Source organism: Sceloporus occidentalis, unplaced genomic scaffold (assembly GCF_023333645.1).
Source record: "Sceloporus occidentalis isolate IW3139 unplaced genomic scaffold, rSceOcc1.0.p SCAF_4, whole genome shotgun sequence".
NCBI lineage: Eukaryota > Metazoa > Chordata > Lepidosauria > Squamata > Phrynosomatidae > Sceloporus > Sceloporus occidentalis.
The window spans coordinates 18085403-18229581 of NW_028316984.1; the positions used below are offsets into that span (position 1 = coordinate 18085403).

The window sequence follows — 144179 nt, forward strand, 5'->3', positions numbered from 1 at the left end:
GGTAAAAGTGCTACTTTTAGCCTAAGAGTTTCCACTGAAATGCCACAAATGTGTTGAGCTTTGGGGCTTTTTACAACCCGCTTCAGGCTGGATGTAAAAGATGTGTAGGGGACTGTTACCCAAAAAACAGGGAGAGCACCCACAAATAATATTTAATAGGGGGATATTAATAGCACATATTAATAGTAGCGAGAGGACTCTGAGTAACTTCAAAGAGTTGGGATCCCGCCTTTGTCTAAGAGGTCCAAGAACTAGAACTCTAGAATGCTAAGTACAACTTAGTTTTATTTTTTATTTTATTGTTGTACATGAATAACAAAAGAAAAAAATCAAACATATAATTTTATATGTTTTACATATAGATTTATTGACTAACAGCAAAGAGGAAAGTCACCATTCATGCATTAGCATTTACACACACACACACATACAAGAACTAATGAAATTAAAGGTAGTAGCTTGTAGTAAGGTTGAGGGAAGACAATTTCTTACCAGTCCAGAAGCAGAGATCCAATCCAGGGATGATGGAAGTGACAGTGGCTCAACAAGGCTGCCTGAAACATGGCGGGGGGGGGGCAGCCTGTTTTGAAGGGTCAATCTGAAATCTGGCAGCACCTTGGCCCAATTTCAGACTAAGCCAATGTGTGAGTGCCAAGGCAGGGTTTTGAAAGAGTCTTGAGGCAGTTGGGTGGTTTTTTCCATGGGATTTCCACCTGGCTGATGGTTTTGACTTCAGAGTACAAAGAGAATATTTTTGCTTGATGGCAATGACATTGATTTAATGAAGCAGTGATAAGAGTAGAACAAGTCCAGGGTGTTTGGGATAGGATCAAGTGTGGGAAATTACAATGGGTACTAGTAGAAAGACTGGCTTAATGCTTTAGGCTAACAAACCTTTGCCATTTTCAAGAGGAGGGGTGGAGGAAAGTAGTGGTACTTGCATCCATTAAGTTACATGGGTCCTTCACACATGCCCCCAGGTCTATGTGACCACTCATGAGCAATTCACTTAAAGGTCATCATGGCCTATCCAGCTTCATGCTCTTTGGCCTCTATGAGATTGCTGTTATAACAAAATATTTAGGGTATGTAGGGTGCAGTAACAGGACAAAGGAAGAAAAAGGAAGAGTCCTAAAATCTAGCCAAACGTCATGTGCCCACCCGATCTTCCAAGATGGAGATTGCAGAGCCTCAATGCAGAAGAGGCACAAAGCTGTTTCTGCAGCAATTCCTTCAGAGGACAACAAAATACAAATCAAAACATGATGGGCTATGACCCAAGATCTGTCCATTGGCTTGGTCAAGGCACACTGGGCCTTGTATTGGCCTCAAGAGGAGCATGCAGAAACATGGCAGTGTTTATGTCAGAAGACTTGAATAGTGCTCTAGGGCAGACGTGAAAATCGTATGGTCCTCCAGATGTTGTCAGATTGCATCTCCCATCAGTCCTAGCTAGCAAAGGTGAAAATGGGACAGCAAATGGTCTGAGAAGTGTATGTGGCTTGAGCTGGAGAGTTGAGGAGGGCTAGCCAGTTACAGTTTGGTGCAAAACAACCAAATGATGGACTGGATACCTGTTATCCCAGAGTGGAAAATGGATTTTTGTTTTTTTAGTTCACGTGGGATCCTCCATTTGGCCAGGGCACATGGGCCATTGTTGCTGTTAATTATCATCAAGCTGGCTTCATTTTACAATGATCCTATGAATGAGAGATCACCACAAACATTGGTTATCAACAGTCCTGTTCAAGTCTCAGAGCTGTGGCTTCCTTGATTGAACCAATATCGGTGGCACAGTCTTCCTTTCCTACTGCCTTCCATTTCACTTAGCATTAATATTTTTTCAGAACTATTTTATTTAATATCATGTGGATTTTAAAACAACACATCTAGTTACAAAATGTGTTTTCTTACCTCAGGAGATACCCATTCTTTAATTTAACGATTTAATGAAGCAGTGATAAGATTAGAACAAGTCCAGCCTGTTTGCGATAGAATCAGGTGTGGGAAACTGCAAAAGTAATTTTGTAAAAGTGTTTGTGTGCATGTACTGGGGCGGGCTGGAAACTAGCATTTTTAAGACCAATTGGTTTTTATTTTAGCATGAGCTTGGATGAATATCAATCTACTTCTTCAGATGAAACACCTTAGGTTATTAAACACATTTATACAGTTGTGGGAGTAAGACAGACTGTAATAGGATCCAGAAAGGATCCAAAAAGATGCAGATCATGATCATTCCCATAAACCTGTATTTAAAGGGCTGTGTAAGGTAATGTAGGCCTTTCAGATCTTTACAGCGGTCAGTTAGTATTAATGTATAAAAGCAACAAATCTCCTTACCAAAAGGCAGTTTCCTTGCAGTCAAAATCTTCTCTGACAAGCCTCTTTTTCATGTATGTGCAGTAGTGCAGACTCATGTATTAATATACTGTATGTAGTGCACCATGAAGCTATTATCTTTGTCCATACCTCTGCTAATGAATTAGAATTTGTGGATATAATGCAATTCAGCTTCATTCCAGTCTTCTTTTTGCAACCTGTAGCAAATATGCAAAGTGGCACTGGAGCATCAATGGCCCAATCCACACTGCAGAAATAATCCTGTTTGAGACTGCTTTAACTGCCCTGGCTCAGTATTAGGAAATCCTGGGAATTGTAGTTTATTGTGTTTCCAGGGCTCTCTGACAGACAAGTCTAAGTGTCTCACAAAAAAAACCAGAAGGCTAAGTGTCACAAAAAAACCAAACCAGAATTCCCTAGCACTGAGCCTGGGCAGTTAAGTTGTCTCAAACTGGATTATTTCTGCAGTGTATTTTGCACCTATGTGATTGAGAGAAAGAAAGAAGTTGGTAGTATAAGTTTTGGTAGACTTCAGTGCTACCAAACCGCTTTGATCTTTTTGGAAAGGAGGTATATAAATATTATTATTATTGTTATTATGCATCTGACAAGGTAGAATGAAGTCTATGAAAGATTATACTACAATTTCTTTCATTCTCACAGTTAGTGTCAAAGGTGCTACAATATAACTTTGCATACTTACCTAAATTAATGTGGCAAAATCTTTGAATTCTGTAACAAATACTGTTTGATAACAGACTTTTGCTAGAATTCAAAGATACAGTCTTGTTAGTCTGTAAAATCAGTATGTAGAGAGAAGTTGTGGCACCTTTGGGGCTAATTGAAAGAAAGAAGCTGGCAGCCTGAACTTTCGGAGTCTAAAGTCTACTTCCTCAGATGCATTTGGACTGCACCAAATGCACCTGAGGAAGTAGACTTTAGACACCAAAAGCTCAGGCTGCCAGCTTCTTTCTTTCAGTTCGTCTCAAAGGTGCGACAAGATCTCTCTACAGACTTTTGCTATCGTCCCTCTTTGAGGGAAAGAACAGAGTTTGTAAGCATAAAAACCTCTTTTTGGCTCTCCCTAGCAAAAGTAGTGGTAGCTAAACATTGGGAATTGGAATAGAAAATAGCTGTGTTTATGTGGTGGAGGAAAACAGGGATTTGTCTTAGAATGGAAAATTAACTGAAAGAGGGATCAAATCCCAGCTCAGCTATGTAAACCCATTGGGTGACACTGGACAAATAACACTCTTTCAGCCTCAGAGGATGGCACTGGCAAAGCTCCTCTGAGGAAACTTGCTAAGAAATCCCCATGATAGGTCCACTTTAGGGTCACCATAAGGTGGAAATGACTTGAATGCACACAACAACAACAACAAGAATACTGAGACCAGTGTAGTGTAGTGGTTGGAGCGCTGGAGTATGATTCTGGGTTCAAATATTAGCTCTGCCATATAAACCCACTGGGTGACCTTGGGCAAGTCACACTCTCTCAGCCTCAGAGGATGGAAATGGCAAAAACCCTCTGAAGAAGCCTGCCAAGAAAACACCATGATATGGTCACCGTAAGTCAGAAATGTCTGGAAGGTGCACACAACAGCAAAAACAACACAGTAGATATTAAGGGGTTTATCACACAGGGGGAAATGTGGTGTTTAAACAGTTATTAACCTTTGAAAATCACATAATTGACATTAAAACGTGATTAAAACGAGATTAACACTAGCACCATTATCCCATCAATAACCAGGCAATAACCAGGCAATAAACAGAAAAAAGTCATTCACGGGAAAATCCTATGAATGATTTGCTGCTGTTTCTTGCCTGGTTATTCACAGGATAAAGGCACTTTAAATCACGTTTCATCTTGGCATCATGTGAAAAACATTAGCGCAATTTCGGGATTATCACAGGCTTTGAACATGACGCCATGTGAAAACCATTAGTGAAATTGCGGGATTATCATGTGTTAATTACCATTTATACAGTGTGCCTGTGTCATATGCGGGCGCACTTTACATGGCTTTCAGCATATGCTGAAAGCCACGCAGGGAGGAAAGGGTAGCGCATCCCATTGGGAGTAATGGGGTGTGTGCCCATGGTGCATGTGCGCCACCACGTCACCATATGCATGAGCCCCATTCATTTAAATGGGGCTCGAGCATGCACGGAATTTGCTTTAAGCGGGGAAGTTCAGAAAGGATTCCCCACGTAAAGCAAGGGCACACTGTACTTGCAATTGTCCCTTGTGTGATAAACTCCGTGTAATAAACTCCTAAGAGGACCAACCCCACTCCAAAAGGACATATTTATTGAAACATGGATATCATAGTAGGCCTTTGCAGACCACACTGGTGATTCTGGAAAGGATTGCTGGGCATGTTTTAAATTCTGGGGGAAAAGCAGTGATGCCATGTTGGGACTTTCTGACCTCCATTGCCTTTGTGTGGCACAGTCCCTGTAAAAGAGATGCACCAAAGGGCAGGAGTGTGGCCCAGCAATGCCAAGCCTTGCCAAGTCAGACCGGTGGAGTGCATGTGCCACCTCACAGCAAGGGGTTGTTCCCAAATAAAACTACCACTACCACCACCACCAACAACAACAACCCAAAATGGGACGCAAAGATGAAGAGCTCTCCATTCACCAGCCCTACAGCTGAAGAAAACAACCAAGTTGCAGGCATTCCAAAACCAACTAAGTTTGGGGAAGCCCATGCTAACCATGTATGGGAAAAACTCCTCAGCCCTGGCAGCTTGGTGTGTTGACTTTAAAGGCGTCACACTGAGAAGCTTGGCACTTTCTAAATCATGATTTGAAATACACAGAGAACCAGCGTGTTGGAGGGATTTGACTCTGGAGACCTGGGTTTGATTCTCTGCTTGGATATGGAAACACCAGTGTTGCCAACAAGCCTCCAAGATATTCCCTGGAATGTTTTACCAAAATCCCTGGAATTCCCCAATATTTATTAGTATTATGATTCAGTCAAAATCCCCGGAAATAAATTAAGTAAATTCCCCAGATTCTGGGGAATTCCCTGGAAATGGGCAACACTAGTTAACAGACTGGGTGAGTCACACTCTCTCAGCCTCAGGGGAAGGCTATGGCAAACCTCCTCTGAACCAATCTTGCCAAGAAAACCCCACAATAGGATCGCCAAGTCACAAATGACTTGAAGGTAAACAACAACAAATACATAAGCATGGAAGTTAGGCATGTGGCAAAGTTTCCATGACATCTGAGAAGGAAGTCTTTCTTTCCAGCCATCCTCTGTTACTTTCTTCCACCTTCCAAACTCTACTAGTTATTGCACAGTCCTATTATTATTATTTTTTCATACATGTGCCAGTGAGTAGTAGTTGTTTGACCATTGGACTCTGGAGACCAAGGTTTGAATTCCTGTACAGTCATGGAAACCCACTGGGGTGACCTTGGGCAAGTCACACTCTCTCAGCCTCAGAGGATTGGCATGGCAAAAACCTCCCCTGAACAAATCTTGCCAAGGAAAGCCCTGGACAGGTTTGCCTTAAGGTCGCCATAAGTCAGAAAGAGCCTCTTTATTCCTTTACCTTAAGGCCACAACTTACGGATCAACTTATTTGTCATGTTGTATCAGTCTGGTTGAGAGCCAGTGTGGTGTAGTGGTCCGAGGTCCAAAACACACCACAGAAATAATCCACTTTAGGCTCAGTGCTAGGGAATCCTGGGAATTGTAGTTTATTGTGGTACCAGAGCTCCCTGACAGAGAAGGCTAAATGTCTCACAGAAGTAGTTTCCATAACATTGAGCCAGGGCAGTTAAAGCAGTCTCAAACTGGATTACTTCTGCAGTGTGTTTTGGACCTGAGCGTTAGACTATGACTCTGGAGAACAGTGTTTGGATTTCGGCTTGGCCATGGAAACCCACTGGGTGACTTTGGGGAAGTCACACTTTCTCAGCCTCAGGGGAAGGCCACGACAAACCACCTAAGAAGAAGCCTGTCAAAAAACAAACAAACCATGAATCAGAAATGCCTTGAAGACACACAACCATTAATACCACCACAACTGGGCGAATTTCACCCTTGGCAGACAGTGCCAAGTATGACAGGGTGAACCAACGAAAACATACAGAAAAGAGGCAATGGGAATAGAAGAACTCAAAACAAGCGTTTAGCTTAATCTTTTTTTATTATTATTTTTAAAAAACCATGTAAACATTTTATTTATTTATTTATTGAACAGTATAAATTCAAGGTTGAAAAGGAGCGCATGAGAAGGGAGAAAATATTCATTTATTTATCAAATGAAAGTTTCAAGTTTCAAAAGGGTTTTATTTATTTCATGGAAATAAAACATTTTGCTACTCTATAAATTATTATTTTTTTAAATTTAAAAATAATTTTAAATAATAAAACGGGTTATGTTTTTATTTCGTGAAATAACCATTTCATGATTAAAATTATTATTTTATTTTTAATATATATATATATATATATATATATGTAAATATTTTGTTAACTCTTTAATTCATTTTTTTTAATTTTAAAAAATAATTTTAACCATGAAATGGCCATTTTATGATATGTTTTATTTCATGCAATGCCCATTTCATGATTAAAATTATTTTTAAGTTTAAAAAAAAGATTTAAAGAGTAACAAAATATTTATTAAAATATTTAAAAACACTATTTTATATATATTATATATAATTATATATTATAAAATTATATAAAACTATATATATGTGCATATAATAAAATTATATTAAAATTATATATATATAGATTATAAAATTATATAAAATTACATATATATATTATAAAATTATATATATATATATATAATAAAACAATATATATATTATAAAATTATATAAAATTTATATATATATATATATATATATATGTATGTATATGTACTGTATATGTATATATAATGACAACTGCAAACTGTGGAGAAGGCGCGCATGCGCGCTCCCTCATGCACGCGCCACTCTCTCTCTGCTCCTCTTCTCCCTTCCCCTCCCTTCCCTCTCTCTTTTCTCAAAGCCTGGCTACGAATCTCTCAGTCGCACTCCGTCCCCCCCTTTATATAGCTCTCTAAAAATAGCTCCCCAATCCACTTGCCTTATAAGGCGGGAGCCGGCTTCAAGCCCTTGGTCCAATCCCAACGCCCCTTCCGTGTTGGGTCCCGCCCTCCGAGGGAGGGAGGGGGGGAGACGTCGCTCTGGCTCCCGATTGGACGGCGGTGGGTGACTTCAACGAGCGTGGCCACCCTCCTTTTTTCCCCCTTTGGTCCCCGCCCCTTGTTTTACCTTATATGGTCACGCGGTGCCTTAATGGACAGTTTCCCCTCTCTGGGAGAAAGATCTCACACGGCGGAAAGGAGAAAGGGAGGGAGGAGGAGGAGGAAGGGGAGAGCGCGCGTGCGCGAGCCAGCAGAGCCCAGGAGAGAGCGCGAGCGCGAGCGCGAGCCAGGGTTGATAGTAGCGCGCGACAATGGCGGCGCGCGCCAGGGAAGGAAAATGCAACCTCCCCGAAATAAAGCGCAACGATTGCATTCAGCCGCGAGCAGCAATGCAGAAATAGATGGCAGTCTCGTGTCAGTGAGTTTGCATTCCGCAACAGAAGGCTATTCACTACTCCTACTACTACTGCTTCATTTTTATTTTTTTCCTACTACAAGTGGAGAAGCCTCTTTCCACATTTCTTTTTATTATTATTATCATTATTATTATTATTATTGCAAATTGCACTGTCCTCTTTTCCCCCCCTCCCTTTGGATGGGCCTGCATTATTATTATTATTGTTGTTGTTACTATTTCCTCCCCCTTTGCTCGCTTGCTTTTCCTCACCTTTCCCCTCCCCAAAGTGAATACTGCTCCAAACCTAGAGATACATAGTTCCCAAAGAGAAAGCAAAAGAAGAAGCAAAAGGACCTTGGCTGGAGCGAGAGAGTTCCTTCCTCCAGGGATTTAATTGCATCGTTTTGTATCGTTTTGTATCCTTTTTGGGGCTTTCCCCTTTCTTTCATGACAAGGACTAAAAGAACCTCTCCAGGAAAGAGGCTCCAGGGGGGTGCTTTACGTGTTTTGTTGGACGGAGGAGGAGGAGGAGGAGGAGAAAGCACCAGCAGCAGAAACACCAGCACCATCACCAGCAGCAGCAGCACCATGGATGTCTTGGCTAGCTATAGCATATTCCAGGAACTGCAGCTGGTCCACGACACCGGCTACTTCTCCGCCTTGCCATCCCTGGAAGAGAACTGGCAGCAGGTGATGATGAACCCCTCCCTCCCCCCCCCCCTTTGATCCTGGGGCATATGTCTGTCTGTATGTCTTGGGTTGTTGTTGTTGTTGCTTCTCATGCATCTCTTTTCCTCTCTCAGAGTAGCAGAAATGGCCACCTTTCTCCCCTTCCCCCTTCAGAAGTCCTTGCAGGGAATCCTGCCCCCCCCCCCTCCAAAAATAAATAAGAATTGCCACTGAGAAAAGTTCTTTGGGCTCCTCTCCATCCTTTGTGTACTGTGTATTGTGTACCAAATGCATCTGAGGAAGTAGGCTGGAGTCTAGCAGGAAGGCTCCTGCTCCTGCCCCAACCTCTTTCTTTTGCAGTCAAAGGTGCTACCAGAGCTCTCTACATAATAATAATAATAATAATAATAATAATAATAATAATAGTACCCAAAGCATCATCTGAGGAAGGAGACTTAAGTCTAGAGAAGCTCGTGTTGCCAACTTCTTTCTCTCAGTCAGTCTCAAAGGGGCTACAAGAGCTCTCTACAGACTGATTCAACAGACTTACACAGCTATATCTTTTAATAATAATAATAATAATAATAATATGCATCTGAGGAAGTGGGCTTTAGTCTAGGAAAGCTCCTGCTGCCAACCTCTTTCTGTCAGTCTCAAAGAGGCTACAAGCTCTCTCTACATAATAATAATAATAATGCCAAAAGCATCTGATGAAGTAGACTTAAGCCTAGGAAAGGTCCTACATAATAATAATAATAATCATCATCATCCTTAGCCATGCTTTTTGGTCCTAATGTTCATAGACTCAAGTCTGCTTCCTGAGAGCCATTTGGGAAATGCCTCCAGATGCAAATGCCTCCAAATGCATGCGAGGAAGTAGACTTTACTCTATGAAAGCTCATGCTGTCAACCTCTTTCTTTCAGTCAGTCTCAAAGGTACCAACAGATCTTTCTCTACAGACTAAATCATCCTTAGCCATGTTTTTTGGTCCTAATGCTCGCAGACTCAAGTCTGCTTCCTCAGAGGCATTTGGGAAATGGCTCCAAATACATGTGAGGAAGTAGGCTCAAATCAAGGGAGCTCTCATGCTGCCAACCTCTTTCTTTCAGTTACTCTCAAAAGGAGTTACAAGAGCTCTCTACATCCATGTTATACTGCTGTTATTCAAAGTAAAAAAGAAAAAGAAAAGTCCAAAACACACTGCAGACATAATGCAGTTTGAGACTGCTTTAACTGCCCTGGCTCAGTGTTAGGGAGTCCTGGGAATTGTAGTTTATTAGCTTCATTTATATACCGCTTCATACCACCTAAGCACTCCCTAAGTGGTTTACAAAGTGTAAGCTAATTGCCCCCAACCATCTGGGTCCTCATGTTAGCAACCATGGAAGGATGCAAGCCTGAGTCAAGCCTGAGCCCTGGCTGGTATTGAACTCACAACCTTATGGTTTGTGAGTGAGTGGCTCTTTTATTGTGGCACCAGAGCTCTTTCACAGAGAAGATTAGAAATATCCCACTAAACTACAGTTCCCAGAATTGTCTTAGCATTCAGCCAGGACAGTTAAAGCGGTCTCAAACTGGATTATTTCTGCAGTGTGTTTTGGACCTAAATTCCCTTTTCCCCCTTTGTTCTTCTTGCATAAAGTGTGTGTCCTTTTATCTTTTGAGTTCTTTCCATCTCATGCTGTTGCTTAAAGTAAAATAAATCCCACTTTTCTCTCTTTTCTTCTTGCACAAAGTGTGTGTGTGTGTGTGTGTTTAGGGAGCGAGGGGGGTCATTTCCCACTACTATTGACAACTGATGCCATTCCTGCTTTTCAAGGCAGTTTTCAAGGTAATTGGGATGTCACTACAAAGCCAGGTGTTTTGGTGGAGAGACTTGATATGCAGAAGCCGGGAAGTAATAATGTACGAACTAAGCACTGCCTTTTGAGTTTCTTCTTTTAAAAAATGAATCAATCTTTTCAAACCCCAGGTTGCTTAAATGGTTAATACTGTCTTAAAAGGATGGCCTGTTTCTGCAAGCGAAGAGGGTTGAGAAGCCAGAGGAAGGGTTAAGGAATAACTTCCCAAGCTGGAAATTGGGTAATGAGGTTAAACTGAACAAGGGGGAGACAGAGCTGTCAGGAGAGATGGGAGCCTAGAGAGAGAAAAGAAGGACTAGCATGAAAGCTGTGATTAGCCTCAATACAAAGATGGGGAAGCGGGGATGACGAGAAAGAAAAACATCAGCTGGGATGCGGGAGAAAGTAAATGCTAGCGAATGGGGCTCCTTGCTGAGGAAGACAAGGCTGAAGGGAGAGCTGTGAGCTGGGCTTGGTTGCAAAGTCACTTGAGAATCTCTTGTATTTGGCAAACTATGGTCATATAAGTGGGGAGAAGCTCCAGGGCTGTGTAGTTAACTAAGCAAGTGAACACGTGGAAGCTTTTTAATGTAACTGATTCCTCCCCGCCCCAATATTACAGTTGATTCAGATCATAGATTCCTGGATTTTTGTCTTCCAGTGATTCAGATGCCATGAGCCTAATTCTTCAATGTGCCTTTGAGGCGTGAAGGTGCGCATGGACCTGTCTGTATCGGTGGATCGTCTTGCTGTGAAAGCGGGAATTGTTTACAGTGTAGCTGCTCATGTTTAAGGATCTCCCTGCATGGGGTTTTTGTCGTTCCAGCTTTCTTTGTTGGAAAGGGTTCGGTGGTGCAGATATGTCTCAGGCAAGCAGACAGTTCAAGTCCACTTTGTTCTTAAAGGACCAGGAGCCTTTTTCTGTGTACTTATTAGGCAGCCTCATTGATGAGTCACATCTGGTTTTCTTTCTCTTTCTCCCTTGAGCGGCTGATTCAGTTGGAGAGGCGAATAATTCTCCACTTAACAGTTCTTCCAGTTTGCTTCCAACAGTGTCCTTGCCGTTGAATCAGTTGCATATTAATAACAGTCTAGACAGTTCAATGCGAGATAATCTGTTGACATAGCCAGAATGCCTGGGGCAGATACTGTATGTTACTCTACTGTAAAGAAAGGATGCTGGTTGTTTTCTGCAGCACCAGCTCAAGTCTGCTGTATACGCGCTGAGTTTAAAGGAGCCGTTTGCATGTGTTTGCCCTAAATCCTTTAGTCAGTGTTGACTTTTATAGGCATTTGAACCTTTCCATTAAATCTTTTTGGCGGCTGTTTGAACACATCCCACTAGTGATGCTTAGCAACTGGAGAACATTGGTTGAGTGCTTAAAGCATTCAAGGTATCTCATCTCTATAAAGTTTACAAACAGTCACGTAAGGGCAGCCAGTGATATGGTCTTCCTATTTTCTGTGGTTAGGGGAAGGAGTAAGTTGACATTAAGCCTCCCACTGTGGCAGAAGTGAAATGTGAACTGGGGATTTTCCATGTTGCACTTTAAAGCACAATCCTAGGCATGTCTGCTCTTCTGAGTAAGTCCCACTGAGTTCAGTAGGTCTTGTTCTAGTAAAGTTGGTTGAGGTTTGCAGCCTGAGCCTTTCAGTGATGGGATGGGGAAGAAGCTGAGTGGGAAGAGTTCATAGGAAGCCTTAATTTGTCAGCACACAACTTTTACCAGCTCATTTCACTTTGTCCCAGCTCTTATGATTGTCAGGAAACCTTTTAGAAATGGATTTGTTTCCTAGGTGTAGAAGGCTGCAAAAGTACCCCCAAAATTCTAGATTTTTTCAAAACATTCACATTAGTCAAAATGGCAAAATGTTATCACACTGTGAGGCCAGGAGATACCAATGTAAGGAGGGGGTTTCCTTTCATTTCACCTTCCCTTTGTTCCCATGGCCAGCTAACTGCAGAAGTTGGAGAAGCTGTTCCAGCAATTTGACCGAGTTACATTTGCAGAGTCTCCAGCCACAGTGTCTCAAAAGGCCGCTCCTTGCCACGCTTCCAGTTTCCACTCTCAGTCCTGCCCAGTGCTTCTGCTCCACAGTGTAAAAGTTGCCAGTCTGTTGTTGAAAGGCAGCACTTCATTTGACTCCAACAACAACAACAACAACCACAAAACTTCTTCCTCAAATGAAATTCCCTACACTAAGCAGATTTACCAGCAGAAAGTTGTAGATTAAAAATGAATGATTGGTGAGCTGGGAAGCCCCTGGTACACATCTTATCTCAGCCATGACCTCACCTAAGCCACTGTGTTCCTAGCTATGTGTATGGAGATATAAAATACTAAGCCTGCTTACACAAGTGTTGTAAGTATGAGTGAAATAAGTCTATGTAAAGTGCTGTTGGACTGTCCAGGAAGGGCAACATACAAACACTAAAAACATGATCCAGTTAAGTGCTTTGATGTCTGGTTCAAATGCAGTATTTACTTCAGTCTGTTGCATTCAGATCAGTGGGACTTATAGACAGTTGTAGTTAACTAACTGCCTGGATTGCACCCTATGATGCATTATAAAATGGGGGAAGATTCACTGGCTTTTAAGGGGGAAAAAACCTTTAGGTTGCAGATTTTGAGATGCCTGGGTAGACATTTTGATTGTGAGTGACAGCAAAGGAGAACCACTACAGCCACACTGTAGGATCCTTCCTTCCTCTTAGCCTAATGTTTTGTAGCTGCTTAATACAGAACAGGAAGAGTTATGTGTACTCTGCAAAAGTATACATGACTGTTGCAATAACTCAAGCCAATTGTTAAATAATTTCTCCCTGTCAGGCATCCTCTGTTCCCCCCCCCCCTCTTCCCCATAACTTGGAGGAAGAGGAAGTTCTTAGGTCTCTGCTTCTGAGAATTAGTTGTGTGGAAAGTTACAATGCAATAGTTTATACAATAACCCAGACTTCCAAGTGCACAGTAGGCTGACTTTTCCTTCTCTCTCTTCTGTTTAGGATACATAAATTAGGCATGTACTCTTGTTCCACAACTTGAAATAAAAAGGTACAGTGTAGGACTTTATTTGGGTTAAACAGGGGTAGAAACAGACATGTTTGGCACAGCTCTTGAAGGGGCAGATTGAAAATACATGCCAAATTCACACTATATTCCAGCAAATGAATTTGCTTTTCTGGTTCATGTACAGATTGAGTCTTCCTTATCTGGAATTCAGAAATCCAAAATCCTCCAAAAAACAAAAGTTTTTTCATGTCTGCTTTCCAATTGTTACAAATATTGTATATAACTACCTACAAGATGGGTGTATAAGGTATGTATGAAACATAAATAAATTTCATGTTTAGACTTGGGTCCCATCTCCAAGATACTGCATTATGTACATATCTGCAAAAACAGGTATTCCAAAATCCCAAACACTTCTGGCCCCAAGCATCTTGGATAAGAGAGTCTCAACCAGTATCATTTTAGCCTCTTCAGGTGGATCTGAGTCTGAGACTTTCCCCAGGGGGACCCAACTTTAAGTCTCTCCTCAGCCATGAACTGTCTTGGTGGCCCTGGGCAAGTAATTCTCTCTGTCCCTCACTGCCTCTGTAGGTTGTTTCGCAGATCGGCTCTGATTTTGTTGGAAGGAAGCAAGACCTCTGTTTGCCATGTTGTTCACAATGGCGATGGCATAAAAAAATATTGCACAAGACTCAAGGGTTTCAGAGGGACAACTACTGTGTGGAATGCTCAGCCCAAATATTGTAACTTGCATGAAAATGGAGAGACAGCGTAAGATGTAGAACAGTGGCTCCCAAACTCTGATCCTCCAGATCTTTTGGACTTCACCTCTCAGAATTCCAGGCTGCTAGCCAAAGTGGGTGGGTCTTCTGGGAGCTGAAGTCCAAAATACTTGGCGGACCAAAGTTGGGAACCACTGATTTAAATGGAACCTGCACTGTGGGGGCAAAAGAGATATTTTATGGGCAGGAGCAGCTTATTTTCTGTGGCAATCTGGTGCATTATACCAGATTTACCACATGGAGTTACAGAATTTTTGTTCTTAATGGTCAGTGGGATCAGAATGTATGTAAGGAAGATTTCTCATTTGTGTCTTTTAAGAGTTTGATTGGAATCTGTAATCGTTGCATCTGATGTTGGGAGGGAAAAGGCATCAAGAGCATGTTGTCTTTGGTTTCTTTCCTTTTTTTCACTTGTGTCACCTGTTGAACTTGGATCAGCTCTTAAGAGCCTTCTGAAGTAGGCAAGGTTCATGTAAACATTTACTGTATTTGAGTCTGAGTGTCTCTGAAACTGTTCACAGTTTGCTTATGTCATTCACTTATGTCATTTGCTTATGTCATTTATCTGCTATTTTTATGATAATTGCTCATTCCCAAGTCCCTCAAATATACTTTGAGTATACCATGCATTGACAACTACTTAGAGCCCTATCACTCTACCCAACTTCCTGGAGTTGGCAACTTGGTCAGAGGCACCAGAGACAAATTCTCTGGAATCAGGGCAATTAAAATAGAGCCATAGCACTATAACTGTGCAGTGTGAAAGAGCCCTTAGTAGCTACAGCAGCTCTCCCTAGCCTCTTATCCTCCAGATGTGTTGGACTGCAAGTCACATTATCCTCAGTAATCTTAGCTTAAGTTGCACAATGGAGAAGACAGATCTATAGTATTTACAGAGTCTGGTCTTGTTTAGCCATTCAAGTTTTCATAAGCGACACCTTCTGTTCTCTTACTAGCCATTACGTTCTGGGTGCTGGATATGTTTTGAGGGTGTAGGAACTGGGAATGGAGTTCCTCATAATAACAGGACTTCATAGGAGTAGGAGGTGGCTTTCCCACAGCAGCCTGTTTTGCTGTGGTTGTATTACAGACTGCCAAATAAAAACATGGTGAGGATATGTGCTGCTTCAAGTTTGTGGAATTCCGTCCCACAGGAAGTTTGGTTCACCCTTCCAAGCCCTTTTTCTGCTGGCAAGCAAGACTTTTTGTTTAGGGTAGGTCTTTGGCCTTTAATTTATAGGGCATAAAGGGCTTCTAATGTGGGATAAATTGTTTCAACTCTGTATTCCTAGTGGAATTCTTTGTTTAGTTACTTTTTAAAACTTTTATATTATAGTATTTTACCAGTAATTTGCTTTAAATGACTATAGGCTGCCTTGAGTCCTGTGCTGGGAAAAAGCTGGACTATACATAAACAAATAAATTAATAGAGACTACATAATAGTACGGCTTTGAGATGTTTGCATTTTGACTCCCAGAATTCCTCAACATACATGGATTCAGGGAAGTTTCTCAGATTCTGCATGGTACACATAGGAACATGAGTTTGCTTCAGGCCAGTCAGGCCATAGGCTCTCTTTTCAAGCATGGTTTACAAGAGATCTTCTAAGTGTATAACATTTGCTTTTTTACTGGATTGTAATCATGTAATTGGGCAACGCTGATGTGTACTTGTGGTCATTTTTTAGTAAGACATAACATAGAGTGAGTTCGAGGAGATGCATTGTTATGTGACTTCAGGAATTCACTAGACAATTAGCACTGCTCCATATGTTGTGGAAATTGCCAGGTATGTGCCTATATGCTGTGAATACCAGGGGAACCCCATGTTCTTGCTCATCGTGATCAGAAAGATGCTTACTCAGTCGTCTTGAGATTTTTCCAGTGGTCCTGACAGCACCTGCTAACGGAAAGTGCCTAGAAAGTGATAAATGCAAATTACACTTCTACAATCTCTCTGTTCTTGCTGTTGTGCAACTTCAAGTCAATTTTTACTTATGGTGGCCCTATCATGGATATTTCTTGGAAAGTTTCTTCAGAGGGAGTTTGCCATTGCCATCCTCTGAGGATGAGAGTGTGGGAACTGCCCAAAGTCACCAATGCTTGAGCAGGGATTCGAACATACTGATTTCCAGGGTTGTTGTCCAGTGCTGAAACCATTACACCACACTGGCCCTCTTCAGCCTGTCCCCCAACTTTTGTTTCCTCTTATTATGGATTGTGGGGGATAGGAGGGAAGGGTAAAATGTTGTGGAAGTAACAGGGACCTGATGGTTTTTAAAGCCAAAAGGGTTTTTGCGACTTTGTGACTTGAGCCTCCCGTGTAAAGAAAGGGAGGAAATAGAGAGGAGATTCCCCTTTGGCTATCTCAGAATGATTGAATATGAAGTCACATCCAGCAACTTGGCTGTCACCTTGTCGTTTGTCGGGGGTTGAACAAGGACTACAAATGTGGATGAAGGAACCGTATGCAGAAAAAGAAAAATTATCCCAACCAGTGGGGATGTTATGTGGCATAATCTAAATCAGTGCCGCTGGCAGTTTCCCTCCTGACTTCCTGTATTGGGAGAAAGATTTGATAAATGCATATAGATAACATTATAAATAGTTTGGCCATAAAGAGAAGTTGGCAACTGCTTTGTCGTTGTGCAGTCATCTCCATCCTCACCCCGCATTTCAGTGATGGGTGCTCAGAAAAAGCTTAATGCTGAATTGTCAGTGGTTTTTGGAAACTGCTCTGAATGGAACCATGTGCTGTCTCTAAATAAAGTGTGTCTTATTCAGTCCACAAAAACTGGATCCAGTTCATACTAACAAGCTGGAGGGGAAGAGGATAAGGCATGGATCCAGATTATCTGAAAGATCTGCTCTCTTTATAAAAGCCTGCCTGCCTTTAAATGTCCTCGAAGGAGGGGTTTCTCTCAATCCCACCACTATCACAGGCTCCTTTGATGAGGACGAGAGAGAAAACCTTCTCAGTGGCTGCTCCCAAGCTGCAAAATTCTCTCTTAAGTGAGGTTTAGTTGTCCCTCTCACTGTTTTCTTTCTGTCAGCAGGCAAAGACCCTTTTGATCCGTTAACTTGCTATTGCTGAAAATCTTTTCATTTCAGCCATTGTTGAAAATCTTTTCACTGTATTTTTTATCATCATAATCGTTATTTTATATTTTATCATCATCATCATTATTTTATAATTATTTTAAATTAATGGTTTTAACTCAGAATGTTTAATTGCTTTTAAATGTTTGTGTTTTCCATTGTTTTAACTGTATTTTGTTTTAGCATATTATGAGCCACCTTGGGTCCCACATTGGAAGAAACATGGGATATAAATAAAACGAATAAGAATCCAGAAGAAGTCTGATTCACCTACACATTTCCCCAAAGCCAGCTTCACTTTTGGGCAAATCATAATTGTGCCCCATAGGTGTTCACTTTTTATTTCCTAAACTGCAGGTCTGAACATATTGGCTTGGCACTACTGGACATAGGGGGAGATCCATCTGAATAAACATGGACATGACTGTTCTGTTGGGCATGATGGTTGAATTGAAGGTGGCTATACTCCTGTGGTACTGGTAACCCACTCTGATCCTTAGGTGGTGTCACTGGATGATGGTGATGCTTGTGAAATGGCCTAAAAACTCCAGAAGTATGGCAGTGGTTTATCTAGTAGATCTCTGTTTCACATTTGGCAGTCAGAGCGTCTTATGCCAGCTGGCCAAGATTTTCCCTGTGCTACTGGACAGGAATAAATCATGCTGCAGATATTCCTTCCTCCTTGGCATCCCCCATTGTTCTAGAAGAATGGCATACTTGGCTGCTCCGTAAACAAAACTCATCTCCGTTAATATTGCTATTTCATCTTGGTTCCACTTGCTGCAAAACACTTTCCTAAGTGCTTATTGCCCATCATGCCTCCCTGGGAGGATTGCTTGCAGGAAGAGTTGACTTCCCAGAACAGCCACCTGCCTGGTACTCTGGGTATAGGAAATGACTGCAGAAAAATCATGCACCCCAAGGGTGCTGCTTAACCAAAAAGACTCCTGGTAACCTTTCTGGTACCTTTTGGCTACAGCAACTGTATTACAAATTGTAAAATTGTGTTCCCGTCTGAGTAGGGATTTAAGGAGTAAGAATTGTTCCCTTAAAAAGACCCAAAGCCATAAACACCCCTCCCCTCCAACCTGACTGAACAAGATTTTTTCCCATTCTTGTTTTGAGCCACGAAGTGGGAGGACCCTTTTTCTGCATCATTTCTTCTTGAGAAATTAAATCTTTTAGTGTTGCTGCTGCTGCATTAAAAAGCCAGCCTCCTCAGGAACGACTGTCCCTGTTTAAATTGAAATGTTCTTGCAAAAGGTGTCATTTTAATCTGAATTGTGGATGCTTAATACCAGTTCTGTTTCTATCCCTTCCCCTTTTTTAAAAAAAATGTTTATTTTAAAATAATATAATGATTGTTTATTGCCATGAGAATATTTTTGAAATGGAAAAGTATCCATTATTATTGAAAGTATCTCTTTGTTGCTTAAAGAATAATGGTATCTAAACACAAGCAAAGGAAAGCTATAAAGATATAATAGCCACAGTATCAAGCGTACAGAACACATTGTGCAGCTGCTCTGAAATATGTAAACTCATTGCAGTCTAAGTATATGAAAGCTGAGGTTCTTCAAGGCTTGTCTTAATGTCTGGCAATTTGCCTATGGACTGGAAAGGAACACCCTTCTTTTGGGGTCACTGTCATGACCCCAACCTAGCCAGTCTTAACAGTGTGTTACTGGCAGCTGATGGGCTTCTATGTCAAAATCTGAATTCAGAAGCAGCCATCCAAGGTGCTGAACACAACCTCCCAATATACGTTTATCACACTGGACAGCTCCTGTAAAGTTGGAACTAAAATCCAGTGAAGGTTCACTGCTTCACTTATACAGGTGCCAGCACTCACCACTGCAGCAGGTACGGAAGAAAGAATTCAGAGGTAGATTTTAATTTACCGACAGAGTTATATATAGCATGGTAGCCCTTCAGATTACATGATATCAAGGTATCTGGGACTTTAAATTGTGACCTCCACTTACAGTTGGACCCAGGAACTTACTGGCAGCTGGTACAAAACTGGAGATGTGCTAAAATTTCATGGCCCCCCACTACCATAAAAATAAACACAGGTAGCTGGAAGTTGGACCTGAATTTATGTATATAGTGTATGTCTGTGGTGTAACTCTTTAGTTGTTTGGTTATTGTGAAGATTTCCTGTATTCTTCTGAAGGCAGAGTTTTGGCTGCTAGAAAATCGCTTTCTCTTGATGCCACTCAGAGTTATGGTACTGTGCAAATGGGATTCTTCACTCCATCTCCATTGTAAGAATCCTGAGCTGCTGAGCAGAGAGGGGATTATTGTACAACTATTATTGTACCTTTAGGTACAATTTGACCTGGCTGTTGTACTTCTATGTACTTAATGTATACCGTATAGCCTAGCATCTCATTGGTTGTACTGTATGTTACTATGGTTCTTTCCACTTACCTATCCCGTTCTGCTTGCTCTCCTGAAATTGTGGGACAGCTCCCACTCAGCAGAGGTGGCAGAAAGCTTTTACCTGGAGCAGGAGGGGGATGTGGGATATAGGGAGCATGATTTTCGTGCTTCACTCCCTCTCTGCCTTACAGATTGCCATGATTGCTTGGTGTGCATTGCCTGCATGCAAGCAAGTGGGTGGAATTCATTTAACCTTCAGTAGCAAAATGTTGCAGGAAGGCAAGACAAAGTGGTGAATGCTATTTGGAAAGCAATCAAATGTAAGGGGAGCTGTATCTTTTTGAGCAAGGCAGCACAGATCCACACTGCTAGAGCAGATGATGGTCAGACAGAAGCAGCTGTGCATGCAGTGACAAGATTTTGTGCTTCGGTCCCTTAGTCTCCTGGTCACTGCAAATGATTGTAGTATTGTGATAATCCTTTTCCAGAACTCCCCTATGTATGACATTCCGTCTATATTGCTATAAATTCATCTATGAGACCAGTTTTGCTGCTTTCACCCCTGTGCCATCTCTAAACTAAGGTAGACTTGTGTTACTGGGTAGTTTTGGGATTTTTTGGCTATGTTTTTAACTGACATGACCCTGTTCACACTACACAGTTAGTTCTCAGTCCAGACCCCTTGCTAAATTGCTAATGTCAGGATTTCTCAGGTCCAGCCATGGCAGTTAAAATGGATCATCAGAATATAACTGTGTCATGCAAAATGACCACAGTTCAAATCCCAATAGTGTGAGGCAGGGAGTTGGAGAATGTGCAGCCATCTCAGTGTTGTTGGACTGCAATTCCCAGCAATGCTAGACAGCATAGCCACTAGTGAGGGATAGTTGGAATTACAGACCACCAACATCTCAAGGGCCACGTATTCCCCATCCCTGATGCATTAGAGTGATAGGGGGTTCCTACTGTTCAACTGAATCTGGGCTGTGAGTTTTTCCCCCAATCTGCTTCATGTTTCATACATGGATTACATTTATGCACACATTTTGTCATTCAGGGTGTAGCCATACTGCATCATTATGGCAATTTGATACCACTCTAGTTGCCATGGTTCCCTCCTATGAAATTTGGTGACTTGGTACTTCATGGCATTATTAGGATTTGCTAGTCCAGTATTTTGAACTATGCTAGAGTTATCTGGCAGAGAATTCTAAGCATCCCACAATTCCATAGGATGGAGCTGTGGCAGTTAAAGTAGTATCAAAGTGCTATAATTGTGTATTGTGGATGGACATGTGTGCATGTCACCTATTTATGGTAACACCATCAATTTTTGCAGGGTTTCCTTAGGCAAACAATACTTAGAGGTGGTTTGCCAGTTCCTTCCTCCAGTATCTAACTTACAGCACCTGACATTCATTGGGTGGTTTCCCATCCAAGTACTAACCAGGGCTGGCCCTATTTAGCATCCATGATCAACAAGATATGGTGCCTATAGACCCCAGTAGTTAGGCCCCAGATATACCCTTAGCTTTTGTATATTCAGCTTCTGGCAGTTCTGTAGCTGTAGAGATCAACTAGTGTGACCAAAGATGCATGCATGTGCACATGCTGTGAGAAGGGGCCATAGCTTGATAGAGCATGTATCTTGCATGCAGAAGATTGCTGAAATCTGTTCTTTTAAAATCCTGCCTGAGATCCTGAAGAGTCACTGAAAGTCAGCCTTGACAATACAGTTGGCCCTCCACACTTAACTATAATGGATTTGATTATTCACAGTTTTGTCTGAGGACAGAGAATGAGCAGACAGACAGACAGGATGGATGCAGAATGTGGGAGGTGCCCCTGAGGGCCTTCAGTCACTGCCACTAAATGGTGCCCACTGGATGAGGCACTTCACCTACCTCTGCCTAGTCCTGTCTGCCCCCCTTTGGCCAGGTGAGCCTGCATTCCAGTCACTCACTAGCCAGCAAGCTTGCAAGGTATCTGTCCCTGTGATGCTCTTGGCTGTGCCACACTCGCCCCACCTAGCCTTGGACTCTCCCTCCTGACAGCCAGCTGGAAGGCAGAGATGGCACCTGGAAGAAGAAGGAGGGAAGGGGCTCCAATCCCAGTGCAGTCATCATGGCCTCCCTGCTGCTCACTCCTGTCTGCCCGGCCAGCCTCCTTCCCTCCTCTTTGCCTGACACATCCAGGCACAGCAGGAGAGAGGGAGGCAGGGAGAACTGGGTAGCCTAAGGATTCCAGGCTGGGGGCAAAGCGAGCCCACCCCCAGGCACCCTGCTGGCACTGGTGCCCAGTCTCCCATCCCAGACCCCTACCTGGCTATATCTCGGGAGCCTAGAAGTATTCACGGTCTTCCTACTTTTGAGGGGGTCTTGCATCCCTAACCACACTCTGCCCTGTAAATGTGGAGGTCTGACTGTTCCAGGTAAGATGGACCAGTGGTCTCACTCAGTATAAGGCAGTTTTCTCTTTTTCTGTGAAATACCCTTTATTTCTTTGTGAAAACCGCACACAACTGAGACCATGTATCTCAAAAGAACCCACAAATTTTATTCTCCTCTTTATCCTGTCCTAACAAAGGAAGCTCCATGGCAGAGATTTGGGTATTTATTGATTGCAACAGACTAAAATTGTATTCCCCCCCCCCCCCCCCCCATTTTCTGGGTACTTGTGCTGTGCCATAGGCCATTACAAAAGATACAGGTTAATCCAGTCTTCCCCAATTTGCTGTCTCTCCCCATCCTGCCCCGATGTTGGATAGTGAATTATAGCAAACTTGTAAGGGATAAATATGGGCTCTCAGTGCCTTATGATATCCACTTGTCCCTCCATATTTGCTAGAGTTAGGGGCACAAGACCCCCATGAATATGGAAAAACCTCAAATAACAAAAACAACATCTTTTTACCCGAGAGGATGCCTCTCTAGGAATCTCTAGGTCTTCTAGTGCAAGTCTGTGGTCAGCGTCCGAAAGACACTGACCATAGAACGGCGCTGGAGTAGCTACAAACGCCTAGTAGAGTATTCTCTCCAGGAATCTCTAGGTCCTCCAGTGCAACTTTTAGTTAAAGTTGACCATTGAGATGTAGTGGGGGACATAGATATTCCTAGAGAGAACATATTCATCAAATCCGTGAATAATCAGATCCACGAATATCAAAGTCGCAAATATAGAGGGATGAGTGTATACTTCTTTCTTCTTCCCTTTAAAGATTTTGGCATCTTTCTGTTGGGATAAGAAGCTGCCTTATAGAGTAGCACTTCTGGCCATATGATGGCACTGAATCATGTGGCACTAGAAAGCACCCTTCACCATTCTCAGTGGGATTACATTCTCCTTGGAAGACCAGGCTCTCAGCTGGGAAGTATTCCTTGAACCATCCTTGTTTTGTTGCTGTGTGCCTTCAAGTTGTTTCTGACTTGTGGTCAATCCTAAGGTGACCCCATCACAAGGTTTACTTGACAGTATTTGTTCAAAGGAGGGGCCTTCCTCTGAGTCTGAAAGAGTGTGATTGCCCATGTCTGCGTGGGGATTCAAGCCCTATTCTTCAGAATCATAGTCCAGTGCTCAAACTAATACACCACACTGGCTCTCTTGCTTGTTGCTGGAGGTTAATGGTGCCTTGGCAACCCCTTCGAACAGCTGAGGCTGCTGTGCGGCTGCAGACATATTCTGGACAAAGGGAGCCCAGCCACAGCTATCTATGCTCTGGTAAGATGACTGTAGTGCAGGGATGTGAAAAGCTCTCTGTATTGGTTTTGTTACATTTCTATAAATCCCAGCATTTTCTCTCTGTCCTTATTTTGTGTTAGTTGCTGAAACTCTCTCTTTGTCTCTCTCCTGCACAGAAATGCTCTGCATTTTGACACATGCTTTTCCTGCTGTACACGTGTTTTTGCATATTTTTCAATGGTAGCCATTATGAGCATCACACATTTATTTGCATAATATTTGAAATGGTGGCTGGGGAGGAGGGAACCTATCTGCTCCTTGCATTAAGCGAATACAAATTACATTTTCATTCCTGCTGTAATGCAGGTGGGGTTTGTACTGAAGATTGTCCATGAACTGCCTTTAGTTAACAAAATAGTGGATAGGCTGTTAACTGGGGTCACTTACTATCACTGCATCATTCTGATGCTTGAGACACCTATAATAGTGCCTCCAGGTCCATTTCTAGACACTCAGAATGCCAATGCTCACTTTAAAAACCCTGCACAATCTGCACTTGAAGAATTACCTTCCTCATTTGCCTGCCCATGTGTTCTGTACAGGTTCTCGGAAACTCCCACAGTCTGGAAGAGAGAAGGTTCTTAGTGGTGATGCTTTGTCTATGGAATAATATCCTTGTTGAGATCCATCCAGCACCTACTTTTGTCTTCTAGGTGTAGAGTAGCATCTTTTTCCCAGGTCTTTGAAACCTCTAATGAAATTGGCTTAGGCTGGTTTAGATGCTGCTTTAGGCTGTTTTAGATGCTTGCCATTATTCTTGCACTCCCATTGATTTGTGTTTTGTTTTTATGCGTTGCGGAGATTCCATTGAATTTAAAACAACAACAACAACAACAAGTAAGTAGGCTTTCTGGTTACAAATGGCTGTTTAAACAGTTGTATTATATTATAAAGGAAAACAGTTGGAACATGTGAAGCTATCAAAAAGATGTTCCAATTATCATCCTGAATGGTAAATTCTGTTCCTCAATCTGCAACTCAGGACTTGTCTTAAGTATGCCACAGAACTGGAAACAAACCTGCTGCAAAATAGGAGAAAAGAAATGTTCCATCCTGCTCACTATTTTTAAAGACAGCAAGCAATTTCCCATTGTACCTGAGATACTTAGATGTTTGCGTTGTGTGTTTAAAGGTCCAGTGGCTTAAATCGAGTTGTTAGACCCACTGAATCAATGGGAACTTAATAAGTAAATACTTCTGTAAGTTTCATTGATTTAATGGGCCTACTCTACTTGGAAATAATAATTAGATTTAGGCTAATGTTTTAAAAAGTTCAAGCAATCCCTAAAGTGCAGAACATGGACAATGAAACCTTTGCACAGAAAACAAACATGCTGTGGTTTTTGGTTTGTTTTTTTTGTAATGACCCATAAACCCAAGATTTTCATTCAAACAAAGTTATGGATTTTAATTCCCAATCAATAGTTGAAAGTTTCATCTATTACAAGATTGTGTGCATTTTTCTCATGCAATGCACACGTTTTGTATTTGGATCTAGTGCATTTCAGTATAGTTTCATGTGAGATTTTGAGTTTCATCCATGTGACTGATGGGAGAAGCATTTCAGTGCATTAGATGACAAATGTATTTGTGTAGGCTTATTGTGTTTTGAGTTTCTGAAATTTATCACTGGGATCACAATGAAGATGTGATTCTTGTTTTATGACAGGAAAGAATCTGCAGTTAGAGTAAGTCCTAAAATACCTGGGATGTAGTTCAGAGCCATTAATATCAATGGTAGCTTAGACACTGTCTTCAGTGAGATATAGGCGGGATACAGACTGCCCAAAAAGGGCGTCCTGCTGCCGCCTCTGTCTCTGCCGGCGGGAAGCCTCAGCCTCCAAATGGCAAGGCTTCCCGGCAGTGAAAAAAGAAGCCGCAAAAAGCGGCTTCTTCTTCTGGTGCCCTTGTGACGCCGCAAGGTGCCAATGGCGCACTTGTGGCATCACATGCGCGCCAAGACGTGCAGACACTAGGCATCCATCACGTCAAAACGGCAGCGCCCGTATGTACAGGGCGCCACCATTTTGACGTCCTGGCGCCATACTAGGGTTAGGGAGCATCCAAAAACTATGCTCCCGGGCATCCCTAGAACGTCATCAGGACGTACTAAAAGGCCCGTTTGTACAGGGCCATAGATTGTGATTGTTGTTGCTGTGTGCCTTCAAGTCAGATCCACCGAATCCCTGGTGTCCCTAACCACGTTCTCTTGCCAGTAGATTACTGGGTTTCCTGCCTCATTTGAAACCTGTATTGTCATGTTTCCTTTTCATAGTTTTTCATCTTGAGCTCCTTATACAATTGACTTTGTATTCTGCTGAGAGTGTCTACTCTTCCGTGCATGTTGTGAATGGGATTCCATCCCATTGTTCTTCTTAATATAATCAAGGAAACCAGTAAAATCCTATTTTTAAATCTCTTGTGTATCTATGTACCCGTTTGGCCATTTAATCTTGCAGCTACTCTGGGAAAACATTCATATATGTGATGTGAACAGGGGATGCTGAGCAAGGATAAGAAAGGGAAGAATGGGCAGTGAAGGAGCATTTGATACATTAACAAGCATTCTTTAGAAATGGTTTTATTTATGACATATTGCTGGTAGAAGAGTAGTGCTAACAGTCTAATTGAAGCCTGGAGGAATGCCACCTAGGATGGATTTTGTATGTTACACAGCAGATTGGACTGGTAATGGAAAATCTGCTGTGAGTGTGTGTGTGTTTGTCTGTGTGTTTTGAAGCTGCACTTGAAAATTAAATGATTGTGGATGTAGCATGCAGGTTCCTCCATTATTACAGTTTCATAATGACTATAAAAGCATGGCAGAGCTGTTCCAGGCAAGCGGCTTTGCCAGGGCTCTGAAAGATGCCCGAAAACATGTCTGATGTTCTGAATCAGACACTCCTGGCAGAGCCTCCATGTTGTGTGACTAGAATAAAGAAACATGAAAGTGTGAGATAGCTTAAGGGTTGCTGCTGTATGACTTCGGCTGATGTTGTGCAAAGGTGGGAGGATCAATATCTGAAATGAACAGGGCTGTGTTTTACTGAAAAATAGCAGACGTTTGGGTCATTCACACAAATACCTCAGCCAGACTAACCATACAGATAGGCCTTTGCAGATTTATTAGCTTCCAGAGGTCTGAAAAGTTGTATTTTCCTGGCTGGGGGATTCTGAGTGTACTAGTGCAAAAATAACTTTTTCAAGCGCTGCTGCTTCCTACCATGTTGCTTACATGCAGATATTCTTGGTTATTGATTCCTAAATTGTTGGATTGGATGGGGTAACTCAAGCTGTTCTGTTGGTGTAAAACAGAGATGGGACTCATACTGCCCTTCAGATGCTGTTGAATTGCAATTCCCAGTATTCCTTACTGCTGACTTTGCTGCCTATGGCTGATGGGACCAAAAGATTCCTGTACAGGGTGTAAATGCCCTCTTTTTATACGGTAAATAGTTTGCAGTTCACATTGCTTACTGGTGAACAGACAAATGGCTTTTGACAAGCCTAATGCATTGTTCTGATTCTCTTCATGGTTACTTAAAGTAACCCCTCTTAAGGTCATTAGGACTCACATTTATTTATTCATTTCAAGGTCACTAGAGCAGATTATTGATCAGTGAAGAAAAACAAAGCCAACCTTCCCCTCAGCCTTACACATCAAAAAAAGACATGGCACTAAAGGAAAGCAAAAGGGGGGAGGAAAAGGAAAAACACATCCAGAACCGAATTCTTAATACTATAAAATCCTAAATATGTATGTGATTACACTGTTACATCTCAAAGATGCTATCAGGTGCCAAACCTGTTTCTAGTTCAGAAGAAGCATAATTTTCCATGGGTAGTCAGCTGTAATTTCCCACTTATAAGCGACAGTATTTTGTGACAACTTTGTTTGATTGATCCTCAGTGAAGGCAGACACATTTCAACTAAAATATCTGTTGCTGAAGATGTGCATCTTCACAGTCAATTTCAGTGTTTGAGATTTTGTTCTGTTACTTGACATCATTGCTTGTGGTTGCATTATCTGGGGCCCAACTCAGAGGCTGTGCCAATATATCATAGTCAACAAAACAATTCTCCTTGGTTAGGCTTTTAGCTGTCAGCTGTTAGTTAAAGAAGCATCAGACATTTGGTTCTCTAGCTGTACTCACCCATTCATATTGCAGCATAGCACTCTCTCCAGACGCTGTTGCACTCTGGTTCCCATTAGGTTCAGGTAACTGGCCAATACTGAAGGATAGTGAGGGTGGTATTTCTTAAAGCTTTGGAGAGCCGCATGCTTCCTTTTGTTGTTGTTGTCCATGGTGACCCTGTGTATGTGAGACCTCCAAGTCACCCAATCCTCAACTGCCTTGCTCAGCTTCTATAGAATTATGGCTGTGGCTTCTCTTATTGAGTCTATCCATCTGAAATGAGGTCTTACTCTTTTCCTACTACTGCCTTCCACGTTACCAAGTTTAATAGTCTTTTCTAGTGAGCCTTTCTTCTCATGATATGGCCAGAATATAACAACCTCAGTTTAGTCACTTTTGCTTCAGAGAGAGTTTGGGCCTGATCTGCTGCAGGAGCCATCCAGTGGTCTTTTCTATGGTTCACAGTATTCTCAGAACTCTTCTCCAGCACCACATTTCAAATGATTTGACTCTTTTTTCATCAGCTTTCTTCAGTGTCCATCTTTCACAACCATACATCGAAATGGGAAATATGATGGCATGGACTTTGTTTTTAACGCTACATCTTTACACTTCAGGATCTTATCTAGTTTCTTCATAGCTGCCTTTCCAGGTCCTAGTCTTCCTCTGATTTCTTGATAGCCGTCTCTGCTCTGATTGATGACTGAACTCAAGTATGGAAAATCTTGAACTACAGAGATCTCCTCGCCTTCTACCTTAAATTTATGTAGATTGTCTGGTCATAATTTTTTGTTTTCTTGATGTTCATCTGTAAACCTGCCTTTGCACTTTCTACCTTGACCTTTTTTCCACATATCTTCATATTTTCTGTTTGTATTATGGTGTCATCTGCATATCATAGTTCCTTCCTCCAATTTTCACGCCCCCCTCCTCTGAGTCCAATCCTTCTTTTCATATGATGTTGTCTCTTGTCCTGAGTACATGTTATGCATCATGACTATCAAATGTTGTGGCACACCTATTTTTTAAAGAGTGATCCATAGTTTCTCATGATCTATACAGTCAAATGCTTTGCTGTAGTCTATAAAGCACAGGCTGATCTTTTTGTCTGAAATTCCGTAGTATTTTTCATTATCTAGTGTATTTTTGCTGTATGATCCCTACTGCCTTGTGCTTTCCTGAACTCTGTTTGGACATCTGTCAATTCTTCCTGCCCCTTCTTTAATTCCATGTGCTCATGAAAACCCGCAGTAAACTACCAATTTTGAGGCCTTTTCTACTACACAATTATAGTGCTACGATTCCATTTTAACTGCCATGGCTGCATCCTGTCGAATCCTGGGTTTGGGTGGTTTGGGCAGAGGCATCAGAATTATCTGGCTGCAGCTTCTAATGCCCTTCCCCTCTATTGCCATGCCAAGGATTCCACAGTATGAAGCCATGGCAGTTAAAGTAGAATCAGAGATATATAACTGTATAGTTTAAAAGGGCTTTTGAATTTGCCTCTTTGCAGTTGAATGTTTTGGGGGGAGGGAGACTCCCTTTGCTTACATGTGCAAATGTGCGGCCCTAATGTAATCTAAGGAAATGGCTTGCTCATAAGTGCCTTCTTCTATATGCCTTGAGCTGGAAGCCTTAAAAACTGAAATGTGGAGAACTGATGACCCTGGTTATAAAGTTCATGAGCAGAATCATCTTGGAAAGCTACCAGCAGCCTCAAATGCAGAAATCATCTTTACATAACTTCAAGGTGACACTGTAAAAGTTTTTTCTTCCACTGACCTCAACCTTGATTTGGAAGATCATTTATTCAGAACTTTGCCAGCTAATCTGTATTCTCTCTTGAATGCATTCAGACTATAAATCTGCCTAGCAGTTACATAGGCAGTGCTGCTTTTTCTGGAGGAGATCATAAAACAGAATGCATCATCGTCTTCAGGGTTGATTCAGCCTATAATGATACCATTTGTAAAACTCTTCATGTAGCTTTTCAGTTTCTCACTTAAAATCTTCCAAATATTAGTAGGTTAGTTTTATTAAAGATGGGCAGAATTGTTAGATGAGTCCCACACTCAGTAAAATGGGTCCTTGCTCAAAAGGATTGCTTAGATGAGCCTGAGCTGGCGGATTTACATGGTTCCCCAATCACGAAGCATACACTGCTGTGCTCCCTTTGAGTGAGCATTTAGAAGCTTGGCCATTATGGATAGGATTGATTGTGTGCGACAATACAGCACTAAGACAAGTCTGTTCTAATATTGTTGAATTTTGTGCCAAGATGGTTCAACCATCTTAAGTAATTTGAGGATTGGATCGACTGAACTAATACTGTTGGATGGCAGTAGTCAATCTGGTTAGGAAAGCACATCTAACAGAATTTGTCAGAAAGTCTCTTTCTTTTAGAACTGCTTAATGATCAAGGCATTCCTATTCACAGTGAGAGATTCTAGAAGTTGTAATGCAGTCCATTATCATCTTTTGGAGTTTGAGGCTAGTAACCAGTGATGTTCATGACCCTTCACAAAGCTTAAAAAGCTATGTGTGTGACCATAGGGTGAGGTGTCAGGTTGAAAAAAAATCCATAAAACATGAATTGATAGGGAAGAAGGCCAGGATTTAATTTTTTAAAATTGTCTATGGGATGTATATTATACAGTAATGGAAGTACGTTGCCTTGACACCTCACCCTATGGTCACACGCATAGATTTTTAAGCTTTGTGAAGGGTCATGAACATGGATTAGAACTTTGCATGGTTTAGAATAGAATAGCTGGATACACCAAGAGGCTAAAAGCAAACTTGTGCTTCTGTCAGAGTTCAATACATTGTACCTGCCAGTGCAAATTGTGTCCCATTTTTTTGTTGCCCATGGGACCCACTCTGAGCTCCCTGAAGAAGGGGCTGAGCACTCTGTGTTGGTGAGAAGAGGCTGCCATACAAAATGAGGGAAGAGCAGCTCTGTCTCTTGGACACCCTGTTTCTCCTACTCCAGCTTCAGACTGGAAAAACTGGTCTGCAAACAACTCTCTGCTCTTTGCCTCCTCCCTTCCACCTACTGTTACAGTTCTGACCATATATTCTGTGGAGCAAGGGTTTTGCATGTGTCAGCACTATGTAAAGTGTGTACATTGATAATTCAATGCACTATAATAATTAGTAATGTAATAGTTAATGATCTCCAGAGACTTAAGATCCCCCAATCTTTACAGTCTTAAAAGGAAAAGAGGTCCAAAAGGAGGGAACTCACCAAAGTTAGGACCTCCAGTGACGTTTTGGAGGCCTGCCAACCTCTAGCTAGCAGGGTGGAAGTTACAGCAGGGATGTTTGTCTCCCCTTCTTCACCTTCACCCCTAGCAAGGCTCCCCCTTCCCACCTTATAACATAATTAAAAAGGAAGTTTAGATCATAGAACTGAGTTAATTTCTTTCTGTGTTAGAGGTGTTGTGGAGAGGTGGGGGTAGGGGTTATGGGTCTAGGATAGGGTTGAGCCAAAAGCAGCCTCTCCCAGTCCTAACACTTTGTCAAATCTTCTGTGTTACCTAAAAGGGGTTGCTGGGGAAATTTCCCCATGATTTAGGGTTCCCTGACCTGTTTTAGGCTTGAGTTATGGGACAGGAGGAGATTTCTTTATTCTAAACTAGGACTGACTTCTGTTTGCTCCCAGATTTGCAAAAGGGACCCTTTCTGGGTCTGAAACAGGCCAGAATGGTGGATGCTGAAATTGTCCACTAGAACCCCTGGAAAACACAAGGGGGATTTATGCCTCTGAACCTGTGGAAGTTGCCCATGCCCGCTGAGCAGTTTTGTGCCTTCTCCCTCTCCACTTGGCACCACAAAGCAGACACCATTCTTCATTCCACCCCTAGGACAGTAGAGCCAATCTTACAGGGCCAGATGTGGTTACCCAACATTAGATTCCCCTTCTCAAAGCTTGTGCTTCATGAACTGCAGTCGCTCCTCTGTTTTCATGGACTTGAGATCTGCAGTCTTGAATATTCACGGACGGGCGACCTCCGTTAATTTCAATGGGGCGTGCCCCTGCAGCACACCTCCTACACATGCTTGCAGGCATGTGCCCCATTCAAGCCTATGGGGCTTGAATATCTGCGAGTCTCTGTTTTCGTGGAGAGGTCCGAAATGGATCCCCCATGAAAACGGAGGGCAGACTATATTTCTTGGTTCAGTCCTGTTAACTCTAATTACTATACCACAGTGGCTGTTGTTTTAGTTGGATAACTTTAATGTGTATATGCCATTGTTATGTATTTATTGTTACTGAGTTTCAGGGTAGGATGAGCAAATGATTATGTTAGTTTTTCTAATCTAGTTTACTTTTCCAAGTTTTGGAAAAGTAGGTCAAGGTTTTGATCTGTGATTGAGCCTTTAGATATTACCACACATTGAATGTAGAACACTTTAAAAGGTAAGTAGCCAAAAAAGTTTGGGGATCACTGCTCTAGAGCATTCCCAGCCTTGTAGTCACTGACTGTGATATCCAAGGGATTCTGGGAGTTATAAAAAGTATAGCACAGATCGCAGGGTCACCACAAGGCAAACTTTGCACAAAAAGTTATCCTACTTTGCTATTGACTCAAGTGTTTGTTGTATTTAAAAATCCTTATCTCCAAAATCTAAATCCAATTGTTAATTCCAACTAGAGTAGACCCTATTGAATAAATGGGATTTATTTAAGTCTTGACTTAACAGATTCCAGTCATTCAGTGGGTCACTATAATTGTGGTTAAAAACTGAATTTAGCCCTAAATTTCTACCTTTCATCAACAGTATTCAAAAGTGATGCATTCCATATTGAAAGATGTTTTTGTCACCTGTGCAAACACTGTAGGAATTGCATTGCTAAGCCAAAAATAGAGAGGTAATGAGGGTTTGTTATCTATATAAAGGCCATTAGAGTGAATGGAAAGAACTTCAGTGATGCTTTGTGCTGCAATGCAGAAGAAAAATCCATCTGTGGTCTGGCATTGTCTAGATCCAGGACAAGTATAGAGACTTGTGTGTTTAGCCTTAAGGACACAAACATTCTCCACAGACATTGCTTTATTTATTCATTTATTCAATACTGCCCAGTAGCCAAAACTGTCTGGCTGATTTGCAAAATGAAGCTTAAAACCATCCAGTAGAAATCATAATAAAACATAATGTAAAAGAACAACAACAGCAGCAAATCTAGTGAGGTTAAAACCAACAACATAAAAATAAAGTTGGGATCAGCAACAGTGGAAGTGCTAAAAAGCTAATACACTTAAACTGTGATTTCCTTTTTTAAAAAGCTATGAAAAATATAATATGATAATGTATATAATAAATAACTTGAGTCACCTACCAGTCATCAGTGATGACCCAATCACACAAATGGAATCACTAAACACGCTAAACAAAACATTATAACCACGTCATGGGGTAGATAAACCAAAGAGGTACAGAAAACAATGGGAAGGGATACAGAGTTGCTGCATGAAAAGAGCATCCTTTCTCTTCCCGACATTGATTTCTATTTAACTTCTGGCTGAAGGAGTGGAAAGCATAAGGCGATTGTAAATAAGTTTAAAACCAACTGGTCACTAATGATCAGAGAAAAGAATAGCCAAGCACATTTTGAAAGCTCAATATGAATAATTTTCTTTACAAATTTACCTGCATGGTCTTTTGACAGATATACAGCAGCTAAGAGCCTTGACCAATTGGATGGGGAGTCTTTGGCCCGCATATGTAGCAGGTTTTGAATTTGCTGTGAGCAGGGAAAATGAAAATGTCTAACATGTGAGGCAATGTGGGGGGCTGTAATGAAGAGGACAGCAATATAGTTAGCAGAATTGCTTCAACAGAACCAGAACAACCTAATGCATCTTTATTTGGAGATACTGGAAAATGTTTGTGCCATTTTCAGAATGTGGTGAGAATGTTTTTAAGATGGGGTGAGATTTCAGTTTGTCCAAGACAGCTTGGTGCCTCAAGAAAAGAAAGTCCAAATCACACCCTCCCCATGACTAGTGGGAACATTTACAATAATAAACTAAATAATTAAGGATTTCCTACCATTTAAACATCTGCTGACTGAGGCCGAGGCCCCTAATGGCGGGATTAGTCCCTATGGTGATGATTTGAAGACAAATGGTCCCTAAAATGTAATCATTCACGTCATGGTATAGTATGCAAACCTTCCATAAACCTTAAAAGATACAACATTGTCATTTTTCTTAAATTCATCAGTATGTAATAAATGCAGACTATTTTATACTGCAATTTTTATACGTTATTTCTTTAATTCATTTACTGCCAGCTCAGCAGCCTGAAAAAGCTATACATAAACCTCTGGGGTATTTATATCTTTCTTTCCATACCCACTGGAGTAGCGCTTGCCTTCCAGCCGAAGGCTCTCTGGCTGCTTGTCAGAGAACCCACACTGGAAAACTCTTCTAAAATTGCTTCTTTAAATGTAAATTCATCATCCATTAATGAAAAAAACCACCCTAATAAAACACACAGCCTGCTTCCAAAAAGCCACCACAATCTGGCAATGCCAGAACATGTACATAAGATTTGCTTGACTTCAAATTACAAATCAAGAAATTCCCTCTAAACATTAGGAAGAGCTTCTTTGGTGTAAGAGTTTTGTCACCCCAGTGGTTTCATGAGTGATAGTGTTGTCATCCTCTTGGCCACCAGAATCCTCAAGCCCTTCAATGGTCATTTGAGCAAAATATTTCTTCATCAGTTGAAAATTTCTACCCAACTTAATATATTGTCATTTAAACAGAACTGCACTATAAATATTTATTACATGTACTGTATAGTGCAATTCCATATATCTACTCAGAAGTAAGTACAATGAATTTAATGGGGCTTATTTCCAGGTAGGTGGTTATAAAAATGTAGACTAAATCTATGTTATTCTTAAAAGGTAACAGATAAACACCTTCAGTCAATGGATCTTCAGTACCTGTTGCGTTTTCTTGACCTATCTTCTTAAACAAAAGGGGTTCCCTTCACTTTCTGGTTTAGGATTACATCATAGTACAGTGGGCCCTTGATATCCATTGGGGTTTGGTTCCAAAAACCCCCTGGATACCAAAATGTGTGGCTACTCAAGTCTCTTTAAATACATTGACATAATGAAACTGTGCCCCTTACATCAAATGGCCAATCAAGGTTTTATACACACACACACACACACACACACACACACACCCTTGATTATAATCCGTGTTGGTTGAATCCATGGATGAGGAAACTAGATGCAGAGGGCCAACTGTATCATGAGTAAAATATACAGTGGACCCTTGTTATACGCTGGGGTTGGTTTCAAGATCCCCCGTGTATAACAAAATCCGTGTATGCTCAAGTCCCATTAAATATAATGACATAGCAAAATGGTGTCCCTTATAAAAAATGGAAAATCAAGGTAAATTTATACATTTTGGGAACATTTTCAAACCGTATATGCTTGAATCCGTGTATAAAAAATCCGTGTATAAGAAGGGCCGACTGTATTCATCAAGTATATTTTTTTGTTCTTTATTTCTGTATGAACCATGTGCCCATCCTTGGTTGTTGGGATCAGCATTTAGTGCAGTGGGATTTTATGTGAATATTTTTTGTTCATGGCTCTGTGACAAAGAAGATAACAGAAATATATATCTATGTGTTTTCACCAAAAGTTGTATACAGTCGCCCCTCCTTTCTCACTGACTTGAGATCTGCGGTGTTGAATATTTACGGAGGAGTGACCTCCGTTATTTTCAATGGGGTGCACCCCTGCGGGCACACACCCCATTCAAGCCTATGGGGCTTGAATATCTGTGACTCTCTGTTTTTGTGTGGGGTGTGTGTATCCAGAATGGATCCCCTACGAAAACAGAGGGCCCACTGTATTTTGTTCAAACACTGGCATATTTCAAGCAGGTTGGGCTGGAATTTTAGCAACAGGCTTGTTTTTACATGCCCAGATCCAGTTTTGTTAACCATTTTGGTTGTTTATACTCACCCAAGAGACTGTGTGGTATAGTTGTTTGAGCATTGGACTAGGACTCTGGAGATCAGGGTTCAAATCCTTGTTCAGCCATGGGAACCTACTAGGTGATCTTGGAAAAGTCACACACCCTCAGCCCCAGAAAACCCTGTGATAGGTTTACCTTAGAGTTGCCATAAGTCGAAAATGACCTGAAGATACGGAACATGACCACACACAGAATAAATACACTTAGCACATTCATTTACCTTTTCCAAACTTAGTTTTTTATTTACATCCAAACAATGATACCTTTATGGGACCAACCAAAATGCACAATTACATTTTGCAAGCTTTTGAAGTCACACTGGCTTAGTTTTTTGTGGGTTTTTCGGGCTATGCGGCCATGTTCTAGCAGAGTGTCTTTCTGACGTTTTGCCAGCATCTGTGGCTGGCATCTTCAGAGAAGAACTCTGAAGATGCCAGCCACAGATGCTGGTGAAACGTCAGAAAGAAACTCTGCTAGAACATGGCCGCATAGCCCGAAAAACCCACAAAAAACTATGGATGCCAGCCATGAAAGCCTTCGACTTCACACTGGCTTCTTCATCAATCTGTCTCTGGTCTTGGTTGAGATGGTAAGGAGGTCTATCTGTGAGTTGGCACCTCCTCCTTTGGCCATGTGGTCACTGATAGATTTTCAGAGTCAAGGAAATGTAATGTCCATTTGTAATTCAAAGAAGATGTTTCCTCCCTACCATCTCAACAAAGACCAGAAATAGAAAATGCAGGCCTATGACTAACATCTTCAGTTTTTTTCTTCTGTTTGCCATGATAAAGAAGCCAGTGTGACCTTGAAAGCTTGCAACATGTAATTCTGCATTTTGATTGGCTGAATAAACGTATCATTGTTTGGATGTTATTTTATTTGCTATATGGCCAACATGGCTATCCCTAGATGGTTTTTTTTAGTTTTTATTTGTTTGCTTGTTTTAACTAAAATTACTTTTCTCTCTCTCTTATAAATGAAGGTTTTTCAAGCATTTGCAAATCACTGAACAGTATCTCTCAGGGCATCCTGTGATGAGCAGAACACGTGTTGGTTGCAAGGCAAAGAAAAGTGACTGTGTGATCCTCTCTGGGGACTATAGGGGGAACTGGTTACTATAGATGCTATCTTTCCCCGTGTGTGTGTGTGTGTGTGTTGTGTGCCTTCAAGTTATTTCTGACTTATGATAACCCTAAGGTGAACCTATCATGGCATTTCTTGCAAAGATTTGTTCAGAGGAAGTTTTCCATTGCCTTCCCCTGAGGCTGAGAGAGTGTGACTTGCCCAAGGTTACTCAGTGGGTTTCATAGTTGAACCCTGGTCTCATAGTCCAGCACTCAAACCACTGCATCATGCTTTCCACCCTTCTACAGCATAGATTTCCCCTTTAGGGATTACTGTATTGCATGCATCTTGGGTGTGCTGGCATGCACAAGCTAGGAATGTTCTTTTAGCTCCTGTTTCTGTTCACCCTTTACCTATCCCTTGAAAGGTACATTTCTGATAAGCAAGGAAACATTTGCAAGGTAAGTGGCAGGCTGATGAAAGGTAACCTTGCTTTATGGTCTTGCACTAATAATGTGGAGCAGAGCTTGTAATAGGAGATCCCAGACCCTCTGGTTAACAGCTTTGATTCAGTTGCTGAATCTACAAAAGTTCAATTGCATGGTTTTTATGGACCAGATGCTCAAAATGGGTGATGTAGCTTTTCTGACTTCAGTAGTCCTTCCTCATAAATCTGAGTGTTTATTGGGTATTTTACTTCTGCCGTCTAAACATTTTGGAAGCACCTGCTAATAGCTACATCTCACAAATATTATTTTGAGGGCAGTGAATACATGTCAAAGTGTGTGTGTGTGTGTGTGTGTGTGTGTGTGTGTGTGTGTGTGTGTCTTATTCGTGTGAGGACAAACATCATATGTAATGCTGTCCCCAGAGAGAGACTCTGGTCATCTATATTGTGTGGCCATTTAGCCACAAATTAAGTGTCAGAATTGTGGAAATATTTAAATAAAACTAGGTTTACCTGGTAAGCCTAATTTTATTTAAATATTTGAATTCTGACACTTAATTTAAGCTTTGCTGATGGTTTTCCTCTGCTGTTTTAAGACGTTGCCTTCATGGCTTTGAGTTTTATTGTTCTCTGTAATTTTTTTTTAATCTTCCTTTTATGTGAGCTATTTTGAAAAATTCTACGAAATAAAGGAAGGATAGTACTGAAAAATTCTATAATACAAATAAAATAAGAAAATAGTTGCTGCCTTTATGTAAACAGAAATGGACCAGAATGAGAAGGAAGAGAGGACATCATTAATGTAGTAGTGTCTGCTTGTGTAAACAGGAATTGCTGATGCAGAACAAAGATCCTGAAGAAACTACCTTGAAATAACCTTGGATATTGCAAGTGGTGGGCAAAATTGACTGAGTTATTACTAAAGCTGTCTTTTAGTGCTGTATAATGTCTTGAGAACTGCTCAGGGTGGTAATTTCAGATGTTAAACTTTTGCTTTGCAGAGGGATCCTGTTTCTGTTCATTTGAAGGTTTCTGCTTTTCATGATTCTTACAAAGCTTCACTCTTTTAAGTGTTCATATGTAATGAAACCTCTGATTGCCTGTATCCGCTGTGTGAATTATTATTAGTCTGGCATATGTCTTGTCACTTGTGTAACTTTGGTTTCCTTCACCTAGTACTCTTAGCGTATGGGAAAATATCTGATATTGTCCCTACATAAAGTATTTTCCCCCAGAACTCACCTCAGGCAAATTCCTAGCAGACTGGGGAGGATGAGGGGGATTTTTAAATTCTTCTTTTCTTCTTCTCCTGTTCAACAAAGCCTACGAAGCAGTGATTCCCTTTTCTAACCATACAATATTGATTTTTTTAACACCAGGCTTTTTGTCACTAGGTGTTTGTTTTAGTTCAAACACTGTGCTTTTAAAATGTGCTTTCCACCTACCTTTTAAAAAAGGCATGTTGTGCTAGAATGTATGGTCCTGTCACAAAGACTCACATATCTAATGGTCCCGTCACTTTTCTTTGCACTTACTGCCTCTGAGGGTCTCCATACTTTAGATTTTTTGTTTTGTTTTGTACTCCTTCAGAAGTGCTATAGTACTATGAAGACTGTACGATGTGCTGCTTCTACGCATCCCAACTGGTGTGGAGTAGAGCATTCAGGTTCACCCATGACTGTAAGGCCTGCTTCCATGCCCTTGAGTACCTCCTCAAGGAGGCAGTTACGAATTGCTTTTTTGTTGCTGGGATGTGGGTAAGCATGCCCTTACAGGAACAGGAGAGGCTTTTCCTTAAGGTGAGCAAAACAACATTAGCAAAATATCATTTTTGTGGGTTTTTCAGGCTATGTGGCCATGTTCTAGAAGATTTTCTTCCTGATGTTTTGCCAGCAACTGTGGCTGGCATTCTCTGAAGATGCCAGCCACAGATGCAGGCGAAACGTCAGGAAGAAAATATTCTAGAATATGGCCACATAGCCCGAAAAAAACACAAAAAACAATGGATGCCGGCCATGAAAGCCTTCGACTTTACATTAGCAAAATACTCTGCAAGAGAACGATCAAGATTGTTCATTTTAGTGATGGTGATCATGAACTTGCTGAAAAGACCATCCTGAGGGATGGTGATGGTGATGAAGATAAATTATTGAGATTACATTGCACTTGTTGAAGCCTCAGTTCCCTTAGGACCAGGTCTGACATTACTTTTTTTCTGTTTAGTTAAATCTTAAATAACTGGGGGTGGGGATGGGGAAACAAAGGGCGAAAGCTACAGATCTTTAATGTTGGAGCTGTTGTAATGTTGTTGTTGTTAGATTTATTTAATATATCCTGACTTTTCCCCAGTCTGGGATGCAAGGTGGCTTAAAGAAATTCAAAAGACACAGCTAAGTTCAAGATACAAAAGTTCAAAAGATACATCATACCAACCAAAGTAAAAAATACAATTAAACTAACAAGAGGATTAAAAGCTATTAAAAGCAAAACCACTAACAGAGAACTGTGAATCAACCTCCACACAGCAGTAGGCCTCTAAAACCCCTGCTGAAACAAAAAGTCTTCACCTGCCTACAAAAAGGGTAGCAAGGAGGAGGGTGCCAGTCTCACCACTCTAAGAAGGGAGTTGCAGATCCTGCAAGCAGCCACCAAAAGGGACCTCTCCCATGTCTTCACTCAGATTTACCTGGGAAGCTGGTTAGGCAGAAGAAAAGACCTCCCCAAAACACAGGCAGACTCATATGGGGGGATACAGTGCTTCAGATAACCTGAACTGAGCTGTGTAAGCTCTTGCTGAAGCATTTGAACTGGCTCAAACCCTGTTTCCAACAATGGAAGTGGCTGGCACATACCTTAGGAACCAGTGTTTTAGAAAGACATTGACCATTCTGATTTAGACAGCCCATCTGTCCATAATGTCTCTCTTCCTTTCTGTGAAGATGTTTCTAGCCTAAAACACAATAATAGGCTTTCTTGCTTAGGTGCATTGAGATCTTGGTTCCTTGTCCCAGGTAAACAGGCAAATGGATATTTATAAGCCCTTTCGAAGTTGTTGTTGTGTGCCTTCAAGTCATTTCCAACTTATGCTGACTCTTAAGGCCATATCATGGGGTTTTCTAACGCTGGGAGTGTGCAACTCATCCAAGGGCACCCAGTAGTTTCTGTGGCCAAGCAGGAAATTGAACCCTGATCTCCAGAGTTGTAGTCCAACACACAAACCACTACACCACACTGGCTTAAAGTACTAGGCTTAAAAAAACATAGCCAGTGACTTCAAATGAGGCTCCAAATCTTGAGAATGGTCTGACTGCTGATTCCTTTTATGTTTCTTGGTAGATGAAAGCAGATTTTGCCCATGCTGCTACAAAGGATGGTGTCTGAGACATTGGAAATGGAGACTCCATGTAATCGACCTGCATAATTAATGCATCTGTGGCATTTCTCATAAGAGCAAATGCTAGTGCTATTACTCATTGGATAAAGGCTTTGCCTTAGATGAACTACTAGGCCCTGGAATGAGAAGTAGAGAGATGTGGCTGAGAGAAGAATAAATGTTTATGCATTCTTTCTCTTTATTTGTGTACATGTGTGTACAAGTTACAGTTAACATTTCTAAATAGAAAAGTTGAACCACTCAGCAGTTTTAACTAAACAGTTTGGTCTCTATAGACAAATACAAAGGAATAATTGTGGGGAGGATTAAATACATTCAGATGCATTTAAATTTAGATGATGGTGGTTTAGATACATTTAGATGTAACCTGGGGAAGTAAAACAAAATCATTATGCAGTTAAGGAAGATGTACTGTCTACTTGCATTGGACAACTTTTAAAAAAACAAGTCCTAAAGTGTGATATGTTATGCTTTTCACTGGGGATAATGGGATGCTCTAGAGCAGCTTTAGCTCATGAAGAGAGGGGAGAAGAAACTTCAGTTGCACAAATGGACTCCTGTTTGTGTGATTCTGGATTTCACAAATCTTTGGGTATGTTTGGTTTTCAGAAAGAGAACTTAGTATAGGCATCTAAATTAGTTTCCCTGTTTCAGTATTTGCTGGACTAAATTTACTCTAACATGATATATTCAAGGAGAGCCAGAGTGGTGTATAGTGGTTTGAACGTTGGATTGTGATTCTGGAGATCAGGGTTTGAAACCCACTCACCCATGGAAACAAAAGGGCAACCCTGGGCAAGTCACACTCTCTCAGCCTCAGAGGAGGTCGGTGACAAGCTTCCTCTGACTAAAGCTTTCCATGAAAAAATATGTTTACAGCATGTACACCATGTCTACAGTATGAGAAAATTATTCAATTACTCTTACAGAAACTATACCAAATGTGCATAACATGATTGCAACAGAGGACATTGTGAAGAAGCAACATTAGGGAGGCTATGTTAGCAGGGCCTGACCCAACAGCCTGTCCCACTGTCCAGTGCACTTTCACAATTTTAAAATAAGGCAAAATTATAGTAATTTGCATAATATTCAAATTAGATGCCTGGATATGAGGGACATCAGTGTAATTCCAGGCTTAGATAAGTTTCAGCTACTTATGAAATAACTGTAAATTTCACTTTAATATGAAAATTAACAGGGACACATTCTCCCACTGTATATATTGCTTATCTTTTATTAACGAGGAATGTGGAATAAATAAATCTGTACTATATATAAATAGAGTGTCGAGACTTTGTCTCTTTACATTCAGCCCAGGCACTTGAGCACCTTGGACAGCTGCACATTTGTACTCCCTTAAATTTAGCTTAGGTGTTTTCTTAGCTTTGGGGGATCTGGTACGTGCAAGTATTTCAGTCACTGGCAGTTTTGTTAGGACAGAGAAAGGAGTTGTGCTACAGATACCTAACACCTGCAGGCAAATTCAAAAGCTGACACATCAGTCTCTCAGTGATCTCCCAATCAGATTAGATCCCTTGTATTTTAATCCCCTGCTTTTGCATCATTTCACTTTTCCCAAGACTACCCCTACACCAGCCATTCCTGCAGTCTTCACAATGCTGCTGAAAGGAGGAGGTGGGGCATCACTTTTGCAAGTTAACATGACATGCTCAAAATGCCACAAAACAGAGCAAGGTAGAGGCCCAGATAAAACTTCCTTGTGTAAGAAGAGTCTACTCTTCTTACACAAGGCATTCTGAAAGTAGCACTACTGTGACAAGAAATGGTATTATATGATCTTGAAACTTTGGACTGAATTAAAAACTTTGCCCATTATTGTGGAGCAAATTCTAGTCAAGTTCCACTTTTCACTGTATAATTTATACAAATAGACCTGAAGTATCATCTTTCTAGGAGGCTGTCGCCTACATGGAAGTGTACAATGCCTTGAAATTTCAGCCAGCATTACTATTTACAGGTTTCCCTCCCCGCCCCATACACAGCATCAAAAATTATCCTAAAACATTTAACTAAATTCTTGTTTTGGAGATGTTTTAGTTCATTAAGGTAACATTTGTGGTCACGTGCTTTTAAGTTGACTCTGACTTACAACAACCCTACCATAAGGTTCTCTGTAAATATGAAAATATCCTGTGTTAGGTTAAATTTATCTTCATAGTCCTAGAAGCATAGTTCATGACATAAACTATGTCCAATTGATGTAGAACAGCGGGTGCTTTAATTCTGAGTGAATTAATATTTTCACCTAATAAAAGCAGGCTAAATTCTGTGCCAGTTGCAGTTTCACTGCATAATTTGCACATAAGCAAACAGCACTCATCAATTTTATGTACCAGGTACCCACTGTCTAATATGCCAAAAACTGTGAGGTATGTTGGGACATAAAAAAGAAAGTTCATTTTTTATTTTTTAAAAATGGATTTAAAAAAAAATGTCAAACTATATGTGTTTGGAGTTGGGGGCAAGACCTCTGACACTTCTACCATTACTTGGGTCTTCTGAAATAAGCAGTTCACTTCCTTCTGCCAGAACAAAATGCTGTCTGCCACAAATACAATCTTATGGGGCTGCATGTGTAGGGTTGCCATATTCTAGTCCCTCATATCCAGGCATCTAATTTGCATATTATGCAAATTATTATAATTATGCATATTAAATTGCATTCTGATTTATGCAATTCAACACATTAACATTGCACTTTTTCTACGCTTATGTTTCAACCTCAGTACTGATACCAAGCTAAGAGCTCCTTCCTCCTCCCCCCCCCCCCTTTTCACATTTGCTGGTGTGAAAAGAGTGAGGTTTCCAAATTGCCCTAGAGAGTAAAGGGACTCCCCTTACTGTCTTGAGGTTGTTTGGAAGTGAAGTTCCACTGTGCTGCCTAGTAAGCTCAAAACCGCCAACATAATCACCACAGAAGACAAGGCCATCTCTGCTTGCCTCCTTTCCTTTTCTGCCTTCTGGGGCTGTTGGGGAAACAGGGAGGGAATGGAAAATTAAGGTGGCAATGCTACCCCTATGTAGTAGCAACCGGGGTCTGCAGGGTGGGATGAGGCTTCAACCAGTGCCAGCCTTTTTGCATGGTTTCCTGCTTCATCACTACTGCCACATTTTAAGCTATTCATTATACTGCAGTGAAGACGAAATCCAGGATTTACTGCTTCAACTGGCCCAGCTGGCCAGGACATTTTTAGTGTCTTCAGTCTGGGTTTTTTCAGGTTTTCTGGGACAAATAGTAACTCTATAGTACATGGACACACAGCTCTACTTTGCTCTGCCTCTAAGAGGCTAACACTAGTGTAGTACAGTGGTCCCTTGGTATCCACTTGGATTTGGTTTCCAAGTTTCAGGTTTCAGGACCCCCCGTGGATATTAAGATCTGTGGATGTTCAGTCCTATTCAATACAATGGCATAGTAAAATTGTGTTCCTTACATACAATGGCAAAATCAAGGTTTGCTTTTTTTGGAATTTATATATTTTTAAATATTTTCAAGCAGTTGATGCTTGAATCTGTGGGTAAAAAAAATGTGGATATGGAGGGTCACCTGTAGCAACTTATTTCTTCTGGTTTTTCTTCTTTGACTCTTGTTCTTTTTTTTCTTTTTTTTAGAAAAAATAGTGATAATATAAATAAACTATATGTCATTGTTTTTTAAAAAAAAAATGATTGCAATACCAATTTGTTGATAACCACATGGTCAGTATGGAAGACAAATGGAAATAGAGAAGGAATCTGTGTTAAGTTTCAGCGAGCTAAGCTATGAAGAATGTGGAATGGAAGGGAAAGTGGGTCTCTCCCTTTAATTTCTCTTACTGTTGGAAAGCTTCTCTGTCTCAGCTGAGAACAAACTGCGAGCCATAATAAAATGGCATCTAGTGCTATAGACACACCACACATGGGATGTAATTGCTGGACTTTGATGTCAAAAAGGGAAGGAATTTCCTGTTGTGTTCCATTTGAATGGTGCTGTTGCAAAAACAATTGAAAACCTGGCTAAATGGGAGCAGAGAATGCCATTAAAACAGAAGGGAATGCTACTGAGAAAATAGGAGACCCAGCAAAGGTTTTACTTGTACAGAGAGGCGAATGAGGCATTTCTCTATGAATATATTTTGCCAGCCTCCTTTCTTGGCATGTGTGATGTAAGAAATAGTAGATTTTCTTTTTACAGGGTTACAAAAAAGCGGATCAGCTTTGTAAATTTACAGCACTTTATAAATAAAGGTTAATAATAATATTAATATGGATATGTGTAAATATGTATTTAATTGTCTTATATACTGAGCCTTTGGTTTTAGAAGGATTGGACTCAAACATTTAAGTGTGTCCACGTGAACTCTCTTCAAGATTTAGATGGTGAAAAGAGGTAGCTCTGTGTTGTCAGTGCAGAATAAATAAAACATGAATACACATTTGGGGCAAAGAAAAAAAGCACTGACTTTCCCCACAACACAAATGTGTGGAAAAGTGAAAATGCAGACAATCCCATCCTCTCAGTTTGTTACAGATGAGGACTCACTCAGCTTTCATTTTCACATCAGAGCATGATAGTGAGACCCAACAGGCCTCAGGCCCTTTCACACTACACAGTTATAGCATTGTGATTCCACTTTAACTGCCATGGCTTTCATCCTATGCAGTCCTGGGGACTGTAGTTTGGTGGGCACTAAAGAGCTCCCTTGCTATAACTCCGAAAATTGCAAATCGCAGGATTCCATAGGATGTTGCCATGGTAGTTAGTGGAGTCGTGGTGCTTTAATTGTGTAGCGTAAAAGCACTGAACATGATGTGGAAAGTTTCCTGCATAAAGCTGGACCTACAGTTTTGTATCAGTAGTGTGTAGTGAATGCCAGCCACTAGATTTCTTGTGCTGTGTGGATATTTGACATACCTGACTCATGGTACTTTCATGCATTGTATGATCAATGTGTTTACAAAGTGTATGCTACATTGGGCATCATGCTGCCTGAGTAAATTGCTCACTTTCTCTGACAGAAACAGTTCCAGAGATGCATGACTGTAACATAAAGTAATAAATGAGGGCAATACACACACACATAGCTCAGTTCAGTGGAGGTATACATTCTAAATTTAATCATTGTTATGCATCTGCTTTAGAGGCTTTGCTCTTCTACTTCTGGTAATTGCTCTGCTTCTTAGTATGCCAGTGCATAGTCATACTTGGAGAATACCCACCATTCAATGAACAAGAAATCAAATTAGGTCTCACTGAGTTACCTGATATTTGAATCCTTCCCAAAGTCCTGCTTTACAGGCAACACAGGTCTGTATAAGAAGTATTTTCTCATTGGGATTGAGGCCTAGGGTGCAAAGAAGAAATGTTTAGGTCATCAGCAGCTTCTTGCTTCCTATACTCTTCTATATCCCTTCACCCCACACCTCCCCTTTGCATGTATTCCCTGGATCTCTCTCTCTGTCACACATAAATTTCTGCACTTCTACTTTTTCAGTAGTCCCAGCATGTGTGTGTGTGTGTGTATAAAACATACACTTTTAAAAGGAATTTTGTGCTCTTTAATTGCTTCCTTGCTCTCAAGACTTTTGGGAATTGTGTTTTTCTGATATTCCCTTCTAACCTCAAGAGCTAGAATAGAGGTTCTTTCTTTCTCTCTTTTTTTAAATGAAAGCTAAAATTCTGTTCTAATTGCTTGTCTTTGTCCCTGGGGCATTAATAAAAACATCAAGATACTGCAATAGAAGTGATAATATTGCAAGCACTGATTCCTAGGGCCTTTTATTATGCTCTTGTGTGTTTCTGTGGTCTCTTCTCTTACTCTTACAGATATTGAAAGCAATTTCCCCACTGCTTCTCAAAAGATTTCATTGACAGTTGCCACCTGAGGTTTTTATATAATTGGCATGATGATCACTTAAAATACACGGCTTTATCCCTTAAAGATCTTGTCAGGTACTCTACACTTGAAGGCCAAGTACTATTCAGTGATACACACCAGGAAGAATGTTATGTGGTATAATGTGCCAGGATATTATTTATCTTAATATAAAAGTTTATATTTAATTATGGACCACTTAACACATTAAATCAGGTGTAGGCAAAGTAGTTGATGGGGCCCTTAAGTGCAACCTTTGAAGCCCCAAAAAGTCCATAGAACTCCCCATTTTGGGGGCTGATTTTTGGACAGTTTTGGGGTTGAAAACAGGCCCAAAGCGCCCCCCCCAACCACCTGCAAATGCAGCAGCTTGCTTCCCTCCAGAACCCTGAGGTGGGGTGAGGGGGGAATATGGCCAAAACATGACCAGAATTGTGGTTGGAAGTGATTTTACACAACGCCTGGTGCACTGAAATGCACTGATGCAGCCCATTGGGCAGGCATGGGGGGTGTTGGGAATGGCTCCTGCCTCCTTCACAGTTGTTGTCCACCCATGTATTAGGTGTACACCTAAGGTGATTTTAAGAGCATAGTGCCAATGTAGCACATGATGATGATCAAATGTGTTTGCAGATACATATGTTATGCTTGTATACTTAGCAGGGAGCTACAAATCCTTGATCTTTGATAAAATGTACATTTGAGACAAGCCCAGTTTTACTGCTGCTTCATTGGACATAACTGATCAATCTGGAATATGTTTTTGTTTTCTTCCAGAACTTACATGGTTAAATAAAAGAGATTTAAAAGTGCTTTCCTTGTGGCCTGTTTTCAGTATCTATTTTAGTCCTTCTGTGAAATACACCAGAAACAAAGCCCACATGTATGATCTTTGGGTTGTCTTTTCTCATAAGTTAATGAAGATCTCCTGATGTTGATCATGTTTCCAAAGAGAGAATGGTGTTAGACTGTGGCACTATAAAAAGAAAAGGGGAGGGGAATCTAGTGGGACCTTTAAGGTTAACTGTTTTATTTTAGTGTGAGCTAATTTCAGTCCACGAAATTGAAATTGAAATCCATTAAAGCTCATTCTAAAATATACTAGTTAGTCTTAATGGTGCTACTAGATTCCTCTTTTGCCCTTTCCCTTTTCTTTTTATGATGTTGGTTGTGAATCATTCTTATCATTCCCTTTAAAGGTGAACTCAGGAGATTACTAGGTAATTTTAAACTGCAAAAAAGCAGCTTTGGCAATACCTAGCACACAATGTTACCTCCAAGCCGTAGCTATTTTGTCCCCCAAGCATGGTTAGGACATCCTTTTTCATTGATTGGGGAAATCCATCAATGAGCACACAATCTCTCTAGTCCCCAGATGTGAAATGTCACTACTACTGAGGCAGGTGCATTATTGGCAATCACATGGTGTCAATGTCCCCTCCTCTCCTCCGTCACCTCTCCCCCTCTGATTTCCCAAGCAACATGAATATCTCCCCTCCCCTCGCCATTTCTCCTCTTTCTCTTCCTAAGTCCTTAAATCTCAGTAGCAGAGTTCTGGAAATATTATGTATGTATGTATGTATGTATGTATGTATGTATTCTGCTTTTTGACAAAGGAATCAAAGTGGATTCCAACAGTATAAATAAAACATCAAGCAATTAAAAATTACAATTTAAAAAACCCCAAACACCAACCCTCCCCCCAATCATAAAAACAGTGATCAACCCATAAAAAGAGATTAAACATCAAAAAATTTAAAACTATCCAATAGAAATACATTAAAATTTTGGGCAGATTAGCGGAAGAAATGAATCTTCCTCTAGAGGAGGGGAGAAGGGGTGATGGTATGAAACAATTTTGGTGTCGAGGTGTCAACAGAGGGGGGAGGCAAGTCTAATGGATCTAACATAGTCTGAGAAGGCCTGCTGGAAGAGATCCGTCTTAATAGCCTTTTTAAAGGCTTCCAATGTGGATCTTGTCGGGCAGGTCGTTCCAGAGCCTGGGAGCAGCTGATGAGAAGGTCCTCTGGGTCACCGCTGAAAGTCTGGTCTTCTTAGGTTGTAGCAGATTCTTCCCAGAGGACCGAAGTGTGTGGGGTGGATTGTATGGAAGTATGCACTCCCGCAAATAGTAAGGACCCAAGCCATGTAGGGCTTTAAAGGTTAGAACCAACACTTTGTACCTTGCCCAGAAACTGATAGGCAGCTATTGGAGAGATTTTAGAACCGGTGTAATATCTGCAGTTCTGGATGTGCCCATGACCAGCCTGGCTACCATATTTTGTACCAATTGAAGTTTCCGAACTTGGCACAAGGGTAGTCCCGTGTAGAACGCATTGCAGAAGTCGAGTTGAGAGGTCACCAGCGCATGTACTACTGTTTCAAGGTCTCCCTGCTCCAGGAAGGGGCACAGCTGGTATAACAGCCGAAGCTGATAACAAGTGCTCCTGACTGTCACATCCACCTGAGCCGTCAGTTGAAGCGACGAGTCCAAGAGCACCCACAAGCTGCGGACAGAGTCCTTCAGGGGAAGTGTGATCCCATCCAGAACTGGCTGGCATAACTCCATTCCCGGATTAGGGGTCCCTGTTACAAGTACCTCTGTCTTACCCGAATTCAATTTGAGTTTGTTTTCCATTATCCAATCCATTAACGCATTAAGACAGGCATTCAGAGGAGATATGCCATCCTTAATCACTGCATCAGTCTGAGACATAGAGAAATATATTTAGGTGTCATCAGCGTACTGGTAGCACCCCGCCCCATGTCTCCAGATGATCTTGCCCAGCGGCTTCATGTAAATGTTAAATAGCATTGGGGACAGAATTGCGCCTTGAGGGACGCCCGACTTGAGCTCCCTCTTGGCCAAACAACTGTCCCCAAGCGACACCATCTGAAATCTGCCCGAGAGGTAGGACCGGAACCACTGGAGTACAGTACCCCCGATTCCCAACTCTCTCAGGCATTCCAGAAGGATACCATGGTCAATGGTGTTGAAGGTCGCCTAAAGGTTCAAGAGCACCAGCAGGGTCACCCTTCCCCTGTTGGTACCCAGATGGAGATCATCGACTAAGGTGACCATGGCAGTCTCAACTCTGTAGCCCACCCTAAAACTGGTTTGGAATGGATCTTGAAAATCCATTTCTTCCAAGACTGCTTGGAGTTGAATGGTGACCGCCTTCTCGATCACCTTGCCTGAGAATGGTAAAAAAGAGACTGGCCTGTAATTGTTTCTGCCCAGGGGGTCAAAGGAAGGCTTTTTAGCAGTGGTTTAACCACAGCCTAAGGCAAGATGGAAGACAGCCTTCCCTAAAAGATGCATTGATTATCTTTCTTAACAGCATCTTGGTGTTACCTCCCCGCTGGACAGCCAGCCAAGATGGGCAAGGGTTGAGTGAGCAGGTTGTTTTTTTCATACTACCAAGGAGCTTGTCCACATCCTTGGTACTAATCAACTCAAATTGATCCAGAATAACAGTATAGGGCAAGGTGCTGGATGCCTCTACTATCGCCTCTGTCATAATGCTAGAGTCCAACTCGGCTCTTATCTGAGAGATTTTGTCTGTAAAGTGGTTATTGAAAGCATCACAGTAGGCTTTTGTTGGTTCTAATAAGGAGTTCAGGATGGGGGGCAGTCAAGTCCCTTACCACCCTGAACAGCTCTGCTGGATGAGACCTCACAGATGCAATAGATGCAGAATAGAAAGACTTCTTAGCTGCATCTATTGCCACTCCATAGGATTTAAGAAAAAGCCCATGGTGTGTCTTATCAGGTATGAGTCGATATTTCTGCCAGTGGCACTCTAGTCATTGTCCAGCCCGTTTCATTATTTTGAAGCAGAAGCATTATTTTAACAGAAGTCTTGCTGGGTATGGCTTAGGGTATAGAATCAGAGTTGGAAGAGACCACAAGGGCCATCCAGTCCAACCTCCTACCATGCAGGAAATCACAATCAAAGCATCCATGACAGATGGCCATCCAGCCTCTCCTTAAAGACCTCCAGGAAGACAAGGTTAAGAAAGCGCTCAATGGCAGCAGTTGCATGCTTGTGGAGCTGTGGTGATGCAGTGAGTCCAAACAGGTATAATTTTGTTTTCATTGACAAACTTGATTGTGGCAAGAACAAGACTCATGTGGTAAAGCCCCAAGGGGAATGGGGAATGCTTGTGGAGTGATTTGGATGGCTTTGAGGCCTCTACAGCTTACACAGTTGGCTCTCTTTATCCATGGATTTTTTTATACAAGGATTCAAGTATTCACGGCTTGAAAATATTCCAAGAAAGTATAAATTTCAAAACCTCGATTTTCCCATTTTATATAAGGGACACCATTTTGCTATGCCATTGTATTTAATGGGACTTGAGCATACACAGATTTTGTTATTCACGGGGGTTCCTGGAACCAAACCCCAGCAGATAACAAGGGTCCACTGTACTATTCTGAAGGAAGACATGATTTGGTTTCCTGCCAATAAGCTGTGAACCAAGGTGAAGGTATTTCTTGACACAAAATATGCCCCTGTGACCTTTCAGGGAAGGGCTTTTGTCTGCCTTTTATAATGCATGGAAGCAGAGGGCTCATCCTTCACAGTGCTACATGTGGTTTACTAATGGAAAATGTGTGGTCCAGGGCCTGCATGCAATCTCCAGTCCCACTTGTGAGGCCCCCATAGCCCCCAGGGATGCCACAACCCCCAGACACCCCCAGTCAGATTGATCTTTCAGCCCTCTGTCAACTGTTTGGCCTTACTCTCCACACAAGCGACCACAAAGCTGGCACACAAACAAAAGGCTGAAGATGAAAGCAAAAATGACATGATGTCATTTAGTCCCTTAGTTACACAACCTGATGTAACTCAAAGAGGTAAGTAGTAGTGAATAACAAAGTTGCATCTTGGTCCGTAAATGTAGCTTATGTGAACATTGCATTATGGTAACATGATTCAGTCTGAAAACAATCTCCAAGAAGAAGCTGCCCCCAAAATGACCATGTAACAGGGGCACGTGAACTGAATCAGAAATTTTCTTATGGTAATGAAGTTTCCTTTATAACTTCCCATGTTTTAAAAAATATGTGTGGTTTGGGGCTACTCAAGTACTGTTTATCTACTTGGCTTTAAGATAATGTAAAATAATGAGCCCTTGCTATCCGCTAGGATTTGATTCCAGGACCCCCCATGGACACCAAAATCCGTGGATGCTCAAGTCCCATTATATTCAGTGGCACAGTAAAATGGTGTCCCTTATAGAAAATGTAAATATCAAGATTTGCTTTCTGGAATTATGATTTTTAAAAAATATTTTTAATCTGTGGATAGTTTAATCCATTGATGCAAAATATGTGGGTAGGGAGTAAAGTATGTATATTCCCTTCTCCGGGGGGGGGGGGGGGGGCTGGGAATGTTTCCTGTTGGAATCAGTCCACTAGGAACAAGAGAACATAGCAGCAAACAGGACCAGACTATTCTGAGACATGGTGTTCTGAACATGGGAATGCAGAAGAGGAGAGGTCCATGTACATAGGCAGAGGTAGAGCATGGGCTGAAGCTAAGGAATATTCAGAGCTAAAAGAGATTGCATGACAGAGGGAATGATGAAGGCAGGCAATGTATAGGGTTGTTCTCTGTATAATGGTATATATTTCAGGATTTTAGAATTCCTCTTGGAGTCTCCAGGAGTAGGCAGAAAGTTGCAAAGCAAGGAAACATAATCAAGAAGACTTCAGCTGGGGAGGGGGTGGCCTGGAGGTGGTATGTCAAGTTAATGATCTAGCTTTTGGTGTGTTTTGGGTAAGCATTGTTGCATAAGCTATGGTGCATATTTGTTTTCTGTTACAGACCTGAAACAAAGGGTTCAAATAATAAGAGAGAGAATTTCTACTAAACGCGAGGAGAAATTCAGTGATAGCATGAGCTGTTGAACAGTTTAGCATTCTGTATTGGAAAGTTGTAGACTCTCCTCCTTGTGATCTTTTTATTTTTATTTTTTGGATAGCCACCTAATAGCTGTACTCTAGCAGTGAATTTCCTACCTTGGTAGAGACTTACATTAGCTGTCCTTTGAAGTCCCCTCCAAATCTAGAATTCTGTAATGCCTTCCCCTCTTCCCTTTTAAGATGCTGTGCTTCAGGCCTTGGGAAACTTATAAATTGATTGACTGTTATAACACACATCAGAGAGGCAGAGCTAAGCTTTAAATTTGTTTTTCCTAAACCTGGAAATTCAGGAGTCTAATTCTCATTTCTCTTTTAAGGGGCCACATTCCTCCTCAAACTCTATCACTTCAGGCAGTGACTCTGACAGTGAATAACATCTATCAATTTCCCTTTATCTTGCAGTATCTGTACTGCACCATTTATCTTCAGGTGTCTTTTGTTCAGTATTAGTCTTCACAGTACCAATCCATCTCTTCCCTTAATACCTGCTAAGCCATACTCTTATCTGAAACTCTGGTATTTTGCTAGGTGCTGTGGTTTGATTGTGCAGTCCTCTCCTACTTGGTGGTGATGTGAAGGAGCGGTGGCATCTAGTAGCAGAAAACTAAGACTTCACTAGGGATTAGGATAGTTTTAATAATATAAAGTGCTTAGCTTCAACGCTCTCATACTGCAGAAACCCCTTTTTAAAATAAGGCTCGTTCAGTTTCAGAAGACTCCATCGTCAAACTAGAAGTGTAATGCATAATTAAACATGTTTCCAAAGATATTATTTAGGAAAATAAGAAGTTAAAAGGTTATAATGTAATGTTTACTTCCAATGATTCATATGTGTGTGTGGGGGGGGGGGATGGTGCCAGTACATTTACACAGTCTCAGCAGTCAAATCCTTCTTTCATTGTAAATGGCAAAGTAAGAGGAAGGCAAGTTATGTAAGGTATTTACCATGTTATCTGTTCCAGGGAAGCAAAATGACATGTGAAGGAAGTCTCCTTGTAATGCACGAAAATGCATCAACCTGTTGTATAGGAAACAGCAGGCAGGACATGAATTCAGGTTCAAAGGAGGCCAGCAATGCTGGGAACTCTTTGTTGGTTTGTTTTGCAAGTATTTTCTCTGCAGTGCTTCCCTAAAGACATAGGCAAAGGATAAAACACAGAGGCCAGTTCTGGGAAAATGGCATCGAAGTAATTTGCATGTTTGGCTGCATATATAATTCATGTATGACTTTTAAGAAAATGCAGACAAATTGTGCTTCATCTCTAATGTTCTAACAGTTGTTGTTGTTAACTGCCCTCGAGTCAATCTTGACCCATGGTGACACTATGGATAAGACATTTCTAAGACCCTCTGTCCTCCACTGCTCTGCTTAGTTCCTGTAAACTCATACTAGTGACCTTCTGGGCAGGGAAATGTCTAATTAACAATTTGTAAGCCGCTCTGATAGCCTTTTGGCTGAAGAGCAGAGTATAAGTAAATTATTATTATTATTATTATTATTATTGTTGTTGTTGTTGTTGTTGTTGTTGTTGTTGTTGTTAATGGAATCCATCCATCTAGCATGCTTTCTACTTCCCTCCACTTTCCTAGCATTATTGTTTTTTCCAATTAGTCATACCTTCTCATGATGTGTCTGAAGTATGACAGCCTCAGTTTTATCATCTTCCTAGGGAAATCTCCGGCTTGATCTACTCTAGGACCCATTCATTTGTTCTTTTGACTGTCCACGGGATCCTCAACACTCTTCTCCAGCACGTCATCTCAAATAAATTTATTTTCTTCCTATCTTCTTTCGTCTTTTACATCCATACATGATAATAGGGAATACGATGGCTTTTATTATTCTATTTTTTGTCCTTAGATGTATATCTTTGCTTTTTAGTATGTTTTCTAGTGTTTTCATAGTTGCTTCCCCATTCTTAATCTTCTAACAGTGCAAAATCACAATTAATCCTTGCTTTATCCCATTGGACATGCCCACTAGTAAGTGGGCACATGACTGCAGCCAATTCTTTAATTCTTTTCAAATTTGCAAAAACCTGAGATAGCACCAAGAAAATTATTGACATACAGACTTTGAAACCATGACAATCCAAATGGCACAAACTGATCCCCCCCCTTTCGTTTCCACTTGATTAGCATTTCAGTGCCAAAATGTTTTCCAAAGATATATAACCTTTTAAAAACTGAATGAGTGAAATCTTGTCTGAATTTTGACAATAGCCGCCAGGCCATAGGAGGTGATTTGAGGGTTACATGTAGTGTGCAGCCGGTATGTCACTCACCCCTGCTGTTTAGATTGAAGTCTTGTCTAAATGTGGGTTTTTGCTGTTTTTGGAAAACTGAATCTTTCTCTCATACTCGTTAAAAAAAAATTAGGGCATTCTCTGCACCTCACTAGAGCCTCACTTAATTTTTTGTAAGGGGAGATGGGGTGGTTTGATGAGGTGGTTTTGTATTTCAGAGGCAGAAGGCAAGACTTGACCAGCTGGTATCTTGAACTGCCACAGGTGCAAAGACTGCAGGGGGTGGGATCCAAGAATAATTATAGGTTTCTGAAGCATCAGGCCTTGTCTGAAAGGGGGCTTATGGAGAAGCTGTTCTTCATGGGAAATTAATGACAAGGCCCAAAGACTGTCAGGCCAACTATGGTCATCATAAGAGGAGTAATGCCTTAAAGGGACAACTCCCCCCTGTCTTCTCTGCAGGAAGTTCGAAGACTGAACACAGCATTTTAATGTTCAGGCAATGGAGATTTCATGTGACTGACACTAGGTGTAGTGGTCTGTGTGTCTCATCTGTCACTTCTCCTCACTGCTAACCTATAGATTACGTGCTGTATATTTTTGGAGTAAGCTTCATGGTTGTTGTTTTTTTGATTGTGGAGTAAATAAGGGAGACATATTTCAGCTGTATGACAGAAAGGAAGAGCATCCCAGTATTCTCACTGAGTGTGAGTGAGAGACGGAGGGAGAGTGGGGTTGGATTCTGCTCCCTGGGTGTCTACTGACTATTTTGGATTGTCCTCTGGCTGTATTTCCTTGAACATTCTGTGTTGCTAAAATAGCCAAAAGGCTGAAATGGCCGTTAATGAGGCTTTAAAGATCCTGCTTGCTTGGACTGATGGCCTTGTATTTGCACCCCTTTTTCCAGCCTGCAGTTCAGTTCAGGGGCCTAGAGAGCTTAGTCTGCTGTGTTCACATTCAGTCCATCTAAAAGGTGCATGAGCACTAGTGCTAAAGCCATCTGACTTACATGTCAGGAAGCCTCCCACTACTTTGTCCCCTTTCCCACTTACCTTAAGGATTCCCTTGTTTAGTACAGTGGAAGGGCTTGACATTTTGTATTTACATGGGACTGACTTCCATTCCAATGTGCCAGTATGGGAAGAGATTTTACAAAGGCTATTGGTTAAATTAAGTTTTGTTCTAACTGGCCAATCCTCCTGACTTGACTTTAGTCAGCAGTATCTCAGACCCAACAATGGCAGGACTGCAGTTTTGTAAATTGGAATTAAAATGACCTGGTTATGGATATGCATATACATGTGCAACTGTTGGAGGGTGAGAGAGAGTAGGGGTGTGAAGAAGCAGTGGAGTGGGTTTTTAATTTTCACTTTGATGCCGTGCCACATTCATGCCAAAGCCCTTTGGGTCATTCCACTGATGTACTGTAACATCTTTTCCCTTGTGGCTGGACATTTTCTATGAAGAAAGCAGTTTTGGATAGGAAAATGGGCAGATGGGAAAGGGTTAGATAGCACCTTAGTCAATGTTTACTACTCCTAAACTTGCAGCCTTTTAAGTGTATGTGTCTGCTTTTTTAAAAACTGTGTTTTACACAGTTGTGTGTTAAGTGCTATGTTTTGACTTCTGTCTGGGTCTGACTGTATATGTCTTTTGTTACAGGCCTAAGAAATACAATTCTTCATTTCTGCAGTCATGCTTCCCAATCAGATGTTGTACTGGTCTACAGAAGGAAGGCAAGATACATAGATAGATAGATGGATAGATAGAAAAATAGATAGATAGATAGATAGATAGATAGATAGATAGATAGATAGATAGATAGATAGATCTCCTTGCCTGCCTGCTAAAAGCATCCCAAGCAGCTAATTAAAAATGCTGTGGCTTTGCAGCTAAGGAAACATTTGGGGCTTTGACTCCGAACGGCTTGTGGAGCACTCTCCTAACATTTGAGGGTTGAGATGTAAGTGATTGCTCCAATTGTTGCTAGGCAACTGGAAAGGGCCCGTTCGCTCATCCCTTCCCCTCATTCCTTCCCTATAATTCAGGTATTTCGATATATAGAAATCCCAGGAAATAGAATAGAAAATGGCACTCATAGTTCTTACTGTGTGGATAATTTCACAATGACTCCATTTTATGATATCGAGAATGTCCGTCTCATTTCTTTCCTTAGGATTATTTTGGCCTGACTTCATTATCCCCCCACTAGGGTTTCTATCCCATTTTCTTGTTGGGTTTTGAGTGGGGGCAGTGGGTCTTGTTGGGTTGGACTGTCTAACGATGGCTTCCTTCTCCTTCTGTCTCTGCAGACATGCCTTGAGCTAGAACGCTATCTTCAGACAGAGCCCAGGAAGATCTCAGAAAGCTTCGGAGAGGACTTGGAGTGTTTTCTTCATTCCTCCTCATCTCCGGGCACAGAAGACTGTATCCAGCGACTGGAGCCCCTCCTATTACCAATAGACACGAGTACTTGTGAGAAAAATGCCAACATGGACGTTATCCTCTCCCGGGACAAACTATTGTCTGAGACTTGCCTCAGCTTACAGCCTACCAGCTCTTCTACAGAGGGCTATACTGCCGTTAACCAGGCCCAACTCAACGCCGTGACCTCATTAACGCCTCCTTCCTCACCTGAACTCAGTCGTCATCTGGTAAAAACCTCACAAAGTGTCTCTGCTGGGGATGGCACAGTTACCCTAAAATTGGTGGCAAAAAAGTCTGCCCTCAGCTCCGTAAAGGTTGGTGTGGTAGCGCCAGCTAGCACAACAAAGTGCGCACTCAGTGACAGTGAGCAAGGAGGGACAGGGGTTGATGCATCCCCAGAAAACAAGAAGAGGGTTCATCGCTGTCAATTTAATGGGTGCCGGAAGGTTTATACAAAGAGCTCACACTTAAAAGCGCACCAGAGGACTCACACAGGTACTTGCACTGGGCGTTTGGGTTTCGTTTCTCTTTATTTGTTATTTGTTATTTGTTATATGTTATGTTCAGGGCTGAAGTCCCTAGGTAACAATTATGGGTCTTGGTTACTGGAAGATGGGTTGGTATGATGTGCCGTGTGTTTTGTTCAGAAGGATGGGAACTTGCTGTCTGAGAATGACCTTGCTAATCTTATCTCACGCAGTTTTCATGTTTTTCCACATTTGGTGCATCACTCAGAATTCCCAAAAGCATGAGGGACACAAAGAATCATTCAGGTCCTCTTAGGTGGAAAGTTTTGATTAGGAGAGTTGCTTTCAGCCAATACTTTGAGCAAAGTAGGTTATATTTCTAGGACCTGGATGAGACATCTGGTGTAATATATATTTATGTTTCTGTGACTTCTTTTGAAGAATAACATGTGAATGGCTTGATCCTTATCTGTTTAGCATTATTATGGCTACCTCATGGATTTCATGTAGTGGGAAAGAACTTCAGGGAACTCTAATACCTGCTTAAAATTGTGTTTGGATGTTGTTCTGTGATATGTATCTGGCTTCTTTCCCCCTTTAAATGTTATATGGAAGGTAACGTTTGTTAGCAGATTGTTTTTCCTACACTTGCTTCAGTTTTCAGTGTTCATGAGGCTGTGAAATCACTCTGAAACAAGCTTTGTAGAGGATACAAATATATTTGTTGTTTGATGCCAGGTAATATAAATATCACAACTAGGTGACATATGCAAGTCTAGAAATTTGTCTCAAAAAATTGACCCCAAAAACCTGGTTGACTTAACCATGGCTAAGTGTAGGTACTGTACCTTAATTCAAAATAGGAACCATCTTCTACTCTGAGTAGAATGGCAAAAGGTAAGAGCTTAGTCCCTCCTGGGAACACCTAAAAGAAGCACCAAACCCCTCTATTCTCTTCACTGTGGTGCCACTTCTGGCCTTTTTGAATGCTTGGACAGGAAAATAGCAGCATTCTTTGCAATCATTTTCTTTTTCTTCATTCTTTACATCCTTTGTTGCATACCCTTAAGTTTCACCCTCGACTTATACATGGGTCATATCAAAATTCATAAATTTGGGTCCCAAACCTCCCTTTGACTAATAGTTCAGTATATAAGGTATATACAGCGCGCTCACTCAATACGCGGGTGTGCCATACGTGGCTTCCAGTTTACACGGAAGCCGTGCTGCAATACTTTCAATGGTGCATGGCTGTTGTGTGCATGAGCCCCATTCACCAGAATGGATCCCCCGCGAAGGCAAGGTTCCACTGTAGTAAGCATTCTACAATTTGTGTGTTTGAAGAGTCAAGAATATAGGCAGGTGTTCAAACTGGCAGCACAGAAATGTGAAAACACCTTTGCAAAAAATTGTAATGTATTTCTGGTTAGCCCAAGCCCTTCATCAGTTATTTTTAACAAATCATCATTTTAACAAAGTAATCGTTTTTCCTTTGTGAGCCAAGCATACAGACATGGACACGTATCAACAATCTTGATTTTTACAGGAGCGGCATAAATAAATGGGAAATAACTCTAACTCAGAAGCATATTTTATTTTTAAAAATGGTAAAAACTTAGGTACATATGAAAGAAATGACATTTGATGCCAGAATAATGTGTTTTGTATTTGGGGAGCATCTGGGAACTGATCCTCTCTCCCAGTTGGATGATTTCTTAGGAGTGCTTCAAAGGCCTCAAACTGTTTTCAAATTTTCACTGAGAGAAAATGACAAAACCCAGGTAATTTGAGAAACGTATTCATCCATATCTAGGGATACATTTCTTTGGATAATTAATTTTTTGTTGCCATTTGCTACCATTATTGGTGTAAAACTGCCATAAGGATAACTGAAATAACTTGAACTAAATAAAAGTTCAAGAAACCCAGAGTGCTATATATCCATGCTTTTTCTGTCATTGGATAGAATAACATCAACTGAAACCTTCATCAGTATAAATATTAGGAAGATTCTGTTAAATGTATATTGCTAGCATCTTCATTCCCCTTCCAATGGCTAGCGAAAATGCTTCAAGTTTACATTAAACCCATTTTAGAGCCTATAAATATGGGAAAATGTAAAGCAATCAATTCCTTGTTTTTCTCTCTCACACACACACCCGTATATGTGTGTGCATGGGCATACCCACATATGAAACCCTTAGAGAGGTTTCATTCTGGTGTAAGCTGTGTACTTTGTTATTATGTGTGCTTGGGATACCCTAGTCACAGTCACTGTTACAGAAGCCATTGATACTGTGAAGCACGGTGCCTTTTAAAAATGTTTGCATCTTTATTGCTCACAAAATGGTGTGGAGATTGTTACACCTAGTAGGAATTTTTGTATGCTGCACTGTCATTGTGTTATATTTTGGTCAGAATTCAGCAGTGAATAATAATAATTATAACAACAACAACAACCATAATTTTTATTTATATTTCCCGCTTCTCCCAAGGATTGAAGCGGGATTACATCATTAAAAATGCAATACTAATACAAATAGTGACTATAAAATGCAAATAGTGAATTACAACATTTCTACTAGTTCCTTAAAATATCTAATCATAAAATAATCCTATAATCATCATCAAGGGTGGAGCATTTATCATAGTCTTATACTATGGGGACAGGAATAGGGACAGGAAGAGATCTATGGGCCAGTGCTGGTTCTCTTCAGGATCAGATTGTTTTCCACTAAAATCCTTGTCCCACCATTTGGAGCCAGGTGAAATAGTGGTTTGGGAGTTAACAACACCCTTAAAATAAAGGGCCCTTTGCCTAATGAACTGCATGCTCTGCCAAGGAATTTGTTTTCAGTTCTTTTCATTTTGAAACACAGGGATTTTAATCCAATACCAGATATATGAGAGCCAGCATACTGTAATGGTTTGACTATAGAACTGCAACACTGGAGACCAGATTTTGATTCCTGGCTCGGCCATGAAACCCACTGGGTGACCTTGTGTGAGTCACATGCTCTCAACCTCAGAAGAAAGCAATGGCAAACCGTCTCTGGACAAATCTTGCCAGGAAAACCCCATGATAGATTTGCCTTAGCGTTGCCATAAGTCAGAAACTATTTGAAGCCACATAACAACAATGACAAGAAGTCAGATATATGCAGTCATCAAGATGTCTGCTCTGGAGTATGTACTACACTGTTCAGTCTTAAAAACATAAATAGAGAAGAGAGTAATGTAACTGGTTGTTAGAACGTATGTAGAGGACATCTATCCATACTTAAAGCATCCTTGACATCTTCACATTCTAGCTGCTGGGCATGTAGCACTCTATTCCTCCCTGTTTAAATTTCTGAACCTGAACACTGAGGCTAGATATTGAGGTGGGTGGACTTAGTTTGAACCAGAACAGCTGTGCTTACATTTATATAGCTTCAGTCTCTCAATCTCTACTGGCTGATCTCTTTAAACAATCAAACTAGCATTACTTATGCAAGTAGAGAGCTGAATTGCCCCCCAAACCAAAATAGGAAGTATTAAAGGGGTGTGGTTTGGAAATTTTGGGGTGTATTGTAAAGGTCCCAAATGCAGATATCCAAGATTATAGATGTGAAGCAGTCATTTTGCTAGGTCCTTTGTCTCTTCACACAGCCGTAGCTTCTTGGAACTGTCATCAGTGCAATACACTGTCAATTGTGAACGTGCTTGGCAGTGCCAATGGCTGCCAGCCACTTGGCTCGGGTGACAGCTGAACTGAAGGTCTGAAAGGATTGGGAGATAATATTTTCCCCCTTGGCTGTGGGTAGCTCTCTCTCATGTGCAGGGGAAAAGAAGGCTCTCTGTGGCTTAACTGCCTTAAACCTCTACTATAAAATGAAAGGACAAAAAACTTTCTCTGTCTCTCTCTTCCCCCTCCCCTTGAACAAAGGTGTATGAGTTTTCTTCTCAACAATAGTAGTCACAGAGTAGAAGAACTGCATGTCAAGTAGCTGAATTCTGGTGACCTGATAACTGAGAGAATGAGTGGGGGGTTCCTGATTTCTTCTATTGGCCCATGTTAGATTATGAAGTTCTGCATGAATTCTTCCACAGGGTTAACTGCAAAGAGCAGTTGTGTGTTGGAGGGAGGGAAGAAAAGTGTCCAGGATCTGTTATAACTTAGCAACAGAGCCCATTGTTTACATTCAGTAAATCCCAGATTTGAATCATTAGCACCTCCAGTTTAAAAAAGGATATCTATTCACAAGTGAGGAAAATACCTCTGCTCATGACCTTGGAAAGCTGCTGCCAGTTGGAAAATTTCCCTAGCCAGTGTATGCAGTTGTTGTGTGTCTTTAAGGTGTTTCCAACTTACCCTTTCAGCAACAGCAAACCTACAGTATCACCCATTTTCTTGGCAAGTTTTGTTAGAGGGGGTTTGCCTGTGAGAGAGTGTAACTTACCCAAGGTCACCCAGTGGGTTTCCATGACAAAGCGAGGGTTTGAACCTTGGTTTCCAGAGTCATAGTCCAATGCTCAAACCACTACACCATGCAGGATCCATCATATATGCAGTGGGCCTGTGCCTTATGCAGGGGATCTGTTCTGCCCCCCCCCCCCCCACGTAAGGCGAATTCCGCCTATGCTGGAGCCCCATTCATTTGAATGGGGCTGCGGCGTGGCGACGCAGTGGCGCGTGGGGCGCCACAGGCACGCACCCCATTCATTTGAATGGGACGTGATGCCCCTTGTGCCACGCACACTCCCCACGGCTTGAGCGCATATGCTCAAGTCCGCGTTAGGTACGCCCACCTATAACGCGGGCGCACTGTATTCATATATACCCCTAACTTGGAACAGGAAAAGCCACTGTTTTATGTAAATATAAATATTTCAAAAGGAATATAAATAATTGCTTTTTATGATAATCTGAAAGCAGCCCAGTTGTTTCATTCATGTTAGCTGACACCCCTCAGTGAAGATGAAGAAGATAGTGACAGAGTTTGGCCAGACATCCAGAAAGACTTACTCTCAACATCCCCCAATTTTAGCTACCAGTAAATTTTTATGGAAAGATGTCTTTCAGGATCCCTGAATACACCTTTTATCTATAATTATCAGGGCCTTATCTGGGTAATTGCCTGTATTTATTGTTGTTTTCATTTGCTGTTTGTTGTCATGTTTTGTTTTAGAATGTATTAATATTTTTTTAAAAAAAAAATCCAGAAAAAGGGCAGTCTAAGCAATCTGGAGGAGTCAGAAACAAACTACGGGATGCATTTTGTCTATCCCTGCCTGTTTCCTTCTTGCCCATGAACTAAATCAGAAGGAGCCAAACAAAAGAAAAAAAGCACTACATGGTAAAGTTTTACAAGGCAGGATGAAAAAGAACATGCTGGTCTGAGGTACTTGCATGGGTGCTGTTGAAGGAAAGGGGTACAGAGGTTACATAGGCAAGAGAAAGAAAAGGGATCGCTGGTGGTGCAGTAGTACTGCAGCCACAAAGTTGTGAGTTCAACCCCAGGGCTTCAATGTTGACTCAACTTTCCATCCTTTCATAGGTTGGTAAAATGAGTACCCAGCTTGTTGGGGGCAATTGGCTTACACGTTATAAACTGCTTAGAGAGTGCTTAGTTCAGTATAAATCTACGTATGATTAGTAAAGTTTATATGTACATCCCTTAAATGCAGAAATGTACAGGTTTGGCCTTTGACACATGGCTGATAGGGGCACATAACTGAACCTCCAGAGACCCTGCCAGTCAATGCAACTGATTACTAGTCAGTGCAGTGTAGACAGTTCTGTGCTAGATGAACCTATTGTTTGCCATGGAGTAGCTTCATTTGTCTTTTGTGACTCTTCTAGTTGGAAGGAGAAAGGAGTTTAGCTGCCACTGTGTGCAGCAAGAGAGTTAATTCAACAGAATATAAGAAGAAGCAATCCTCTATTTTTGTTCCAGTAAAATGAAGGATTTTTTAAAAAGTGCTGGTGCTAATTTATGTTGTGCCATGAGCTGTCGTTAAAGACAAATGTGTAAAAAGGTGGAACCAGCTCTTGGCCTGGAGTAAAATGGAGGAGCCACTTGTCATATGTGAAGATAATGTGTGAAAGAGAACTTGAGGTGCAGGGAAAGGTGATGTCTGCAGTTAAGGGGGAAAGAGCACCCAGTTCATGGGTGTGAGGAAGATCTGAAATAGAACAGATACTTAATTATCTGGGGTTATAAATCCAACTTTAACACGTTTGTCCCCTTTTAATTGCACAGCAGATTCTTCATGGAGCAATGACAGTTTGGCTCCTAAAGAAAGGGAGAGATAATTTTTCAGTCCCTTCTCTGCAAATGCCAATGAGGCAAGTGACAGAAGGAGAACTAATTTAGATCAAACAAAAGTACCAATAAAAGTGTATAAATTTGTCATTGTCTAAGATGGGTAGCAAGATGTCGTGGTGGAAAAATATGCCTTAAAAATTAAGTGTGGAGATTTTTTTTTCCTTGTGGAAGGCTTAGCTCAGCAGCTGCTGTAATTCAAGCCTAGATAGAGGCTTGGAGCAGCATCTTGTATGGAGTAGTGCTTAAATTGGTGGATGGGAGCACAGGCACAGGCTTCACTTCACAAACAGCAGGTCGAAGTGTGGAAGGACTGATGCAATAAAGAAGCAAGGAATGAGCAAGGAGACCAGTGAGCTCAGTCCCAGATGAGGAATGCATATTGGGTCAGTGGGAGGTTGATGAGTAGTTGCTCCCTGTTGGGACTGGGAATCCAGAGTTCTCAGAGCAAGAGGCCAGGATAATTATTGAAGAGGATGAGGAATGAAAGGGGGTGGCAATATTCTACAGTTCTTGGCTCTGCCATGTACTGTGCAAGGAACAGTTATATTTTTGAAGCACATTTTCCGAAGTTAGAAAGTGGACCATCTACTCCTTCACAGAATTCCTTAAAGAAGGTTATGTATTCTTGTTTCCTCATAACTTTCACTCTCCCGTCAGGTACTACCAGAAGTAAAGGGCACTAATAACACTTATTAAACTGAATTTCAAGTGAATCGTATTTTGGGCTGAGCAAACAGTCAAGATTAGGGGTAGGACTGAGGGGGCCTGTGGCCCTCTAGATGTTGTTGAACTCCTATTCCTATGAGTTTTAGCCACTGAAGCCAATTATAGGGTATGGTGGGAGCGGTAAGGTTCTCTACCCTGATCTGTGTTTTCCTGAAGATGAAAGAGCCCTTTTTGTTTTAAGATGCATACAGAGTAGTAAATAAACATAATACAAGTCAGTCCAAAAAGCTTTGCACTTGGGAATGACTGTGGGACAAGGGACTATGATGAGAGGTAGAAACATGATACCAAACTGCTGCATGCATTTCATGCTAAACAAGTCCATGCTTTTCTGCTATTGTTGTATAATCTTATGCGCCAAGAAGGATGCATCTGCAAAATCATGAGAGAATAAATCATGAGAGAATGAGGAGGGCCTATTGCCTGGTGTAAAAGCACACATTTCTCAAGCAACACGTTTTATCTGTGGCAGGTGGGAAGTGATGTGAAAATCCTCTGTCAACCTGGAGAGCTGCTGCCAGAGCAGATGATAATTGGGCTCAGCCAACATCTGATCTTGTGTAAAACAGCTTCCTATCTTAGGCAGATTAATCTGATCAAGCATTTTTGATTGGAAAGGGTACAGTCATGCAGCTAAGACCTGTGCTTGCTGAGTGCCTGTGGTTGCCAGGAATGTGCAGGGATAGCATAGACATTTACTATTGCAATCCATCTGATTCATGTGCTAGGCAGTAGGCAAATGCTACAGTCTGGTGTGCAGCTTTTCTCAATGCAGAAGCATATATGCAGACTTCTGCTATGCTCATAACTGTGAATCAGGGCCAGTGGGTTCAGAATGGAATAGTGGTTGCAGTCCCCCCCTCAATATGTCCTCCTCTCAGATATGCAAGAATGACATTTTTCTGTGCAGCCTGGGGTATCTTTCATAAAGTGGAAATCAAGAAAATATTGCTTCATCCACTTTATGCATAAAGTGGAAATGCACAAAATATTTAATAATTATGGAGGGAGGGGGAGAGAATGGCTTTCATGAATAAAATGCAACGAGGATAATGATACTGTTATGGCAACCAAAGAAAATCTGAAGACAGTGAACTGAAATCGCCGCATCGCCATGTTCCTCCTCTGTTGGTTTTGCAGCTGCTGCCTTATTGTATGTCCGGAGCTCTTAGTGCTAAAGTGAATTTGAAACTAAATGCTCTTATTACAGATTTTTTTAAAAAAAACACCCAAAGTTCTCCTAACCTCTCCTGAGACCAAAAAATAATGGCAATTTGAAGCACCAAAGAGATGTCAATTAAAGCAAGGTGGGGGTGGGAGTAATGTTTTGCATGGGGAGAGGGAAATGCGAGGAAAGTGAGCAGCAGGCGGACTTGTGCATCCTGTTGCTAGGAAACCACATCAGCATTAAATACAGTGTGCTAATTGGCTAGCTTGTCAGTGGCTGGGTACCAGTCTGGTCCTGCTACACAGCTGTTTCTGGTGTTTGGTTGCTAGGCAACTGCATCCTCTCTCCCCCTTCTTCTGGCACCTAATTGTCTACTTTTGCTGCTGGTGATGCTGCTGGGTACCAGTCTGGGCCTGCCGCTCTGCTGTTCTCCCGAGGGGTCCGAGATGGGCGCCGGGAGCTGGGGGGGCAAGCAATATGGCAGCAATTAATGGAGCAGAAGTGTGCATGCTACAAAAGGCTTGGCACCTGTGTCCCCTGATTTTCCCACCCCCACAGAAATCCTTCTGTTCCGAACACACATCAGGTGCCTCGCGCTTCTTTCCCTGCTAAGCCTGTAAGAATAGGTTTTTAAAAGGAACTGCAAGTGAGGAAGCTTTGTCCCTTTTAAGCAGGGACTTGTGGGGGACAGTGGAGAGATAATGTATGCTTTCTCAGTGGGCTTTCTGTCAGTAGGCTTGATGAAATGCGTTCCTACATGCAGGCAGGGGGGCGGGGGAGAAGGTTGGACTGTGTTGCTTTTAAACCTTTGAGACTCTTGGCTAACCTTAGATGGAGAGTCAGTTTTCTTTATTTTTACATTCCCTTTGATGCTTCAAATTATATTCAAGACTATACAAAAGCTGTCATGGGTGCATAGATGAAAAAAAAACAACATCCCACAATTCAGGTTTCTTTTCACAGTTTATCCAAGGTAACTGAAGCAGCTCCCCCCGCCTCCCCGGCTTATAAAAGCTTTCTTTTAGGCCAAATCAGGGGAACCCTGACCAGTAGGTGCCAGATGTACCCCCACAAGGGGATAGCCCCACTGGGACATGGATGCAGATTATGCCACGACTGCACTGTTGGGCACTGATGTGGGAGAACACGCCATCATCACAGATCGAATGCCATAGATTAGAAATAGTATGTTGCCTTATGCTGCCTTATGCAGTGCTTTTCAGCCGAGTTGGTTCATGTATTCAACTATGTGCTATCATATATTAAGAAATCAAGTAATGTGTGAACCAATGCAAAGTGTCACCTCTTCATCTCAGCTGCAGCCCTCTTGAGGATTTATTTTTATATACTGCTTTTGTACTTGTATGGACCCCAAGAAGGTTACTATCATGATTTATCATTCTCTTTATTCTAGCTGCTTCTGAAGATGTGCCTTACTAGTACAGTGATAAGAAGTAAAAATAACTCTTCTTCCAATATATTATAATTCCATCCACCTTAATACTGTCCAGTTAGAGTTTCAGGTAGGTTATTAAACTTGGTATATTGGCATCGCGCGTGCCTGCATTGGGTAAGTTTTGTGGCTTGAATGCCATTGATCTGCTTGTCAAATTTTGCAGCTAGAGACCGTGTAATCCTTTTCTTCTAGCCATTTTGAGTGTTGAGATACAAATTACTGCAGGGATAGATATGCTGAGGAAAAGCATAGCCACAATGACCTTGTCTTGTCTTTCATCTCACATGGTTCCTGACTTTTTCTCCTCTTCATTTTTCAGCCCATTGTGTTTATGTGAGTAGACCAGTTTATAATAAAAAAATAAAATAAAATAATAAAAATTTCACAACTTCAAGCTGCAGTTATATTTTTACCTCCAAAAGTCATGTTAGTATCCCCCCATCTTGTGACCCACCGCTCTCATTTTCTTTCCCTTTCTTCTTCATACTCCGTCTGAAAACAGCAAAACCTGATTTCTATAAATCTTATTTTTACATAATGCATTTAGAATTAAGCAGAATTCCCTGAGTATTTTGTATCAGGATGTTAGAGGAGATGTATCACAAATCATTGACTCCCAGTACCTTTAAAACATGTATTCATTTCCATTTCCAGCCTCTGTAATAGTCTCCATGTTGTAATTTTAAAATAAATCACCATATACTGAGACTTTAAAAAATGCAGCTTTGGGGTGAATTGGGTTTGGAAATTTATGGCAAAAATGGTACTTAAAAGGTTTAAAACTAGATAGAAGCATTTGCCATCAGTATTAGTACACGTTTGGCAACAGAGCAACACAAATGTTAAAGATATGGCCATATATTAAGGTGCATCAGTTAAAAGATCTCAGAACTACATACTAAGTTTGAGTATTTTTAATTTGAATAGTTTCCATTTTGTTAAATTCTGGATGGGAAGGTACAAAAATCCCAATAATCTGGATTTTGAATATACAGGACTGCCTATTAAGGATTCAGATAATTAGTCCATCAAATCCAACATTTGACCGGAGATGGCTCTCCAAGGCCTCAATTACAGATCTTTCCCAGTAGTCCTGAAATTAACTGGAAATGCCAGAAACTGCCGTATTTATATAAAACATGGGGTCCTGCATTATCCATTATCATTCTGAACTTGCCAACAGATTGCATATGAAAGTCCCCAAAGAACCATGCACTTTGAAAATGTTTGCCCTCGCTCATCCTGTTGTTCTCATGCCAAGGTGAACAGAGTCAGAGCTGAACATATACCTATTAAATGGGAATAATGGGGAAACTACCTCACAAGTGTTTTTTGGATAGCAAGAAAACCACTTAAACCATTATAAATGCTGCCTATGTTTTAAATAGTAGAATGGAAATAATGGGGAACTTACTTCACCAGGCTTTTTTTGGATAGCAAGAAAAACACTTATTCCATTATAAATGCTGTATTAGTTCAAAATAGCTGTTTGTGGTTCTTCCCTCCTGCTAGCGCCCTAATTTTAACTAGTACTATCTCAATTGTGAACACTAATTTAAGTCCTTTATGAAAGCAGTTGTTACTCTTGGAAAATGTGGCCTTCCATATTTCTGGCTCAGATAGAGAGTCATTCTATGACTATATAATACAAATAATTCATGGAAGCAGCCTCTGATCTGTTGCTTGCTTGTTAAATGGTTGCGGCTTCTGTTTGTCTGTATAAAAGGGTACACATTACATGATGTTTATCTCCTATTGCCTGTATTTTATAGTGACAGAGAAAGATTTAGTACCATTGACAAAGGGATTGCAATCTATGATAAAACTCTGATAAAAGTAGCATATTGAACATGGACTTGACTCAGTCCTAGTCCTAGCTAAAGTAGTCCCACTGAGGCGACTGGTACCTCATAGACACCACTTATATCACTCCCACTGATTTCAGTGAGTCTGTTCTAATTAGATCTAACAGTGGATTTGGCCCCATTTGTTGTAGGAAAGACTCCTCATTCAAAGAAAATAAATTTAGATTTTCTCTTGTCCTCCTTTCTTGAGGTCACTTGCACCCATTATAGAATGAGATCGCCAAGTGATTGTTGCTTTGGCATTATTAGTGTAGTTGTTGTTTCTATAATGATTCTCATTTAAACAAATCCCAAAAATGATTTACAACTGTATCAGGGAAAGTAAACCAAAACAGAACAAATTATCTTATCTCCCCTCTCTCCTTCCAAGATGATTTTGGCTATCTTTCTCTGCCTTTTACTGTGATGTTTAGAACAACAGTCATGGGGAAGAGGGGAACAGCCTAATCTTTACTGGGGTCTGTGGGTCAAGGATTCATTTAGTCTTGGCTTTTAAAGGTCATTCTTTCCTTTTTCTCTGTATTTTTGCTGTGCACTGCCTACTGTAAGCAAGGGTACAGTGCCTGGAAACACAAAGAGACACTGTCTGACATTTGGCAGCAAGCAGCTTGTGTTACAAAAGAAAAGAATGTGAAAGGAAGGCCAGTCTCTGTGCTTTGCAGAGCCATTCCAGAATGCCCCTAGAGCTCAGCTATCATAGACATTAAAGGTAGAGCTGAGGCTATGATAAGAATACACTCTAGGTAGGCTTTAACAGCATCTGCGCTCTGGTTTCATGTGATATTTCCTACTGCCAAATGTATCACTGGGCAGGTATTATTTAGTACAGTGAGCCCTTGGTATCCACTGGGGTTTGGTTCCAGGCCCCCCTGTGGATACCAAAATCAGTGGATGCTTAAGTCCCATTAAATACAACTGTGTAGTACAGTGGTGTCCCTTATATAAAATGGCAAAATCAAGGTTTCCTATTTGGAATTTATACTTTATAAAAATATATTTTCAAATCACAGATGCTTGAATCTATGATAAAGATGTGGATATTGAAGGTTAACTGTATGGTGAAGTACATCCAATTAGGCCCTTAATAGATTTGTTTGTTAGGATGGATTTTGACTATTGAATTAGACATTAAGGGAACTGGTTGCTTCTGTGACAATAAAAGTGGCCATCTTAACCCATTCTTCCCTATAGTTTTGGAAATATTATTTTAAGAAGCATGCTAGTTTTGCACACTTTATGCAGGAGACATTATTTCCATAGAAAAACGGGTGATAAACTGGTATTTCCTGCAACAAAACCTGTACAGTATAAAATATATAGGTGCATTTTTATATACCTGCCCAAGTACATTTTCACCCAGATGTATGGAGATGCTCTAAATTAGACAGTAGACATCTCACACTTTATATCATAAGTTCAATAAAATTAGTTTAAAGATTTTAAGTGCTTTATCCCTCATGTTTGTGGTCCCACAAGTTCAGCCTCAGGGAATAGGGTTGCAGTCTGGGCCAGGCATCCCTCACTATACAGGCCCTCAAAAAGGGCACACACACTCCATGCCTTTTATGACTAGGCCCTGAGTGTTACCATTTGATACAGCTTCCATCCATTAGTAAACATTAGAATGTAGAGCAAAAAAGAAACCTTTCAGTACTTTTTTCCATATTACAAACCCATGCCCTTTTCCACTTTGGGCCCCGTCACAATACATGATTATACCATTATGATTCCACTTTAACTGCCATGGCTGCACCCTAAGGGATCCTTGGGTTTGATAGCATGATCAGAGGCACCAGAAGAGGATTCTCTGGCTGAGGATTTTAGTGGCCCTTCTTCACAGCTGCCAGTCCTGGATTACCCCAGGCAGTTGCCTTGGCAGTTAAAGTGGAATCACAGAGGTAAAATTATATAGTGTGGAAGGGATCCTGATTAACTAGTCTTTTGTTTTGGCCTTGTTGTGTCCTCCCAATTAAACTTGTTAGCTCCTGAGAGCTGCAGGGTAGCCCTTTCCTGCCGCTTCTGCTTGTGCATGTCTGCTCTTCCTCCTCTTCAATTAAGTGCAGAACATTGCTTTCTGTCCATCCTTAGCCCAAAGAAATGTGTCTATTTCATTTCATTGACAGAATTCACTAGAATACACTTTGTAATACTGAGAGTCATGCAGGGATCTAACCACTGAATGAAGTATGAAACTGAGCCTGATGATGGTTTCAGTCCTTCCAGCAGTCGGCTTTGAACACAGGAAGGTACAAGCTTCTTAGACCTCAAGCGTGGTTTGCAAAACACCCTTTTTCTTAAGAAGGCTATCTTGTTTCTTTACCTCACTACACCAAGACTTGCTGAACAGTACAGTCAATGTAAGGACATAACCTGCATTGTTCTTGTTTGTGGCTTCTAGACACTTTCTCCAGTGCCTCTGTCCTTGGTGGCTCCAACTATCTGCCTTGCTTCCAGTTCAGTGTTTCCATTCCTATCTAGGCCCATGTGTGAAACCAAAATTAAAGCAGAAGTTAATGTGAGAACAATTGATGCTTGAACAACAACAAGCAAGTGATAATTAATTACTGAAATGCATAATTTAGATTTTCTCTTTGATATGAGGTACCTGCCGATTTAGGATTCTTTCTGTCAGTTAATAAAATACATAATCGAGGCATTTGCCAATAAGCAGTTAGAGCTAAGAGTTGTCATACTGGTAGAACCATTTTAACCGTTCCCATTGGAAATTCTTCCAGCTAGAAGAATGTGAAGCCTAACTTAAAATGAGTGGTGTTTTAGTCCTCAATACCTTACTTTCTTTTAAGATGCATTTTGAAATGCAATCAATTTTACTGTGTAGAAGAAAGGACATTCTGCTTATGCACAAAATTACTCTTGTGTTGAACTAATATGCACCTTTGAGACTAAAGGGCAAAACAGATGGCCCCAAAGGAGCGGCTTGCTGTCACCGCCTCTTAGAACACCTGATTAGGGCTGCAGCAACCACACGCTGTGGCCCCAATCTAGTGTTTTTCCAACCCCAAAAGAAGTGGCAATATGGAGCTGGGAAAAGGGTGTTGTTGCTGCTGCAGTGGCACTTTCTAGCGCTCCTTTTTGGCATGCTTCATCTGAACGCCGTGCCAAAGGAGCGCTGTAATACCACCTGCCATGTGGTTGGTTAGTTGGCATGATGGTGGCTTGGGGATGGAGTCAGGGTGTGCATTGGGCAGCTGCCACGCCCTTATTCCACCATGTTACCAGCCCTTTTGACCAGTCTGCTTAGCCCCTAACTAAAGAAAAAAAACTCTGGTTGCCATTTTCAGAGACCAGATGTGTGTGTGTGTACCCTGTTTCCCCGAAAATAAGACATACCAATAAAATAAGCCGTAACGGGATTCCTAAGGATTTGCGCAATATAAGCTATACTCCGAAAATAAGACATAGTGATAGGCCCTGCGCGGAACGGAAGTGGCAGGAAGGGAGGGGAAAGATTGGGGCCAATGGTTCTAAAGGAAATGGAGTCACAAGAAATTCAGAATGGAATTCTGGGTTTGGAGAGTTATGACGATGTTCCAGAAGAAGACGACTTAACCGTATTTGAATAAATGTAGATTGTTGTACCATACTTAATAAAAATAAGACATCCCCTGAAAATAAGCCATAGTGTGTCTTCTTGAGGAAAAATAAATCTAAGACCATGTCTTATTTTTGGGGAAACACGGCATATATATGCAGGAATGCTATCGGTGAGTTCAGTCAATCATGTTTTAATGCATTTAGGTTTTTGGGGGAAAAAAAATCAAGGTCCTATTGTCAAGCTATTGGTGCCTTTTAAGTTTAATTTCACAAGTTCTTGCTTAGTTTTCTACCTTCCCTTTTTTCAAATTGCTTTATCCTTGATATCTTTCAGCATTCATCTCTTGACTGACGGGCTGATAGATCAATTGATGTTTGGCTTTACTGCACCTGCTGCAGTTTTATATAAGGTTTCCATGTTGCATTGCTTTGTTTGGTTTCTTAAATCAGCCCTCACAACTCACCCCCATGTCTGTTTCCTTCTGAGCCCCCCTCAGAGCTCAGGATAAAAGGTTTTGGTTGCTGAACTATAGGAGATATCTCTGCCCATTCTCCTCTTCTGTTTGTGCCAGATTTCCACTTTATCTTTCAAGCAGCAGGGCCGAGTTTGCAATCAATAATGTTTAGTAAGTGACTAACCACACAGAAGCTTTTTCTGCCCTCCTCAGGCCTAGATGAGAGATGCCTATGTTAGCTTCATTATAATTAGGGGGTTTAAAACAGAGATAAATTTCATCCCATTTCTTCTTTTCACTTGTGTATGTTTAATGACTCCTGAGTACATGCTGTCATCCCAGATTTGGCCTGTAAAGCAACTGGAGCTCCCATTTCCCCCTTGCTCTTATTAAAATAATATGAACAACAACAACACAGGAATCTACATTTAGAATTCAAGACAAACTGCCACCAAATGTTTGTTCCTATGTCTGTTTGAAGGCAATGCTGAGTGATATTTAAATGGTGCCACTGAGGAGATTTCTAGTATTGTTTTTGAGGCGGCTTTTGCCCTCCCTGATTCTGGCAATTCTTAACAGAGAACCTGACAATACAGACCGTGTATTTCATTTTCTGAGCACGCACATTCTCTACTGAGTCCTTCTGCAGTGTTCACTCACTTTTGATTTGCTGAGAAGCATGTTAAATGGTGTAGAATTTTTCATGTTTCATTTCAATATGGAGGTTCCTTCTCATGTTAAAATATATAGGAAAAGGAGTCATATCCATCTAGAACTACATATTGTCTGAATGACAAAGCAGCTGGATTGGAAAAAAGACGTGAGAAATTGACATTGTTGTTTCACTTTGGGCACAGATTTGTGGGAAATGGATACCTTTCCTATTCATGATTCACCTTTCTGATGCTCTCTTCTATTCATGGCTCATCTGTCCTCCGTGCTGGTTTGGATTGTCAGTGTCTTTCGAACAAAAGTGTGTTCAAATGTCTTAGCTGAAATAATGATTTCCAAGCTCTGGCAAGAGAAGGGAGGAAATGAAATTGTTTCTCTTAACTTATGTCCCTATTTTCATCTGACGGAAAAAGCATTATTGCCTGCCATGATACTATTTGCTTTACTTGCAAAACCGAAGACCTTAGAAATTTTTTATTTTGTTAACTGTGGTTAAATATATATATTCTCCTAAAAATGTGTGAATGAGTTTATACATGCATAGCTTTTGAAGCAAGAATGAATGCACTAGATTAAGGTAACTTTGATGTGTAAATGGACTATCTAGGTGGTGATTATAACAGTGATTGTCACTGAACAAAACAAGATTTATTTTTAATGCCCATTATTGTGTTAAGCTCCCAAAACAGAAGACATATTGTAGCTCTTTTCCTAAGTTCATCTGGTGAACCACAGTTGCTCATGGGTAACTAAGGCTGGGGAGCTGTCTATGATCAAGAACAAGGCATCCACAAAGCACCTGTGTAGATAGGACAGTTTTTTTCAGGATAGACTGAAGAGTGTTCTAGAAAGGACTTAAGTGGAAGTTGTGATGGTGAATGTGTTTTTTTAATGCAGTTTCCCATTACACAGGCTTGTTGTCCCTGCCTCAAAGACAAAATCAAATGCAATTCTATCATAACACTTGTTTGATATATTATAAGTAGTTTGTTCTAGGAGTAGGCAAAGTATGCCCCACAGTCCATATGTGGCTCCAGGGCTATTTTTCTGGTCCTTGGGCCATGGCATACTATAAAATGCACTGCTAGTGAAACTGACGAACACAGTAAGATACCTTAATTTAAATAGGAAGTGTTTTATTTGCAGGGAAACCTTGCTTTCACAACAAATAGCAACTGATTAACAGAACCAATTACCTTAATGCAAATAGGAAGCCTTTTTTTCTTTTTTCTTTTTTTTTCTTTTTCTTTTTTTGCAGTGGAAACTTTGATTTTTGGGAGCATTTCAGGGGACAGCAGCCAAATGCTGGTGGTGCTGTTGGTCCAGCTGCTTCCCAAATTCATTAACGTTTTAAATTATTTTGTAATTAGTTAAAACAACTCTAAATGGATAGAATTAATTTATTATAAACTGCTTTTAATGCTCAAAGCATTATAGTTAATACAATATTGTGTCATACATTAAAAATAAATTAATATTTTCAAAGAGCAGTTAATTAATTCTTAGTAGAATGAGGGCAACTTCATTTCTTAATGATACTTCTTATTATAATAAATATATTTTGTATATTTATAATGTATGTATATTTACAGTATTTGCTTTTGTTAATTCTACCTGATTTATGTATATTTTATCTGTTTTATCTATTCCACCCTTCCAAAATTTCTAATGAGTTCCAGTCACTTCTAATAAGGCCATGCCTTTCACCTATATAGCCCTTGAGTAGTTGGCTAACTAGACAGAGTTACTTTTACTACCTATCCAGGTTGTGATAGAAAGGAACCATGTCCCTTTGTTCTCCAAGCAGAATAGTTTTTATTAATCCACATAGTAGCTGTTTCTAGCTGAGAAAATACTGGCAAATTTTTGAAATTGAGTGGTGTTGCCTCTATTTCCAGCACTTTAAATTTACAGTGTTTCTGCAGGAAAGAAAGAAAGAAAGAAAGAAAGAAAGAAAGAAAGAGCATGGGGAAGGAAACTATTGCAGTCTTAGTATTGCTAAAAGGAAGAGATTTATTTTGCCTGCTTAGAAAAGGAGACATAAGAGGGAGGAAGAAGCTGGACTCTTGCCTTTCGGAATGGGGATTATTTTGCCTGCTTAGAAGGGAAAGTGAGGGGAATAAAGAAACTACTATAGTTTTGATGTGGCTTGAAGGGGTTTTCTCTGTTTGCTGGGGAGGGGGGAGTAAATCAACTGGCGTGTCATCATCTGAATGGGAGGGTTTTCTCTAGCATTGTAAAGATAAGCTGTGATTTTTTTAAATGCTTTAAACTGCTTTAAAATGAGTGGTGGGTTGAATAAATTTCTTAACTTTATGATTCCATCAGAATGCATCCCCCAGTCTCCCGTGATTCTCTATATAACCAGCTCCCCTCATTTCTGTCACACTCAATTTACATCAGGAGTCTAGAAATGCATGGAAACTCACCTGTATAAGAGGATATGACATTTTAACGGGTGGTATTGTGACACACAGCCTGCGGTATTGTTAAGTTCAGTAAGCAAGCAATTAGAACCTTTAACAAAAAACAGAATGCTATCACACAGAAACAAGAGGGTAAGAGATGAAATTCACCTTAAACACATGTGCTACAGGATTAAAAATGAAAAGCTGAACCAGTAATAGAAAATATATTGTAAAATGTTGCAAACTAGCCATAGTATTTGAAGCCATTTGCACTGAATGCATTGCGGTAGAATGCGTTTTCTTTGGCAGTTATGTTAGTTTTCCCAGGGACCACTGGGAGCCAGCCAATGAGTTGTCCCTCCAAAGGCAACTTGACCACATAGCCCCAAACCTTGAGCTAGGTTTGTTCCCAATAATAATAATAATAATAATAATAATAATAATGTATTTATACCCCGCTCTTCAGCCAAAAGCTATCAGAGCAGCTTACAAATTGTTAATTAGACATTTCCTTGCCCTCAAGTTGGCCAGAATGCACTTACACCTCCTCTTGTATCACAATATTTTATTAGAAAAAAGACACTTAGGTTCAAACAATATGGAGAATCTATAAAGTAATTACTTTACTTACAAGATGCTTTTAAATATTTCACTCTTCCATGAGCACACTATAGTGTACTTGGTTTGAACATGCAAGGATCACAATTAGTCATGCAAGTGGTCAGTGGGTGCACACCTTGCCTCGTATATACAGTATACCAATTGCTGTGTGAAATGAGTATGCAAACCTGAAAACAAAATGCTCTCTATTGAAGCACCCAAATACCCTAAAGGCACCAGATCCTGTGTTATCTTGGAAGCTAAACAAGGTCAGCCCAGTTTAGTACTTGCATGGGAGACGGCCAATGAATACCAGGTGCTATAGTCTATGCTAGAGCAAGGAATTGGGAAACTGCCCCTGAGTATTCCTTGCTTTAAAAAACCCTATGAAGTTCATGGGATTGCTATAGGTAAACAGGCGACTTGAAGGCACATACACACACAAAAAGTGCCTGAGGAGGATTTTTGGGCTGCAGACCCTAAAAGCCTTTCCTTAAGATTCCAGTCCCAGAATTCCACAGGCTGCAGCCATTGCAGTTCAAGTGGAATCAGCACTATAACTGTGTAGTGTGAAAGGGCCTTTGATACGTAACAAAATGTTTATTTTTCACTCTCACACTGCTGAGAAAGGCAGATTTAGGTGAGGCTGGGAGTAGAAGCCTTCTTTCTCAGTTGGGAGACCCAAACCCTTTGGAGTGGCTATAATGTCACAGCAGCCCTAACCATTGACTTGTGAGATGTGAGTGGCAGTCGTGATTGGGCATTTTTGCTCAGCACTAATGTGATTCCTTTCATCTCTTCTGCAGGTGAGAAGCCTTACAAATGTTCATGGGAAGGGTGTGAGTGGCGTTTTGCGCGAAGTGATGAGCTCACACGGCATTACAGAAAACACACAGGGGCCAAGCCCTTTAAGTGCAACCATTGTGACAGGTAAGGATAACTATTTATTCTAATACTTCACCATTTTTTAATGCTAGAGTTGCCCTCAAATAATTTAAAAATATCCCCCCCCTTTTCTTTTTTTTTACTCCTCTATTCGGGAAAAGTATCAGATGGGAGGTTATGTGAAGGCCTTGTGGTGTTTCCTTAAAGCTCTAGGTTACATTTTACAAACATTTCAAAACAAATGCAACTTATTTGGAAAGATGTCTGGTGGGAAAATCAGCTCCTGTACAATCGGCAAACAAGGCCTTCTTTTTGATGTCTCCAGTTGAAAGGATCTAGGAGACCTTTGACAACTCCTGTGCAGAAGTGTGTTCTAGAACTGCCACCAAAAGTGTAGATTCTAGGTTTCTCATTCCTGCTTTGAGTTGTTCCTTACATATTTAAGAGTATTGTAGTTGTTGTGTGCCTTCAATTTGTTTCTGCCGTATGACAAGCCTAAGGCAAACCTATCCTGAGGTTTTCTGGAGCTGAACAGTGTGACGCACCTAAGGTCACCCAGTGTGTTTCCATGGCTGAGCAGGGAATCAAACCTTGGTCTCCAGACTTGTAGTCTAGTGCTCAAACCACTACATCATGCTGGCTCTCTATTTAAGAGTATAACCAACTACATATAATGTGGTCCAGCAAATAAAATGGCTTGATAGCATTCTTGTATGGATGATGCAACAGATTTAATTCATGAAATGGTGAATAGCACAATTCTATAATATCTATTCAGAAATAGGTGATAGCTGCCTTTGCAGCATTTTGTCATAGACTGTAAAACAATGCACTTGCCACTTATTCCTATCAATAAAATCCACAGTCTAAAACATTTAACAAAAATTTGTTTGTGAAATGCCTTGTGTCTGCAAAAACTAAAATATATGACAAAAAGTCCTTCTTTGTTGGGCTTAAAAGCATGTACAGTACTAGCAGCATATTCTTCTCCATATTTACTCCAAACTAAGCCAAGCTGCCTCCAGTGGGCCATACTTGGGAGTATGCCTTACTGGGGATAGTTGGGCTTATTTTGGCAATTATTATTGCTTATTCCAAAGTGTTGTTGTTTTGTTCATGATAATATTTACAAGCAAAAAATATGGATATATAATGCTGCACCTTACTAAAAGCCTTTTCCCCATAAACGGCCAGTTTTTAAAGATATGTTGGGGAGGGGAGCCTTTACTTGCTACTGGAAGGACAATAAAGAAGGAACTAGTCTGGCTTCTCTAGGAGGGGAGTCGAAGAGACTGAGATCAGCCACTGAGAAGGCCTTCTCCCATGTTCCCATTAGATGTTTCTGTGAGAAGAGTGAAATGGAAAAAAGGGCTTTCCATAAAGATCTCACACTCATAGGGGAAAATACAGTCCTTCAGAACTGGGACTCAAACTGCATTGGGATTTATAGGTCAGTATCCACGGATTCTGTGTCCATGAATTCAGCTGTTCATGGCTTGAAAATATATATTTTTTAAATTCCAGAAAACAAACTTTGATTTAGCCATTTTGTATAAGGGAAGTTTTAAGAATCTGGAAGGTGGGTGATTGAGAAATACTGTTCAGAGTATCTTACACTTGACATAAGAATGAGGGGGCAAGGAAAGTTTGTGTGGGACAAGTAAAGGAGAATGAATCTGGCAGTATTTTAAGTAATTTATTTTAGCATGAGATTTCATGGATCTCAGTCCACTTCTTCAGATGCATTCAAATGCATGAAAGAACAGGCTTTCCAGGAATAAAACCTAGTAGCACTGTCACTGCCAATCAGTAAACCACCTAATTGGAGCTATTGGCCATACCCCATCTACAGCTTAGATCCTACTGAGGCAATAAGCAAGTAATATGCTTACATCTGGCAAAGCCCTCTTTTGAAATCCTGTTTATATATATAACTTTATGAACATCCTTTAGAAAATTGCCCATCTTTTTAAAGCAGCCTGAAGACCTCTGCTGTAGTAAGAAATTGCTCATAATACAATCAAAGATCTATTTAGTTCCCGACTGAGCCCATTAGACTGCTACAGCATAGAGAAGAAGATGCACTGGACATAAACAGGGATGCGTCCTTTAATGGGAAAGAAATCTGATCATTTTTCACATCCTCTCTGCCCGAGGCACCCCACGAGTTTGTTCTCCCTCTGTTCTCTGCCAGGGCTGCTGCTTCCCACCCACCCCTCCTGCCTTTTATCTGTGGTCTCGCCTACGCTTTTTGTTTGTTTAGCAAGAAGGATAACATAAACTAATAGGAGTTCTTTGGAGCCTTGCCTCTTTTGTACTGTTTCTTTGTCTACCAAAGGAAGATTTGTCTTCTCTTCTTTGAGGGCAGTGGGAGAGTTGTACCATTGATGTTGGTGGAACTGCACTACTGTAGTTTCAAACAGTCAGGGAATTGTCTTGTTAGAGTTAAGCTACCCAAAGTAGCTTTCCACAGAGTTGCCTTCTGGATTTTGTTGTTAGGTACTCAGACCAGCACAGGAGGATCTTGGTTCCGATTCTCACACTACATAGAATCACAGAATCATAGAGGTGGAAGAGACCACAAGGGCCATCCAGTCCAACCCCCTGCCATGCAGGAAATCCAAATCAAAGCATACATTTTCCTAAAGGATTCAGATTAGTTTCCAAGAATATAATAGAGACCATTTGCTTTAGCTCTACCTCTGGATCTGAATTTTCAGTTGAATTGGGGACATCACATTTGATGGTTTTCCCCCCATCCATTGGTTCCTTTTCCCATTCAGACTTCTGTTCTGCCTCAAGGTCCCCCTATACCAACAATATGGTGATAACAGCAAGATGGACAGCTGCAGTGGAAGGAGGCAGGAACCAGTTTTTGTTCCTGTACCTCCAGTGGATCACAGCAATGGCATCACTGAGATGGTGTCACCCAGCGCGAGTGGAGGCCAAACTGCCTTAGCCTCCCCATCAGCCACTCACCCACCCACTGCTGATGGGGGTGGCACTACTACCCACGGCTGCTTCAGATCCTACTCCAGCAATGCCAGACCCTAAACGCTGTCTCCACCAGCAGCCACTGCTACTAATGGGGGTGGCGGTGCAGCCTCTGGAGAGCCCATTTTGAGTCTGGTGCTACTACTGAGTGAGTGGGAAAAGGGGGTGATGCCCTTTATCACTCACCCAGTAGCTATGCCAGTCTCTCCGGGTGTACCTCCCCTCCAGATGATACCCCCTCTGGGGTGTCTCCTGGTGGAATCCGCATCCCCTACCCTCTGGATCACAGCAGCATTTTCTGGCACCATTTTATCACCATTTGTATCTGGGCTTGGCCTGGAAAAGATGATTAACAGGTTCTAGGGGAATAAAGAAATGAAACCACCATGTTGGCAAGTTTGGGGCCAGTTTTGAGTGAAAATTTTCCTGGAAAATGGTCCAAAAATTAAAATTGGAAGATGCTTGTGGGGACTTTGGGGGATAGCTAGGGGGCTTCAGAGGCAACAGAAGTGGGGTTTAGGGGCTGCATGTGGTTTGCATGCTGCAGTTTTCCACTTGTAGGTTAGAGCGATGTTGAATTCCCCCACCTCACTGCCAATCTCATAGGCTGCTCCTGGACCAGTCAGTGGATTTGTGCTCTCTCTTTGCCTAATAAATCTGACATGTTTGATGTGAAAGTAAGATAGGAAAGGAGGCCTGTATCTACTGACCCATTACAGTGTAAGAAAGTACAGCTGTAGTGAAAACTAACAGGTAATAACTGAGACTCTGCAGGCTTTATAGATATTTTTGCAACACACCTGGCCCAATTTCTTGAGATGCTCTGAAGCTGAGTGTCAGTTTAGGGGAACCTAATAGCTTTGGTGTTTTCCTTCCTAATCATAGTTAGAGTGTAAATCTTGACTGAACAGTCACATGAAATAAATACTTAGTGAATCTCCACCTGCACAGGAGAAATGTATTACAGAGAAACATGTCTATATGAATAATGACATTTCCCCCTATTATGCATATTCTGTCCTTTTCCATGTTAGATTATCTGGGGGAATGAGAGTCTTACTGCTTATCCGGAGACTTATTTTATTCAAATTGCCAGAATGATGGTTTTCTTTATTTAATTGTGCCAGCTTTGATTGTAACATTTGCTTTCATTACTCTTCCCCTTCCTTCCCTATTCTCAAGAGCACCCAGCACAATCTCTTTGAAGCTCTCATTTGTAAGAGAAAATAAGTGTGTGATTAATTGAATAAGGATGTTTTCTTTTACTGACAAATTGGATGATGAAAAGTTCTGTTTCACTTTATACCTGAAATATGACTTGTGGTGGGTTTTGATTTAACCTTGTCCTTTCCATTCTGAATTGATTGGTTTGAAGTATGAAAGTGGAGAGTGAAACAGCACATACACACAGGTCCCTGTGTGGCCATTTAGTCCTTCACCTAAATCTAGCCGTTAGTCCCACTGAATCAATAGAAACTTGTAAGAAGTTCCTCTTGTAGGCCTTTTTATTTAAGCTGCTGCTGCTGCTGCTTCTTTTTACCACACTCTGTTTTTTGGGAAGGAGCTTGCTCTTTGGTCTTGACTCTTCCAGATTGAGATATTAAGTATGAAGTCCAAAAAATATTAGTACACTGATTTCCACAATCTGCTTGTGGGAAACCTAGCCAAAAATACAGGTTTTCTGTGAGGTATAACACAGATATGAATTCTTTAGCAAAAGGGCAAGATGCAAATGTTAAAATGAAAAATAATAAATGAATTTCTGCTGATCATGCCAAGATGTGAAGATGATAGATAGTTGTATGTCACTCTTCTGTTGAGATTTTTGTGGTTAGAATGGTTATACGTGTCCGTCATCCTGAGTTTGTTTGCCATGTGCTTTATAAACAAGATCAGATTTTGATAATGTAAGATGTATTTGTTGTGGTGGTGGTGGTGTGCCTTCAATTAGGCTTGATTATATACTACATATACCCGATAGATACATCTTTTGTTTGTGGAGCCCTCTTGTGAAAATCTCTTCCCTAGGAGCTTCATCTGGTACCCCATTAAGTTCTTTTACATACCATGAAAGTTACATTTAAATTTCCCCCCATGCTTTTAACCTAGATTCTTCTCGGTATAATATAAATTTCCGTTGCAGCTATTTGGAGAATTGCATTTTGTTGTGTAGTTGTAAATTACACTTCAGATTTTGAATTCACAAGCAATTTTGTGAATTGATTGGTAGTAAAAAAAAATGCTGAGGGTCTAAATATCCTAAGGCACTAAATCCTGTTTGATCTTCGAAGCTAAACAGTATCAGTCCTGGTAAATACTTGGATGGGAGAGCACCACCAATTACCAGGTGCTGTAGGCTATATTACAGGGAAAGGGAACTGGCAAAACGACCTCTGAGTATTCCTTGACTATGAAAACCCTATAAAAGTCATGGGGTCACCATAAGGGGACATGTGATTTGAAGGCACACATGCATTTGCACAAACAAATGCTTTAAATAGGCAAATATTTAGAACTTTGCTCAGCAGTTAGGTATTCCAGCAATTCCTTATGTCTTGGGTGAGGCTCATATTTAACTTACGTTACTTCATTTATTAAAATATTTATATCCTGCCATCTTAAAGCAACATACAAATAAAATCAATTTAAACAAATTGAAATAGTATGAAATGACAAAAAATTATACAGACTACCAACATAATAGTCAACATTTCAACAAATTTAAAAGGGATAAAATAAGTTAGAAGGGGTTAAAACAAGTTTTACAGAGCTTATGTCATTTTATGCTGTTTTTAGCTAGATGATTGCCTTCCTCTGAGGCTGAGAGAGTGTGACTTGCCAAAGGTCACCCAAGCCAAGCCAGGAAGAGGTACATAGCTGTGGTTAAGACAAAGTTACCCATATTGTAAGTAAATTTATTTATGTGAGTACATATATTTCAAATCCTAGTCTCCAAAGTCATCCAGGAATGTGCTCATACCACTAAACCACGCTGGCTCCCTTGTATGTTGTATACAGTGTGTAATATAACCCCACCTCACTCACCTGCAGTGTCAGGAGAAAAATCAAGAGCCAAATGATCACCACAGTTCTTTCAGTGAAACATCCTTTTTGCCGTCCCTCTGTCCCACCTCTTCTGTTTTGCCTTTTCACCAAGCAAGCCATGTATTCTTTTAAGTTTAGTTGAACCATGGCCTCCTTCCTTATCAGGAATCCCTGGTGATCGTGGTGGTTAATGTAGTCATAATGTAAAAAGGCATTTATACAGCCAGTTTCAGGCATTCATAGCACGTCACATATCTTATTTCATTGAATCTTGCAACAGTCCTCTGTAAAAATAGATCTCCATATTGCCAGTCTAGCAGCTGTGCTTGAGAGAAAGATTATCGTTCACCAAACCAGAACTCTCCTTGGAAGCCAAGATGAACCAATTGAGGCTGTTGTTTTTTGGCTACATAATGAGAAGGCACAGATCACGGGGGGGGGGGGTGGGGGGGGGGGCAATAATACTAGGAAAGGTTGAAGAAGGAGGGGAAGACAAGCAAGATGGATGGACTCAATCAGGGGGGTCATAGTCATGGGTTTGCAGGAACTGACCAGAGCAGTGGTCAGGGAATCTTGGAGCTGTCTCATCCACAAGGTTGCCATGAGTTGGGGCCGACTCAAGGGCAGCTAACAACAAACAACGAAGAGCTGCCTATCAGTTCATAGCTAAGGTGAGAAGTGATCTGTTCCTATTCAGTGGCTGGCAGCCACTATGGTATCCACAGCTTTCATCCCACGTATGATTATACAACATCCTCTTTTCCTGAGATTAAATTTGGTCTACTCAATTTAATTGTAAATGAGCGATTCATCCTATTTGCCTGCTAATACTGGAACAGTCTTCCTGTCTACTACTTCATAATGCCTTGACTTGATTAGGAGGAAAAGGCATTGCTTCCTGCTACATATAAGAGATGGAGGTTTGTGGAGTAATTTTGTTTTGAAGTTGTACCAAAATGCCAACTGGGGCCTATCTTCCTGGCACCCACTCAAAATTACTTTTTACTGTGGCATTGCTCATAGTGAGACTGTGTTGCTTTGTCAAATCTTGCAGACTGGAGGGATTAGTGTGCCAGGACTTATTTGGTATGCTGCTGCTAGTAGAAAATTCTTGTGATGCAAGCCTGCTGAATTACAACACATTGGTTATAATAAGGCTTTGTTGTCTCCCACCAAAGAAGGCAATATGCTGTCTCTTCTTGGAACACAAAGGATTCAGGATTCCAGCTTCCTGGCTCAATAAAACCTATTGGCTCTGGTGTGTTAATTTCTAAAATGAGAGAAGTCAGTATTCAAGGGTAAATGGAAGCTGCTTTCTCTGATGTGGAAGCCATTTCTCTCCCCATTTGCAGACATTTAGTACTGGGCAGTGGTACTTTTTTCCCTCCCAGGGAAATAATTCTCACCTTTCTAATGTCACCTGCTCTAAAGCTTACTGGTAAGATTTAAGATTGAGACTGAACTGTGTTTAAGTGCCCAGTTTTGGATTCAAACAAGTGAGACAAGTGGGGGGGGGGGGTGCAGTCACAATGCAATCCAAGAAAAATAAATCCAGACTCCACAACTAGACTACTTTATTGAGCATTTAGACAACCAAATAAACACGAGACAGTGGGCCAGATTTTGAGACCACTTTTTCAGACAAGATGTTGTTACAAGGGGATCATAGTAGTAAATTAGTGTTCTGTCAGCAGTGTGTTATTTTTTTGAAGCAAATGGTATGTGAGTGTGTGTTTAATTACAAGCTGAAATCTTTTGATAGCGCTGAGAACAGAGAAAGGAAGTAAACAAAGATGTGAAACATTAGCGTGATTCCCTTTAAATTGTAGAATTTTTTGAACTTTGCCCATAGGCATTTTTTTGTATATTAAATATGTTCAGATTTTACTTTGAGCAGTGAGTATAGGTAAAATATTAGTATATACTGGCCTTATAAAATGCCAATAGATGCCTCTTGATGAAAACAACTAATTCCATGATTTCTACGTGATTGTTATCCCTCATAGGATTGTTGGTTCTGGGAGGGAGCAACATCATTGATCCTAAAGTCATTTGATTTCTGTATTCAACCTACTATGGCAACAGCATGAGATAACAAAACAAAACAAAAACTGGAGACTGGAGGGCACAGTAGACAGGGTGCTCATTTTATTCTTTGTAGTCATTGTTTTAAATTTGTTAAAATAATTTTGGGACTTATGAGCCTGCTGGGAGTAAGAGTGCCAGCTGAAAGACTGGACAATGGTGGCAGGATAGCTCAGAACCATCTAGCAGGCTACAAGGCATCACCCAGTTAAGGCATCACCCAATTTGAGTAGGGGTCTGCCGGACTAACCAGCTAATCAGTCCCAACGAGGAGATACCATACACATTTACTGATAGCACTGTTTTAAGGGTTGTTTTACAGCAATTTGTTTTAAAAATGGAAATTGGGATGTCAATACAAGTTGTACAGGGCAGAGGGAAATATGGCAATGGCAGAGTCATGTACTCTTATGGAGTAAGGAGAGAGCGAGAGAGGTTTAATAGCTATCTCACCTTCCAGTCATCCTGCCAGCCCAGGGAACATGGAGAGTGAGCCAGGCCACCCACAAAACCTCACCGTGCTCTTATGTAATGCCAGGTCAGTTAAAAATAAAGCACATATCATCTATGACCTCCACAAGGAGGAGGGGGCTGACCTGACATGCTTTACAGAGACCTGGCTAGGAGCTGACAGTGGTCCAACATAGGCACAGGCACTTCCAGCTGGATACTATGTTAGCAAGCAGTTGAGGGAAAGTGGGCAGGCTGGGGTGGGGTAGCTATGGTTTATAAAGACCACCTCAACCTGAATACTGGGTGTGTATACCTGAGCCTGAAAACGAGGGCTAGACCTGGGATTCTGTTAGTGTACCATCTACCCCACTGCGTATCAGACTCCCTGGCCAAGCTCACTGAATTGGTCTCAGAGTTGTTGTTGGAGTCTCTCAGACTTTTGCTTCTGGGGAACTTCAACATACTGCTGGAGACCAGCCTGTCAGGTGCACCTCAGGAACTCATGGTATCCATGACAAACATGGGCCTATCCCAATTGGTTTCAGGACCTATACATTCGACAGGTCATGCCCCTGGTGCGTTTTTTTAGCTCTGAATATATGGGTATGTGGGCGGAGGTGACTAATTCCTCCCTCACAGGCTAATGGATCTCTTGAGATTCCAGGAGGCATCACCAATGACCCTGTTGAAGTCCAGGTTGATAAATGGAACCAAAATTTAACCAGGGCTACTGACATGGTCACCTCCAAACATCCTCTCCACCTCATTTGCAGACAAACTCCTTGGTATACAGAGGTCCTGAGAGAACTGAAATAGGAAGGATGACGACTAGAGAGCAAATGGTGGAAAACTCAATTTCTATGCAACAAGACACGAGAAACACATCTTTGCTCCTATAAAGTGGCAATGCTTGCAGCAAAGAAAGCTTTCTTTTCTGTATGTATTATGTCTGCAAATTCATGTCCAGCTGAGCTGTTTAGGGTGATGAGAGGTCTAACTCAGGCACTCTCCCCCCTGAACCCAACCGTAGAGCCTTCAGTAGCTCACTGTGATGCTTTTAATAACCGTTTTGCAGATAAAATCTCACACATAAGAGCTGACATACTGTAAATACCATCATTGGAGTGAAAGTCAATAATGAGGCATCCAGTGACTGTGAGTGGGATTATACTGGATCAGTTTCAGTTGGTGAGTACTGTTGATGTGTACAAGCTGCTGCAGCAAGTAAGGAAGACAACTTGCTTTCTTGATCCCTGTCCATCTTGGCTGGTTGTCCAGGGAGGAGATGCAATTAGGCCTCAAATACAAAATATCATTAATGCATCTCATCTACATCTCATCTAAAAGAGGCAGTGGCTAGACTACTGCTAAAAAAGCCCTTCCTGGACCCCTTGGACCTTAATAATTACAGACCAGTATCAAATCTTCCTTTTCTGGGGTAAGATGATTGAGGAGGTGGTTGTCTTCCAACTCCAGGCTGTCTTGGATGACACACATGCCCTCAACCCAAGTCAGATTGGCTTCAGGGCAGGATATAGAGTTGAGACTGCTGTGGATGATTTTCACCTGAGCATTGACAGGGGGAGTGTAACCCTGTTGGTGCTTTTGGAGTTCTCAGTGGCATTCAGTGCCGTCAACTATGGTATCCTGCTGGAATGCATGAGGGGGTTGGGAATCAGAGACACTGTGTTGCAGTGGTTCTGGTCCTACCCCTCAGGCAGGTTCCAGATGGTGGTGCTGGGGATAGTTATCCCTCCAAAAAGGAGCTTTTATATTGCTTACTACAAGGTGCCATTCTATCCCCAATGCTATTCAATATCTACATGAAACTGCTGGGAGAGATCATCCGGAGGCATAGAGCCCTGGTGGCGCAGTGGTTAAATGCCTGTACTGCAGCCACACTCAAAACCACAAGGTTGCGAGTTCAAGACCAGCAAAAGGGCCCAAGCTCGACTCAGGCTTGCATCCTTCCGAGGTCGCTAAAATGAGTACCCAGACTGTTGGGGGCAAATTAGCTTACTTGCTAATTAGCTTACTTGCTGTTCACCGCTATGATCTTTGGAATAGCGGTATATAAATAAAACAAATTATTATTAATTATTATTATAGAGAGGGATGTCATGAGTACAGTGATGACACCCCAATACATTTCTCCATGCCTTCAAAAACAGCTTCAGTTAAGGATAATGTGTCTACTCTGAATTGGATAGTGTGTCTTCTCTGAATTAATGCTTGGAAGAGGTAATAGGGTAGATGAAGATAAACAAATTGAAACTGAATCCAAACAAGACAGAAGTGCTTACTATCAGGGGTCCTAATCTGGGGCTGGAGGTGTGTTGTCCAGTTCTGAATGGAGTCAAACTCCCCCTGGAAGAGTGTGTTCAAAGTTTGGGAGTGCTCCTGGATCCATCCCTTCAAATGTCAGCTCAGATAGATATGACAGTCAGGAGTGCCTGTTGTTAGCTTCGTCGGATAAGCCAACTGTGCCCTTTCCTAGAATTGTAGGACCTAATGATGGTAGTGCATGTGCTGGTAACCTCAAGGCTGGACTTCTGCAACACACACTACATTTGGTCACCTTTGTACCATGTCCAGAAACTCCAACTGGTTCAGAATATGGCAGCTGGACTGATTACAGGAACATCCAAGAGTGATCACATCACACCAATTTTAAAATCAATACACTGTCTGCCAGGTATTTTCTGGGCAAAGTATAAAGTGTTGGCTATTGCCTTTAAAGCCCTACATGGTCAGGGTCCAGGTTACCTACAGGATTATCTTCTCCCATACAATCCACCTTGTACACTCAGGTCCTCTGGGAAATGTTTGCTCCAACCGGCTATGACCAGACTGGCAATGGTTTCCCAGAGGACCTTTTCGTCTGTTGCACCTAAACTGTGGAATGCCCTGCCAGAGGAAATATCACAGTTGAAAATGCTGACTACTTTTAAAACAACATTAAAGACATATTTCTTCCAGCAGACCTACCCAGTCAATTTTAAATCATCACTTTTTAATTGTATATGCACTCTTCTGAGTGCATTTTAATGATTTTATAGTGTTGTGTTTTAACTGTGGGTTTATGTGTTTTTAATTACGTTTTGTATTGTAATACATTGTACCCTGCCTCGTGTTTTGATGAGAGTTGGGAAAGAAATAAAACTTATTCATTTTATTTCTTCATGGCATGGGATAGCGATTTTTTTACCCACCAAGTGAATTTAGTATTTCTAGTGTAGGCTGATTGGAAATGGTCCATATGAAGCTTACACTTAATATGACATTGCCATCCTCACCCTTTTATTAAAAACACTCCCATATCTTACAATAAAATGTTTATCTTTTGACATCTGGTGGGTCTAGCAGAATTGAAACTGCAAGCTAAATTCCTGATGCCTTAATATCACTCAGTAATGAATCTGAAGCAGTGGGTTTACAGTATATCCACAAAGGCTCATGCTAAAATAAAAACAAAAAAAACAGTTAGTTTTAAAGGTACTGCCACATTTCTTTTTTCTTTCCCCTACCTAACTGAAGCTTAATCCAGACAAGACAGAGGTGATCCTGCTCAGTTGTAAGGCAGATCAGGGAATAGGGACATTGCCTGTGCTGGATGGAGTTACACTCCCCCAGAAATCAGTCTTGCAGCTTGGGTGTGCCCTTGGACTCCACTCTGAGTATGGATGCCCAGGTCTCAGCAGCAGCCAGGAGTGCATTTGCACAGCTTAAACCTGTGTGCCAGCTGCGCCCGTTCCTTGAGATATCAGATCTGGCTACAGTGACACATGCCTTGATTATATCCCATTTGGACCAGTGCAACACACCCTACATGGGGCTACCTTTGGAAACTTCAGCGGGTTCAAAACATTGCAGCCAGAATGCTGAACAGGGCCAATTACAGGGAGCATATAACTCTCTTGTTAAAACAGCTCTACTAGCTACCTGTTTGTTTCTGTGCACAATTCAAAGTGCTGGTCATGACCTATAAAGCCCCACACTGCTTGGGTCCAGACTATTTGAAAGATCGTATCTCCCCATATGAACCTGCATGAGCCCTAAGATCTGCAGGAGAAGGCTTTCTCTCGGTCCCATCAAGATCACAGGCTCGCCTGGTGAGGACACAAGAGAGAGCCTTTTCGGTGGCTGCTCCCACCCTCTGGAGCTGGCCCTCCTGGCCTTTTGGTAGCAAGTAAAAACATTTTTATGGTGGCAGGCTTTCTGTACATAATGCGTAGCAGAATGGTTTTATGGAGCAGGTGGGTTATTAGTCTGTTTTTAACTTATGAATATTTTATGTGATTTTATAATATATTTTATATTGTGTATATTGTATGTGATTTTATATGTGATTTTATATATAGATGTTTTAATTGTTTGAATTCTATTGCAATTTTAAAGGTTTATCTGTGAGCCACCTGGGTCCCTCTGGGGAGAAAGGAAGGATATAAATGAAATGAAATATCCTTTATATGCTACAAGAGACTGAAATGCCTATTTCTTGAAAAGTTCACTGTCTGTTGTTAATTCTAGAGTACTCAACATGTACCAGATGCTTTACAATTTTATGGCACTTTTGTAAGCAGAGAATTTTCCCTCCTGTTGATTTTCTTGCCTGCAGTGAGGAAAAAAATTGTGCTTTGTCCCTGATTTCACATTTGTGCCTTACCTTTGCAGGTGTTTTTCAAGATCTGATCACCTTGCCCTCCATATGAAGAGACACATCTGAATCACTGAGCTCACGGAGTATGGACCAGATACAGTCAGACTGAAGCATCATGGGGGAATGGATGGAACAGAATTCTCTGTCTCTTGCCGCCATTCAGGAGAAGATAACTTGATCACATGTTAACCTCTGTACACAAAACGTGCACTAAATGCTGTTCTGCATCCAAATCTACTTAATTACATATGTCTGTTCTCAATGCCTTGCTTGTTTGGAAGGCAGAAGACATGTGAGAGGAAAAGGATTGCAGAAGGAAATGGTGAGACACACATTTGCTTGCAACACAATACGGGATTCTCACGTTTTCGTTCCCTGTTTTTTGCCAATGGAAATCAAAGTAGAAGGAAGAGGATTTAATGCAGGTGAACAGCAGCAGAAGCATTTATAACTTGCTTCTCAGTGCATCTTGAGGAGACGGGACATGATGTTGAAATTGCATATTTGTAGCACTAACTTTTCTTTTAAAATATACTTCAGAGGGGAAATTAATGACCTAGAAAAACCAAATCCCAGTTTGGTAGCCAAAACGTTCATGTTTTGGTTCCTTTCTGTTTTTGTTTTTGAGAATCCCACATGTACAATAATGTATCAAGACTCCTCAAGAACAGTTTTATCTACTCCAGTTCTTCATAGAATTTGACTTGTTAAGATCTGTTTAGGACAAAATACCAATGGCCTTAATTGGCACTAGACTGTGCAGTGACATCTGGAACACGCTTACCATTTTCCTTGCTTGAACTGATGTAAACTTTGTCAAGGATATCTATTTTCTTTGTTTTATTCTGTTCCTTAAATTTTGATATTTGTTTATTGCACATCATGTGCACTAGGGGACTAGGAAGCCTGCTAATGTGATTTCACAGTGCTTGGCCAGTGAAGTCCTGAGCAACACCACAGTATATCGTTGGAGGCATCACCATATTGCCATAGTTCAGACTTCCTATTTAATTGCCTAATGAAAACTTGAAAAAAAAGCTTGTTTGGAAGCTTTGAACCCTTTTCTCTATGTTCCTCAGAACTCTTGTAACACACCTGGATATCTGTCTTGGATTCTATCACTCAGGCATGACTTCAGGTTTTCCTTCTGCACCAATGGGGGGCATGCTTGTTGCAACCCACATTGATTGGTTTGCAGCTCTGGTCACTTGTTCTTGCTAGCCCTTTTATCCATTGAAAATGTTTGGTAACTTCCTTGTGTGACTGGCACCTGCAAAATATAAATTGTGGGATTGAGCAGATTTTTTGAAATTTTACTATGATCATGAGTGGAAAAGTGAGAACCCCTTCCAGTTAAAAATTAGTACTATTAAGCATTCTGCTTTAAAAAATGCCCACCTTGCCAAGGTTCTCCTCCTCTATTTATCAAGATGGTATGATATTCCTATAGTTGAAGGAAAGGGGTTGGTGGTAAAAGAAAAATTTGGATGAGCACTGATCTTCTTTCTAAAGCAAAAATGCATGGGTCCACTTTGACCAGCTGTACCACTTAGTAATCAATGGAGGCATCAGCCTCACCTTTGAATCTTGTAGATAATTTGACAGTTGTAGTTCAAATTGGATTAATTTCCCTTTACCGCAAACACACACACAACTTCTACCTTTATATACATAATGTCTATTTCTAGCTAGTTGGAACTGGCACTGATTCCAAAGACTGCCTTTTCAAACTCTCTATCATGCAGGTGGAGAGCTAGTCATTGGGAATGGTTGTGTATAGTTAATAATGTGGGATCGATCATCCCTCATGAGGTGAGATGAGGAGTGAAACAGCATGTGATTCTCCCTTGGTTGCTGCTCTTCCACTCACGAAACTAGCTCACTGCCCGCCTTCTGACTGTTTTTTGACTTGCTGACTGTTCAGTAATTTCCTAATTTATGTTTAGGATGCAAAAACTCTAAAAAGTCTTTTTTAAATATACGTACATATCTATATATCTGTATCTATATATACACACATACACACACGCACACAAGATATCTAAAATTGTTTAATGTAAGTACAAACACAGGGATTCTTAGCACTTGGCTTCTTTCCATCCTTAATTTCACCAAACTACTAAATTTTTCAACCACTCCTTTTGGGGATCAGAGTTCCTGGGGCACACTGTGACTGTCAGTGGCCATTTGTGCTGCAAATACAAGGTCTGGCCCTTAACAGTGGTAAAGAAACAGACCAAACTAATGAACCATCCCTGCAAGGGCAGTGAGCATTTAAGAACAAGAGAGAGATCTAAGTTTTATTCCAAAGAGTTATGGTTAACAATGATTTAGAAAATATTGGAGCACTGTTTGCTGACAATCTTGTAATTCTCTGTATCTGTGTTTGCATATTTTCTACTCTACCCAAGTGTTCAGTGGGTTTCTTGAAGGCCTTCTGCCTTGGGGATTTGAATATTATATGGCAGTTTTGGAATATCAACTGAAGGAGATGATAGAACATATAAGTGTGAAAAATCTATACTGTCCATGAAATTGTTCTTGTGGTATCCTACATAATGTGCATACATACTTGTCATGACAATAGTCCTTGGGTAATATCCATGAATGTCATCACCTGAAATGTGGTTTAACTTTGTTGTCTCTAGTATTCTTAGAGCTCATCTACAGAGGTTGGTTAATATTTTATTGTAAGCCTATATTTTAAATCTAAAAGCAGGTGGGAATGAAAAGCTAGAGGAACAAAAAGGCACAATTTTGCTTTACCTCCTGTTGCCATTTATGTTCTTTCTAGTTTCTCTACTAAGTATAGTAGAATAGGAAATCATTAATAACGGTTAGATAGCTGGAAAGCCTGTCTTTATGCAAGACACAGCAAAATTTATATTGATGTGCACTGTTGTTCAAAGTAGGCCTGTATCATAAGAATCAGAAATGCCTATACTGTCCCTTTGTCTTTCCAGTGGCTTCTCAGAATTAATGGGAGAATGATATCCAGTTATGTGGAAATAAGACTAGTTAAAATAAACATGGCATGCTCCTCAGTAAATATGAAAATATTATCTATCCACAGAACATAAAAGCCACTGTTGCTCTGTAGTGACAAAGGGGAAGAGAAACCAATAACTTTAATGGCAGGCATTACAAAATAGTAATTGTGGCAGCTAGGTATGTACCTGTGAATAGGCCAAGAGAACACAGCATGGTGTGTGTTATCTGGGGCTGACACATGGCACTGCTGGCCAGTCAACTGCTGCATTCCATGCTTTCACTGCTGTTTTGCTATACTTACCAGTAAGGCTATCAGCTCCCCTTCTTCTCTTGATCAGCATTTGGCATTGGCACATTCATACTCCTCATTTGCCACTGATAGGATCAGTTTGCAATCCTCATTGTACTAAGAGGTAAATCCCATGGAAGTCAGTAGGACTTACCTTCTGAGCAAACATGTTCAGGATTGCATTGCAAGATGTGCACATAATTTCCTTCTTAGTATTGAGCTTTTTGGCTTAACCATTAACAGAAAGAAAAATCATGTGTGTTGAACATGCTATAACAATAAATTTCCTATCACATATCCCAAAGAACCTGAAGAGAAAGTCTGTAAATACTACAAGAACCTAATTTCACCACTCATTTAATCTCATCCTGGCTCTCACTCTCCTGTACATTTTTCAAGGAGAGGATTTTCTTACATTAAACAGTAATGGTAAATTTCTAAAGGCCTGTAGGCTGGACTTGATTCAATAACCCTAGAGGAAGGATAGCTTGCAAATAAGAGAAGTACTTGGAAAACTTACTTTTTTGGACTCTGATTTCCAAAACATCTCAATCAGCATTCTGGGGGATCCAGGGAGTCATTCAAAAAAGTATTATTAGGGCCCATACAGACAGGTCAAAATAAAGCTGCTTTGGGACACTTTGGAGGTATGCTGTTTAAATGTTGCATGCATCCTAAGAATCCAGAAGCCACACCAAAGCCACGATCTAGTCCTAAGGACTGGAGTGTGGCTTTGGCACAGCTTCCAGACTCTTAGGATGCATACAACATTTAAACAGCATACCTCCAAAGTGTCCCAAAGCAGCTTTATTTTGGCAGTCTGTATGGGGCCAGTATTTATTATTTTGCCCAAGTGAGAAGCAATACCTGATTCTGTGGTCTAGCACAAGAAAGAATAAGCAGGGAAGGAGGTGAATAAGCAGGGAAGGAGCAACCCTCATGGTTGGAGGGACAGCATTTTTGCATTAGTATGAAAGGTGTTATGGATCACAGGTTCACTGTGCTAGCATGCAAGTTTGCTCCAGAGGAATGTATTACCTGTGGATTGCATGATAGTGTCATCAAACATTGCTTCATAGTTTGTGCTCTTGGTGCCATGTTCAAAAGAAAACTATTTTACACAACTAGAGGGGAGGCATCGAAGAGTTACCTTTCCTTTTGAGAGGTGATCATCAGGACATGAACAATCATATTAGAAAGAGCAATATTTGGCCCCAAACACTTATAACCAGGCATCCTTTTTTAAAGTCTCTCTCCCTGGCCCTGTGTTTGAATGGGATTAGAGCAGTTCATCATTCCCCTCCCCCTTGTAAGAAAAAAACAGAGCAGATGAAAGGAGATTCGTATCAAGAATGTATTGACTATTTTATTTTTCAGAAGCAGGGCAAGCTTTTTTAAAAAGTTTTCCTCCCAGTGCTCTTGGATTTGGGAATTTAAGTTGGGCCCTTCATTGCTTTCTTTTAAAATAACAAACTTGACTTTTAATTTTCTCTTTAAAATTAAGTAAATGACCACTAAATAAATTCCCACACAGATGAAACTGCTCTCTGACTGTTTCCAGCGTAGTAACCAACAGTGCCTATTTCTGCTTGGCTTGGTGAGGATACTACCAGAGGGTTTTAGAAACAGTGGCAGTTAGTGTAGGAAAGTTTTTACCTGTGCTGCAATACATATTTTGTTGTGTACTGTGAGGAAATAGACTTCAAAACAGAGTTATAAGAGTAACCTGAGACTGAAATCACATGGTGAGAAATGGCATTTAAAAAACAACAGCTTTGATCTTTTGAACTGTAGTGAGCAAAAGTCTGCTATTGACACAACGTTCTCTGAAAATGACATTTATTTTTATTTTTGTGTGGCAGACTGTTAACTTGATAGATGAATCTGTATGGTGAGTGCAGTTGTAGGGTCCACTTGGAAAGACATTCCTGGGAGTTTAAAGTTCTTATATTTCTGTTGTTTCGTGCTTTCACTGAATATGTGGTTGTCATCTGCTATGACATATGGCCAGGACAAGTAAACGGTTCTCTGGAAGGCTAATTGGCCAGACGAGTTAATGCTCAAATTATATTTGTTCCACTGCAGTAATCCAGTGTGTCATTTATCTCTTTCTCATGCATTTCGGAGCTCTGTGCCCGCATTACTGTCTTACTCAGACTTTGCTACATGATCGGAATTGCATGAGTTTTGTGGCATTGTTTTCCCCCCAGCTCCATAGGCTTAGCCAAATTGCTGCAAAGCTGCTTTGTTCTAACAAAAAGGAATGATTCCACCATGTGTCATCTGCAAGTGAAGACTCTTAACTAGAAATGGTAATGAGTTTTTTCAGAGAGTTGAAAGCTATATAATAGAGGCACAGGAACCCGTTGTGTACACTGATATTTGTGTTCTAAATATTGTCACTGTGTTACAGGCTATTTAGTTTTGTTTTTATTTGGGTTTTTTTTTTAAAATGCAGAATCCCACAAATGTTACTATCAGAAACAATGTGCATGTGTATGGGGAGCGTACACAGGAGCCAACTCTTGTATTGAAAGAACATGTTTGATTGTCATAGATTTGTGCTGCTTGCATCCCTTATTCTATGCCCCCAGTTTTGACATTCTCCATGCTTCTACTGTGGGTTCACCCCTTACTTGTAAGAGTTCTGCATCCATATATCCAGCCCCTGCCCTCAAAGGTTCACAAGCAGGTCACTATTACTTTATGTTCAAAACACTGAGAGCTTTAAAAATAGGAGACTGAGGCCGTTACAGACTGCCAAAATAAAGCTGCTTTGGGTCTCTTTGGAGGTATGCTATTTAAATGATGCATGCATCCTAAGAATCCGGAAGCTGCACCAAAGCTGCACTCCAGTGCTTAGGACTGGAGTGTGGCTTTGGCACGACCTCCGGACTCTTAGGACCCATGCATCATTTAAATAGCATACCTCCAGAGAGACCCGAAGCAGCTTTATTTTGGCAGTCTGTAACAGGCCTAATTTTTACACGTCTGAACATTAGTGCCTAGTAAGTCCTGAGCATCCCTTCTCTAGTGTGGAACACACAGGTTTTGTTCCAGGAAAACTCTGGAAGGGAAAGAGAAACTAACTGTAAGGAGTTTATCACACTTGCAAGATCCCACAGGAAAACAGGAGTTAAACGAGATATAAAGCAAAAAAAAAAAAGAACCAGAAAGGCCCAAGATTTATCACATGACATTGCAGTTAATGTGAATGCAAACCGGTAGCTTTTTATTTACGGAACAACCCGAAAGTTAAAAAGCTCCCGATTTTCTTCTTTGCATTCAGATTAACTTCTTGTTATTTCACTTGGGCAGTCCCCTAATGTGATAAACTCCCCGAATTTGCAAGTTTTGTTTAAATTCAAATGTACTTTAAATCTTGTTTAACTTCTGTTTCCCCGCAGGATCTTGCTAGTGTGATAAACTCCTAAGATAAGTCAAGGGGAGCTTGATCATTGCTAGTTCTAATGTTACTGAACTCATGTCATCCTAAAACTGTCTTTTTTTAAAGTTGGTTCTGAGTTGGTTTTATTCAGAGCCAACTTTACTGATGTTTTACTGATTGGCTTTAAGAAGAGTTAACACCCGTACAAGCATGTGGTTAGCTCAGATCCAGATTTGCTGGTGGAAACCTGGCAATTGGCTCTTGTGCAAGTCAAAACTAAGGACTACCACCCCATGCATTTTGCACTTTCCAAATCCAAAGATCTGAAAGTTTCTCCTTAGCCTGGCCCAATTTCCTTGCCATGCCAGATGGGAGGGGGGTGTTCCTACACTTAAGTTCTTTCCCTGCCCCTTTTAAAGGGGGTTTCAGTAATTCACAGATAGGTTTACAACCTGCAGCTGCATGTCTTGATCTTGAATTGGGGCCATAATTGTACTCAGATCCCTCTCCCCTCTCTGCCCCAGCACCTTGTTGTAGTGAGCATGTGCTAGATTTAGCAGAAGCTTTCAAGTGTGAATAACCACTTAGTAGGCTGGAGCAACTGAGTTTTTGAAATACTTGCCACTTCTCTCTGATTAATAATCTCCCAAACTGGGATAGAATATACAGAGAAATTTCAAGCACTTATTAGGAGACCCTGCTCCACTTAAAGACTATCATCCTGTCTTTAAGGAGGTTTGTTTTTACTACCAGTGACAAAAGAAAAGGCACCAAGACAGAAACAAAGGGGGGAAAACATGCACCCAACATTTCTCACAAAAGCAAAAGAGTGACCTAGCATATCTCCTTTAGCAATCAAATGTACCAGAGCCCCTTTTTAATTTGTAAAGTATGTATAATTTCTCTTTTGTGTTCAAACTCATCATTCCTTAAATGAAGAAACACCACAGAACCTAACAACCAATAATGCTTGAAGGACTTTTCGTTTTGCACTACAGCTTTCCTTTTTCCAGATGTGTCTGCCAAGTGCATCTGGAGAAACCTTTGGTCACGTTCTCTCAGGCCTTCTCTGGTATTTCTAGTATATCGCAGAAGTACCCAAACTTGTAGCTCTCGGTTCTGCCTTTTTTGGTTGACATTTTATTTTTTTTAAGCTTTTTTAATATATATAAATATAAATATATATATATGAATATATTACTTTGTCAATTTTTTTGGCTGTACAAAAGTCTTAAGATTTAAAAAAATATTATTTGTATTATATGATGGTGGTATGTTAATGTTACAAGATTATTAATGAAGAAGAAGATTTATTTTTGTTACTGGTCTGTTTCATAATTCTTTTTTAAATTCGTATATTGTAAGATATCTATGCAAAAAAAAAAGTTATGTGACGCATTTTTATTTAAGAATGTAATATGTGTAATAAAAAGTAGAATGTGTTTGGCCTGAAAATGATTCAGATCTCCTGGGTGTTTCCTTTGAGGCATTAAAAAAAAACCTCATTCAAGTGATAAGTAATATATATCTGGGGGCCAGTGAGATGGTAGTGAAATTCTCTTGCCTACTGTACCTCTATTGCAGACCCTCTCTGCCATCCCTCCCTTCGTGCTACAGAGTTCTTCAATCCTGCGAAGCAGCTTTTCACAGGTATTCAGAAGTGAAAACTGGGCACTTTGCATTGTGCTTTTTAGGAGTGCCTTTGAGAAATCCACCATTGGATCTCATCTTTCTACATCAGGGGTGGAGAACTATGGAGTTAGGGCAACAACTTGGGCTCTGTTTCCTCTCAGGGGTCTCCATAATCCACTGCCTGAAGTGGTGTCACTAGGGCTGGTGTCACCCCCACTATTGACCTCCTCCCATACCACACCATACAGAATCCTTAGGAATGTTTTTTGTACTCATGCTACTTGTAAATAGTAATTCCCGTATATCACCGAAGGTAACATCAACAGCTGTGACATGAATTTATCACCTTAAAATTACAGTATCATATTCACAGCCTAAATGTATTTACATATACACCATTTCATGTAGTTAAAGTGAAAATTTGGTAGAAAATAGGATGTTTTAGAAGAAAATTTTAAAAGAATAAATTATTTTGTAATTTTTTAAAAACTTGAAAATTTGAAATTCTATTTTTTTAATGGGCTTTTCCCTGTCTCACCTTTTTCCTGCCTCTGAGCCTGACTCCAGTCACACCACCCCTTCGCATTTTAATAGGAACCAGGTGAATGCCACAGGCGTTTCTGCTCAAATGCAGATGTTTGGGGAACCAATGGTGTCACCTCTTTTAGGGTGTCACTTGGTGTGTTCCATACTCCCACTGCCTGCCAGAAAATCTGTTTCACTGCAACATGAGAATTTCCTATTCTGGAAGCCTCCGGGATCATTGATTCTCCTTGTTTTGCCAAAGGATTTTTTTTAAATGAAATTGGAAATAGTCTTTAATTCTGTTTTTCCTATTTTTCCCCCCACAGCTGATCCAGCCCTTAAATTGGCCCTGGGAGTGGAAAATCCAGCCCACAAGTTGGTCCTCAGAGTAGCCAAAGCTTGCTCATTTGTGTTCTATGTGCATATTGCTGAGTGCAGAAATCATTGGAGCATGGGACATGAGGGCAGAAATCATTGGAGTATAGTCAGCCCTTCTTATCCACCGGTTTTTTTATACACGGATTCAAGCATCCACGACTTGAAAAACACTTTAAATATATATAAATTTCCATAGGCAAACCTTGATTTTGCCCTTTCATATAAGGGACACTATTTTACTGTGCCATTATATTTAATGGGAGTTGAGTATGCACAGATTTTGGTATCCACAGGGGGACCTGGAACCAAACCTCAGCAGATACCAATATCATATCAATATTTGTGTTTTTATATGAAAAACACAAGTGATTATGGAAAGAAGATGGAATAGGTTGAATTATGAATACACACTAGAGATGGGAAGGCCCAGAAAAATTAGGAAAAAAAGTCCCCCCCCCCCCATTTTTTTCCTGAAGCCTGAATTGGAAAATTTGAAAAAGGAAGAAAACCAATCATGGAATGTTTTATTTTAGCATGGTGAACAAAATCTTTAAGACAAGGTGTTCATATATTCTCCAAATCACTTCTAAAAACTACATACATATCAGATTATTTTAATTTCGGTGCACTGAATGAGGACAAGCATGTCCTAGGTTACAAACCGAACTCTCCAATGCAAGAGCAAGATACATTTCTTCTTTTAGGGGACAGTAAGAATCTGGTCTATGTTTGGAAACATTCACACTAAATCAAGAAATAAAGTGACATGTGAAAGGGCAGAGAAGCTTCTTTTAATCGGGATACACCTTTGATTTTTAGAAGTCCATGATAACTGTGATGATGACAAGCATAATAAAGGAGAGGCTGAAACTGATACTGGTAACCAGGATTGCATCCACAAGGCAGAAATAATGAAGTTTGACATCACTTTCACTGCCATGGCTCAGTGCTATGGAATTCTGGGATTTGTAGTTTTATGAGACATTTGGCCTTCCGTGTCAGAGAGTTCTGGTGCCACAACAAACTATAGTCCCCAGGATTCCCTAGCATTGAGCCATGAAAGTTAAAGTGATGTCAAACTGGAATATTTCTGCAGTGTGGATGCAGCCCAGAGTTTGGAAAATGGATCTGATTAAATTTCATACCTGTTAATTGAATCTTAGTCCCTCCTCCTTTCCACACACACTTCCTCCCCCCAATTCTTTATTTTTATTTTTATTATAAAGATTCATATGTTGAATTTTTATTATTGTACAATATACACACACACACACACATATATTCTTACATTCTATTACAGTTTGTCTAAATACCCCCAATTCTTTTGAAGGGAATGGGTGCTTTATGTCTATTTGATACTGTGGGGGAAAAAATATTTTTTAAAAATAAAAGTAAATTCTGTTTGTAATAATTGTTTGAATACACTGTATTTTGATATACCAGTTGTGATAATTTTATTCCAAATCAAATTGTACATGGTCATATTTTATGTTCCTAAAGGAACAGAATGACTTTCAATCCGTAAAAAGTGCTAATGTTGCATTTTTTCAATTTTTCTGAAAATTTCCATTCCCCCCCCCCCCAAAATTTGGGAAAACCCCATTTTTTTTCCTGTGGCTTCAAAATTCCCAGAAATTTTTTGTCTCTATGGAGTGATGCAGCTTGGAATAAACAGATTCTTTGATCACAGGTGCAATTTCTCTCTAAGAAAGGTTTGTATTTTTAATCAAAGCTGTTTTTGTCTTCTCTCAGAATTCATGGATTTGCTGCCTGAGGAACAGTAATTCAAAATTCCCTCAGATTTTGCTTTTTTTTTTTCTTTCTTTCTTTTTGACATGTGAAGAGAGTCAAGACATGTAGAATACCTGCCCTGACACATTTCAGTAGTCCTTCTGGGAGGAGGGGTTGAGGCTTAAAGATTGACCAAGAGAACCTTCTAAAACGGTGCTACTGAAAGTTGTGGACCATGGACTGGTGCACTTCATGAACCATTGCCTGCTGGTCCCTTACAAGTTTCCAGGACAAAAAGGAAAAACTATAGGCAAATGGCACAAATATGGTGCCAATCCCTGGTACATTGGCCAAGATAACCCCCACACAGATTAGATAGCTTGAGATGGGCTTTTTTAGAAAATTCTGGATGGCTGAAAGGCTCCTGGCTTATTACCCTTGGGGTAAGAAGGTAAAGCCAGCACCTGGATTTTCAATTTCTTTTTGACAAGACAGCAGCTGCAAAAATGGAGCCCCCGTTATTCGGTGAGCTTTGTAGATAGTACTCTCTTTTCTTCAATCGTCTTCACCTTCATGACAAGTGTAGCATGTTCAAGCAGCACTGTGGTGGTGCAAATACATTTTCTGAATTGGCCCCTCGCTGCTTCCATCTTCCCAACAGACTTCCCCACATTTAAAAAATTAGGTTTTCCCTGTATACTTACTGACACAAAGAATTTTGGTCTGTACAAGGCTTAGCCTTGGTAGTTTTCTAGTTTCAGTGATAGGTTTATTCATGAAACTAGTTTCCTATGCTAGAAGCATGAGATGCCATATTTTTTTCCTGTCATATGTACAACTCATGGCCATTCCAGATTAGGGTCTTATTGTGCTCTCAGAATTGCTTTTTCACCACCCTTTGCTGTTTGTGTAAACACAATCGTCCTTTTGTGCTGGTGTTGCAGTTTTGTTTCTGTTTTGCAGCGGTTTCTCTTAATGAGGAAAAATTCAATATTTTGAGAGACAGCAGTTCAATCTCAGGAGCACCCACACGTATGGATATTCATTTCTTGGGTATCTCATTCTCTTGCTGGGGAAGGGAAGGGAGAGGAGGGGCAATACTTTTTACATTTCAATTTTGGGAGGGAAAATATTTCACTTTTGTAATGGCTAATATAGCTTATCCTCTGTGGCAAAAGTGTTTCAAGCCCCAATTTAAAAACCAGGGAACTTTTAAGCCTGCACTTCAGTACTATGTCATTGGTGTACAAATGTGTCTGTCTTCCTAGATGAAGGACCAGACAAGGAGAAGGAATCAGCCCCAAAGTCAAGATGGGTCAAAGCTGTACAATGCCACTACAGTATGTGTGTGTGCATGTATTTGTAAAAACATGGAACATTACACCATGCCCCTTCTGCTTGTATTCAAGGAAGAACATTGACAGTCTCCACAGAAGAGGAGGGGATGGGTGGGAAGAGGCAGGAAGGAGTGTAGCCACATATTTCTTCCATTAAAACCACTGTGCCTTATCAAAGCCATTTGTTTGTTTATGTGTGGCACATGGAAAGGGCTGGCAAGCTGAATAGGCCATCGTGGCAAGTGCGAGAAAGGCCTGGCCTGAAAAATGAGGGTGATCTTTACTGCCGGCATTACAGAACATCCTGTTATTCTCTATTCAGTGCAGATTGGGCATAGTGGTATGCAAAATATGGGAGAAAGGGGGGAACAGTACACTCAGGAGATTATCAGATGGGAGCAAAGCAGATTGCTTCCATCCTTAACCTGTGGTATTTGCATGATCGGGAGGAAGACTATCGCACGATTGGGGGGGATTATTACACCCCCGCGCACTTATCCCATTATTTTCCCATCCATAAAGAGTAATGGAAACTCCCGTTAACACCTAATGATGGGTCCATTACTCTTTATGGATGGGAGAAGAACTGGATAAACGTGCGGGGGTGTAATAATCCCCCCCAATCGTGCGAATACCATGGGTTAAGGATGAGAGCAATCCACTTTACTCCTCTGTGTGATAATCTCCAATGAGAACTGCAGTCCCATCTGGGAGACTGTAACATTTTTTTTTAAAAAAATGATTTTGCAAAGGAGTAGTACTAAAAAGTTCATTTTCACTTGTTGTTGTTTTTTTTAAAAAGTGCTGTATTTAATAAGCATGTTGTTAAAAGTGCTTATGCCTAAGTAAATCTGTTTAGCATTAAGGTGGCAAAAGCAAAGGTCCACTTTATTCCCACCACCAAGACAGAGTCATGATGTGCAGGTTTGACATTTAAAACTGCACAAGCTCAAGAGCGTTTCTAAATTCACCAGGCCAGGGAAAATGGCTTTTATTTGCTTAGCCCCAACATAGCAGGCATATAAGTGCAGTTGCAAAGCATAGTATAGCCATGGGTAAGGAAGGGGACACACATGTGTCATCGTCATCATTGGATGTTATCAGACAAGGGAAATTGGAAGTATAATCCAATGGCAATCCGAACGCAATCATGGGATTTAACGTTATTGCATGATAGACTACCACACACAATTTCAGGCAATGGCAAGCTGTTTTCAGGCAATGGGAAGTCAGTTCGAACGCAATTCAAATTCACATAAATTCGCTGAACTAGCGAATTCACATTGTGTTCAACTTGTGTATGCACACTTTCTTTTATTCCTGCTTCTAAAGTGACTGGAAATAATTTGAATTTTCAGTGGGGCAAGTCAAAATGTGTGCTGTGCAGGCTGTTACCCAGCAAAGTGTTGTCTCTCCCTGAGCGGAGATGTTTACAATCTATACACTTAAGTGTGTTTGTGTGTGTGTGTGTGTGTGTGTGTGTGTGAGAGAGAGAGAGAGAGAGAGAGAGAGAGATCTTTTCCAATCTTCCCACAGTAGAGTAGAGGCTTCATTTCCTGCCATTCTTGGAGAGTCCAAGCAGAAAGAAAAGTCAGGAAGCTGGAGGCCAAGTCAAGCGGTGATTTAAGAGTGGACTGATTTCCTTCCTTTCTTTCACCACTATTGGAAAGATGTTTATGTTCCCATGTTTGGACTTTTGAAGCACTTCCCTCAAAACAAAACAAAAACAGCTTCATTTATATACCGCTTCATACTGAACTAACAGTGTCTAAGCAGTTTACAACTGTAAGCTCATTGCCCCCAACAATCTGGGTACTCATTTTAGCGACCTCGGAAGGATGCAAGCCTAAGTCGAGCTTGAGCCCTTTTGCTGGTCTTGAACTCGTAAATTTATGGTTTGTGAGTGAGTGGCTGCAGTACAGGCATTTAACCACTGCGCCACCAGGGCTCCTCACGCATAATCATCAATTATGTTATTTTTCTAGCACCTCCCAGAATGGAGGAATGTGGCATGGCCAGTACTTCTCTCATGAATAGTTCTTGTCGCTTGTATTTATCGATGGAAGCCCTGGTATTAAACAACTGCACATTAAGAAATGCACATTAAGTATATGTATGAACATATACCTAAGGCCTTTTATTGAGCCAGGAATGTGGAAGGTTCTGTAACAAGAGAACCAGTTGAGTCCCTGCCATGAAGTGTTTGAATTTGTTTCCAAAAGAGTCTCTTAGCTGGCTAGCAAGGCTGGGGTTAGAGGCAAGGCTTCAGATCCCTGAGAATTGCTCCCTGAGGCAAAGGATAAGATGGTTTCCCATCCCACTCCATGTACAAAACTGGCTGGACTAACCCCAGAGTACCCAATGGGTTTCATGGCTGAGTGGGAAATCAAACCCTAGTCTCCAGAGATCTAGTCCAGCGCTGAGACCACTATGCCACGCTGGTAATTTTGCCTGCTCCTTTTCTTATGCCTATATTATATTACTACATGCTCAACTAAAGTTACTGGAGTGCTAGAAATTAGGGGGTTGAAGGGAAATCTGATTGGAGAGCATCCCTGCAATTCCAGAGCCATAAGTACAGAGTATGACTCCTTTCTCATAACATCTTGCTGCCACCTTCCAGCATTTGATGCTTGATGCTTCACTTTGCCTAATGGTTGGTATAGTCTGTATAGTCTGACTCTTCCCCCCCCAAAAAAAGCCTTGTTAGTTCTCCTAATAAATTTTAAGAAGTACTTCCTCCCTCTTTTTCATTACCTGAATTCAGATTTCTTATATTTCTTCTCCAGTACAGTAGAAGTGTGATAGAATCACCATAAGTCAGAACTGACTTGAAGGCACCCAGCATTAACAAAGAGTAGGCAATGCAGCACACAGACACAAAACAACCGACATGGGCCTCCATAGTCTTCAGACGCAAGATCATACTTTGTTTGCTGTTTCCCGTTACAGCTGAGCTGAGAAGGCAGTACGTTTGTACACTTTTCTTCAGCAGTGGACAATCCCCCAAGGGTTCAGCTTTCTGAAGTGAACCTCAACTGGAAATTTGTTCCATGTGTTAGGTCAGCCCTTTCACAGAGTATGAAAATGAAGCAATTCTCTCTCCCATGTGCTGCTGCCATGATCTCTCTCAGATGCACAACTTATATATATGTATATTTGCTAAGTGTTTTGGAGAATATGCATTTCCTCACTCACAAATGCCCTTCCCTTAGAAGGTGCTAGTAATCCTTAAGGAGTAAAAGAGCCCTGCCCCACCCCCAGCAAGCCTCCCCTCCTCGGAGAAACAGGAATACAGCCCTCTATGGCTTCCCTAAGGGATCATTCACACGTTGTTTCTTTTAGCACGACTATGCAAATAATTTCACTCACACATTCTGGGTTTATTATTCACACTGTGGAACTACATCTATGCAAGTTCGGTTGCTCACACATGTCAGCACTCAAATGAAGATGGAGTCGATGACGTAAATGTATTTGAAACACATTAAAGGCATGCATCCCGGGTCTATTCATATCAGTTATTGACACAGTCAAGAATCTAAATCTTTTTTAAAAACTCACAAAAAAAATCTGACATTGATTATCTCAGATTAAGTGGGGTTTTTGGCAGCTCCCCCCCCCCCAAAAAAAAAAAGCTTATTCAGATGCATTTGAAATGCATGTGAACAACAAAAATTCAACTCAGATTCTACCTGGATTATTTTCACTATCAGAACAACCCCTAAAATGAGAGAGAGAGAGAGAAAAAAAAACTAGTCAGAGAGGAACTGTTCTCCTGTCTTGTTCAGTTTAGCACTGATAGCTGGTCCATACAGCAAATGCACATAGTTTCTATGCACTTATTTGTGCATTGATGTACATATTTTCTATATATTAAAATCTTATATTTTATCTCTATGAAATACAGATATTGATACAAGTATGGAAAAAGTGTGCACTCAGACACTGAGGACAGTTGTGGGTATTTTTTCCACCTTATTACCTCTTTCCCCTGTCCTGTCCCCGAATCTTCATCATGTTTTCCTGTTACCTACAAATTTTATAAGACAAAAAGGGCAGAATCTGTACATGACGGGCTAGTTCACAAAGATGCTCATGGATGGATGGGTTTCCATTTTAAAGGGGGCTTACTTTACACTCCTCTAATCAAAGGGCTGCCCTTTCAAATTTAATTTAAATAGTTTAAATATAAAGAACTGTATGGAGAAGAAAAATGACCCAGCATGATGCAGTGGCTTGATTGTTGGCCTAAGACTGTGGACCAGGGTTCAAATCCCCACTTAGCCATGAAAACCGACTGTGTGAACTTGATCAAGGCATACTCTCTTAGCTTTAGAGGAAGGCAATGGCAAACCTCTGGAGAAATACTGCCAAGAAAACCCCATAGTATGCGCATCATAAATTGGAATTGTCTTGAAAACACATAATAAAAACAATGTTGAAAGGAGAACAAAGAGGATCTATTTTTGGTCATACAGTGGGATCTATTTCCATTTCATTTATAGCAGTTAGGGCTACAGCCCCAGATATTTACTGGGTGCTTTACTTAACATTGATTTCAACAGAACACAGCCATGTTCTTACTTTCATCTACTGTCCAGGATAACATTGGTGCTAGATGGCATTTACACAGCAGCAGTACTTTGCCATTGTACTAACAAACAGGGATGTAGCTAGGATTTTAGGAAGGGCGGGGGGTCCAGACTAAGTGCCACCATTATAATGGGGCTTGGGTGCAGCGGCGCAGCAACACACGCCATTCATTTTTCTAATGGAAGGGGGGGGTCCGGACTCCAAGAAACCCCCCCAGCTACGTCCCTGTAACAAAAATCAGTGGACTATGTTCTTCTTGTACCCATTTTGGGTTATATCCCGCCGGCCAGGCATGTTCCTTTCCAGAATATTCCATTCTATGATTCTCTCTTTCCTCTAACTAATATACAAACTTCTATGGCATTAGGGCATGCTTAGTTCTCACTGAACAGCTGGGGAAACTGGTACTTTCATTTTAAAACTTCATTTGCAAATTTTTGCAAATACTGATGCAAATGTTGGTGTTTCCCTGAGTAAAGTATGCAGGCACTGAATGGACTGCAATCCATCAAAGCAGGTGCTAAAATAAACCTCTTAATCTTAAAAGACTCCTTTTATTTCTCTGGATACTTCCCGCTTGTTTCTCATCAGCCTAGTTTTGGCTCCAGCTTTCTTGGCACTCACCATGAGTTTACTACTGGAGTTGTAACTAGGTTACTGCCTAGCAGGGAAGCACTGAGTGTTGGAGAGGAAATATTGCCTAAGTGACCCTTGAAAGCCAGTCGCTTCAAGGCTGAAAGTGACCCTTTGATGTGCTTGATACTATCTGTGCCATTCACACCTAGTTGCAAAGCTTACAGGCTTCTGCCAAATGACTATGCCACTCACATCTTCAGCCAAGTAGTCTACTGTTGGCCCCCTCTTTTGTCAGCCTCCTGTTTTGTTGCATTTTAAAACTAATAGGGCCCAAGGGAGGAAGACAAGCCTTTGCTTCCAAGAAGGGAAGTGATAGGAAGGTTACGGTGGATGGGCAAAGCAAAGCAATTCTTATGGAAGACAAAAGTGACATTAATAGCAGCAGTGGCAACAGGAATGCAGTTATGGAAGGAAGAGGACAAAATGAGAGTATTGCCCCCCACCAGATAAGATTTCTGCCACCCAATGAAATTTCCCTTCGACTCTGGATACCAGGGTTCAAATCCTGGCTTGGCCATGTGAACCCACTAGGGTGACCCTGGGCATGTCACGCTCGGAGGATAGCAATGGCAAAGCCCCCTCTGAACAAATATTGCCAAGAAAACCCCATGATAGGGTCATCTGAGGGTCACCATAAGTGGAAGATGATGATGTGAAGGCACACAACAACAACAATATACCATCAGGTACTCTTACGATCAGGATGGTCTTCCTAATGTTTAGGTGGGATCACTTTTCCTGTAGTTTTGAACCCATTGCATAATCAGCTGGCCCAGACACAATTTCTGTTCGGTCTCCAGCCCTCAACTGCCCAGCTTTTGAGACACCAAATACCTACCCTGAGACATCATAAGAGTCTATCCCCTGAGGTATTCAGCCAGAAATCTCAGGGAATGAGATGCCTCTAATACAACAACTCTGGATTCACTTTTATGTAAACATGGGATTGTAGTGTAAAGTGGGTAAATTTTATAGGTACCACCCAATAAAAAAAATTGCTAATGAACCATAGAACTTAATATGACTGATCAAACTTTGCATCTGAAGTCCAAAAGGCAAAGTGCTCCTCTTGCCTCAGTGGTCTTATTTCTACCCAGAGGCAGAAATGACAGATTGCTTGATTAATCATATGACATTCTTATCACTAATTAAAATGTAGTCTAAATGACAAAGAGATACATATTTGCAGATGTAACACATTCCTCTTCTAAGTGAGAAGCATGATTACCATCTGCCACTTTTATAAGCATGTGTTACATGTATGTGAATGTACTATGTGTGTGTGTGTGTTTTGGCCTATTAACAGGGAGTACCTTTTAGTCAATTAAGTCTTTTTAATCAGTTGATCTCACTGATTAGTCAAGTCAACCTTGCATTGTTAATATATTTGCACCTGTAGACTGAGCTAACATATTATGTGGTGTTTCTGCTAAACCTGGGGCACCCAGCTGTGCAGAGGTTGGCACCATATGTGCCCCCCATCCCCAGCTGGACATTGGTATCCAATTATTCTGAGCTTTGAAAGTTCACCAAGCATTCTCAAGCCTCTCCTTTGCAGCTTATTCTCTGCCTCTTGAGAAAAGAGCCACAGTTGTGGACCAACGGGAGAAAGGAGAATAAACTTCTATTGCTGGCATGACAAATGGTGACCCTGAGAAAAAGTCCATGAATTGACCATGCATTGTAAGAACTGATCTCATGAGACTTCTGTACAGGCTTCAACTAGCAGCTTGTGGGTATGGCAGAACACAGCACCCAAGAACCTGAACTATACATCAGAAAGTTTCCTGGTGGTGGTGGAACACCTGACGCTTCCTTGTATAGCTGCCAGAGGGGTCAACATTGCAGAAAAACAATAGAGTCTTAAGGTACATTAAACTTTAACAATATATTATAGCATAAGAGTTCATGGATTGTGACCCACTTAATCAGATGCATGAAGGGCTATCCAGAATCTCCAGTATATACTGAAATATTCCCATAGTGGACTGTAGGCTTGTAAGCAATGAGGTGAGAAGGAGACCAAATGAAAATATTAAGAGTGGCAGTAACATTTGCCATTCTTTCTTATTTGTTGTCAGACTGTTGTCCCCTTGAGCTAACTGTCATCTAATAGCTGTAGTTCTCAACATTTGGTCCTCCAGATGTTTTAGACAACAATTCCTAGGATGCCCAGTTAGGATGGTCACTAGCTATGTATTCTAGCAGCTTTCTTTTACTATAAAAAAACTCATGAGGGACAAGAGGAAGCCAATGTAACTTTTTGTTGTAAATCCCTGCTTTTAAAAATATGTGTGTCGGGCCCCAGACTAATGCTATAAAATAGAAGTATACCATTGAGGGGGGAAATAATAGAATGACAGCAGAGGGATTATTTTTCTTGTCAACAAAAGGAGGGACTGAACATAATAAAAAAATGCCAGAATGACAACAATCAATAAGAAACTTTCAAATTCGTCTGTAAAGGATAGGCAAGATAAATTAGTCAATTACAATAAAAGAATTTGAAGGGCTATTGGCTTGACCCTGGAGACTTTCATACTGAAGTTAACATTTTTAAAAACAGAAGTTTCATCTTCAATAGTCAGTAGCACACCCCATTCTCAATTTCATCTTTTTCCACCCTGAAAATAATTTTTACTATTAAATATTTTAAAGTAATCCTCCCAACCTGGTTTTGCCCCTAAATATGTTCAACAAAAACTCCCATCATCCCAACTTGCCAGGAGACCACCATGTTGGGAAGAGCTACTTTAAAGGTATTGCCAAATTTCTTCCCAAGCTCAATTAAAAACAAACATGCAAACAAGTTTAATTAAAATTTCTTCTGGGAAGTGTTAAAATTCTACACTCGCATACTGTGGTATGGACTGCCCTTCTTGATGTCTTATTGTTTCTTCAATACGGGCTCTGAATATTTCTCAAAATAAGCCTCATTGATTTACTTTAATGTTTCACTGTAGAACACATCAGAGTGACTCCAAAGCTGTCAATGGCAACCATATTATAAGGAGGGAATCTAGTTTAAATATTAAAGGGGATTTCATACTGAAGATGGGGCAAGCTTGTTTTCTGCTCCTACAGAGACCAGGACATAGAACAATGGGTTCAAGCCACAGGAAAAGAGATTGCACTTCAACATTAGTAGGAACTTCCTGACGGTAAGGGCTGTTTGACAGTGGAACAAACTCCCTCAGAGAGTGGTGGAGCCTCCTTCTCTGGAGGTTTTTAAACAGAGGCTGGATGGCCATCTGTCAGAGGTGCTTTGATTGTGAGTTCCTGCATGGCAGAATGGAGTTGGACTGGATGGCCCTTGAGGTCTCTTCCAATTCTATGATTCTATGAGTTTCCCTTAGTAATGATGGCAGTTAGCAAGCTTCACTGGAGAGGACATGTCATATCTAGAAGCCTCACAAAAAAGGTCCAAATCCACATTCATTTATGATACTCTCTGAAGGTGTATGTGTGCCTTCAATTTGGCTGTTAGCTTATGGCAACTCCATGAATTTTCTTTGGTAAAGAATATTCAGAGATGGTTTTCCAGTCCCTTCCTCTGAAACACTCTCTCTCTCTCTCTCTCTCTCTCTCTCTCAATCTCTGAATCCCTGCTCAACTGTGGAACTCCATTTGGGCAAGTGACACTCTCTCTCAGCTTCAGAGGAAGGCAAAGGCACACCCCTCTGAAAAAATCTTGCCAAGAAAACCCCATGATAGGTTCACTTTAGGGTTGCAATAAGTCAGAAATAACTTGAAGATACAAAACAACAAATTGTAGTAGCAACAAAGTGGACCTTTTCAACAGAGTAAAGATGAATGAAAGAAGCATCCTCTTAAACCTCTAACAGCCACTGTCCTATTAATTTCTTTTAAAGATGTGGGTATCTATCCAAGAGAAGAGCCAGTTTTGTGCAGTGATTGGCGAGTAGGACTGGCTCTCCTGGTTAAAGTCATCACTGAGCCATGAAATTGTCTGAGCATAGGCCAGCCACAGATTTGGTATGAGTATAATGTGGTGAGGAGGAGAACTATGGGCACTGGGACAGAAATCTGAAATGTCAGTACCTTGACCTGGTCCTCTGGTTAAGGAGGAGAAATCTCCATGTGAGAGCACCACCTTGAAAATTGGCACTCCTTGACCCTTTCATGTAGCCTGCTGTAGAGGAACTACTGTAGACATTTCATTATTCAAAGTAGCCCCCAGGCAACATTTACAAAGGATCATGAACTACAGCTCCCAGGGGTTATTCAAAGTAGTACTTGCAAAAGTATTAAAAACAGAACTGGGGAAAGTGTTAGGAGCTTTTTTTCCATTTGTTAATTTAATCCTCAGCTTGGTTAATTTCTAACCAAATAAATATTTTCTTGTTTATGGCTTTAATTACATGCTTGGGTCAACTGTGTTTGATGTTTAATGTATCACGCTTAATGACATCAGCAGGGGATGTTCCTAGCTCTCAGATTTTGGCTCTGAAGTCTCAAGACCTAGGATATTTTTGACCTGGCAACGTAGGGTGACCAAACATCCTCCTTTTCCAGTACATGTCCTACATTTCAACCCTCTGTCCAGGAGGAATTCCAAAATGTCCACCGTTCTGAGCATAACTAAGAAGCGTGAATTTATATTTATATCAAGTGTTTTTAGCTTTTATTTTATAATGTCCTACATTTTTCTTGAATGTCCTGAATTTCACAGTGCCTCGTCCTTCTTTGTGGTTAGGACCTCTGGTTATCCTGTGGCAACCCTAAATGTAATTAATAAATAAACAGTAATAAAGATATTCTGCAACGAAGGGCCATCGATCCTTCTCCGCATAATTGCTCTTACTGAGACGTAAAATATTTTTTGAAAAAATCTAAATAGTTTATTTGCCAGCTATTTTCCATGTCCAGGAAAGGCAAAACTGTGGCAGCATTGTCCTGTGTGAATTATAGCCTCTCAGGCAGTGATAGCTGCTGGGGGCAGGGGAAGGAAATATTGACACTTCAATAATGTTTGCCTAGCAATCGGCAAACAGCATAGAGCACTCAGAATATCTATGTTACATGAATCAATTAGGAAAATGTAGAATTGAGTTCTTCCAATAAGAAAAATATAGTAGATAAGTGCTGACACTGCCGACCATATTCACCTTATGGGGAATTCTGGAAACACATGCATATGATGCTTAATCACTGCCTTCAGGATATGAACAACAAGCTGCCTCCCAACAGCTCCAGCTTCTAGGAACTCTATTACAAAGTTGAACGTGTGATCTCAATCAACTTCTAATACAAGAATTATCTAAATAGGAAATGTCTTCCCATCAGGAATAATGATGAGATGGCACATCCAAGGCATTCCCTTTTGTAATCGTATTCCCTATTACCATGTATGGATGTGAAAACTGGACAGTTAAGAAAGAAGATAGGAAGAAAATCAATTGATTTGAGATGTGGTGCTGGAAAAGAGTATTGAGAACACCAGAGACAGCCAAAAGGACAAATGGGTCCTAGAGCAGATCAAGCCAGAAATGTCCCTGGAATTCAAGATGACAAAACTGAGGCTTTCATACTTCAGACACATCCTGAGAAGCAGGACTCATTGGAAAAAAACAATAATGCTTGGGAAGGTAGAGGGAAGTATAAAGAGAGGAAGGTTGCATGCTAGATGGATGGATTCTATTAAGGAGATCATGGCATATGAATTCACAGGAACTAAGCAGAGTAGTGGAGGACAGTGAGTCGTGGAGATGTCTCACCCACAGTGTCACCATGGGTTGAGATCATCTTGAGTGCAGTTAACAACAAAGCTTTCTATTATGGCAGCCGTATGAATGAGAGATCTCTCTGGGCCACTGCCATGCAGACACTGTCAGTCTTGCAGACACAGACCTGTGGCTTCCTTTATTGAATGAATCCACCTGTAATGTGGACGTCCTCTTTTTCTACTACCTTCCATTTTACCAAACATTATCTTATTTTACTGTGAGTCACGTTTGCTCCTGATATGTCCAAAGTACAACAGCCTCATATTGTCGTATTTAGTCATATTGGCTTCCAGCGAGAGTTCAGGCTTGATTTGCTCTTGGACAGTTTGTTTGTTTGTAATCAGTACAGATCTTAATGGTGAAGGGGTGAAAAAAAAAGCCCCTTATCACATCTGCTGAACACAGGCTAGATTTTAATTAAATGGGAAACAGAAGAATGAAGACATTGCTAAAATAGATGAGACCAACTTTGGAGGCACTGGGCTAAATTGCTATTCATTCTTGAGATGGGAATGTGTTAAGATTTAGTCCACTGGTATTTTGGGAATATTGATTCTTTCCATGCCCTTGGCTACAATGATCCAGATTATCCTATTAAGTTTCTATCATTTGTGCTTGAATATCACCAGGGAACCACATTAGTTGTGAGAAGATAAATCTGCTAAGAGAGAAAGGGAAAGGTGGCGGGGGTGTGGGGACAGGGACTGGTCTATAGATTTAGAAAATGATATCCCTGTTGTTTTTGTTAGCAGCATCATACCAATTTTACACAAGGGATATTTACCACATAAAAAGAGTCAATGGAGTCGAAAGATAAAGTTCATTAGCCTCACATTTAAGACAATTAGAGCAGAGAAGGCCATAAGAAAAGCACTTAGTTTGCTGCTCAGTCGGTGCTCTTGCAAAGCAAACAGCTTGGATTGTCTAACCAAGTTTAATGGCTCCCTCTTTCGCTCTCCTGCTTTGCTGCCGATTGTTGTCAGCTTCCCAGAATGGAGACAGATGACAGCCTGAGCTGGAGTGCTGGCCAGCTTGAAATGACCTTCTGGGCTGACCTATGCCATGAGATTGCATCCAGAGGGAGGCCTGAGGCTGGATGCAGGTTCCAGGTACCATAGAGACCATGTGGTTGCTAAGGACGTGAGGATCAGCCACAGCACCCAGATTGCAGCAGAGTTAATTGCAGTGTCCTCATTCCAGGTCTCAAGGGAAATACCTGTTTGTGACTCAGCCAGAAGGAAAATCTGCTGTGTGTGCATAGTGAAGAGTTTGTGTTTCAAAAATCCATCTAAAGTGATACCTTTATTAATCCATCTTGATGCTTTTTAACACTACATGCATCATTTAAAGAGCCTCTTCTATTATTTCTTTATCTTCCCCCCACCCAACATCCAGCTCTCCAAATCCTGATTTTCCTTCCGGATAGTTGAGAATTGCCTCCACCCCAATAGCCTTTCAGTCCCGATATTAAGCTGAACATGGTTCAGGGAAATGAACTGAAATGTCTAGTAAGAAGAAAAATGGCTCCACAAAGGTGGGAGGGGGGTAGCCCAAGGTAATAGAGATTGATCACTCAATCTATCCACAGCCTCAAATAAAACTGATTGAATTTAACATGTTAGGTTACAGTTAAAAGAGACGAGTTATTTCACTCCCCCATAACACAGGTTCCAATGATCATAGGGAGTCATTATTTATTCCTGCATTTCTGAGTCATTTTACCATTCCCCTCCATGGATGAGAATGCATTTATTATCCATGCCTCTGCTGTCATAGGATCTATTAATACCGTACTATCTCAAATAAATGAGAGCCCAGAGATAATCTTGTGTTTGAAGTTGTTTTTAAGTTAAGTGCCCCCCACCCCCTTTTAAAGGTAGCTATTTTAAAAAAAATGGTTCCTCAGGCATTTTTCATTTTGCACACACCCCTTCTTCCCAGAATATATAATAGTAGATGCTTTGCATATTTGCATCTATTAAACCACTTGCTTCCATGAAAAGGCCAAGGTTCTTTTTAAAATGAGCAGCCTTCACGATGGGAAGATACAAAATGACTTGCACTTTCTACTCCAGGGGCCTTTTTCCTGCTACAGAATGCTAGTGCTATGATTCCACTTTAACTGTCATGGCTGCATACTGTTGGATCCTAGAATGCACAGATTAAGGGAGAGGGGTATTCAGCATACCCAGTAAGAGATATCTATGACCTCCCTAAACTACAAATACTGGGGATCCATGGGACATTGCTATCACACTTAGATTGGAATCATATAGTGCTAAAACCATGTAGTGTGAAAGGTGAGCATGAAGAAGCAAGGTTACCATGTTTCAAACCATGTTGCTTAAGGGAAGACCCTCACTGGGGGATGGCAAAGGATGTAAATCTTCACTAATTTCTCTCTAGAAGTAAACAATGCATAATTTAAGCAATTCTCTTTCTACCATGAAAAAGTCCTCAAAAACTGCCATTTTTGAAGACTCTCTACAGTTTGGAACTTCTGTACATGAAAAACTCAACTAGATTTTTGGTGAGCAGAAAATTGTATTTTCTGTCTGGAAGGCTTGTTTTCTACTCAGAATTTAAAAGTTTCTGCACAATTAAAAAAGCTATGTGTGCAGGAAAAAAAAAGATTACTGCCCATCCATGAAAAAACTTTTGGTTTCTGGAGTATTTTGGATTTTGGAATTTTGGATGAGAGAAACTCAACCTGTACCTAGAAAATGTACCTGTGGGTTGGCTTCTTGGGTGGTGGCTTGCTTGTCAGAGCTTTAGAAGAGTCAATCACTGGGTCCGTCCTTAGCATCTTGGCAGGGAGGAGGAAACATGCATATTCTGAAAGCCACACATCCTTTGCTCACCACAATCTTCCACAGCCTTATACTCTCCAGTTGGTTTGGACTATAACTTGTTTTGAGGAATTGGATTTCATCCAGAATGTCTCAAAATAAAAAATTATGCGAATGTAGTCCAGCAGTACATCTTCAATGGGACACCGGGTTTGGAAAGGCTGAGCAGCTAATGTACATCATGACTATACTTTCATATCCTGACAGTTTGAGACCCAGGCAAAACAGAGTTTATTTTGGTTTCATGGTGTTATGGAAATAATTAATATGATAGCATTCTTGAGCCTCATAGTAGTAACTATTCATATTCATATGTAACACTATTATTAATATTTCTATTATATCAGATTACACCAACAATTATTTTTAAAGTGCACAACAAAGACATACTGTACATAGCTCGGCTTACTTTATATTTTGTTGTTGTTGTTGTTGTTGTTGTTGTTGTTGTTGTTGTTGTGTCCCTTCAAGTCATTTCAAACTTTCGGCAACCCTATCACAAGGTTTTCTTGGCAGGTTTCTTCAGAGGGAGTTTGTCACTGCCATCCTCTGAGACTGAGAGCATGTGATTTGCCCAAGGTCACCCAGTGTGTTTCCATGACTGAGCTGGGATTCGAACCCTGGTCTCCTGAGTTGTTACCCAAATTGCAGGGGCCTCAGGACACCCACAAATTAATCTAATGTTAGGGGAATTATAGTATTAGCTCAGATGAGAGATATAGTTTGACCAAGGCAACAGCAGTCTTGGGATTAGCCCAGCTATACCAGGCCCAAATCAGACAGAACTCCAGAGGCAAATTCAAATAGGTTTTGTATTTTTATTAAGGGGAATAATCACAACACACACACACACAACACAACACATACTCTCACACGCACACACAAGAGCTAAGGAAGCAAAGGTGGGAGATGTGAATGGATTTGAGTCCTTGCTATTGGTGATACTTACCACGTGGATCTTGATTCCAATCATGCAGGGTCTGGAATGGAGAATACTCAATAGCCACTGTGGCAAAGAGGGAGGTGAGCTGGCGCATTGAGGTGCCTAGTCTTAGCCAAACCAACAGAGTGCCTGTCTACCTGAAAACTAAACTGAAGTCTAGCTGTTTTGCTGGCTGTATATATAACCTGAATTGTGTCTTGGGGGCAGAAACGAAGGCTTGAAAGGATTAGGAGCTCTGGTAAATGATTTCCCAGGGAGGGAAGAATAGTATGTACTAGAAGCAGATAGTTGGATGATTGCTGTAAATGTATCAGACAAAGAGATTTGCCAATGCTCCCTTGTCCCAGGTAGTTTCTACCAATTACCTCTGGCCATGATCCTCACTGCCCTCCATACAAAAAGGATTATGTGGGAGCTTCAGGGAATCCCATCATGCTGGGTGCCTTCTAGACCCTGGCTAGCTCTAACCCATTTTCCCATGTGCATGAAAAGGTAGAGGAACTTTTGTGATGTTGATGGACTACAAGTATAACAGTTACTTCGGACAGGGCTGCTGTCTTGCTTGTGGGTGGCTATTGTTGCAAACAAAATGCTGCAGTAAATGAACCTGTGTTGATTTCTTTCATTCATGGAACTCAGCGACATTTATTGCCGAGCAGTTACAGGCATGCAACACAGCCCTATCCTTGTTTACTTGGGAGTAAATCTCACTGTGTTTAATGGGGCTTACTCCTTAGTAATTCTTTTAAAGACTGCAATCTTAGTTCTATACATTCTAAGAAGAACAAAGTCCCACTAAATTCAATAGGGATGACTTCTTAATAGATATGTATAGGATTTGGGCTGTTGGTCTTATCATGGTCTTTTTAAGTACTAAAAATTGTGCTGACCCATTTCTGAACTCTGGATTGTTAGTTCATTTGGGATTTGCTTGCAGAAACGGCTATCAAACCACATCCTACTTGTAAATGTTACACTGGATATTTCATTCCTTTGTGTTGTGTAATACTTCATCTTTGCTCTTGCTGCTCTATTTCATATTATCACACTAGTTAAGAACAGATACTTTTGATTTTTTAACCATCCTCTTAAGAGCATAGAGTTTGCCTTTACATTACATTGCAGGACTTTCTGATCTGATAATGATGTATATTTCTTAGCAAAAGGATACTTGTAAAGATAATGACATTTCTGGGTTTGACTGTATAGATGTTGTGTTAGTCAGAAATTATTCAGTCTTTCAGTGGACAATGACATCTGAGATCCTTAGATCTAGTCAGTTTCTGACTAATATGCCCTGGCTACTTATACTTATAAAGTTCTGCACAGATTGCCAGAATCTGTTCCATCTTAGCAATACAGAAAGCATAAAACAGATGTATTTGTTAGAGATTTCATGGTACAATGTGAGTGTTTAACTTGACCCTCCCCAAGTAGTAGTAGTAGTAGTAGCAGCATACCTTCAAGTAATTTCTGTCTTAATGGTAACCCTAAGGGTAGGGTTGCCATAATGGAGGACCTCCAAACCGGGACAAATGTAGGACAAGGTTTGAAAATGTAGGACATTTTTTTTTTTATTTCCTGGCTAGGAAATTAAAAAAAAGTCCTAGATTTTTAAACCTTGTCCTCCTCCTCCTCCTCCCGGCCTGGGAGGGAGCCTAGGCCGGCTCCCAGGCCGGGAAGGGTGGGGGGAAGCTTGGCATCGCGGCGATTGCCGCGGTGCCAGGCTTCCTCCTCCTCCTCCCGGCCTGGGAGGGAGCCTACGCCTGCTCCCACGCCGGGAAGGGCGCAGGGAAGCTTGGCATCGTGGCGATCGCCGCGGTGCCAGGCTTCCTCCTCCTCCTCCCGGCCTGGGAGGGAGTCTAGGCCTGCTCCCAGGCCGGGAAGGAGGCGGGGGCCGCTCCTCATCGCGGCGATCGCCACGATGAGAGCAGTCTCCGCTTCCTCCCCGACTTAGGAGGAAGCCTGGGCCTGGCTCCCAGGCCGGGAAGGAGGCGGGGGCCACCCCTCATCGTGGCGATCGCCGCGAGGGGAAGCGGCCTCCTCCTCCTCCCGGCCTGGGAAGAAGCCTCGGCCGGCTCCCAGGCCGGGAAGGAGGCGGGGCCGCCCCTCATCGTGGCGATTGCCGCGGTGGGAAGCGGCCTCCTCCTCCTCCCTGGCCTCGCGTAGGCCTTGGAGGACCCCGCAGCCGGAGCTCCGACCACGGAGCCGCCTCGAAGGCCTCGCTGGGGCCCGGGAGGGAGCGTCTCCGCGGCTGGAGCTCCAACCGCGGAAAGCCTTCCCAGGCCTTAGCAAGGCCTTGGAGCTGCCGCGGGGGCTGAGGTGGCCGCGGTGGGCGGGGCCGTCCCAGTTTGGGCGCCAAACCGGACCGGGACCGGGTTGGCACCGCCCAAACCGGGATTGTCCCGCCCCCCGGCGGGATATGGCAACCCTACCTAAGGGGAACCTATCATGGGGTTTTCTTGGCAGAATTTGTGCAGGGGGATTTGTCCTTGCCTTCCTCTGAGGCTGAGAGAGTGTGATTTGCCCATAGTCACCCAGGGGCTTTTCATGACTGAATGGAAATTTGAACCCTGGCCTCCCAGTGTCCTGATCCAACACTCAAACCACTATACCACACTGGATCTATTTAGTTGCTACTGTCTGTTTTATTCTATTTTATTAGCTAATTGTGCTCTTAGATATTTGTTGATGGACATTGTGTGTGGGCATAGCAGCTAGTAATTCTGGTTAAGGCGCAAAGGAACCATTGGCTAAAGAAGCAAACTAAGGCTTTACAGTGTTAAAACTCTTTAAGGGTGCTAAGCTAATACAAAACTAAGCTAGTTTCAATGCTGGTGTTGGTGAGACAATAAGGGACAGAAAAAGAAGGGATAGAAAGATCCATAAGATTATCAATTTACACCTCAAATAGACTGGGATACATAGATAAGAAATCAGGGCACTTCGGGTTACTGCGAACAATGCAACCCTATCACTGCTGCTCTCTTGGAGACATCTTTATTTCTTTAAGTGCTGGGCATTAATGCATTTCCAATAACTGAAACATGAGATTTTAAGTGTGTGTTTTCTGTAGGCAGGTGTTTGTAAGGAAGGGTGGGACGTTAAATAAACCAATAAATCAATAAAAATTGCTATCTTCTGGTGGGTTCTAGAGCTAGTCTTGCACCTCTGGGACCACCCAGTCTGCAAAACAAATCTCAAAAAAACAGTAACATGGATATGGACAGAGATCCATTTCTGGTTTTGAAAAAAAAATACAGTGCTTTTAAAGATGTTAAACAGTGCAGGACCCTTTCACACCACACACTATGATTTCACTTTAACTCCCATGGCTGTATCCTGTGAAATCTTGGGATTTGTAATTCTCTGTCTGAGAATTCCTAATGCCCCTCTTTCTGCCAGTTCTAGGATTCCATAGTTAAAGTGTGTAATCATAGATATATAACCATGTAATGTCAAAGGGCCCTTATTTAAAAGGCTAATTGCTGTTCCTGGGAGCTTCGAGGGACCCTTTCACACCACACCGTTATAGATTAACTGGTTAACACAAGGGGGAACACCTTCCTTTTCAAATACATAGACCTATTACAGCTGTTTTAGCCAATATTAGAAAGCATAGTTGTCCTTAAAGATTCAGCTGAGTGTCAAAATGGAAGTCAATGTTATATAGAGGTTATCTATATGGTATATATGATGGTATGAACAAACAGATAAGCAGACAAAAAAAAAAAAAAGCTTCCTGGAAGTGGTAGCCGTGAACAGCTGCAGATAACAGAAACAGAAGAGAGACTCCTACTTCACAGGATAAAGGAGAGAATATGCTGGGGAAAACCATCTATTCCTGGTAAATCTTATCGCTGGCTAAAGAGAGCACTTGACTGTAAACTGCATCAGCCCTATGTACAATACATGTACGTGGATTATCTGATTTCTCCTGCATTTTTTTACAAAAGTGGCTAAGCATTGTTAATTGAGTATCTGAATTTCCTCCACCCATGGTCAAAGCATTTCTTTCTAAGTAGGATCTGTTTTCTATCTTGATCTGACCAGTGACAGAAAAATGCTGTGAAGTAATCGATCATATTAACAGGCTGCCTCCTACAATGTGGCTCAGACCAAATTACATTTCGGCACATTCAGAGTGTTTCTTGGAGTGGCTGCATAGTAGGAACTTTCCTCAGATTTTCCAGAAAGAGGAGGATTCACCACAGAATGCAAAAAGCAAAGGTTGTCAGTGTAGAAGCAAGCCCTTGGATTAATGGTCAAAAAGCTAAAATACTATATCCACAGAAACTGCTTGCTTGCTTGTTTGCTTTATACCTTGCCTTTTCTCCTATGCTAGCAGCTCACATAATAACAACAGACAGGGTGAAGCTATGGGGAGGGCAGCAAAATAAGGGCATTGTTCCCCAAATAAGAATTCTACCCCTATTGAATGAAATTTTCCTTCAGTCTAGCATTGCGGAGAGTGAGACACTGAAAATCATCCATAATACTGTATATGCTATGTTTGCACTCTCTTGGTAACTTTGGGCCTGAACAAACAGGACAAAATAAAGCTGCTTCAGGTCACTTTGGAGGTATGCTGCTTAAATGATGCATGCATCCTAAGAGGCCAGAAGCTGCCCCAAAGCCACACTCCAGTCCTAAGAACTGAAGCACAGCTTTGGCGCAATTTCTGGCCTCTGTGTGTGTCATTTAAACAGCATACCTCCAAAGTGACCTGAAGCAGGTTTATTTGGCCGGTCTGTTCATTTGTCTGCCCTTTAGCTTTGAGTGCCTACAATCCATTTCTAAATGTGCAACAAAAGTTTTAAGTTACTGAAATTCTAGAACTTTGGGGACTGAAGGAAAAATTCTTTGGGGAAGGGAGACTTCTTACAGGGGACAATGCCCTCATTCTTACCCACTCCTAGTAGGTAAACCCCTGAAGGCAGATACAAGTAAAAACCATGGCACCCATTTATCAAGGCCAAACAGCAACATGGCAGAAAGATGAAGGCATTCTTCATCTCATCTCTTGGTAGCTGCCTGTACTGCTGTAATGGGAATCTCTTCTTTTAAAGTCTGTCAAAGTTAGACCTAATTTTCCTCTTTGGGCCAGCCTTTGACAGTCCACATCAAGCAACCAAAGGGCAATTCTAATTTAACTGGACATTTTTATTTCTGCCGAATGCATTTTATTTTATTTTTGCTCCAGTCTGCTGCAAGACCTCTGGAAAGCATGGAACAGAAAGTAAATGACCAAATGAAGGAATGAAGTGTTAAGGAAAATGCAACATGAGATATACAGTGAATGAAATAAAACTTGTATGTGAGAGTCAGGGTGACTCAGCAGAAGCAATTAAGAGCCACACAGGTGTAAAAGGTAATGCAATTAGCAAGTCCTAAATGCCAAGGACAGAAATGTAAAGTGGATAATTGAACACACCTGAGAATTGTTAAGTGGTCAAGGCTGAGATGATGAAATCATTAATTCTGGGTTGAAACAAGAGAACCAATGAGAGTGGATGTACACGCCCACTGGGTGGAAACTGGCAAGAGTGGGTGGTATTTTCCAATGACTATAATAATGGCTATGAATCCTAATGTATTTTGTGGGTAGTAGTAGTGAGGAGTATTGTTGTATTAGATAGTTTTGGAGCTGTATATAGTAGAATAAAGTAGATCTTTTATATAAGACTACTGAGTTGTCTGGTGTCTTGGGTGAAGATACAAGAGCCAGCTGGATCCTGAAGAAGTGTGAAGACTTCTGTGGAAGCAAGAGTGAGAAGGCTTGGAGAGTTTGTCAGGGTCTTCAGCCTATTCTCTGTAACTCTGCTGCTTTAGAGCAAAGCTTTAACCACTGGCCAAAACTGGTCAGCGCCGGTGCGTAACAAGGTGGTGAGTTCGAGCCAGCGGTGAAGAGCTACAACTCCCATCATCCCTGACATGAAGACTGTCATCTGTGCCATCTAAAAGCTTCTGTACTTTTAATGCAGTTTGCAATTGATGCAAACAGAGTTCAAAGTCCAAAGTAAATCCAGGATGGTGGAGATATCCAAGATCTGAAGCTTTTTCTGCCATGCAGAAGCAATGATGGAAAAAGATTAACTTGATAAATTTCTGCTTTACACATGACTGCTAATGACTCACCTCAAATGAATGGATTTGATTTGAATCCAAATTCAGTTTCTTCAAGCTTGGCAATACCCTTCAGCTATCCCAATTTAGCAGATTATTGGACAAGTCATTTGTAAGAAAAGTTATTTCACATGTTTTGCAAAGAAAACAAAGCCTACTTTATCCTTTGTTAGACCTGGTGAGTGAGTAAGCTGGCATTGGACTGGTTGTTGTTCACTTTCTGCCCTGTCAATTTGATTGCTCTGCTAAGGAGATCCAATACTATATCTCACATTTCCCAACCATTCTTCTTTTTTATTTGAATGATACATTCTGCGCAACTGTGGTTGATATTTAATGATATCCTCAGGGCTCACCCCTTGTGACATCAACAGGAACTATCCTTTGGTCTCAGTTCTGACCCTGAAATGGTAGGAGTTGTAGTCCAACAACATCTATGTATCCATAGGTGGCCCACAGTGGTACTAAATACTTGGCTCACAATCCAACATGTGTATAAGTATGCCTGAGCCCATTGATTTCTATTATTATAAGTTCAATGATTCTGGGCTGTTTTCATTCTCTTTTGGGTCACAATCCCTCAGCTGGAACATATCATCACTAGGACTTTCACATTTGGCATGGTTTCCTGTATGCTTGCACACCAGAAATTTTACTGACTTGTTTTAACAAGTACAAACTGCTCTGGAGCTTTCTTCTCCACCTTCTTTTATCCCAAAGCTCACAGCATTTCTCACAACTTCTTTGCTGCCTTATACTTCATGACATTTCCCCCTTAAGATGTAGGATCAATTTTATAATGTTTCTTAAACATTGAAACAAGTGCTAACTCAAGCAGTTACTGGGGTTGGAAGATCTAACCTTCCTCCAATCAGCAGAAGCCATTGTGAAGTAGCTATCATGTTAACTTTGGGAATAGATTATTATTATTGAGCTTCCATTACTCTGGCTGACAGCTCAGCATGTCCTTGCTAACTCAGGGTCACCAAAAATGAATATTATTTTATTACTACTCAATAAGGCATGGGATACAACTGATTAAAATGGCTTTTGTATTCAGACAATCCTTAGGATGCTGTAGTCAAATTAGATTTAAAGTGATTTGACTGCTAGCTGCCCTTAATAGCCATTAAAGTCGTATAACAATACTGATTGTCCCCATTAATACTTTTTTGCTCAAGTGCTAAAATTTGCTGGAAATGGGAGAAATGAAAAAGCAAATCATGAGACAAAGCCCATTTACTGATAAGGATATTATCACTTAGAGCACATGTAATTCAAAATTGCCCCTAACAAGAAAGCCAGATGCTTAAAAGACTTGATTCTCTGGGTTTGCTCTACCATGCGTCAGAATCAGGCATGTGCCTCAGGCAGCAGATGGTGGGAAGTACTGCAGCAGCAATATCCTGCCACTATTCCCCAGAAAGCCCTCTGCTAGACTGTCCTGCATTCCTAAGCTGACATACTGATCTCAAGTTTGATGGAAGATGATTTCCAGTTTGAGTAAATGTCATCTGCCAGACTGTTCAGGTTCTATATGTGGAGTGGGTATGTGTGTGTGAAGGTCACACTGACTTCTCTTTCAATGTACCTTTTTAGTATGCTTTTAATTGTACTATTTTTGAATATTGTAAGCCACCCTGAGTCCTAGTTTGGGGAAAGGGTGGGATGATGATGATGATGATGATGATGATGATGATTCACTTCTCTACTTTGGTCTAATGTGTCACAGTTTTATAATCCTATTGATAGAGCGACCAAAGTAAGCCATCCACCACTTGGCAAAGGTGAGGTCAGGAAAGCCCCATTCCATAAAAGTGTTTTCATTTACTATACTCAAGTCTTTAGTAAGTAAGATTGTACTTATGATACAATGCACTGTTAAATATCTCCAGTGCTCCAAAGTATAGTAAGCCTTGGGGTGCTATCCTTGGAACCAGCCATAACTTGGTTCTAAGTGCATAATCCTAGAAATCAAAGCAAACCTAAAAGAAAAGGCTCCATTTAACTACTTATGAGAATTTTCTTGGTGCAGAAAAAAAAATCAATTTCTGTAATGGTAATTGTTTCCTTCAGCCTGCTACACAAAAGTGATCCAAGGAAGCAGGACTGGAACCTTTTAATCTCTGCTTAAATTTGTGAGTCTACATGCACAAATTCCTTATTAAATTATTTTTTATTGGTCTGCCTAGCTCATTTTGCTGCATTTTAAATATTTTGCCACATCTATCTGATCTTCCAGAGGCTAAATTTGTGCCAGGACTCACCCCCAGTATGCTTGCAATGCCAGCCCTAAATCCTGGAATATATGAAAAAGGAATAATCGAGAAAATTGTCCTAGAGGACTAGCAAAGTAATTTTTTTTCTCAACAAGATATCCTAGATGATCAAAAAATGCCAACAATTTTCAGACCAGAGATTGCTGTTTCTAGCCAAATATAAATTCTAGCATAATATCCTCTCTCTAAAAATTCAGCACAGAATCTTCTGGCTTCTTTTACTTTTGCCTTATCAAAAAGAAAATTGGAAGTTGAAGAGCAAAGAACTGCAACATGCCCATTTTTTTTAAAAAGGCCATTGTTTATACATTAAGGACAAAATCCTGTTGGGCAGTTACGAATGCATAAGCACTGTAGTTATGTTGCTATGCAATGACACCCATCCCAGCCCCCTCATCCCACTTACCAGGCAACTGCTGCTGTGTTTGATGGGGGGTCTGTTCCCCTATTAATTGGGAAACAACTAACTGATGGTGTCAGCCCCAAGCAAACTCTGTTATCAGGGAAGGAAACAGGGCCTGTGCTGTGATCTCCCTTGCACCAGAGATCATTTGCTCATGGAGTATAGGTGGGACCATCAGCCAGCTGCTTCCCAGTCAAGAAAGGAACAGATCCCCATTGATGGCAGTGACTGCTACCCAGTAAATCTAAGTAAACATTAACCATAGTTCCCCGTTCTGACATACTGAGAAATGATGGTTGGTTGAAAACAGAAAGGACATAATCTGATCTGTTCTCGGGATGCAAAAACCTGTCAGTTTCATTTTTGTTGTGTTTCTTAGAATCCTCCTGTCATACCTGTCATCCTAGTTCTATACTAGACTGCAAGACGTTTTTTCCGCTCCCCTTTTCTGCACACAAGTGCATATAGATTTTAATACACATTTTGCCTAAAATCTGCATTTTTTTCTAACGTGTATAACACATTAATACCATTGACTAAGCATATCTGTGCATTAAAACACACACACATTTTGGGTTTGTGTGCATTTCCCAAATGTACTCATTGTTTTCTGTGCATTTTTTTTCCTTACTTGCAATGCATCACAGGACTTGGAAATGTATAACCCTTGGAAACATCGCACAACAAACATATCAGAAACTACAGGTTTCAAAGATAAGATTTTCTAAGGTAAGAATCACATTGTGCCACTGCCAGCTTTGCAAGATATGAAATTAATATTGTCATAGGAAAAAGCTCAACACTCCTGCAAGTATTTTTTCCACTACTAATTCCTAGTCAGCACTTTGAAAAGTTACCTTTTTGCACAAATACTCCCAGAATCCCTCAGGTAACATGGACAGTGGCCATACCAGAGGAAGAGGCAGAAGACAAGATCATACAAGGTTAAGATATGCTTCTAGCACTGAACTATAGTAGAGTTATTTACAGTCTAGTAGTGCTTTATCTTGAAACTACCAATATGCACAGTGTTTTTCTTTTTAAAACTTAAGAGAACGTGGCGCTCTGTTTAGCTTTGCACCACTCACTGGAATTCCATCCAGACCCCTTCAACTCCATTATATCAATAGACACTGAAGGTGTATCTGGGAATTATTTTAACTCTTGAAGGCCAGGATTTGTAAATTATAGGAAGTGAATGTCACAGAGCTTAAAGGCAACGTTGTAAAATTATTTCATTTCTCCAATTCATTACACATCCCAGCAACATCCTCAAAATTCATTCTTTTGGCTGCCAAAACTCTAAATATCAATATTTTAATATTTTTGTCATCACTTAACTCATGGTAATCCCCAGATAATTCTAAGTGCTATTTTTAAAATTTAATAATCGAATCAATTAACTACTTAATTAACCAGCATATTAGAATTCTTAACATTTTAACATCAGTGAATTATGTCTCTTTCCTGATTTAATGTGTGTGTACCACAGCAAATATTTCCATGTTCTGGAGTAACACATGAGAGTAATTTTTAAGCAGCAGGAGAGAGATACATAGAGACAAAGAAACCAAGGGCTTGTATAACATGGTCATTTTTAAAGCAACACACACACACATAGCCTGCTTGCATTTGCCATAGTCCCCAAAGAAAATACTTGTAAAGGAATGCAGGACCAAGGAATGATGGAACTGCTCCACAAGACATCTACATGGCAAGTTCAAAAGTTCATATTCCTCAGATCTCCCTTGGGCACAATGCTCTTGCAAAGTGTCTCTTGTGTGTAGCTCCCGTGAAGCAACTAGTCTATACTGAAACATAGCACCTCTCCTGCTTTTTTCAGCATAAGAATTTATACAATTTTACAAAGCAAGTATAGAGCTGGACTGCTTGATTCGTATTTTATAATGATATGCTGCAGTACCACATGGTGTTCCAATACACTGTTTCTTTCTTGCAGACAAAAATGGTAGGTTGCAATGATAGCCTGTGTGTGTGTGCAGAAGACGAGGGGGCAGGGATACCATTGTAGGGCAAGACGTCATGAAGAAAATTTCAGAAAGTAGGGAGGAAGATGTTGAATTCTTCAGAAGCCTTCTTCGAACTAGGCAAAACATTAAAAGGATGACTGGAGATGTGGGGGAAGAGATATAATTATGGATCGTGAAAGTGCCATAGCCTTTTCCAGACAGCATGAGGAGTTGTGTAGACATATTTAGATTAGATCTTGTTAAGTCTTGTCTAGTTGCCCCAATCGCTACAAGGAAAAGAAGCACGGCTATTTTTCTTTCCAAACTACAGAGCCAAACAATTATTTGGATTTATGCTCATCAGGAATATACACATCTTCTTTGCCACTTGCATGTTGCATAAGTCTGTCCCAGTGCAATCTGCAGTCCAATCTGTTTTACAGTCCATGGTTATGGGGGAAAACATATGTGCAGGCGTCACTGACACATTATAGAAAGAACCATCTTAGTTATTTATGTATTTTTAAAGACATTGCACAAGGAGGTATTTAATACCTCCTTATGCAACATATTTTCTCCAGCAGGTAGAAGGTCCTTGGGCACTCCTTCACCCCCTGGCACACCCCAGGAGCTGTCACACTTGTGTTGCACAACTTGAAAAGGAGCAGGCTTTGCTCCCCTGTATACTGCTAGAATTTTACACTAGTACACTGCTGCATGTTAGGGGTTGTGCCAAAGATGAGAAAGCAGGAAACAAAAACCCTGGAGGGTCATCCACTGCTCCTATCTCATGTTGTAGATTACAATAACCCTGTAGTGCAGAGATGCCAAGCCAAGGATTTCTAGGATGCAGTCCTGGAAATTATAGAGTGGAATCATATAACTGTGTAGTGTGAAAGGGCTTTGTGTCCCTCCTGAAGGAGAGGCTGCCCAGCTGTAAGAACTTGTTGGTGTGGATCCCTATTTTGATAATGTCACAAAAATTACTAGCAATGAACAGCTGTGTAGAAAATAGGAATAGAGGTTAAATCTACCTTATCCAAAATGCTTGGGACCAGACAGGTTTGGGATTTTTTTTCTTCCTAAATGGAATGCTTGTATTTGCAAATATGTACATAATGAAATATCTTGGAGATGGGACCCAAGTCGAAACACAAAATGCATTTGTATTTCATAAACATAAACACATGACCTAGAAGTAATTTTATACAGTATTTTAAATAATTTTGTGCATGAAACAAAGTTTGTGAACATTGAATCACCAGAAAGCAAGGATGTCACTATCACAGCCACCCATGAAAAAAGTTTGCTTTTTGGAATATTTCTGATTTTGGAATTCTGGATAAGGGAGACTCAATCTATATAAAAATCTGGGTTATTTGGGGGAGAGGGGATTACATTAGAATTCTTTCCATCCCAGTTTTTTTGAGATATTTTGGACCCTGTGGTACCTCTGCTACAAGGTGAGATTTTCAGGAAAAAAGGAGAGCGTCAGTAATCCCAGTTCAGTACCACCATTTTCTTCCAACCTAGGCTTTTGAGAATTAAGCACTCAGAGTCCTGAGATTGGATGAACATATCTGCCGCTGTTTCATCTTTCCCAACATTTGAATGTTTTAAAATTTCAGCGTTTTTCCACTCCCAATATGAAGAGATTTCTGAATTTTTGTAAAATTATTACCTGATGCAAACAGAAGTTATAATCTCATGCATTCCAGTTGGTGGGAAGGCTATGAATCTTGATATAGTGTGATGATAGAGAATGGGGACTTTTGTGGCTCCAAAATCCTAAGAGAGTTACTGTTTTGTTTTTCCCCCTGGTTTTTAATGGGAGAAAGAAGCCTTTCCTAAATTCTAGTCACAAGATTGGCAAAAAGTGCATGTGTGGTGTGTAGGGGTAGGCTTCTCACAGAGAAACACTTAATTTCATGGAGCCATGATAAGCCATTTTGAACATGTTTCCCTGAAATCACAATCCGTGAGGACAATAAAGAAGATCCCAGGAACACAGAAGCCAGTGGTATAAAGAGGATTCAGTGGGGGAGACCAGGCTGAAGCTGCCTGTGTGACAAGATAATTCAGATCTTTTTGCCGCTTTCTTTTCACAGCATTCTTCTGTTAAACTGTGGTTGACCCAGGAGCTACTGTTTAATATGGACCTTACTGGAAGCCTTTGTCAGGTTGCATTAGGGATTTGTTCAAGATGACACTGACACACACACACACACACCACCAAATATATTTCAATGTTTTAAAGGGAAAGAATCCTCTGCAGCTTTTAACCCTTTCTAAGATAGCTTCAGCTTCAATATTAGATCTCACTGTAAGAATCCACACATCACCAGAGAGCGCTTGAGCAAACAGGAGATGGCTTCCTCCCCAGAGTCGCCATCTTCTTTATTCCCTCCTGTTTCTTTTTCACTATATAAGATGGATGGGAGACATCACTGTCAGATCCTGGGAATGGTGCTGACAGAGAGATGATGTCCACATTGACAGGATGCAGTGACAGCAAGAAGACTCTTCACCTTCTGAAGAAGCCTAGACAGTTGGTACCAATTTCTTGATGGCTGCAGCCTAATTGTCTACTCACCATTCTCTCCACTTCTAATGGCACTTTAAGAGACTTGATGGAACTGACAGCCCTTGTTGTCAGTTTCACTATAGATGTGGCCTTCTTTGTCTTGCTTCAAGGAACTTCCCATTTCATCTAAATTAAGGAACGGGAAGAAGGAAATGTCTATTGTTACATTGGGTGGGCAAGCACATTATCTCTGAACCTCCAAATGTCTGCTGTCGATTTAGTTCCCATGAGATGTCAATAGTTAGTTATCTGGTATTTACTTATCTAGTAAAGAACATGCGACATCTTATCTAGGGTTTTATTCTTCCACCCAATTTCTGGATTTGTCAAACAACAACAACAGGTGAGAGTTTCATAAGACATTTCTCTCATCTAATTGTATACTGCCATCTTGTGGTTCAAGGAGCATGTTTTAGAGAACATTTGGGGCAAATGTGTCAGGAGGTTGCAGCATTTCCTGCTGCAGTTCTCAACAGATGTTTCTGTTGTCCTGGACCATTTTCTGGCACTTCCCAACAACTGCTGCAACATTTTCTTCCCACCCTTAAGTGGGTTTCTTTTTAACTGGGACATATTTGAACAATAAAGTATCATTTGTCCCTTGAGCCATCAATGCATTAATGAAATGAACTTTTGCACTACAACTCTAAAAATTACAGTTTTGTAAAATTTCAGAGAAGAGGAAATTTGCCCTTCAAACCATGGAACCAGTGCAGCAAACCATGTGCATGTGTGCACATGTTGTGTGTGTTTCCAACTTATGGCAACCCTCATGCCTATCATGAGGTTTTCTTAGCAAGTTTCATCAGAGGGGGTTTGCCACTGTCATCCTCCGAGGCTCAGAGAGTGTGACTTAGCAAACCATGCCCACTTACAATAAACCTTTTGAAGAGCCTTAGTACAGATCCAAGAAATCCCAAGCAACAGTCCCAAAATGAGTGGATGAAGAGGTGACAAAATTAGGCAAAAACCAAGGAGCTATAACCTAAGAAAATGTGGCTATATTGGATGGTCTTCCTTTTAAAAAATATAGTCGTGCTCCATAATACACGAACCTCAGCAAAGTCAGAAAGATTTATTCAGAAAATTGAGTTGATCACATAATGATGTCAGGACTGAAACTTTTTCAGTTTGATAGTACAGTGCACCCATGTCAAACGCAGGCATGCCTTACGCAGCTTCCAGCATACACTGGAAGTCACGCCAGAAGAAGAGGTGCTGTGCACCAGAACAAGCAATGGCATGCATGCCATGGTGTGTATGTTGCACGCTGTCACGTCCATGGAATTTCCCTTACGAGGGAGGGTCCGGAATGGATCCCCGCGTAAGGGAAGGGACCACTGTATATTAAAAGCACGTAACAATTCAACCATTTTTGCAGGCTTGTACCCCATTCGTCTACACAGTGATTAAATGTGAGTCCTGCAGCCACAACGCTGGAAGTTCAATACTAGAGGAGGGCTCCAAGGTCCACTCAGCCTTCCATCCTTTTGTAGGTCAGTAAAATGAGTACCAAGCTTGTTGGGGACAATTGGCTTTTACACTGTAAACCACGTAGGGAGTGCTGGTTCACTGATAAGTGGTATAGAAGTGTACTTGCTATTGCTATTCCCAGAGATAACCTGTCTTCTCTGTCATACCAGGCTTTCCTACAAGACTCACCTTGGCAGGTCTCAATTCGATTCCTCCTTCTCAGACATCTGCTTACTACCAGTAGCCTTGAATGCTAAACAATCTTTCTACTTAGCATCACCAATGATATAGCATATCCCATTATCAAGTATTACAAGGCAAATACAAAAGTATGGCTAACACTCATGGTAGGATCTATTATCCTAACACTTTACCATTCAGGAATTTACACAGCTCCATTTGCAACAAAAGACAAAATATAAAAAAGTAAATTCTGTTTGTCATTATATTCCGAATGAAGTAGCATGGTCTAGTGGTTTGAGTGTTGGACTACGACTATGGAAACCAGAGTTTGATTGCCCATGCAGCCATGAAACCCACTGGGTGACTTTGTGCAAGTCACACACTCGCAGCCTCAGGGGAAGGCAGTGGCAAACCTCCTCTGAACAAATCTTACCAAGAAAACCCCATGATCGGTTTGCCTCAGGGTTGCCATAAGACCGAAATGACTTGGAAGTCACAAACAACACCAAAAGTGTATTTAATAAAGCTTTGTGCCACTTCAGCTCTTCTGTGCCACCCCACAATCTCCCATGGCAAGGCAATAACTGTGTTCGGAAGGGGTGGTTGTGTCTGAAAGTTGGGCATTGGAAAGTGAGGGCCTTTGTCCCACTTGACTGAATTTTATGGTACCTTACTCCGCCTCCCCCGCCAAGATCCATTAAGGATTAAGGTTATTGGAGGCCTATCCCAATTCCAATCTGGTAACCCTACATAAGGGTCAGTTGTATTGGTCTCCTTGTCCTGATGGCAAAGTCAGACCTATCTGCTTCCCATCTTGATCCCATGACATTAAATCTCCGTGCCCCCCCCCCATGTTCAGAAAGCTCAGAAAGGTCCCCCCCTTTCAATTTTCCAGCTCAACTCCCACACAAAATTCCCTGTTTGCTGCTCCTGTTCATTTGTGTTGAAATTGTGAGCTCCCTAGAGAGGTAACAATAGATAAATGCCTGTCAGCAGAGCAAGGCACATATTTACAAGTAATATGTGGAATTAACATAACAGTGGAGAGGTATAAAAAAGGCATTTGCATTCCCTGCCTGTTACTAAAACTCCCTAAACTACTTCAAAATACCTTGATTTATTACTATCTGTCCCATTTATTTATATTTCCCAGCAAGCAAAGAAATTCTGAGATTTATGCGTAGATGTTACCTATCAACATTATGTCGTCCTGACTTCTAATCCTTCATCTTTCCGCTACTTCCAGCATGGCTTGACATTACAGGAATATAAGCAAAGGTCTGTGCAGTTCTGGTTTCCCTGTCCAAAAATGGATTTTAAAGAGCTTGAAGTCTGATTTCTTGCCTACATGAAGCTGTTAAATTGGGATATTAAAATGTTAATGCATTATATTATTTAAATTAAATTAAATTTGTCACAAAAGCTGTCCTCACCACACAACCCCCCAACATTGTCCATGGATTCCCTGCACAGATCTCCTGGGGAATCTTCAAGAGAGGAACGAGATGGCCATACCCACATTCCACTTGCTAATGGAGGTTCCTGAAGGAAGCAGAATGGGTCTTCCTCAGCACAAAAGGTTAGTATTTGGTAGTGATTAATGGATTATTTCCAGCATGAAAAATATGCACATTTGCAACAGCACTATAATTATGATTATTATTATTATTTCTATACCGCTTTTCCTCAGTGATCAAAGCGGTGTACATAGTAAAATTATTAAAACAACATAAAATTAAAACCATATTACATTAATTACAATATACAATTAAAATTCAATTCATAGGTGTATGTAAGTGAGAGGGAGAAAAGGGGATCGAACATAACTTCAGTGTACATGGGGGAATGCTTGGTTAAAGAGAAAGGTTTTAAGTCTCTTTTTAAACAGTTCAAGGGAGGTAATGAGATGGGAAGACACCAGGACACTAATGACATCATGCAGTAAGGCATAATTGCTGGTGGTACCAATGTGCTGCTATGATGCTAGAGTGACATGACAGGATAAGGCCCTAGGTCATTGATGGTGAACCTTTTAGAGACCAAGTGCCCAAACTAAAAGGCCTTCCAGCACTGCAGGCAGGACTTCCAGGGAGGGGACGGGATTTGGGGGGTGGGACTTCTTCCCCCCACCTTCCCGAGCCTTCAGCTGCTTCTCACCTGTTCCTCCTCTTCCCCTAATGAAAAATGGCTTCACATGCCATCTCTGGCACGCATGCCATAGATTCACCACCACAGTCCTAGGACCTAGGTGTTGACCAGTTTGAGGCATGCCATGAGATTTTTTGTGTCTAGGGAGTTTAGTGCACACTAAAAAATGCTACTTAATGCTGCAGATTTCAATTCGAATTCAGGATACATCCAGATTTTATCACATGCATTTTGTCATTGATACTGCTGGCCGGGTGAATCCTGGATAACTTCCAGCTAGAATCCGAGCTCAACTGGTCAATTTGCAAAGCCAGGAGCTTCCTGGTTTTGAAAGAGACTAGCTTAACATGGATTCTAGCCAGAAGTTAGCTGGGCTGCACTCAACCTATGGCACCAGTGGCAAAATGCATGTGATAAAATTCAGATGTATCCCGAATTTGAATTGAAATCAGCAGCAGTAAGTCACGTTTTTTAGCTGTGTGCTAAATCCCTAGCATTCTATATAAAGGATGTCTCTATATTTGTAACACCTTTCCCTATCCAGCATGTCTATCCATGGGCTCTGCTGAAATGCAAAGATTCTGTAATTGATGCTTTCATAACAATAGTCATCAACAGATAATCTTGAAGGCTAATGTTGTGCAATATGGGGTAACTTTGGCTTTATTTCTATCCATGGATCTACAACAGTGGTGGGAATCTTAAAGGTAAAGGTTTCCCCTTGACTTGAATGTCTAGTCTAACCAACTGTAGGGGGCAGTACTCATTTCCAATACTTAGCCGAAGAGCCAGCATTGTCCAAAGATAACTCCATGGCCATGTGGCCAGCATTTCATGACTGCGTGGAACACTGTTACCTTCCCACCAAAGTGGTACCTATTTATCTACTTGTATTTGCATGCTTTCAAACTGCTAGGTTGGCAGAAGCTGGGACTAGTGACAGGAACTCATTCTGTCACGTGGTGGTTGTTTCTTGAACTGCCAACCTTTCGACGTTCCTATCGTCAGAATTGGTGTCTTAACCACTAAGCCACTGTGTCCCTGGTGGGAATCTTGCATACCTCCAAATTCTGCTATACTGCAAATGCCAACATAGCTGGTGGTCAGGAACGCTGGGGATTGCAGTCCAACAACATCTGGAGAGCCATAAGATTCCCACCCCAATTTACACAACTGTATGTGAGCAGAGTCAAAGCCTTTACAGCTTTTTCTCATTAATGTTAAAGCTTAGAAGTGACAAAATATGATACAACATCCTTGCTTCTTGCAACATATAAGATTACCTACCGATTAGCTGAAACAACACAAAGAGGGTCCATTTTCTTTGACAGCTCTGTCTGCTTCTCCATGGGAAACAATCACTTTCTATATGGAACATATTTGTCATTGCAAATGAATAGAGGGCTTGGAGATGTAGGATAAACTTTTTCTTCCATGCTGGAAATGAACAGCTCAGCTGTATTTTGAAGTTTATTTCCCATAAATGCCTCCACTTGCCATGCTCTTTTTCTATCAGGAGGGAAACAATCGAGATGGATAATGACTGTCTGTCCCCACTGGCATTACATTTTAATTACTACCCAAAGAAAACCATGCCAGCTAGTCAGATTGCTGCCAGATGGCTAGCCCTTATTTACTGATAAACCTTTTACAATAGCAATTTTGGAGATGGGTAATTTTTTAAACACTTCAGGATTATGGATGAGTTTGCTCAGCAGACGATGCAGAAAGCCATTCAGTGTGGCCAAGTTTTGAGGATGTGCTTTTTCCATAACACAGGAAGAGAATTTGACTGTACAAATGAGGCCTCTTGTAACATTGTTTCTCTTACTAACCACCAGTGTCATTCATTTGTTCCACAAGTAAGCACACGATCAAGCAAATAGAAGCAGTTAACCTTCCTTCCATTTCTGAAGGCCAGAGGTTGCTGTAGATCAAATGTTACTTAACTACAGTTTACTATCATTCCTGACCCTTGGCTATGCTGGATAAGGCTAATAGCAACTGGAGTACAACAATACGTACAGCAAGAAAAACCTTTAACTTTCCTCAGTCCTTGTCCATTCACTGTCATTTAAATTCACTTTAAATTTTAAAGAGATTGGAAATGTTTGGTCCTCCAGATGTTTGGAAGTGTAACTCCCACAGTTCCTTACCATCCATCATGTTGGGTCAGTATGTTGTGAAAGTCACAACTTCTAAAGGGTGAAATGTTTCTTACACTTTGTGTAGACCTTTTATACTGAAAGGCCAGGGTCCTGTTGGTAACACATTGGTATAACGGTTGGTTATCCTGTTGAATGTAGTTTGAAGTTATTGTACAGTTTCTCTAGTACTCCTTGCACAATTGCCACCTCTCTGGTGCAAAAAAAATGTGATGGCACCAGGGTGCACCCACCGTTGCCACTTTGTGGCCAAGGATGCAGGTTGCTAGCTGATGGTACCCTTTTAACAAAGATCCACCAGGGCTAGGTTGCCAAGTTAGGATTATTCCAGGCCTTCACATTTCAGGGCCAAGATTTAGGGATGATCCCTTGTAATGTCACTAGAATCAAGCTCTGATGATGTTACAAAGGTGATGTTATAGGAGGCAGTCCCAGGTGATGTAATTAAGAATGATACATTAAGCATCAACCACAGTTCCGTAGAGTACACCATTCAAATAAAAGATGTCCAGTCTAACAAAAACACACACACACCAATAAAGAAGGAGTTAATTAGTTCAGTTTTGCCCTGAGATACCGCTTCCTGCTCCCCACTGCCATTAGGCCGCCGCCATGCCATGCTAGGTTGGTGTGCAGTCCCTAACCCTAGAATCACCAGTGGCACAGTGCTTCAGGACCATCTGTCCCGTGCCAAATATAACTCTGAAGACCCAGGAGCACAACAGTTCTTCCATTTTTCCAACTGACTAACTACAGCCGGATGACACCTGGGTTCTTAATTGCTCCCCTGGTCACTAATTAATTGGTCACAGGGGCACAACCTAGTGTTGTCCAACCACATTATGAAGACATGGATCATGAGACATGGAACCCCACAGTAGTGACACTCTGCCAGCAGTAGTATTGGATCATAGCTATAGTTGCATCATCTACACACAAGAGGTTTGCCGAAGACTGCCTACTGAATCCATGTTAGAGATGAAATTTAAAATGGGAACATTCTCATCAATAAGCCTAGTCTTTGAAATATAAAGCTGTTGCATCTCTCACATAGTCACACTATTATGTGTGTGCATGTACCTTCAAGTTGCCTGTTGACCTAAGTGACCCCATGAATTTTTCATAGGGTTTTTTAGGCAAGGAATATTCAGATGTAATTTTGCCAGTTTATTCCTCTGAAATATAAAGCCTATAGCACCTGGTATTCCTTGGAAGTCTCCTGTATTATGACTGCTATCTTATCTGCTCAACTATTTATCCAGTAGAGTACTGCCTCCAGTTATCATCAGGAGGGCACAACTAATGCAATTCTTGCTATTCACTGTCAGACATGGTAGTTTCACCTGTTTATTCTTTTGGAAACATATGTTTAGTCGAAAAACCCTGGTATTCCATTTATTGCTGGTATAGTTAAGTCCTACATATGAGCCCTCCATACCAAAGTTGAACATATTTATAATGTTCATGGTTCACAAATGGGCCCAAAGTAGAAACACTAAAATTGTGTCTGACACCAAAAAAACCCAACTGCTATACATTTCTAGTTCCTTTCTCTCAAATCTTGGGATGTTTTCTTTTTAGACTACAGTTCCCAGCATCTTCCAGCCAGTACAGCTATTGGCCATGAAGACCAGGGGTGGGGTCTGGGAGTTGTAGTCCCCCAAAAGAATGTTTCTCAGCTCTGCTCCCCCTTTAAATCACACCTTATCTATGTCCCGACTTCACATGAGTCTGCTTTCCTCTGTGTCCTGTTGTTCCACATATTGAATGCTGTTAACGTGGGTATGAAAAAGCAAGATGTAATGCTTCCAGTTCAATACATGTATAAATAAAAGAAGACATTATGCAGGGAGGGGCTGTATTAGTTTTTCTCAATGTGATTTACTCTAGATGTTGGACTGCTTCTCTGTCAGCCTCTAGATAACACAATCAACGGCAACTATCCTGGGAGCCGAAGTCCAAAACATCTACAGGACTCTCAACTGGGGGAAGGCTGGGCAGTAGACATGTCTGCCATTTTCTGTGGCAGACATCTTTTATTATCACTTCTTATTTTTGTACATAATATGAGGACAAGCTGTATGCTCAGTATAAGTGTGATGGAAGAGGCAGTGTTCCTAAATTACACTGAGCCAAACTACAGAGAAATGTGATGCCTCAAGTAAAACTCCCTTGTACTTTATCCTCTGGAGAAACTGGTCATAGCTACAGTGGGGCATGGGGGGGATCCCATTACAGAGCTTGGTCCAGCATTGTCCAACCAGTCTTCCCCCAGATGTGCTGGATAGCAATTCCCATCACCTTCAGATGTCTCAGGCTGATGGAGTTTGTAGTACAACACATCTTATGGTTGCTAGATTGGCTTTGACTTTCCAGAATCAATCTGGGTCAGAGTAATTTTAGCTCAGGGAATGGAAGCCTATTTTCTCACTCTCTCTAATAATGCTGTTAATGATGGTTAATCTGGCTCTACAAAATATGCCGCAACTGGCTCATGAAGGGAGGATATAACTGAAGAACTTATGAGCAGAACATTGCCCACTCATATAACCCTTTATTTTCTGGCACTGATTTTTCACAAAATACCCTGCAAATTGAGAATGAGCTATTCTGCTGAACGACCTACTTGTACTGCTGCTTAAATTCTGGTCCGTCTCTCTGCCAACAGTTGTCCTTGTCGCTTGCCAATAGTTATTGTATCCAAACATTCTATAGCCCAATCAACATGCAGCCAGCTATCTACATATTATGCAAATCTGATTGGGAAATTATGCAAATAAGATCCACTATATTAGCCTATCTAAATTTAGCCTCCCCCCCCCCCCGCCACTTGATCTGCTTCATCTCCTAGCATACTCAAAGGCGAGACAAAGGATGGCATGATGTTTGATGGGTGTTCCTAGTTTGTGCAAAGAGGTTTCACATACTACTGAAATGATTTCTTTAAAAATCCTTACTAGTTTTATCCTACACAGATCTGTTCAGAAATCACTCCCCCCGTGTTATTCCCTGGCAGTTGTGTTGTAGTCTATTTATGTAAACAGCATAAATATTTCCTGACAGCAATTACAAATAAAACCAGCTAGGACATCCTGCTGTTTGCCTCAACCCATCAATTTACTACAACTGAAAAGAAAGAAATGCTTGTGTCTCTGCCCTTACAGCATACGCAAACACATATAAGAAGTGAACTCCTTGTCACTAGATGTGACAGTGGGACCCCAACTGAAGCACATCAGCTGCTCCGAGAGTGGTGTGGACCTTTTGCCATTTCCTCACAGCTCACTCCTGTGTCACTCCAACAAGTCTGAAACAAGGGGTGAGATGCCATGCACAGATCCAAATTGCCCTGTCAGTTTAATTTTATTTCAGCACCAGTGACCAGACAATGTCATCCATTCTACCAGAGAGCAGCAGGCTAGCTTAATAATACAGGACAGGACATGAGACAGACGCATAGCTCTGCCTTGCAAAGGAAGAAAATTGCCAAGGAGGTTCAGGAGAAATGACCAGAGAGTTGTCGCTGCTGGCATCTCAACAAGCACCTACCACCTGAGGCAGATGCCTCATTTTGCCTAATGGTAGGGCCAACCTTGTACATCAATAAAATCTGGATTATTATTATTATTTTTTAATTAAAGCCTTTAGGGCCTAACGTTTTTAACCAAATCTGTATATCTACATGGTTTTACATGGCTGCTTATTAACTCTCTCATCCCCAGAAAACCCCGTGATAGGTTCCCCATACGGTCGCCATAAGTCAGAAACAACTTGAAGGCACACAACAACAACAACAACAACAACAACAACAAAACTAATGTAATACGCTTTTATTACTTACTCTCTTTAAATTAGCCTTTGTTGTTTTATCTTGCTTTAAAATGTTTACATTGATTTCATTTCTATGCCACCTTTAACCTAAATAGTTGAATAAGTAAAATAAATCCTAGAGACAAGGAAGGTCTACTGAGTTCAGTGGGACTAGCTGCTAGGTAAAGTGATGCAGTCTCAACAGTGTGGGACTGTGGACAGATGATAGTTTGGCAAGATCTGCTTTTTGGACTGTGGCTCCCAGATTCCTCCAAGGCAAGCATGGCCACTGGACAGGCTGGGTAGAGGATTCTGGAGAGTGTAGTCCAATACAATATACTTCCTCAGCTCTGATGGGAAGAGTTTGGTGCTACTGAGGTTCAGGTGGCCCTCCATTAAATAACAACTGTGCCACTTGTAAGTATGGCATAAATTGGCCAGCCTGATAGCCAGCAGAAGATCAGTTCTGTGTCTGCAGCAGTTAAGCAGAACACACAGAGCCATATAATTATTCACCTTGTTTTTTAAAAAGGTGATGGCCGATACTAATTGACTGGGACAGAGGGGGGTCAGCCCTCCCAACAACTGTCACTAGAGCCATTTATTGGCAAGTAGGGGGAAGGGGTTTCACTTTGTTGCAGCCTTCTCCATTAAGCAAAAATGATTACGCCTGCATTGCTAACGGACTGGTATAACAGCTGATGTGTCAGCGCAAGAGAGCCTCGTAGACGCTGGATAAATGTTTCGCTGCCTGAATATAAATACATCAATTTTACTTTCCATAAATGCTCCAGTTTGCTTTCCTCATTGACTGGAGACAATATCCTGTATAATGTCTCTGCCTTCCCAATTGACATTACATCTTAATTATGTGAAAGGAAAGCAATGCCTGAGAGTCAGATTGCTGCCAGATGGCCAGCACTTATTGACGGATAAACCTTTTACAGTATCCAATGCGGACATATAATTTTAAAAAAAAAAATTATTTTAACAGTACACTGAAATTAAAAATCACCCTGCTCATTTATGATTATAGGCTAGGTTTACAATTATGGCTTAGGTTTATGGTATACAAAACATGCCTCTCCGTGTCCAGTGAGGCCCAGCAAAGTGTCAGATGACTTGGTGGATCATATCTATAATGAAATTTTTAGAATCATAGAATCATAGAGTTGGAAGAGACCAGAAGGGTCATCCAATCCAACCCCCTGCCATGCAGGAAATCTAAATCAAAGCATCCCCGACAGATGGCCATCCAGCCTCTGTTTAAAGACCTCTAGGGAAGGAGACTCCACCACACTCCAAGGGAGTGTGTTCCACTGTTGAACAGCCCTCACTGTCAGGAAGTTCCTCCTAATTTTGAGGTGGAATCTCTTTTCTTGTCGCTTGCATCCATTGCTCCACGTCCTGGTCTCTGGAGCAGCAGAAAAATGCACGGGCTGAATTTTGATTGCTCCCTTCTCATCAGGGCTGACCCTATCATTTGGCAGAGTAAGGTACACATCTCAGTCAGCAGTGGTGACAACCTCCTGGTTGTTTCTCATTCATTCTTGTGCTGTGGAAGATAGAACAGAAGAAGTATGTCCCTTACGCACTGGGTTGCATCCTTACGCACTGGGTTGCATCCTGTATAACAGGGGTGATCAAACCATGGTTCATGAGCCACATGAGAATCTCACAGATAATATGCAGTTTATGGAAATATGTTGGCTAAGCTCTTACTTACATTACAATACACACACACACACACACACACAGAGAGAGAGAGAGAGAGAGAGAGAGAGAGAGAGAGAGTCAGCTCTTCTTATCCACCGATTTTTTATACACAGATTCAATCATCCACAGCTTGAAAAATACTTTAAAAATATACAAATTCCCATAGGCAAACCCTTATTTTGCCCTTTCATATAAGCGGCACTATTTTACTGTGCCATTATATTTAATGGGACTTGAGTATCCACAAATTTTGGTACCCTTGGGGGGTCTTGGAACCAAACCCTCGCGGATACCAAGGGCCCACTGTATATATCTTAAGTTTTATAAGTATTTACCGAATATAAACGGAGAGTTGTTGCTGTTGCTGTTGTTGTTGTTGTTGTTGTTGGTGGTGGTGGTGGTGGTGGTGTGTGTGTGTGTGTTCAAGTCAGTTCTGACTTATGGTGACCCTAAGCCAAACCTATCACAGGGTTTTCTGAGACTGAGAGTGTGTGACTCAGCCAAAGTCACCCAGTGGGTTTCCATGGCCAAGCAGGGAATCAAACCCTGGTCTACAGAGTCATAGTCCAATATTCAAACCATTGCACCAAGCTGGCTCTCACTTCCAGTTACCTGTTCTTGTTGTGCACCTTCAAGTTTTTTCTTATGGCAGTCTTAAGGCAAACCTGTCACAGGCTTTTCTGGGACTGAGAGAGTGTGTTTCCCCCAAGGTCATCTAGTGGGTTTCCAAGGTCAAGCAGGGAATCGAACCCTGATCTCCAGAGTCCTAGTCCAACACTCAAACCAATATGCCACGCTGGTTCTGAGAGCCTACTGAATTAAAATAAAAGTTTAATGTGTATGGTGAATAAAATACACTGAAGAATTTAAATCCTAATTTTAATGCTAGATTTCCATCAAAGGTTAAAGAAATTTTGGATTAGCAAGGATGACAAGAGGAATTGTGCAGGATAAACAGTAATTGTACAAGCCAGTGCTGACAATGTTAGTTTTATTGGGCATGTCTTGTGATTGCATGACTGTGGTGTGTGTATGGCTGTGTTGCTGACAGTAAAATTAGTGTTGTGTTAGTGTAATAGGGTTTAGTTGGGTTGCATGTTTTGGAGTTTATTGTATACTGAACTAAAGAAAGTGTGCAACTCATTTCAATTTTCAGCACAACATACCTCTGTGAATCATTTCACTTTGCAATAAAGTTTGTGAAGTCAAAACATTGTGCAATCCTTACAAATTCATACACCTTGGAAAACATATCAGCCAGAATTTAAATGACTCGCAGTGAAGATGAAGACTCACAAGACCACTATTAGTAGTATATAGTCTAATTGTAGCGACATCTGTTAGTATAAAAAAATATTGTAAGATTATAATTTTATAAGGTAGTATCTGATTAAAATAGTTGTGACTTTATTGGATTACATATTGTCTCCATCAATTGACCAGATATTTATTAAGACAAATATAATTTAAAATATGTTTTTACCGCTTT

At 41.0% G+C, this 144179-nt stretch overlaps 1 protein-coding gene across 1 annotated transcript; it reads left to right on the forward strand.

Moving 5' to 3' along the window:
• Positions 1-7797: 7797 nt before the first annotated feature.
• LOC149313554 (Krueppel-like factor 7) lies at positions 7798-94731 on the forward strand. The gene is made up of 4 exons (XM_089519309.1): positions 7798-8601; positions 56872-57481; positions 77476-77599; positions 90806-94731. Exons 1-4 carry the CDS (start codon positions 8359-8361, stop codon positions 90855-90857), a joined length of 1029 nt encoding a protein of 342 aa, XP_089375435.1. The 5' UTR covers positions 7798-8358; the 3' UTR covers positions 90858-94731.
• The last annotated feature ends 49448 nt before the right edge of the window (positions 94732-144179 follow it).

Coding starts and splice junctions, on each gene's coding strand:
- LOC149313554 (XM_089519309.1), top strand. CDS start 8,359: ATGACAAGGACTAAAAGAACCTCTCCAGGAAAGAGGCTCCAGGGGGGT. Junction 57,482..77,475: donor GCACCAGAGGACTCACACAG/GTACTTGCACTG, acceptor TCTCTTCTGCAG/GTGAGAAGCCTTACAAATGT. Junction 77,600..90,805: donor AAGTGCAACCATTGTGACAG/GTAAGGATAACT, acceptor TTACCTTTGCAG/GTGTTTTTCAAGATCTGATC.